This window comes from Micropterus salmoides, unplaced genomic scaffold (assembly GCF_014851395.1).
Source record: "Micropterus salmoides isolate LMB-PRFRI ecotype aquatic unplaced genomic scaffold, ASM1485139v1 Ms_hic_scaffold_9, whole genome shotgun sequence".
NCBI classification, from domain to species: domain Eukaryota; kingdom Metazoa; phylum Chordata; class Actinopteri; order Centrarchiformes; family Centrarchidae; genus Micropterus; species Micropterus salmoides.
Window position 1 is genome coordinate 31723729 of NW_024044681.1, and position 144179 is coordinate 31867907.

At 42.0% G+C, this 144179-nt stretch overlaps 2 protein-coding genes across 2 annotated transcripts; both read left to right on the top strand.

Annotated features, from left to right (window-relative positions):
• The first annotated feature begins 17925 nt into the window (after positions 1 to 17925).
• Positions 17926 to 92632, top strand: med13a (mediator complex subunit 13a). Its single transcript, XM_038707727.1, is given in 32 exon segments — positions 17926 to 18334; positions 18448 to 18550; positions 25661 to 25895; positions 38489 to 38657; positions 55283 to 55428; positions 60528 to 60728; positions 60842 to 61036; positions 61178 to 61340; positions 63496 to 63606; positions 65433 to 66179; positions 67598 to 67814; positions 71805 to 71835; positions 72274 to 72395; positions 72683 to 72773; positions 75150 to 75361; positions 75892 to 76088; positions 79356 to 80278; positions 81413 to 81463; positions 81466 to 81579; positions 82061 to 82284; positions 82516 to 82705; positions 82989 to 83418; positions 83893 to 84124; positions 84737 to 84928; positions 85709 to 85932; positions 86644 to 86786; positions 86921 to 87079; positions 88934 to 89122; positions 89673 to 89815; positions 90003 to 90167; positions 91052 to 91152; positions 91476 to 92632. Coding segments are annotated over 31 exon segments (6516 nt in total). The 5' UTR covers positions 17926 to 18334; positions 18448 to 18484; the 3' UTR covers positions 91609 to 92632.
• A 2633-nt stretch (positions 92633 to 95265) lies between these two features.
• Positions 95266 to 118312, top strand: ints2 (integrator complex subunit 2). Its single transcript, XM_038708524.1, is given in 25 exon segments — positions 95266 to 95326; positions 95329 to 95566; positions 95766 to 95904; positions 96552 to 96654; positions 97060 to 97173; positions 98216 to 98346; positions 99690 to 99860; positions 101694 to 101914; positions 102149 to 102274; positions 102500 to 102571; positions 105160 to 105274; positions 105743 to 105811; positions 106322 to 106456; positions 106558 to 106734; positions 107417 to 107531; positions 108274 to 108378; positions 108700 to 108864; positions 109847 to 110048; positions 112814 to 112939; positions 113645 to 113846; positions 114022 to 114303; positions 114963 to 115070; positions 115262 to 115367; positions 115725 to 115901; positions 117169 to 118312. Coding segments are annotated over 25 exon segments (3633 nt in total). The 5' UTR covers positions 95266 to 95274; the 3' UTR covers positions 117351 to 118312.
• Positions 118313 to 144179: the final 25867 nt, after the last annotated feature.

The window sequence follows — 144179 nt, forward strand, 5'->3', positions numbered from 1 at the left end:
CCAATAAACCAGTTAATATATCTTTAATCAAACGTGTTGAACATTTAGAAAGTAAACAATGACTGAAAACCTGAAATGTGACTGGGAGCATTGTTGACCAAATGCAGATTTTCCAGATAGTTCTTTCCAATGAATTAATGCAAAATTGAAGCTACTGTTCCAGGAGTGAAATAACTGGAGCATGTGTGACAGCTAAGATTGCGCATAGCTACACAGCTAGAACTCATTAATATCTGAGCCTAATTATAGCATTCAGAGTTGAAGTTGTAACATACAATTTCCAGCGAGGCTGTTCATTTACCTGTTCACACCGCACAGCACAGAGGTGCTTTGATAACTTGTAACAGAGGCATTTCTAAGGGCACGACTTCATGTGGCTTTTAAATACATACACGTGCATTTGTTCAAACCATTACACATGATCACTTAACAGATTTGCGGTTAATCCCTCAGACTCACACAGCTTGGGCTTTTATATAGATCCGTCATTTTGCATCAGTTTTCAACAATCACGGACAGAGGAATAGTTTGTCGAAGAAATTAATTTCTCCACCAGCAGTAGCATCAGTAGCAGAAAAGATACAAGACATGTTTTCTTTTGAGTGACTCAGGATCTATCACTCTTGAAGTGATAGATCCTGTTCTCCCTGTGCTTCTCTACTGCTCTCTTCACCTACATGTAAAACAACAGCTGAAAGCAACAGGTTGAAGTTCATTCTTCGGTAGATGATAAAATCCAACTGAAATCAAAATGCATTTTTTTGTCATAAACCAAAAGGGAGAAATTTTAAAGTTTTAAAATTTTTGGTTTCATGATGGCCCCCCTGGTTTTGTATTAATTAGAAATGATACAGTTCCATATTCATAGATACAGCCAATCAGATCTTGCATAAAGCAGTAACACCAGCATTCTATCATAGGCAGAGCAGACGGTCACACTGAGCTGGACAGGAGCCTGCTACACAAGAGCCACAGACTCTGGAAAGCAACCCACATTAGCCTCCTAAGTCTCCTTCTTATCTAACTTACAAACATGAACGCACGTCCTCCACCATATCTCACTGAACTAGCAACCACACATTCACCGGAGAAAAGTGCACTGCTAACTTCAGTTAGAAGGCTATAGCTAATTAGATGCTCCGCTGCTGCACATTAAACAGCATGGAAATGTACCTGCAAATGTCTCCTGGGTCCACTTAGATGCTGGTGCAGAATCCGGAGAGGAAGCACCATGACGAAGCGTCAGGGCCGGGTTTGGAAACTTTCTCGTGTTAGAGATAAACAGTACACTAAAATATGTTTCTGAAAACATTTGAGATGAGAAATAGGCGATCTAGTTTTACAGTTTGAGGTGAGATTTGTGAGCCTGGTGTGTTGCGGTGGACAGCTAATTTGCAAAAAGTTGAGACCGAGTTGTTTGACTGGTTAGTCAACACACTCCAGTGTATCTGGATCTCCGGCTATCCATAGAATTTGAAATCTGTCAACGGATCCAGTGTGTCGCCCGTATTACTACAAACAATATGCTGTCTGTCCATGACATGTAGGCTACAGCACAAGTTTGTTTACTTTGTGTCTTGTTCCTAAAAGTGTTACACCGGCACTCTGGCCGCATGCCAGCTGCTGTCAATCATACACAGTCAAACCACTCCATCCGGTCAAAGAAAAAAAATGAGCATTTCTGATATTTCCCCAAATACTGTTCTTTCTTCATTTTAAAATGAAAAACCACACTACATACGACAAAAACACAGTGTCATTATTTTTAACCACAAAAGGAATGACTATATGTGATTTGACTTTAATCAATCACCAAAGTTGTTACAGTTAATCTTTTGTGTAAGATGAATGTCTGTGCCACATTTCAAGAAAATCTATCCAATGGCTGTTGAGACATTTCACCTGAAAATCACATGTCAACTTCATGGTGGTGCTAGAGCAAAGGTCAGGACCATACCAAAATATAGATGTGGAGATATTTCGGTGGATAAGTTAAATATTTGACCTGCTGGTGGCACTTTGGGTATCACCAAAGTCATTAGGGTTTTTTCTCTGTGGTCCACGAATGTCTGTAGAAAATGTCATGGCCTAAAGTAGTTCATAAACTGACCAACATTGCCATTCCACAGCAAAAGTAAGTCTTGTAATGTACTGAAAATCATCTTACCCAAGTTACCCAAGTTAGTCCCGAAAGCAACTGACTGTGTACTTGGTGCAAACTGGCAAAGTACATTCACTTTTGTGCAGACATTTGGTCACACCCTGAAAAGGCCTGAGGAGTAAATCCCAGTGACTCTGCCAGGCCACCTCTGATCTCTATCACTCTAATCAAGCATTAGTAGAAATGAACAGTACCTGTTACTTATGGCTAAAGCTACAAGACACAAGATGAGGATCTATGTCTGAGGAAAGCAAACCAGCAGCAGTGGGGGAAATGGGGTGGAACGGACTGGAGCACTGTTCCGGGAATAGTGTTTGATGGTGGAGATGGTGCAATGGATAAGATGCCTGCCTTTGGTGTGAGAGACCTGGGTTCAAACCCCTATTGTGTCCCTGAGTAAGACACTTCCTCTTCCAACCCCTAGTTGCAATTGTAAGTTGCTTTGGATAAAAGCATCAGCTAAATGTAAATATTATGAAGACAGCAACATTAACCTCAGCGAACTGTAAGTGTGTAAGAACACAACATAGGCCTACATAAGTTAAATGTAACCTTGTGTCATATTTGCTTTCATTAGGGACAGAGCAGGTATGCTCCCCCTCGTCCACCACAGATAATTTCAACAATAACTGGTTGTTGAGATTAAGTAAAGATTTTCATTATGTGACACAGTACTCGAGGAGTAGAGGAGGAGTTTTTGCCACCCAGGTATTTTTGGCATACTGTAGATTTTGCTTTTGTTCATCTGCATTTAGGCCAAATCAGTACATACTGCTAGTGTTGTTGGCAGTTTCAAATACAATCTTTCTGTGTCAGCATTGTCATCGCTAGTGGCTACAGGCGGGCTGGAATCTGCAGTGATGTTAATAGGTATGCGTCCTGCATCTCTGACGCATTAATATCCTCAAGGATGCAGTAAATTCACTATCGACACACCCTATTTTTCCTGTGATTATGCTATCGTTACATTAAGTTACATACTTAATCAATACACTTGTTCAACAAGCATAAACATGTAAACCTGTACAAAGCATAGGGTATAACGTACTGTATATAGTGACTTTGCTGTTGTAAACATTACTATTGCTGGATCAATTGTAATCTTCTGAATTTATTCTTTTTTAAATAATTTTTTTTTTTTAAGTAATGACAAAGAACCAATCAGAGTTGTGATAAAGCACCAAACCTGTAAGAGTAGTAACATCAAGAAACTCCTAATGATACCCATCCCTACACATGAGTTTAACTCATATGACCACCTGCGGGTCCCGGGGACACTACATTGATCAACATATCAACATCACTGAAGCTGCTGAGAAACTTGAGGGTGGTGGTTCGCTCTCTAATTCCTCAAACATTGGTGGCATCATCATTTATTGTCGTTGGACAGTAGAGGAGAGCAGCGCAGACAGGAGCAGGAGAATATGCTTTTGGAAGCTGAAGGAGCAGCGTCATCAAGAACATATTCAGTAGATCTCAGCAATTTTTTTCACTTAAAGTAAATTAAATAAGATTTGTTGATCTTGCTCTCATGATAAAGAGTAAAATCAATAAAAAATATATCTAATATATATATAAATGTAATTTTCCAGTGACTAGATGTGTGCATATATTTAGCTTTGGAAAGCCATAGTTAAAGTATTTATATACTGGATTTGTGTCATGGTTTAAGTGTGGTTTATTCCTGTTTAATTTTGTGCTTCTCAGACATCCACATAACTTAATTTTGTCTTTGTGTGTTTTCCCACCTGTGTGATTGTCTGCCCTGCCTTGATTAGATTCACCTGTCAGTTGTAATCCCTTCCCCCGTGTTTTTGTCTCCCCTCTTTTAGTTGTCAGCTCTTCTGAATATGTTCTCCAGTCCTCCGTGCTGCTTCCTCCTTCAGTATTCCTGCCTGTGTTCCTCGTGTTGTCTCTCTTTTGTGTTCTGGATTCTGACTCAGGGTGCCCCCTTTGTTTTTGTTGCCTGTGTCACATTCTGCCTGTCGGCCATGTTTAAGTGTAGCCCTCTGTAAGTTTTTGATATATTTGATCAGTTCAGTATCTGTTATTTAGTATGTTGTGTTTTAGGGTTCAGTCCGGTCTGTTGTCCTGTGTCCAGACTGTTAATGTCATTGTGAGCTCTGCCTTATTTGTTATCCATTTGGTTATTATCTCTCTGTGTTTATCTGTTCAGCTATCTTAGTCTGTGGTTGAGTTTGTCAGTGTTGTCCTGTTACCTTGTCGTCCTTAGCCACTCTGTGTTATTAGTTCGGTCCCTGTTTGTGTTGTTGCTAATGCCCTATGTTAAACTCCCTGTTGCGGTCCTGCTTACTTTAGCAGTTGGTCCATATTTTTTTGTTTGTGGTTGGTTCCTGGTCTTGTCTTTTAGGTTTAGCTCTGCATCTCAGCCCTGTATCCTAGTTCTGTGTCTCAGTTCATGTCTCAGTGTTTACTTCTAGTCTGTGTACTTGTGTGTTCTGGGTTAACTGTCTGTCTGTCTTTCCGTTTTCCTGCTGTCTCTCTGCCTGCCTCGTTAACCTGATCCCGGTCACCCGTGTTGCTCCCTCCCAGCTCGTTAACCCATGTGTGCATATACACTTGTTTGTTTCCTCAGTCTGTGTCTGGTCATTGTAGCGTGTTCACTCAGTCATGTTTGTCTGGTAGAGTGTTCTGTCTGCCTGTGGGGATCTTCCAGTCAACTGCCTGTAAGCCTGTTTATCTGTTGCCATTGTGGATTAAAATCCCTGAACCTTATCTCTGCCTTGGTGTCTTGCGTTTGGGCTCACCTCCTCTGCGCTCCTCCACGAACCCTGACAGCCTGCCTGTTTTGTTTTACTGGAATCAGCATTTTCTTATTAAAGCTTACTTTTTTTTTCTTAAACTCGCCTGCCTGGAGTTCGGCATTTGGGTCCTTTTTGCACAACCTCAACAATTTGTCCAGGTACTACTCATGAGATGTCACTACCACCACACAACTTAATTTGTTTTCAAGAAATTGCTTTCCCTACTGTATAGAAATTGCTAAAATAATAACTAACATGAAAATGATTCCATGCCGTGATGATTAACTGCCAACTGCATGGCTTTGTTGTCATCATTTGGAGCAAGATTTCTGGACTTAATTTTTATCAAAGTTAGTTTCTGCTCAGGCTTTGTTCACTCCAAAAGGTATGTTTACAGTAATCACACTGAGATTAATATTATTCTTGCACTATGCAATGATTTGTGAAAATATAAGTCTTTAGAGAACTCTACATTATTTAGAGCTCACTGTTCTTGGTGGTGTCTGAATCTATTTCTAAAATGAAGTAAAATCTACATTCAGAGACTGTAAAAAGCAATATTTAAAATGCACTGCCCAACCATCCACACAGATTTAATTAGAAATATCTTTGACAAAATATCTACAATATTGCAGAGCTGGATTTGTCATTTAAGAAAAATTTATCATATTGGCTTATTTGAAGATGTTGACCTTCCAAGATGGGTGCTACAATCCTGGGATTGCATCACATCACAAATCTACTAATAAGAATGATAACTGGGCAAGTTGGCCTGCCCTAACAGGTGCAACAAAACTAACAAGAGACTGAGTGAGGCGTCAGTCAAGCCCAGTTTGTACGTATCTCACAATCCTCCTAATATCTCAAAGTATTAGGGGGTAGCAAAGTCACTACTACAGCTGTTTCCTTTATTGCTGGTCTGATTTTAATACCAATACTGGGCTTCTCACTGCTCATTTTGTCAAAAGAAACGTGAGGCCACTGAGCAAGGGTTTTTGAAATTGTCGCAAGGTCAGTTTGTGCTCTGTGAAAGGTTAATCATGAGCTCAGCGCAGCAAGACCTCCCTGACTCTCAGCTGGAGCTCACCCTGATGAACACAGGGTCCAGTTTTCATGGCTCCCTGCTGCGACTGATAGTTGGAGAAACATGGAAATTGCATTCACAGGCTCAGTGGGAGCTGCTTTCCTCCTTCCTGCTGGTCTGATCCCGCATGGTCTGCAGTAAAACCCCCACTGTTAAGTTCAAAAGTTACGTATATTTACATGGGGTCTAAAATAGCTATTCTTGTTGCTTCATCCAGTCCGCACCAATGTGGCACACGACATATTTTGATGAGCCCAAAAAGCTTTTCATTCCTCGTTTGACTCCAAATAATTGGTGACTAAATACTTGTAGGCTTGGCCTATTTTACATATCTGCCTGATCTGCTCTCATGACTTTTATATATGCTGGCAATTACAACTTCATTTGGATAGCACATGCAAATTGTGTATGACCTAAGTGGTCTTGCTGAAGTTCATGGGAATGCATCTATATATCTAACTTGAAGTTCATACAGTTCAAACTTGCACAATGCCCTAATGTTCACAGACAGGATGTAAAAACGATGTGGCCATTTGCAAATCAACATGATCTAAGTGTATGTTGATGCAGACTAGACATTCCTAAACTTTTTGAAATATGTAAATATATATAATTTCTTTGCGCTGCTATGGGGCATGTATGTATATATATGTATGTGTGTGTGTGTGTGTGTGTGTGTATGTGTGTGTGTATATATATATATATATATATATATATATATATATATATATATAAAAATTTCAATACCAGGCCAGAAATTTATCGCTAGAATGTAATGCTTTACGGCTCCATTTTACACCAACAAAACTTTTCAGCAAGCAAGATATAAGAAGCAGCAAAGAGTATAGAACGTACAATGTAAGTACTTTGGAAGAAGGTAGCTCGGTATCAGTATCAGTATCAGTATGGATATCATGGCAGAGGCTGCGAAGAAACAGAAGATGTTGTCAGAGGAAACGAGGAAGATACCAGACAAAGGTAAATATTGGATTACTCACGTCTGGTGTGCGATAAAAAAGCTGAAAGGATACAGAAAGTTTAGCCGCTTGCTATAAATCTTGAGTTGATGTTAGCAAACTTAAGCCTACTTCACACTACACGATTTTTAGCCCGATTTGCCGCTCGGCGACCGTCAGGCTGTGATTGGGAGTAAATCAGCGGTTGATCGGCGGTCGCCAGTCGTTATGTGTGAACTACTCAACAACGCATCAAAATGGCTCCCCGACACATTTCTGACACATCGCTGGTGTCTGCCAGATATCTAGCATGCCAAATATCTGAAGAAGTCGGCCGACTCGACATCCACATCCAGCCAATGAGAGCAGGCAGCTACTTTTTCACCGCAAAACACTTTTTGCTCACACTAGTTCTCTCTGTAGCTCAGACAATACCTGATATGAGTGAAAGAATGGATTAGCACACGCAGGTAGCAGGAAACAGCTTTTTCAATGCGCTGATGTAAATGTGCATGATGGGACTTTCTGTTATGTTGGTGCTGGAAATACTTTTTATGGAAAATATTTACCAATATTTATTTATTTTTCACATACAGTGTTGATGCCTGTGCACCGGTGATAGCCATGGCTGAGGGCTTTATGTTCTTGTGAAAGTGATGGCACAGAAACGCCTTGAGGAAATTTCTTCAAATTTGGCATGAACATCCATTTCTACTCGAGGCTGAACTGATTAGAAATTGGTGGTCAAAAGTCAAGGTCACTGTGAACTCACAAAACACATTTCTGGCCATGACTCAAAAACTGATGCGGTAATTATGACAAAAGTTCACACAGATTTTTTATGGGATATGACATTTTTTACCCAAAATATCAAAGGTCAACTTCACTGTGACATCAAAATGGAATAAACACTTTTTTTGGCCATTATTCAACACCGTAACTCAGGAACAGAAAGGGAGATTGTGAAATGGGTGACACCCAAACTCCACTCTAAAGTGTGTGACGTGGAGGAAGACAGGGGTGCTCTGATGTTTTCTTAGTCAGGGCTAAAAGGCCACCGAGTGGCAGAGAAGTTAACCAACTCCCACCCCTCACTCGTTCTCCACTGAGGCCAACTCTGACTCATCAAGTCAAACACGGCCACGAATCAGAGAGAAAAGGCCAAATGTGTGTGTGGTTTGCATTTGTGTGTGTTTGTGTGCGTGGGCAGTGGGTGGCAGGAGAAGAATAAAAGGTAAAAGGTTTAATATGTCCTCAAAACCACATCTCTAATCACTATGAACATAAAGAGATTATAGCAGTTATATCATCTGCCATCTATTACAGCGTGGCTCCAGTATATATACTGTTGCTGTCTGCACTACCTGGTGGGCGGGGGGGGAGGGGGGGGGTTTAACCTGCAGTAGTCAACTGACTGAGCAGCTTTCAGTGGCAGTGGTCCAGTCAAAGCTGTGGTGATGATGATGAAGCGAACTCAGCTGACAGCCCTTCCCAGGCTTTGTAAGTGTTATCATGAAAGCACTCGAACATGTAAGGGCATATCTGATTTGCAAACCAAATACCCTCAGCCAAAACAGTCTCTTTCAGTTGTTCACAAGTGGAGTATATTAAAGAACCATTTGACACTAAATTATATCACTTATAGCATATATGCAGACTTTTTTGCAGCTGCCACAAGCTGCAGATAAACTGCCGGAATAATAAGCTAAACATTTCTCCTTCGAACTGCAGCCGTCTTGAGATCAGGGTGATGGAAGCCTTAAAAAGGAGAGTACTTGCCGCTGTCAACGTGCTGTAACACCCATGACTGCTTTTTCGTACATAAATTGAACGTTCACATGATCAAGGGGGACAATTTGAAATCATGCATTCTTAAAATGAACTTGCCTTTTTTTCCAGGTACACCTTCAGATGAACACTATTATTGTTCAAATAGTGATATGGGACATTACATCCAAGTTTATGGCTAGTAAGTCCCATTCAGTGCAGGGAATGATGCAAGTTGATCACACACATAACAGTATGCCAACCATATTGCCCCCTCAGAACAAGACGCTCTGCACTGTAAATGTAAGACACAGATGCAGACATGCATAATGCATGAGTGTTGAGCAAGCGTTCACATTGCGGTGTAAATGTGCTATGTTGAGAGTATTTATGGCATATTGCACCGTGAATAATGACTCCAAACACACATGTAAACGCACTCTCTCACACACTCATTCACACATTTGCATATACATGCAGACACTCCTGCAGAGACACACACACACACACACACTGAACAATTCTAGTTTCCGCTGGCGGATGTCTTCTTGGCAGCTTATAACCTGTTTCAAACTACCTGCTTGGCTTGCACTGAGCAAGTAATGACATGTACACAGGATTATTGCATGCATTAATAGAACTGTACACTACAGTCCTCACTAAAGTGTCAGTTCCAGTAAGTGTTAATAATGAGAAGTCATTACTATGCTGTTCTTTACATCTAGAACAGATTTAGTGTACTGCATCTATTGATCACTGAGCAGAGGAGGATACTGTATCTGGCAGTATTCTCTGTTGGGAAGAGACTGTTTACGGAGGCCTTGGATGCTGCACTTGGTAAACTTATTGACCATTAACTAGCGTGTTCAAATAAACCCTGCTCATGAATATTGATTGACGTCCCATAAAATGTTAATGAGTGTGCTGTGCTGGGTCCTGGGTTGTGTGTTTGTGTTTGTTTCCCAGTGGATGCATTGATGGATGGAAGTCTTTTAAAAATGTATTTACATGAAAGTCACAGACTAAAAGTCATTCTTTACCTAAATGATATTTAAAGAAATTTAGCTAGTCATAGTTTTGTTTGATCAGAATCTTGTGAAGTTGTTTACCAGGCAACACTATGTGGAAACATTCTTTTCGCATTTCATTCATCATTTAATTAAACTTAATTTACAGATCTAATGAATCCTGAAGTATCCCCTGAAGTTCATGCAGGATAGCTTTCACTGAGATCATTGAAACTTCAAACATACTGCTGAAATAGCTATCACAAAACACAAAACAACTTTAATAAGTTATTATGCATCTCATTACTAAAATTCTACTAAACATCAGATATCCAACAGCGAATGGGAGAAAATTGAGAAATTCCTCCTGTTTGTACTGTGGTGTCACAGTTCATAGATATAGATATAGGAAGATTGTTTTGTTTCAAGGAAATATAATTGTATCACTGAATGATATTAGGAGTACGAATTGATGAAATTGTTTGTAGTAGTTATATGTGTTTAAGCACTAAATATGGGACATAAGCACAAGTCACATGATGAATCAGGGCTTTAAAATGTTTTATTACATATGTAATAATAGACTGCAATATATTGTCTTGATTTGGCCCACAACCTACTTTTAAGTTGACTTGACTTGAGAGCTCAGACTTGACATGTTTTAGCAGGAAACTGAATTAAGACTCGTCCCTCACAAGTTAAGTGACTCAAACAAGGGTTTGTTGTTTGTTTGAAGTAGATGTTGGCGATGTCCATCAATCACTTTAATTTATACATTTCTGCAAGTGATGCATTTTCCCGGCATGATCAATTCATGTAATGAGCTTAGTGCAGAAAGCTAAGGGGCAAGGCTGGATGGGGGTGGCTGTGCTGATGGGGCAATGAAATCCTATCATGAGGACCGGAGGCCTACTGGGTGGTAAGCAGGCCTCTATATCAATCAGCTGAGGAGGACAGGAGAACACATGGGCTCTGGAGCCTCCTCCATCCCACACACAGCCTCCAATTAAACAATTAGGTGCAGAGGCTGCTCTAATTGGAAAAATGGTTGTGTCCTTCTACACAAGGGCCTCCACTACATCAACAGCCCTTCGGCCACCTCATGCTACTCAGCATGCCCTTGAGCTGAACTCTTACATCCCCATTGCTCCCTGTCTCATTGCCCCCTCCTGCTACTCCCTCTCTCTGTCTGCATGTCTCTCTGTTTCTCTCTCTGCTTCTGTTTCTGATCTAATTGCAGCAGTCCATATGGATGCTGGGAAAAAACTGCAGTGTCTGCAAACCTGTATGTGTTCTCTATGGCTGCTGTGTCCTTTGTTAAGGCTCAAGCTGCCGTAACTCAAGAGTAAGGATTCCATTTAGGATTGCATGCAATATCATAGTCACACGGGGCGTAGCCTCTTGCACGTGTCCTTTTAAATTGAATTTCCCTGTTTTCCAGCATAGAAACTATCATGACAAACATTCTTGCATGTTCTGGAAAAATAACTCCACATGGAAGCAGAGATTTAAGCCTAAATAATTGCACCACCCTGAAACACAGTGTGAATGCTGCTACCTCGGATGTGGCCTGTCCTCCGGTGTCACTGTGAAGAAAATGACTAAGCACCATGTCACAGAGGAATGCCCGGCATGTTGTAGCCGGTCACCCAGGTCAGCCTCCTGACAGCGGGCCAGTTTTTATGGTTTTGCTGACTGCTGCTTTTGATGGTGTAATTGTGACAATGATCTCATTCTCTCTCTCTCTCTCTCTCTCTCTCTGCCTGGTCTCAAGGAGCTCTTTGCTCAGCTTTCTTCCCAGCGACTGGCAGTCAGGAGGGAGAGGTGGGGGTGCACATTTTATTAGCTTTCAATTCATATTGAATTTATTAATCCCATGCTGGTTCTGCAGGGTGGAAGTCTGCTTAAGAAGGGGGAAAATATCTTCGATATAGACACCTTTTCCTCCATCTGCTTGCAATATGTGTGCAAAAGTGTATGAAAGGGGCGGGGGGGGGAGTAAGGAACTGGGAAGGCGGTAAGGGAGAGGGAGAATAACAACGACAGCCTAACAACAAGGGCTTGTGAAAAGACTGCAGCGGGGAAAAGTGTGTCAGATCGTTTAGCAGCGGGGATGCACGACTTCGTCTTTTTAAAGGCAGCAGCCCTGCAGAAAGGCTCTTGTCTAGTCAGCACTGCAACAAAGGCACAGCCATGGCTTTATTTGTGCGCCTGGAATGTTCCTGCGTGCACAGGGGCAGCACCCGAACAACTAACCCTCAGCTCCATCAAGGGAGGGAACATGGCGCTAACCTCAGGCAGACCTCACCCCAGATAAAGAAGCAAAGCACTGTTGCAACAACTGAGCTGACAAGCACTTCACACTATTTAACTACAGAAGTGACTCAACAAAGAGTGGCTCTCTGCCTAACTGCCTCTGAATAACACTGTTTGACGTAGTTCTGAAGAGACTCAGCACAGTGGTGCCGTTACAAAGCAGGTTGTAGAGTTGAAATGAAGTTCATTCATCGCTTGTGAAGATAGTTTACAAGCAGACAGCCAGCATTTTGGTCATTCTATAATGACTTGTTGAACTGCAAAACTACCAGGACCCTATGCTTTTTTTGGTTCCAGCGCTTCTGGTTCACGGTCTGCTTTGCCTGACCTCTCATTCAGCGAGCCTGCTCAGATGGAGGCTGAGGGCACGGAGCCAGCCTCTCTGCATCTTCAGCACTCTGCAGCCCTCTCAAGCTAATGACGAGTGGGCTGCTCCCACTTTGTCATACCAAGAACTCTTAATTTGGCATTTCTCTGCTTGTGCCTGTATGTGGGAGGGGCTGGGGTGTTCCCATTCAGGTTGTTGCAGTGTCATCTCTTTTTGCAGTGGCAGGAGAATGGGCTGTAATGTCGGAGTAAAACAGAACTCGAACTCGAACTGCATTTTCTGCCTATTAAAAACTTTCGTTCTTTCTCACTCCAAAGTTCAGAACCTGATGGTTTTGGGGTGCCTTACAAACCGTATAACATCATTATCTCTACCTTTACTTCTGCACACCTGCACCTGCCATCAGCCCCCCCACCCCCCACCTCCACATACTTGATCTGACAGAGATCAGATCATCCTAGCAACACCTACTGGACCTTCAGACGTCCAGCTCACACCACCAGCCATCAATGCCAGATATTCCATTTCATTCATTAAATTATAATCAGGTTTCTAGACAGGGTTCCTTAATGGGATTTTCTACTTCAAGGTGCACAAGCCATTCAAAAGTTTTTTTCTGTAGGGATCGGCAAGAAGAGAAGACTGCATCTTTATAAATGTCTCTTGTATCCTACAGGAAGAAAATTGAGATTTCTTTATTTTGGTTTGTATGAGTTTGCATTATTTCTGCACTTCCTATGAATATTTCTCACATTTATGTAAGCTAAAAAATGAATAACTAAACAGTAGCTGTATTAATAGTGAGCGCACAATGCAATGCCAAATGACAATATAGCAATAATGCCACAATGACAATGACAATGATAATTTCACAAATATTCTATGCTTTATTCCTGGTGACAGCAAACTTGTTCTCTTAAACCGATAAAAATAATTCAATTTTAGACATTTCTGCATTCGAGCCAAACATGAGCCAATTAAATGCTGCTCATAATGTTCTCTGTTTCCGTTTCCATCAAGTCACTGGTTACATTTATTTTCACTGCCTGGCTTACTAGCCAACTGAGTCATTATGCTTTATGTTGCAGTACAAGTAAGATTTACTTTCCCAGATGCAACTTCATCAGCTCCAGAACTTTTATTTTCACGTTTTACTTTTCAGGTTCTTCCTTTTTAAAGTGAAATATTTTACAGAGAAAAAAAGCTAACCAGTGTATGTATTTATTTACTTTTATTTTCAATTACAAAAGGGCTAATTACCATCTTGAGAATGTGGACCAAATTCAGTAAGTACTTGAATCTTAAGCACGTTTATATTTCAGATCAGTCTTTTGGCTCTTAAAACATTATATCAAGCATAACCTTGGCCCTGAAGATGTTTTTTATTCCACATTTTATTAACTTTGCTGTCAGGGCCAAGTGCCATTATGTGAGTAAATGAATGGAATAAGTGCTTGTTCTCATTATTTTCGAAAGCTCTCCTCAGTTCATCTTTGCAGACTAGGTTTGTGGGTACTTGGTTAAAAAAAAGGTCAATAGGCAGTGTGTGTGTGTGTGTGTGTGTGTAGAGAGAGAGAAAGTGGGGGGAAAGCAAAGAGCACACATCTCTGTGTGCTTTAACATGGGGGCTGGGAGGAGGGCTATACCTTATTTGAACATGGCACGCTTGTTGACCCTTTTCATAACTATTCTTCCTCTACAGAGGCCAACAATGGGATATTACCACTTAGCCTCTGTAAACACAAGTTACGCTGTTGAACTATGGACCTCGGAGTCGAGCTCTTAACTGCTGGATGCCTCAGCTGTGTCTGCCAGTAAATGCAAAAGCCTTTTCCTGTCTGGGTGGTCAATTTCTATTGATTTACAGAAAGCTTTTCAAATATGTCACGTGATTCTTGTGATCTTTCTGTTGCTCCGCTGTAGTTGGTCCTTTCTCTTGCCCTGTGTCTAAGGTCATAGGGCATGTGCGCACATACACACACAAACAAACAAACATGTGAGAGGCTGATGCCTCGCATTTCTCCCCACAGTTTTGTCACAATGAGTGTTTTATGCTCTACTGTTTGTGCATGTTAAATTAATTTAATAAGTCTTATCTGACCACAGGCAACCCTTAAATTCAGCCCATGTTCTCTTCCTGGCTAAATCTCCAATGTATTATTCACTTTCTCATGCAGGATTTAGTCACACAACAGTGAGACTGGGCCCGCTGGCAAATGCTCCTATAGCAGAATGGCAGGGACCGCAGAGCATGTCAAATCAAATGTCAAAAGAGCAGTTGGCCAACACCAAACTATCTTACACTTTCATTTCCCCAATATTCTTGAGTGCTGCTGGGATAGAATATATATGGCAGCATGTCTCTGTGGGACTTAGATAAGAGGATGCTGGAGATGAGTGAGAGAAAACCATCACCAGATCTGATATTCATATTTGTTACTCTGCTATGACAACTGTGCTCATCGGCTCTGCTATTAGATGTTTATTTTCCTTTTAAACAATCTCATACAGATGGTATTATGCCACTGTTGTTTTTTTTGTGTCAAGGAGAGTGATGATAAAGCGTGGGAAGCACCGAATGTGAGATCATCATTCATTCCTATGGGGAGATTTAATGTTGAGAAAAGCTGCTCAGTCCTTTGGGATCAGATCAAAGTCACAAAGCTAATGTTGTAGCCTTGAAGACTGCACGATACAAGCACAAAACTCCTGTTATACATTGTACTGTTATTGAAGTGTTTGCATGATTAACATATTGATGCCGGATCATACCGTTTAGATCTGGAATATCGTCTATGTTTTCCTATGTGAGGGACAGACGCTTCTTGGACTTGTGAGCAGTGTGAACAAACACTGTACAGTATGTTGACAATGGAAAAAATTAGTCAAAGAGAATGTTGCCTTTAAGTGTCCACGTCAGTTTTATCTTCTGCAAGTCATGCTGGTGGTGATGTATCCTCCCAATAAATACTTGGAACAAATGTTTCTGTTTGGTGTAGTACAGCTGTTTTCTGCCCCCAGGACCTGCAGTCATCACCACCTTTATGGCCCGCTTTTCCCAGCTCTCACGTTCAGTATTGCAAACAGGAAATGTTAACTATGTTTCTATATTATTGTATATAAGAACTGTCACAGATTATAGTACCGCTCTGATGTATAGACACAATCAGATACAAAAACAGTTTAGAATAACACAGACGTTTTGTAAATGTTGGGAGTACGTGACAAAAGCAGAGGTATTACTAGAAGAAACTACTAAATAAAAGCTGCATTTAAGGGAGAGTAATTATTCATTTTGTGAACCGCAGGATAACAGGACAAATAATTGGCTAGCTGTTGCCATTCATGTCTAAAAAGAAACTACCATGACTAAAGACTGCTTAAACTGTATTATAATTAGGAGTTAACAAGGACTTGCTAGAAACTCATTATTAATTTTCTAGAAACCTACAGCACTCACACTTACACACAAAGGAAGTAATAATGGCTGGGAGTGCCTTAGGGTAAAAATGCAATGAATTTAGTTTAAATTCCTCAGTTGTGTGAAGGAACTAATTGTATGAAACTGAACTTTTTACCCAAAAAAATAAAACCAAAAACAAAACCAGAAAACCAAAAACAAATAGTGATGGACTAATTTGTTAAACTATGTTGTGTGACAGTGGCTGACAATGTTGCATCACAAAATGGTGTGTACAGTATAATTCATAGTAATCTCTTATCCATAACATAAGGATCTGTTTCATTGTTGAAATGATCTGTAAATGTCAGCTCCAATAGCACTGACTGTAACAATTATTTGCATGCACAGCTCAGAGAGGAAAACTCCTATACCCGGTGGTAACGCAAATTCAACTGGACACAGAGGCCCTCTACAATCAGTTAGCCTTAAGCTTAATGCAGCATACAGTACTTACACGCCGAAAGAACAGGAGGAAAATATTTTTTTTGGTTTATTTCTCTTACAATTTGTAGCTGTAATTGAATCCTTTTTGGTTTGGCCCATCACTATCTTGGATGCTGATTGGATAAGATCAGAGGTGCAGCACTCAATTGTGCAATGTTTTGCAATATTTTGGCAAAAAAAAACCCATATGTTTAACTGAGCTCATTCCAGAACAAAAAAACATGAAGTTCAATGATACACAACTGTCTGGTTTGAGTAAGAAATTATTTAGCAGGAAATGTTGGCTGCAGCCAAAACCTGCAAAAACATAAAAAATGCAGATAATATCCTGAAGACAACCATCCATCCTGCTAAAGTGTCCTTGAGCAACATGCTGGTGTGATGGTTGCTGCTCTAAGGTGGTGGCGAGAAAAAAAAATCACGTAAAGAAAAACAAACAAATAATATATAGTGTAAAACTGTCAAACTTAGCTGATGAAATGTGACTAATTCAGTTGATTAGACTGATTTCTGTTGTGCATGACAGTTACAGTAAAACTTTGGATGAGTTGTTAACTTGAAAAAAATAATTCTATGATGTTACTCTGAAATGTATTGGTTTTATTTTTCCTTATCTAATAAAATATGTAAATAAAGAGGTGGATCAGTGTGTGCGTTTCAGCCATGCTCAAGTTTTTTTTTATCAGAAAGTGAAAACTGATACTGTGTCAGAGTCAGGAAAAAGCTGCCTGAGCTTTGTTTAGTCAAGAATAAAATTGGTTTGGCTTTTAGGTTTATTTCCATTAAACTGTTGCTTGTAGAGACATTTTAACACTGTTCTTTCTTTGACTTTGAATTTGTGTAACTCATTACCTTGCCCTTTTCTTTTATGTACTTTTGACTGGAGCGTTGTTATTGCCACATACTTTTCTATAAAATACATATTTTTTCGTTTATCTGTTGATATGTTCTCAGTATGTCCTCTTGATGCGACTTTCTTCAATAATATGCATTTGTTTTATTGTAGCAGTTCAGCACCTAATAAATGTTTGATTTTTCTGCTTTCATTATCTCCTTTTTGCCGCACTCTCTGAAATTGAGGTCAAGTGAATGTATTTGATTGAAAAACAAAACAATAACAAAGGGTGCATCAATTCATCTTGGTTGCACATTTCATTTGCTAGTGCAACATCACATGCGCTAGGTGGTGCACTGTGTAAGTGAGCAAGTTTATAGGGTTTGATCATTGGTAACAAAATCTGTTGCTCAGTAGCGCCACTTGCGCTGGCCTAGCGGCAATACCTATCAGTCTTGTGTTATTACAGCCCTCATGACCACGACAGTGTCAAGTTAGCAGTACTACGGCACGAAACGTCTTTTTAGGACTGTCAAAATAAAACGCATACAGAAAATAACCTGTTGCAGCATCTTTTTGTGACACAATCTACCTAAAGAAAATCAAATGCATTATTCTTTAATTAAATATTTATAACAACTTTAGGTTTCCCTAAAGCTATGTTTCCAGCATTAGTCATAATAGTAAATAACATCATTATTTACTTTTACTTTGCCGGAAATGTTGCATACATTCTGATTTGTGTTTGTCTTTCTTTGGTTAACTTGACGAAGCTTTGACCACGAATGAGCCAATAGGCTGTGGAAGGCAGAGTTGTCCCTGTGGCCGCCATTAAAGAAAGGAATCCATGAATTCAAATGGAAACCAACAGGAACCGAGGCTGAAAAAATGATCGAAATAACCGTTAAAATATAGGCCGATGCCAGATTTCGAGGTTTTTTTTACGGGATGTATTTCGCTTTTAGACTAATTTTTGCGATGGAGGAGTGAGAGAGAGGACGTTTTTATTTTTTTTAAGCAGAGACCGTTTTAGGGCTAAGGGGGAGGGGGAGAGTTGCTTCTTTGCTCTCCTGTTCTTTTTGTTTTATGAACATTTTTTCGCTTCCTTAAATTTGTTTTTAGTGTGTGCTTTTAAGATGTCTACGTAAAGACCACACAGTGTCTTTTATCCGCTTTTAGCTCCGGCGGGGGGAAACTGCAATCGGAAGGTTGTTGAATTAACTATCCTCCAGCCAAATGTTACAAAAAATATTTGTTGCTGATTAAGCCTGCACATCTTAGAAAACGCAAATCCGCAAATTGTTCTTTATTTCCCGGGAAGTGAAATGATGGAGAGTTGGATCTCGCAGTGAAGAAGGATGAGTTCTTGTTATGTACCAAACGGGGCCAGCTTGGAGGATTGCCATTCCAATCTATTCTGTCTGGTAAGAGATTTAAAACTAAAGGAAAGCAGCCATTTTTAACTAGCTGAACAGGGGCTAAGCTAACGTTAGCCACACAGGCATCAGTTGATAGGAGCTCAGCTAGGCTTACGGCCCTGTCGAGCTGACATCATTTCAGGACAACAGGGTATCCTGGTTCGCTAATGTCACTGTTGTCCGTTGTTTTAACGTCTTGTCACTTAGTTATTTTGGCCTGTCTGTGAATAGTCTCCTTTCTGCAACATTTACATTTTTCCATTCGCGAACCCAAACACTCAAGGTGAACGCCACTCGCTTGTTAAGCTTCATTTTACTACATTTCTCAGGACAGGCACAGCAACATTATCGCGTGTTAGCAAATTAACTGTTGTGCATTTTAAAAGCAAGACTGTGGCTTGCAGAGAGTTGTTGTTGTGGCAGCACTTTCTCCCCTTCACCTCAGCACCTTGTTTATTATTAACTTGCTACCTCGTTCTCATTACATTTCCACTATGCTTTATCAAGTGGTGACCCGTAAACCAAACACCTCATGCACTTTGCAGTTTGCAGCGTTAAGTTATCTCGCCGGGAAACCACTGTGCATTTGCTGTGAAATACTGTGTTTTTGTAAAACTGACAACTCCTGGAGGAACGAGTGTCTGTGCCCAACTTGCACAGCTTTTCGATAAAAGCACGCACCTCATGCTTTGCCTGCAAAGCTCCTTTTATTTATTTATTTATTTTGTTGCAACAAGCATGTAAAGATTGTTTGTGCTAACGGTATTTGTTTGTAAACGTTAGTTATCTTTTTAGTAATATGTGTATAGTATTCACACCAATTAGGGCACAGGCCCCAGGCTGATTATATAATCTCTGGCATGCATTTTTTGGCATTACAAACATCTAGGTTGCTACACTTTCTACCACTACACTATAGGTAGGGATGAACTGTATAATGTGTATGTCTGGTCTCTGATCATCTTTTTCATCACATCATGTTGTCAGTTGTGGCCAGTTGACATTAAGCTTAATAGTTTGGGTGTTGCTCCTACACACTTGAAGTTCACAGGTATTCTTCAAATCCTGTTTGGGATAAATAGTGCAGCGAGCGTCGCCCGCAATCTCAGCCACAAGGTGTTTGTTGAGTGTACAGTTCCTCCTCTGGCCGGATAATCAAGAACATGGTCTGAATGTGTTTGTTGTTGTAGTTAATTGGCTTATCAGCAGGCTTAACTACAACTTCACTTGTTACTAGCTGTAGAGTGTAATGCCACCCCATGAGCTCCCGTGAACACCCTGCTTCCCCAGCTGGAAGTTGTGGATGTGATTTGTCAAATGACCAAATGCAACCCTTCATAAAAAGTAGATTTATAGTATAGATCAGATCACCCAGAACCACTTTGTGGTGCAGTGGCAGAAGTTAAAGACCACAAAGTGAGTCGGCCCTAGATTAATTTGTCAATATATGAATGCAAAACATCATAATAAAAGTTAAGCAGGAGTAAGTATATGCATCAGTAGTAATGTTTGCATAGACTGTAGTATAATAACAATTTGTTGAAATACTACACTGCTTCTACCACAAAGTGACCCAGCTTCCAAGCTGTCTGCCCCCTAAAGGTAACATTTCATTGCACAAAATCCCCACTCTCTCAATATTAAGTTGGGTCGATTGTGTGTGAAGTCGTAATTACAATGTTTACGACAGCACTTGAAGGCAATATTGGCTACAGTGGACAGGCGAGGTAGAGGCTGGTAGTTGTGGTGCTGTGCCTGTCTGGCTGACATTTTCCTGAACACTGAGACTAAGCATAACACCACTGCTGTCATGACTCACTTGCTGAACAGACTCCACTTTGTGGTTCGATGGTGAAAGAATGTGAACATATTGTGGTACTTTTCCCCCCTTCATTTTTCACAGGATAGTCTTCTCCATAGTATGATACTACTTGTTGCATACTTTTTTTTCATTTTACAGGGGGCCTACTGGAATTAACTCAAGAGTGTATATTCAGTTCATTCTTCCTCTACAATTACACACCTATATGTTGTTGGCTTTTCATGAAATTTGTACCTTAAGCTGTCATGCAGTTCAGTATGTGGCACACACTTAATTAACAAGAGATGTGTATAAGGGAGCTCAAATGAAACTGAAGAATTTGCATTCTCCTCCTCAACCAAAAAATGCAAACACACACTTGTTAGTTTCATGTTTGCTCCATGATATGGTTAACTGGTAGAGAGAGGTGACAGACAGGAAAAGAGACTTTGGTAGAAGAGGAGCATCTGCAGCATGATTTGAGCAGCTTCACCTGTTGCTTGTCTCGTGTCTTGAAACGCAGGAAGGCAGCTGTTTGAACACAGTGTTCCCTACTGAGACCCAGAGCCCTAAGTGGCCAGAGGGAAGGTGAGCAGCTGGCAAAATCAGGGGTCGTAACCCCCCCCCCCCCCCCCCCCCCCCTCCAAGTACGCGTCACCGCAGGAAAACTTCCTGCCCGTATCCAGTGGCTTTGGTCTTAGATTCCCTCCTAATGCAGCAGTGTGATTTTTGGCTTTAGCATATGAAAGATAAAACTTAACATTGCCCGCAAGCAGTTGCTCACATACCTGAGCATTTACCAAGACACAGGCACATTTATAACAGCATCAAGTGTTTGATATATATCTGTGGCACCCTTTTGTTTTGCACACAGACTGCCACTTATTTCTTGTGAAAGGGCACAACAACTGCAGAAGGCACATGTATCCTTGATGGAGCAGTCTGCCTCTTGCATACTGTCGATGAGGAGCGGGTCTAGTCTCTGACAGAGGGGGTGTTCAGTTCTCCCTCTACAAGCTCAGAGATATGGAAGGGCAGAAGTTAAAGTTTTGTCTCTAGTCATAACATTTCTGACAGTGGCCAGTTAAATTCCTAAATAATACATCCTACTGGACATCTGTGCAACTAGAGAGTGTGTATGTAGGTAGTAGGCCATTTGAAGACATCTACAATATGTAAAGGTTTTACAGCATTCAACTAAAAATTAGGGAATTCGTTATTATTGGGATGATGTTGTAGAAGATGCTTTTTGTTACTAGAGTTAATTGCAACATCTCAAAATGCTGTTTTGAAACACATAAGGCTGCCTCCTAGCAGTACTACATAAACCTTAACAAATAATCTCTGTGTCAAATAGAAAGATGAACTTTAAGTGTTTCAACGGGGATACTTGGTTTAATTCTATTGTTTGTAGAATGATAGATTACATCGTTTGCTACCTCCACTGTGAACCAGCAGCACAAATACTTGGTTTATTTCCTGTGTAAACACAACACATTCTGCTTGAAGTCTTGCGGCGAGAGACCTGGACCATTTGAAATTGACTACAGATGTTTTTGTCTGATTCTGCCACATACGTTCAGCACATTTTGACGTGTGTCATTAAAATGAAGTCACCCAGCTCTGGAGAGCTTCTTCAGCACCTCAACGTTTCTGACATTTCTCAAACGTGTAGTCATACTGTACAAGTGTCCAGTTTAAGTCCACCTTCTCACCACAGCCACACCGTATTAAACTAAGCGTTTCACTAGAGGTGTGAGGACTGGGGGTGAAGCTTGTTGGCCTTGTGCTCTTCAGCATCCAAGCAATGCAGAAGAGAAAAGACCGCCCTGATTGTCAGTGAACACTTTTTCAACTCGTCTCTGGTGCTGGTCAACATTATGTATCTCAAATTGTCATTGCTCTGTAACAAACATTTGCAGCGGCTTCTTTTCTCCAGTGAAACTAAACTACATTAGGATTGTAGTAGCAATTGCCAAGTACTGATCAAACTCTGTTTACAGGTGGTAGTTATTGTCACTACTAGCACTTAGTGGTTTTAAAATATTAAATGGATTTTTATATCATTTTCATATTTTTAGATAAGGATATCTATATTAAACTATCAGGTTGTAAATTTAACACTGTTACTGCAGTGATCATTTATTGTAAAGAGTAGTGATTATAAAGGTGGCTGTAACAGCTTGGTAATGTAGCGTCTGTAAGTGATCATGTTTGATACGGAGGGTGGAGATATAGCCCTAAAATAATAAACGCAATACATTCAGTAAGTGCTTGTTGACGGTAACACGCAGCATTTGGTTACACTTTTTCCTGTATACCACCGTTGCCGTAGTGAAAGGTTTTGTTTTGTGGCATATATTCTAAAAGGAGAGATTCGTAATGTATTTGATTGCCTACTTGGCAGAGAAACTGCAGCCTAGATGCAAACATCCTGATAGTTACAGAAGCAGTCACACAGAAGGTGATGAATAGAACTGTAATGTAAGATGAAGAGCCTAGCCTTGTGCTCTTGTGGGCTGTTGTATTTCATTCACACATGAGCAGCACAGCGGCAGCGTGAATCAGTATTTTAGAAGTGGCTGCCACTACAGTAGAGAAATCTCAGAAATGAACCAGGTCAAAGTTTCAGTGCCCACAGGATGTGGTCAGTTAGTTCAAGTTTCCCCGCGTGTGCAGTTGTATGTGGTTATTAGTGAGAAGCATGCCAGTGTTGTCTCCGTATGCCAGGCTGACTGTTAATTCCACAATTTAACCTTCACATGTGCATGTGACGACTCTGTGTTACTTTTGCTAATTTATTGGTGCGATAGTGAACACTAAGAAAACGTGTTTATTAGTTGAGAGTCTGTTACCAGCATATGTTTTTTTTTTTTTTATTGTTACTTCTTAAATACTTTACAGTTTTTTGATAATCCAAGCTGTCATTAGTTTATTTGATTGACTAATCAATGAATGGTCTTAATTGTTTGACAACTGATTGTAACTGCTTAATTGCTGTACTCAGATTTTATTTGGTTGGATAGAGAGCAGTTTGCCTTGCCTTATGTTATTTTGTTCTTGCAAATGTAACGCTACGTAGAAGAAGATGCAGTGCGACATGTTTAGTTTGAGAGGCATTTTAAACCTCTGTGATGCGAACACAAGACAATGCACTCTGCCTCCACAAAAACAAAGTGTCAAGGAATTATGTTGTAACTGTATCCACAGTGTTCACTACATATTAGAACTGGCCTGTGAGAGCAATTTAATGGACATCCCTCTTGAATTAAGTGGTCGCTGGTTACAGTTAGGTCCTCTCATAAGGCTTGTGAGATAACTTTTTTTAAAACATGAAGTGGATTTCTAAGGGTTATATCAGACAAAGCAAGCATATTTGGATAGTGTTAGGGGGGGAAAAAACATTACAAAAAGTAAACACAACTAAGTGTGGAGTAGAGCAAGAGTTACCAAAACATTTATGTGAATAAGAGTCATGTAATTCAAACCAAGGTATCAGTGCTCTGTCACCAGCTTGTTGCCTGGCTGTCTGTGTGCTGCACATAATCACGTCTACAAGTGTGAAACCAATATCTACGGGGAGGAGAGGCCCATAATAAAATCTGTAGGGCACTTTTGAACAAAACCTTTTATACAGTGAAACACACAATGCCATTGGGGACTGGCCATGGTCAGTAAGATGTGGGGGGGGGGGGTTCACTTGCTAATTGCTGTACTGCTTATGATCTGGTTTCACAGTTAACCGTTGTCCCCAAGCACCCTTTGCATTGTGTGCACAGATGTTTCCTAGCAAGATGCAGGTGTACTGTAGCGCTTCTCTCAGGAAGGAGCAGCCTAACTGCTGCCGCTCTGTCATTACACACAGACCAAGCTCTGCTGTTTGCACCTCGGTTGGAGCTTGTCCTCAGCATGCATAGCAACTTTTTGAATTCCTTAGGAGCCAGATTGTTCATCAGAGATTATGATGTTTTCATCATGCACCTCGACAACTGCTGTTAAGTTAGGAAGACGCTACAATGCATCCAGCCCCTTTTTTCCTTGAGTTTGTGTGGTGGTGAGCAAACTAAACACGCGCTCTGTTTGTTGCTCATGCATACGGTGTATACTTCATAATTGTGGGGGGAAAAAATCTAGCCTGTATGCTGCAGTGGTGTATTACCTGGATGTGAATGTAGATGAGTCCAAACTATTTTAAGCCTAAGCTTTATTAGTGATTTGTCCACTTGTGTGTGTGCTCACTACACCTTGTGGTTTACTAACGTGTTGTTGTGATCCAGCTCTGCTCCAGCTGACGCCACACAATGCTCTGTTTTGACAGTCCCCAACCTACCCCCACCACCACCATCACAACTAACGCCACAAATCTCCCAGCTTATCCCAAGCCAGGCGAAAGACCACCGCTTCGCAATAACCACGGGTAATCACTTGTTCAGGCTCAGCGCCTCCGCACTTGAGTTAAGATATCCCCTGAATTGTAATGGATTAATTGGTTGAATATACCGAGGGACGGCTTGCCAACTCAGCCTGAACGGAATAGAACTTAACGGCATGAAAATGAACCGTCCATGTTCGCACAGATTACTTGAAATGTCTACAAGGATAGATAGATTGCCAGTTGGAGATGGGCATGTACGCATAAGGCATGACGCGTTTGTTTTGAGGTAGTTAGTATGCGTGCACGTGTTTAGGAAGACACAGGTAGTCTGTCAGCGCTTGGGTGATAAGCAGCAGCGCTAGCTAGCAGTGGAGCGTAATGTTCCTGCTTTAACACTTAATAACCCAGCCAGTGATTTCCTGCCTATGAGGCTTTTTTCCTGTGTGTTTTGTTCTCTCTCTAAAAGCCAGACAGCGTTTACTGAAAGGCAGAGTACCCCCCCCCCCCGACTCCCCAGCACTCTCCAATAATGAGGATTAAGGTGGTGAGACCACATTACCAACATTGGTTTTTTCCTATTTGTGATGCGAACATGTTGTTCATGGTGATATTGAAAGCACCTGAAGCACAAGTACACAGTTGTTTGCAGAAACAAATGTCCCAATTTGTCTCTTTTGTATCAACTCAAAGTTGTGCTATTTTCTTGTCATCTGCCGTGTGTCCCCTTTCTGTCTGTTTTTTGTTATTTTTTTTGTCTTCAAATTTAACATCCTGGGTGTCTTGTCAGAAGTAGTTGGTGGGTGAACTGCCCCATAAAAGAGGATTAATACCTACTCTTTACACTTTGCTCAGTGCATGTTTACTCCGAGGTGCTGAGTGGAGCACGAAGCAGTGACTCTGCACCCTAACGGTCTCTTTCTCTCCCTCCCTCGTCTCGCAGGCCGACTTGACAGGGATCAAATGGAAGAGGTTTGTGTCGCAGGGTCCCACCTCTGCACCCATCCTCTTCCCAGTGACAGAAGAGGATCCCATCCTATGCAGCTTCAGCCGCTGCCTGAAGGCCGACGTGCTAAGCGTATGGCGGCGCAGCCAGCGGCAGGGCCGGAGGGAACTTTGGCTCTTCTGGTGGGGGGATGACCCGAACTTCGCTGATCTCATCCATCACGAGCTTGCAGGTGGGGGCCCCTAGGCATACACATAAGAGCATGTCAACTGGAAAAATAATTGTGTTTTATTAAGCTATGCAGGTACATCCTATTTATGCTGCTTCCTTGCTACATGGAGGTCAGAGGTCAGGGTCAGCTACTGAACAACACCCAGGGTGCCTGTGGGGATTCAGTGATTGACTTCTAGGGAACAGGGAGAGGGCTCTCTGAGTCAGAGGAGTTTGTTAAAGTTCAAAAGCAGTTAATATACCTTGCTGCTGCGTGAGAGTTTGGCAGGTAGTCAGCCAAGTTAGTCTTTCTAGTTGTTTTTTAATAAATTAGAAAATGAGAGCGAGGAGACTGCTATTTGATGACTCAGAATCACTTCACTGGCACGAAAAACAATTTATGAATATGGATGTCACCTCCCTTTACCAATGGGCTTTTTGTTGGATTCATTCAAGGTTATGTAGCTAAAAGAGTGATGGCTGTAAAAGATAGCTGGAAATGTAGAGGGCTCTCTGCTTTTGTAAAAGAAGCACTTGAACATCGATCACCTTGTCAAGATACGTTATCGGGTGTACAATGAAAAATGATATTCACTGCTTGATTGTCAGGTAGGCACCAGGAAGATACCCTGTAATTGAGAGCCTCGGGGAAGTGTTAAAATCTGTGTGATTTGACACCTCCCTAATACCCTCATCTGAGTGATCAGCTAGCCGGCCAGGGTGGTAGCGCCAACGCCTGTAGGGCTACTCCCGCTCCCTTGAGACACTGGGCATTACGTCCCATTATTGTGCGTGTGCGTTTGAGAGAGGGAGAGAGAGGTCATCATATCTAACTGGCCGCGCTGCCCTACAGAAGATGAAGCACATTGCATTTTAGAACAAGTAATGTAAAGTTATCTTGAGTGAGAAACACAGCACGCGGGAGCAGCCATGCAGAAAAGAGGCAAATGCCCCCCGCGCTCTTTCTTCTTTCCCTCTTCGGTAACAGCAACATTAGAGGTAGAAGATGGAAAAGGCCATCTTTATTCATGCTCTCTGCCATGTAGATTGAACTTTGGAGTCTGAGCCAAGCACAGCCCGTCTGTGACCCTCCTTCATTATAGGACATTGTGACTGAAGTGGACTCAAAATGGGAGCTGAAGGCTACGATGGGCAGCTCATTCAGGCCTAACGGGTCCTGGTAATTACCTGAAGCGTCTGGCTCAGGCCCTCTAATGGAGTGTGCTACATTTCAAGTAGGAGGGGGTGGTATGGAGAATCTATATTTGGAAATTGTTGGAGTCAGTGCCATGTTCTTACACTGGCTTTGGGGAGATTAAACATTATATATGTTGTGTTTCATGAGATAGAAATTAGATAATGAATATCGACCAAAAATCTGCGCCACATCTCCCTTCCAGGTATTTTCAAACATAATGATGAATCATATTTTGGCAGTACTCTTGGCTGGTCTTGTTTCAGATGTGTGGTGTCCCTTGAATTCTTTATAAATCATATCTACATGGCATCTTTTCCTATTGAGAATGATCTTGATGAAACATGCATCCCAAGCACCTAATGAGACTTTTAACGTTCCCCGCTCTCGATGTTCCTCAAGTGTTTTAGCACCCTGACTCAACTGTGTCTCTGTCTGAATGGTTCCCAGATGGGCGGTGTAGTCTGTGTTTCCTGTTTGGAAGCTGCTGCCACCTTCTCTCTAGTAGAAGGCGTCGTCTTCTTCCTCCTCCTCCTCCTTGAGCCTTTCCCCGTCCTGTAGCTGCTGTGGGGCTCTGCCAGTGAAATGAAGCAGAGCAGCCTCACTACATGGATCCGAAGTCAGCCAGAGGGCTTGTTTCTCTCATCCTCCGATCTGCAGCTGCTGATCAGTGTGTTCAGGATGGTGTGTCCTGAGACCTGATAACACAGCCGAGACGGGACTGGAGGGATGTTGGGACCTCTGTCTAGATAGCTTTACCTGTATATGTGAACTGTTAACTAGCTTTCGGGGGGAAAAAAAAACCCACCCACACCTTTCCACCCCACTTTGCACCTTCTCTAGCGCTGTCACTTTTCCTGTGAACAACAGAGTGCAACACTATGAATGTCTTCCGAGAGAAACTGGAAACACCTTTACCTTCCTACACAGCCGGACAACACGTCGTACGAACCAATACTTTTCAAGCATAATTTGGCCCTTAGTGCAGTAGACTTGTCAGTACTCCTGCTGGGTTTGGCTCTGACCATCTAATTGGAAATAAGGGGATGTTACGTGAATGCTGACAGAAGGTTGTCTTGATCCTGAGCACCAGGGTTGAAGATCACTGCTCTGGCAGAGTGTGTGCGTGTAGCCCAAGAAGTGGGATGATGATGATGATGATTGACAGTCTGTTCCGTTTGTGGACTCTTCTGGGTGCTCTGCCTGTGGAGGTGCGAAACTACAAATACCAGCTAGCATTGGCAAGGCAGACCACGGCAGTTCCAGCCCGACCCGTGCACTAAGTTTGATGGATTTTATTTTGCCTTTGGTCCTAGCCTCTCTTGAGAATTTTAAAACTCTCTTTTCTTTTTGTGTTTTCAGCCTCTTTATAGTCTTTAATGCAGTGCTGGCGGTAAACATGAAAATCCGCTCTTTTCCTTTCATATCGCCAAGCTGAAATGGCGCTTGCTCATTCCCCCCACCACCGCCTTCCACCCTCATTAGATTAGCGGCCTGTGAAAGTCTTTTAATTTTGAGCAAGTGCCATTTCTGTATAACCAGTGTGCCAGTAATCCCTTCTCTCCAGGGAGATGAGGGGAGAAGGAGTGAGCTACAGAGATGAGAGTAGTGAAGGGTGGAAAACTTGAGGGATCTTTCAACGTCTGACACTTAATCACCATTGAACTAACGTAAGGGTAACCACCAAGCCCCCTTCTCTACACTGTTGGACAGCCCGTCTTGCTAGTACTAACACAACAGGAAAACCAGTTCTAATCTTCCCCTGGCCATGTACAGAAATTATTCCCAACAAGTGAATGCCATTGCTTGCCCCCCCCCCCCCCCCCCCCCCAAACTTCCCAGCGTTTGACTATAGGCATGTATTCTTATGCAAATGCATGGCTCGCATCAGAGTCCTCTCCCCTCAAAAGCGGGTGGAATATCCTGACTGTCCAAAGATAAATGGCCCCCTTTTCCTCCCCTCAAAGATCCATTGATCTTTTTTTTTTGGCATAGAAATGATTGCATGTCTTGCTTTGTTGTACATTGGCTTGCCGCGGTAGTCTGTGTTACGGATGCTACACGGTGTTCAGGCATACACCGATTACACACCCATTAACTTTACTTGCACACCGCCCCCACCATCTTTTTTTAATTTTATTTATAGAAATAAAACCCATCTAGTTACTTTTTGCTCAACAGTGTCCACGTTCATCAGTTTGTCCATCTCTAATTTGTAAAATACTTAGCACGTTGTCAGTACTGACTAATGAAGTTGGCAACATCTTGAGGCAAGGCTTCAAAATGGGCCTTGCAGTGAAAGCTTGACCAAAGAGGCCAGACACACAGCCGTCCATAAGGTTAATTTGCATGACGGGGTGGGAAGATTTCCTCACCGTGGAATCCCTAGTGGTACATTTCTCCATAGAGTTCTTACTAGTCTGTCCCCGTTCCTTTCTCCCACCTCCATAGCATCCTTCCCCGGTATGACAAATTCCCATTGGGGCTCCCTCCACTTCTGGCAGTCTGGCACCACGTTTCCCTGCTGGGTCTTCCTTTTTCACTGTTCCCTTAGCTGCATGTGTCTCTAGAGCGGCGGGCTTCACATTGCAGTCATTCCTTACCTTCTGATTAAGTTGAAGGTGAAGTAGCAAGCGTCTGATTTGATGAAAACAAACAAGGTTAAATGGGGAGAGACAGTCATGTGCTGTTCAGAACAGGTTATCAGCGAGCCACCTCCAGCTCTGCAGCTCACACATTTACGCCTTACTGGGTGATGGGTCAGATCTCCAGAGAATGAGAGAGAAAAGGTGGGGGAGGGAAGAAGAGGATTGCATTTAAAATGTCCATCTCCTCCACCAGTTGATGAACACATTGTTTGTGATCCATCCAGAGATTGATGGAAGAAACGCTCAATTTAGCAGCACCTGTGAGCTTGTTTTCCACAGTGATCTTTTGACTATTGTTATGCTTTTTGCGGGTAAGCAGTAATTCTTGGAATTTTTCTAGCTTTGCCAAGTTCAGAGGAGTTTTTGAATTTTGTTGAAGTAAAACAACCCTCCTTTGCACCTCAGGGCAGAATATCCAGTTCCAAAGGGCATATTTCAGTAGTCTGTAAGAGCCGTGCTGGCTAGTTTTACAGGTCAGACTATTTTTTCCCCCCTCATCTTCTGTGAAGATCTCACAATTTCAGGATTATTGAACTGCCCTCATATCTGTGAGAGGTGCTCTGTTTGAAGCTCTACCTACAGAATACAGATGTTTTCTTTTTGACAACAAATCTCCACAGCATTCAAATACCAAAATATCTGTTGAAATTCTGTCTGCTTTTTATTTGCAGTGCTTTGGAGTTTTCCTGTCTGTACAATGACAAATGTACGATGAGCCACCTGACCCAGGTGAAAGATTTGATCTGCTGTTGATTTTGTGTAAAACGGGCTTAAACCCTAAAACGGAGAAAGATGTTGTACATGGTCAGTTCTTTTTTTTTTTTTTTTTTTTTTTTTTTTTTTTACTGGTAAATGGAGTATACTGGCTTTACGCTTTTTGTGGCACGAGTTTACATTGATCATCAGTGAGCCTGTAGGGAAAAGAAACAAAACTGTTTCCTGCTCTCCATATAATTCTAAGACTATTCCTGCCTACTCATATCCAATACAGGAACCACTTTCCAAATTTAAAATAACTCTTACAGATGAAAGTGCTGCCAAGTATGTGGGACACAGGACATCAAAATGCATTTAGAAATGCAAACAGATTTTCCCCCATGTGCGTCTGATTTAAGGCACTGCGCAGTCGTTGACAAGTACCCTTTTAAAATTACACAGCAGGTTGATTTATTGGTCGTGTGGCATGCTGATATGTTGCACATTGTAGTCTTCAAATTCATTTTTTTTGTAATCTGAATTGGACAGCTGTCATTTTAAAACGGCAATTGTATTGACTTCAATAAATCATGTTTATTTGATTGGTGCTGCTGCTGCCATGCAGCCACTCTCGTTTCCTGGTGCTTGTTTCCATCAGCCTGCAGCCCATCAGTACTCGTATCTGCCTTTTCCCACTTTGTGAAACTTGCCTGTGGATTGTTAATGTTTTTGATTTGACAAATTTTGACAATATGAAAATGTAGGATCATATTTGTCTTTCACAGAACCACATTCTTGCAGCAAAATGTCAAGTCATCAGTTATGTGGTTTTGTGACTCTGCTCTTGAAATGTATTTTAAATTTTAATGGCACACTTGTTCTCTTGGAGAGCAGGAGCGATGACACACAAAAATGAATGTGATACAGATTCAGTCCCCCAACGATGTAAGGCCCCACTGTATGCACTGCAGCCCAGCGGATGCCCCAGGCAAGGATTCAGAAAGGAGAAATGCCACTCACTCTTTGGAATTTCCAAATGTTATTGACTTGGACAGCCTGTGAAAGTCAAACAGAATTTCAAAATCTCCACACTTCAGCTGTAAACATGGTCCAGAAGCTTTAAAGTGGACACTGAGGAGTCTGGGCTGTGAAGTACTGGTGTTGGCTAAGACTAATTAAGGAAGTGACTAAGATAAATAATTGGTAACAGAAACATTGCTTTCTGGAATGACCTTTAACCTCCCCATGTAGCATATTCTCACTGGCAAAACTCTCTTTTTGGTGAATGTTTGTTGCCCCCCCCCCCCCCCCCCAAAAAAAAAAAAACATGGTTCTAAACTTCAGTGTGCAACGCAGAGGATGATGAATAGATACACCCAGACCAGCTCTTAGGAGGAAAAACTAGAGGGGGCCGATGGCTTTTGTGCTTGGGGATCAATTTTCCAGGGCTAATCTCCTGCCTGTGAACCACCCTCCGCTTTCCTCTTTTCCTCCTGCTCCATCTCCCTCTCTCGCTCTCTCTGATGGATCTCCATCGACTGGCACAGCGCAGGGACTCGGCCATGCACGCAGCCCCGGCCCATGGGTGCAGTCTCCTTCTCTTCTTTCTCTCTCTCTCTTCCTCCCTGCTTAAGAAATATGCATTAATTAGTAATGGAGACTTTAGAGAGCACCATTGGTTCTCTCTCTTTTTTCCTTGCAGATAAGGACGAAGAGGAGGAAGAAGTGGAGGAGAGCAGAAAACCTTCTGGCCAGGCTTGGTAGAATCCCCATGAGCACAGTCGATCGCAAGGCATTAATCTTGCTGTTTAATGACTGACTGCTGCTCTAATTGCTTATACACAGATGAGCAACTGGGGAGTGGACCTCCAAAAAATCTTCCTCAGCCTTTACTACATTCCTTAACTTTCACAGCTGTTTTCATGAACCCTCGAAACACTTGTGTCATGTTGTCATATTAAGCAGCGTACTGATGCTGCGTTGTATCTCAATGTATAATAGTCCTTTCTAGTGGCAGATTATTCTTGATAGAGCCGCTGTGCACCCACTTAGGAGCTTTTATAAAGGTCAGCTCATCTGGGCCTGCTACACAGGAGGCAGAGACATGAAAGTGTCTCAGCCATCAGCTGGGTTCATAAATCTTTGCCTAAATGAGGCCACTCGTCTTTCAGCCTGTGCACTGACCACAGCACACCAACCCCTGCCCTCCCATCACTTGTGCACAAGATCTGCCACCAAGCTGGAATTTTGGGCCACTGCATCTGCTATAAATGTTCATGGGAAACTTTTAACGCATCCGATGGAAAACCAGAATCATGAATTATGTAAATGTAACTACCGGAGGACTTGAACAAAACAGTCTGGTGAATGCATGTAATGTTACTGTTACAGTGCTATTAATTTAACATAAGGGCAGAATGGGCTAAAATGCTCACATATTAGCTTTCACTCAACTGTCAAGGTATGAAAGCTTGCCAATGTAGTAAACAAGTATGATGAGTGATGTGACGGTTGTCAGGGACAGGTTTGTATTAGAGTTAAATTGATGAAGGGGAAAATGATGGGGTCATTGTTTATTACTGACACAACTTGACTCCACCATCGTCTGCTCAGCTATGATGCGCACTCTGCTCCATGTGCTGCAGTGCTGAGAGTATTGTAGCAACTCATTTCCCATTATGCCTTGTGCTGGACTAAGTAGTTTAAAGAGGTCATATTATGCTTTTTTTTAGCTTTTTTTCCCCCTTTTCTTTATTGTGTTATATTGTTTATGTGCATGTAATAGTTTTGCAAATAAAAACACCTGCCTGAAAACAGCTCGTTTGTAGTCCAGCCTTTACTTCCGTAACCTATCTGCGTCACTATGTAACATGCGTCATAATGTGTGGCACGCCCTCAAATACACTGGTGGAGAAACACACTGAGCCGCCTCTCCTCACCCCCACCCTCTCTACCGAACGTTAGATACAGTGCACAGTTAAAACGTTACACATGAAAAATGCAATATGAAATATGGTGGGTTTTTTTTTTTTTTGTAAATGAAACTATGTAACAACTCCTAAATAAAATGATGAACCTGAAAATGAGCAGAATATGACCTCTTTAAATTTGCTATTTAATGTTCGTTTTGTTAGTGTTTGTTATAGCTCTGTTCAGAACATTGTGGCTTTTGTTGGTGAAATTTAGGTTTATGGTTTTAACCATTGAGATCTCATTCCGCGCTGTTTGCTACAGTATTGTACATAACGGAGTTGTGTGATAACACTGTTTCTAAATGACCCAAAGAATATTTTGCTGCATCGTGTTCTGTAAAAACAAACAAACAAAACAACAACAACAAAAAAACAAAAAAACTTTTGATATTGACTAATTTCAGATAACAGTTTTCTTTGTGTATTGAATTTGTTTATTCATTTATTTTAAAATGTGAATGAACACAAGGGCAAAGACAATCACTTCCAGTAACAGCCAAAGGTATAAGCTCTCAAGTGGTTTTTATTTCATGTTTCTATCTGCTACAGAGGCTGAGAAAAATAGGTTTAAGTTTTTCAGAAAACCCACAGGTTTTAGGAGGTTGTTTTCAAACAGTGCCTCAGGTATTAGAATGCTTTTTTTAGAGGGCTTCTTAGGCCTTCATGGGTTAAAACTACGTGTGGGCACAAACACAGTTAAGTACATGTGGTCAAAATTTAAACAGGAAGGAGATAGCCCTGCAAAATGCACATTTACAGCAGACAGGTTGGATAATGTTTACGTCAGCGTACTTCATTAGATCTTAAACGTTTTGTAGATTGACTGAAAATGAATTGGCAATGTCGCTGATTTAATTGTTTCAGTCAAAAATGCCAAACATTTGCTGTTTCCAATTGTGAGGATCATATCTGGCGAGTACCCTGTCTGGGCGACTGTGGCTCAGGAGGTTCAATCCCCGGCTCCTCCAGGCTGCATGTCAAAGGGTCCTTGGGCAAGATACTGAACCCCGAATTGCCCCTGGCTGCTGTTCCGCCAGTGTATGAATGTGTGTATGGATGTTAGTTTCTGTTTGAGCACTTAGGCTCAGTGTAAGAATGTGTGTGACTGGTGAATGCAGAGGTAGTGTAAAAGCGCTTTGAGTGGTCGTAAAGACTAGAAAGACGCTATACATATACGGAGAATTTACATATCTGACGGTAAATTAAAAAGCATATTTTGGACTGTTGGTGAGATATAATGAGCAATTCGAATGCGTCGCCTTGGCCTCTGAGAAATCGTGATGGGCGGTAGTGAAATATTCTCACTTTTGTCTCAAACGGATTTTGCTCAAGGACCTGGGGAGACAACTGCACCAAGGATTTTGTTGCCCTGTCATTGTGGCAGGTTGATGTGTCATGGGGATTCTTCCATTAGAAATGGCAAAGCCAAGTCCTGTCTGTCCCTGGAGCAGAGAGTCACCCCTGCCCTTGATGTTTGTTTGGTTTTGTTTTTAATTTATGTATTTATTTTATTAAGTTTGCATTGATTGTCACCTCGTTTACATCGGAATGTGTGCTGGATTTTGACAGCAGCATTTGTTGTCTGTCTGGAGTGTTGCAGCAGGCATTGCAATGATGAACATGAGGTCGTTAGGAACTCTTGATGTAAACCAGACGCCTGTTTTAGAGCTCGAGGGAGAAACTGAGGAGGAACAGGCGACGGGGAGGAGGAGGTACGGGGCAGATGTGGTCTTGGCAGACGAAAGCAGATGGGATTGCCATGGCGCTTGATGTGAAAGTAGGTGTAGGGAGGTTTCTGCCAGTTTTACAGAAGAGCCATCTTCCACAGAGAACTGAAGCAGGGCTGCAGGTTTAACTGCAAAATGCACCTGGGTAGTTGTCTCTCTTGCCATTGATTTGAGCCCTGCTACTCTTCTGAAAGACAGGGGAAAATGAGATGTTATCGGTCACCCTGATCTGTTTCTTAAGCATTGGAGTTTGGCCTAAATTGTATTTTTTGTTTTCTTTTTTTTCTCCCTGTCCTTTCTCTTACTCCGCTGTCATGCCTCGGTGGGTCGGCTTTCCTTCTCTTATTGACTTTTTGCCCACTTGCCCGCCATGTCTCAGGATGGACCATCTGGAAAATTACTCAAAGCAGACTTGATGAAAAGTTTTCTTGATCGCATGCATACTCCATCACATCCACATTTTCTAGAAAGTTAAATGGCTTCATACTGTTTTATTTTTATTATACAGTTGCTGTTCATTTCTAATGGGAAATAGCTGTTTTCCTTCCTTTTTCCTGCTTTTGCCCCGCTTTTCTGTGTTCCTGATCTTATCCATCTAGATGTGTGTGTGCACCTGATGAATAAGTCTATTGCTCTCAAAATCACCGGGCACGTAGGCCCCTTTACTTGGCAGGTAGCCTGAGGTTGTTTTCCTTTGGTTGGATGTAAGGTTTTAAAGGCTAGCCAGACTTATTGTTTGTAGTGGTGCTGTGGCATTTGACAGTGGATTTGATAGGTTTGGGATACCTTGTTTTCCTTTTGAAATTAAAATTGACGTTTACATTTTTCTAGCAGATGTTTATAATTGCGTCCATGCAACAAAGCTGGCTGTTTGCTTAAACTCAGGAAAAGCATAAGAGCTCTCAGCATTTCCTTAAACAATCTTCTCAGACCTGCCAGGCTGGCTGGGGGACCATGGTGTCTCTCTTGTGGAAGGAAGGAAATCAATGTAATTTCCTATTTTGATAGCCTTGGAATCATCAAAATGTAAAATATCTTCACCTACCCTCGCATTACAACAGCAAGCTGAGGGTTCACTTAATAATTCAATAAACTTTGATTAACTTGCTTCTGGGCTGGCTTCTGCCTCCCTAGTGCAAGGCAAGCTGACACGAAGGGTGGGTCACACCCGGTATTTATTTCGTCTGTGCTCAGGCAGAGACGGCACACTTGGGGAGATGTTTGCTGCAGTCTTGACTGAAAGGAGCTTAAGTGCTGTAAGATGTGAGCAGTGGCTGTTAATGAGATTAGACCAGCATTCAGGCCAGCGTAAAATGTGATTCAGAAAGCAACTCTGATTTGGTTGTAGTGGTGCATTTATCCATCCTGAACAACTTGTTACAGCACACAGTTTGGATTGTGACTCGGTTCAGTGCTCCATATGAACCAAATAATTACAGTCCCGAGAGCTTGACGCGGTCTAGTTACAGTCCAACTCGTTGCAGGTGTTGGAACAGAAACTCGAAAGTGCGAGTTCTGCTTGAGTGTAAGCAGTGTGTCAGTTGCTTTCTGTTAGCTTAACCGCGCTAGTTTGCTTATCCCAGATTGTGTAACAACCCAAAAGAGATGTTGAGCTGATATGTTAACATAATCAGTTTCATAGAAGACATGGAATTTATGCATTGTATGCTGAATGTGTTTGAGCCAAGTGCACATACATTTAAAGCACATAGCTATTGCCTTGTGTTTAATTTCACATTCCTTTTTGACCGTTCGTAAATTTTTGTGTGCGTTCACTTTTACAGCAAAAGGAAAAGAAGTAGCATCTTGTTTTTGTTCTCTTTCTCTCGCTGTACCGAAAACAAAACCAGGGTACTATTGAACCGTGAATTTGTGTACTGTTACTGGTAATAAAGTTGAACGTGTGAAGGAGCAGAAAGCACCTGAAACCTCCACAGCCTAAAAGCAGACAGCAGCAGGTTTCTACTTAACCTCTCTCTCTGTCTCGGTGAAAACACTCCTGTTTGCATTCTCATTGCCTGTTTGACACCGTTTTGTGATACGATTCTCAGATGTCTCTCCAGATATGAATTACCGTTTTGCATTCCAGGAAGTGTGCGAGTTCTACTTCAAGGTGTGCAGTCTTAAATGGCTGGTCATGAGTCTCCTTCTGTGATTATTTTTTTTACAATTGAATGCACAAGATCTCTGGCTTTCCTCGTGTGTTTTGATTAAAAAATAAGCAAAATTGCACAAAGCTACGTCTATGTTTATTAGAAATACTGGAATTGCAAGGTGTCTCATAATATCTCAAAATCCCGCCATAGGGCTGAATTCTCATTGAGATTGTCATTGTGAAACTGTGCTCAGAGTTGATGTCATTCACACAAAGTGTATACATATTTAAACCTCAATTCCTCTTGATCTACCTACTATCTACTGACTGTGATATTATACTGGAGTTCTAGTAATTTTGTTAAATGAAAGTAGGGCTGGGCGATATGGCCAAAAATGTTATCACGATAAAAACATTTCATATCATTCGATATCGATAATTATCACAATATATGTCAAATCATTATTTCTTTCAAGTTTAGAGGCTGATTTTTGCTCCTGAGTGAGAATTGAAGAAACCAGATGGTTAATTATGTGGTTAAACTTGTCTTTATGGGCAGATCGTGACAATCACTTGATGCCAAACAGTGGATCTTTTCACAAGTCTGAGGTAGAACATTCAAAACTATTATCTTTTTCAACAAATGATTAGTTTATCTTTTTTTTCTTAACAAAATAAATAAAGTGCTCATTTGTTCGTGATTCAAATTGATTAAGGCAAATATTTATTGACGATATATTGAGCATTTATTATATTGTTATTGAGGAAAATCATATTGCGATAATTATCATTATTGCTTTATTGCCCAGCCCTAAATGAAAGGGCCTTCTTCAAAACAAAAAAATCTTGTTGCTGTTTTTACCAGTAAGACCTTTTTATGAGTCACTTTGTTAACTTAAACAAGGTAAAGCCGGGTGGTGAAAGTGAATATTATTTACTTCAAAGCTTGATATTGCTGATACAGTGTGACAGTATGTTTGGTATGACAGTTGGTGCTACTATACTTAATCTTAAGTATTGATGAATATCCCTATTATTGACTGTGCCATCTGAAGTGTAAGGCTGCTTTATACCAGGTTTCTACTAACCACAGCAGCAACATGCACCCTTCTCACTGTAATTGTAAGTGGAGTTTTTGTGCTGTCAAGTTTGACATTGTAGATGCCCGAGAAAGTTCTTGCAGATTTGTAAAAATGACAAAAAAACACCTCTTAAATCTTTCCACTCCCCTCACCTTTTTTTTTTTTTTGTCCCTCTCCTCTTTTTTTTTTTTTTTTTCCAGCCGAGGATGATGGGCTGTGGGAAAACGGCCTTTCCTACGAATGTCGCACGCTGCTGTTTAAAGCCATTCACAACTTGCTGGAGCGTTGCCTCATGAATCGCAGCTTCGTTCGTATCGGCAAGTGGTTTGTCAAACCCTACGAGAAGGATGAGAAGCCCATCAACAAAAGGTACGTACGCACCACTTGTTATGCTGAGTTCCTATCCATGTTGTCTCTACTTTATGGCAGCGCTCTGCGTGTGGATCTGCAGTGTGGAAATGAGTATTTTCTTGGCTTTTGTTTCTTACCGTTATCCTTTTTATGTTTGTTGTTGTTAGGCTGTGATGTGGTCTGGTGCATCTCACTGCTCCAACAGACACAGAGTTCACAGTTTTTGTGCTTAAGTTCAGTTTGTATGCTATTGAACCCACACGTCCAAGGTTGGAGCTTCTCTTCCCGCTGTGCAGCACTTGATACAAATTGATGCTGCTTTGGATAGAGGCAGATATGAAAGAGCATATATTGTTCAAGGGAGTTCCTGCTGGTGCTTAATTTATCCAATACTTTCTTTAACATGAAGTTATTGGCAATCATCATTAAAACTGTGTTCGATTACCGTGCTTTGAAAAACTCTAAATCCTGTCCAGAATCAACCAAAGTTAAAGTTGCAGCATGCAACATGTGGTGACAATGACAACATGGCGGAAGGCTTTGACAGATTTTTCAGCCCAGTCCTCAGCAGAATAGGTCTGTTTGGAAGTATTTTGTCTTTTATAGAAGTGATGAGCTGCGAAATTGCTGTGAGAGGGGGCAACACCCATCAGTCATCGTCATACTACAACCCACAAGTTAACTTGTGGCTCAGTGCATGATGTGTAGACTTCAGAATTGGGGAACATGTGATGGTTTGTCTGTTTGACTTGCTAACAGCTTGTAAACTGAAGCTCTCAGCATTACATACTCTGGTAAAAACACTACAGTCTAGTCTTCTTAAGACTAAGACTAGATATTAATTTGTATTCATGTAAATTGCGCATTGGGTCATTGCATGTACTTTTTAACTTTATGCACATTTGATATAGTTTTCTTATGTTTGCACAAGATATTGGCTGTTAATATTTTAACGTTTTGCAAACAAGGAAGTGCTGCAAATCTTACTTGTGGTTTTCAATATAAAAATAGTTGAAATGGTACTTTTTGAACATTTCAGCACATTTTAACCATACCGTGATAGTACTGAAAACTGTGATAATTGTGGTCTCTATAATCGCGATGTGAATTTTTCACACCATTTCATCTCCACTCTGTAGTGATTCTTTATCTCCAGCATCACCATAGTACGAGTTCAGTTGAAACTGCTGGCTGCTGTTGGTTTATTTTGCGTGCCCCACAGTTAACTTGCGGGTCACTTGCTTTGCAGGTTGCTTTGCATGGAGAGCAACTGTGCACTTTTGACTGCTGTTGAACCTAAGGCACACAAACACAGGATCTTAAATGGATCAGGCTTTATATAACATTATTGATGGTTGAAAAGAATGTCTGGATTGGCTCCTGTCCCAATCCTGTGGATCAACTCGGGACATCCCTGCATTGTACAATACATTACCGTTGTCATATGAGAGTTTTAAAAAATACTGAAAGAGGTGCTGTTGTGCCGGAGTGCCTGCACTGTCCATCTCTCCCTTCATTCTAAGTGTGTTTGTGTACAACTGAAACATCCTCCACCTTTCCTATCTGCTGAGCTAGATTTCTTGCCCTTGGTGTCTGGGTTTATTGATAAGAGATGGAGACGTGGGTAGTAGGAGAAAGTGACTATAGCGGTGTTTGCCCGGCACCCCCACCAACTCCCGGATTCTACTTACCTCACGCTGTCTCCACACTTAACATGCAGCTGTTGTTTGCTAGCTTAAATTGTGAGTTTTGTTTTTTTATTTTTATTTTTTGGGTTTTGAAAATTAGAATTGTAGTGTGAGGTGTGTCAGATTTATGCTTGCATGTGTTACACCTGCAGGGCTGTGTTAGATGAGAAAGAAAAGAGCAACCTCTAAATTGAAAAGAGTTCTCGAATCAGAGTTGTTTTTTATTGTTTTTTTTAATGCATTTGATAGCTAACAAACTCCCCGCTGTATTTTGTGTGCGCATGTGTCAGTGTGTTATTGTTTGGAGTTGTTTTGGAGGTGTTGCCAACATTTCCCAGTCAAGTGACCGGTTATGTTGCTGCGTTGGGGCCATACAGCAACATAATCTTGTGTGTGCACAGATTTGTGTGTGTGTGTGTGTGTGTGTGTGTTTGTTTGCAGGCCAGCTGCTCTGTCCAGGGTAGAAAAGGCCAGAACTCTGCTCTCTGCCGTCAGCTTGTCTTTATCAGAAACCACAATGTGAGGTGGCAGATTGTAGTTGCCAGCTTTTATGCAGACTCTTTCAGAGCCTTGCATCTGTAGATAATGACTCCCATCTCTCAGGATAAGTATGATAGAGTTGCACTAAACTGGCAGAATAATAGACAAAAGAATAGGCAAAATAACACTGAAGAACAAGCCACTTCTCTTTTTAAGCTATATGCATGGCTTGTTTTTAGCTCTATTGCCTCTTTAACCAGTTCGCTGATGACAGAGGGCCCCAGTCAAGGAAAAAAACCCAAACAATGGTCTTTTCCTCTGCTCTGGAATTCACAGGCCACTCTCTGTCTGTGTGTCTGGTTCTCACTCTCCTCGCTCTCCTCACACCCTCTCTCCCCTTCCCTCCATCCCCCTCTGCTGTCACAGAGCAGACTGGGCAGGTTATAAATAGTGGTGCAACCACCCTGAATCTTAGTTGTTGTCAAGGATGTTTTTCCTCTCCCTTCGGTGTGTTCAGCTGTGCTCAAGCCATGCTGGGATTTCAACAAACAAAGCGCCACAAAACTGAAGGAAATTTAATAGACCCTTTTTGTGTGATTTTTTTGTTTGTTTGTTTTTTAATTTTTTTATTAATAATTTTTGTTTTTTATGTCTCTGCTGCGCCCAGACCAGCTGGTCTGACTGTGAAACATGTGCTGCTGCTGATGTTTTGTATTTATTGAATTGCTCAAGTAATATTGTTTCTGGGGGACAAAGCAGTGCTAAGAACAGAGTGATCGGTCATGTTCATGCATTTTATCCAGAGCTCCTCTAGCTTCGATACGTCTTATCACTATGGGGATGCCCATGTTTGTCCCACCAGTACTGCCATAGAGAACTTAGTGTTCACCCCTAGGGAGACTTGATCCTCATGGTTGGCACGACAATGTCTTTAAAGTCAGAAGATCTTACTTCATTCTCAGTGACTTGTTGAGTCCACAGGGAACGGTATTGAAAAGTTCCAGGGAGTCTGCACGCTTATTGTCCAGTTGCATTGGGCGATTAGCTGATTGCCAGCTGGGTTTCTTTGGGTGGTGTTTGTCATTTTATCTTGATAATTTAATGGTCTGCCTCTGAAGAACAAGTGAGAGCTGCTTCACAGCGACAGATTCTCACTCAGCGAGCTAACCCAGTAACGTCAGCACAACAAGGCCAGCAACGGCAGAGAGAGACAACAGGGAAAACAATATTTTCACATCTAACTCTGTAAATTAAGGATTTATTTCAACCAAACGAGAGTTGGTGATTGTTGGAACAACAATTAAGACGGTTTTCTTGAGTTTTATGTTGTTAGATGAGTTTAAATGAAGTGTGTTGTACGATGAGTTAACAAGGCAATTAACCACATCATTCCTAATTGGTTTAGGAAAGAGAAGGCTGCAAAATAGCATTGTATACACAAGCTAACATCCAGATTGGGACATATTCATTGAGAAAATGGTTTGCAGGGTAAGAGATTATAAAAATGATCTGTAGTTGCAGCCCTAATCAATTATCAAATTATTTGCTGATAAATTTCTGCGGGCTTCGGACCATCGAAAGGTAGAAATAGAGAAATAATAAATAAATACTAAAAAATTAAATCCGTGTACGGGAAATACTAGCCACCAGTTGCCAACTGACAGTGTCGTGTCCTCCTCCTGCCCCAATCTAATTTTAGCCTGAGGTGTGTGGTGAGCAGAAAACAGAATTTTCAGAACCTTTGATAATGATGACCTCTGTTACTACCTCCGGTCTTCTTTTTGTTATTATGAGGAATTAGCCGTGTTTTTTTAAAATATTTTTAAAACATTTTTTACAGTGGTTCCCGTTTTGTCTCCAAGAAAAATAAATATGTCAAGATTAAAGTTAAAATAAAATATTGACAACGACTTAATTGTGCATAAGATTGACAAAAAAAAGAAAAAAAGCACACTGATTGGTTGAAGCCTTTGTTTTTCATGTGAACTACAAATGCAGCAGTATGTGTCGATGCAGCTGACAGTAATTCTCTTTGTCTGGAGTATAGGCGGTTCCAAGTTGTGCAGCCTGGCTGTTTCTGTGAACCGTATGCTGCTAGGTAGACTGGCTTCAGGAAACAGAGAGAGCGGGAGAGAACACAAGGGAGGGGGGGGGTGGATGAGGGGAGAGCTCCTCTTGGTTGTCATGGCAGCAGGGAAATGCACCATGGGATTGTGTGTTTCCAAGGTGAAGCGGGATGCTCGTGCTCTATTGGTCAACTTAAGGCAGACTAACTCGTTTACTTGCTCCTAATTGGCTGCATCACAGAAATTCAGAGCGACGTTAAATCTTGCCTGCTTTGATGTTTCAGTTTGATCGGGACAACAGGGATATCATTTCTTTTCATCAGCTTTTTATGCGCTCAGTATTAAAAGCAGTATTGACAAGATCTACAGTGTACTCCAACTGCGCTGCAATCAGGGGAGTGTTAGATTACTGCTCCACTGTATTTAAATGTGTATATTCTGCTGTGCATTTAGTTGACTGACTGAAAGCATCATTAACAAATCAAGCTGTTATGAAATGAGGCCAGCGTGCATCAGCTCATATTACAAGAGCGAATGATAATGAGTTAATGCAAAACTTAGTTATACAATCACAAACATGCCTACATAAACACACGCGACTGTCTGCACTTTTCTGCATGACTGTATGTTATGTGGCTGAGGACATTCTTCCTCTGTTGTTTTGGCCCGATGTCGGGAGGTGAGTGTGCGAGTCCTGGTGCGCTGTGGCAGGCAGAAGCAGAGAGCAGCACTCAGTTAAGTAGGACAGTGCAGGATAAAGGGCCACTGCCTCCAGTCTGGGGCTAAAGCGCTAAATTTATCCCCTCCCTGCTCCCAGCACAACACACACTCACACACAGGGAGACAGGCACACAAACATGTTCGTCAGCAATCGGCATGCAAGCCAGTCCGCCCCGATGGCAGTGCAAGACTTGGCACATAAGCTTTTCATTAGAATTATTGGTGTGAGAGACAAGAAATGCAGGCAGGAAAAAAAAAACACCCTGCATATATAACATGTAGTGTACATAGCTGCTAGTACTGCTGATGCAGGTTTAAAGGACAACTCAGCAGCGCTACTAAGTATCCAGCCGGCAAACACTCGACCCCCTACCCCCGGGCTTCCCTATACTTCATCAGTCTCTCTAGCAACAGAACTCCAGGGAGACTGGGCTGTGGGACCATGTGACCCGGCACTCTGGATAGATCATGTTGCTGGAGAGATCCTGTCCAGAAGATAAATATGGCTCTTAAAGGAAAATACCAGTGTTTTTCATTGGTATGGGTCATTTCCTTAATTGCAGCACAATTATACATTATTAATAGTCCATTTCCCGTAGCATCGCTTTAGTGGTACAATTTAAAGCAAAGCCTTTTGCATCACTGACCTTACAAAGGCCCTTAGCTATCTCCTAATATCCCCTATTTAACTATCTGTCAGCCTCATGGCAAACTATATTCTATATGTTGGCTGCACTGGTAGAAACTATATTTATTCATGAAGGCATTGCCTGATTGAAATAAGTAACCCATTTCTGTTTTTAAACAGCGGTATCACTCAGTTGACAAGAATAGATTGTCTTTCGATCATGTTGAATGAGGTATAGCATTTCCAAATGAAAGAGACCTATAATTTACAGAAGACAGTATGACTCTGATCTCGTGACACAGTGTGCACAGTGAACGGTGAGAGTTGTGTGAAGAAATCATCAGAAAACTCTTGTTTATAATACTAATAATATTGTAATAATTTTGACCAATTTCCACTCCTGCCTTCCTAATTCCTTCTAATGGCAGGTCCTGAGTGAACAAAGAATGTATCTCTCATTACTAAAGTTAACAGGCGTCATCGTCTTTTTATGTATTGTAGCACTGAGGAAAACCATATTTGACAGCAGTGGAAATGAAGGGGAAGCAGCAGGGACACATTTCACTATTCATGGAGGGAATCCTGTGTCCTTACATTTCCTCTGCTCCCTCTCAGCTCCCCTCCTCTTCACACCCTCCTGCCTCCTCAGCCGCTGTACCCTGCATTCCTCCCATTCCTCCCATTTTCCCATGTGACCCAGAGGCTATGGCAGAGCGCAGGGCCAAGTGAAGGTCTGAAGAAGTCGTCATAGTTAATCCGTCAGGCATCACTCCCTCCCCGTCTCCCCCTCCTTTCCTCTCTGTCCTTTTCTGAGTAACCGTGATTCCTATGGTACTGTCTGTAATCCAGAGGTTCAGACAGATGGCCACGTTCAAAGCTAATCCCTTATGCCGTGTTAGTCCTTTCACCTCATCGCTGTAGCCTACAAGGTGGCTGTATTGTAGCCTAAACTAGCCAGAAAAGTTAAAAGAATTACAGTAGCCTCGCCACCGGCTATGGCAAACTCCATTCATTTGTTGAGTAAAACAAAGAGATGATGTCGCCCTGCTAACCTTTCCTTGTCAGCCCACACGTTTAGCCATGGCATTTAGTTACATTTTTGTGTTGAATGTGTCACAGCTGGTAGTCAAAATTTGAAACCACACTAACTACAGTTTAACATGATTTTCAAAAAGCGTATCAGCTAATTTGCCAGAAAAAGGCCAAACTAGGCCTTGCCTTTTGTGGGTTAACTGCAGAAGCCCAGCTTTAATCCAGGATGAGGCAGACTAATTGGCTATGGCTCTGGGCGATGAACCTTTTATTATTACAACTGTGCAACTCATATTAATAAGGGCATGATGACCTAATGACTCAATGTGAGCATGGCTTAAAACAGGCTTAAAATTTCATCCTTTTTACATACTACAGTAACTGTAGTTTCTCACCGACAGGTTCTGCTTGACAGATAAAAGGTTTGTTTGCAAGTATATTATGTTCTTTGAATAGAGTGCGTATTTTGACAATTAAATGCCTATCACACTGCAGTGACGCAAGTCCCTTTTTCACAAGAAGGAACAGATGTCGTGTAACAATCGTGATGCATTTGCAAAGCGATTATGTGAACATGGTAATGAGCATAATTACGGAAATGTTTTTTTTCCAGAAGCTCTAAGGTATCTGGCTCAGATTGAGACGGTCGCTTTTTGGCTGACAGGAGGTGTATTAGAGGAACCCTGGGGGGTGTGTGTGTGTGTGTGTGCGCGCGCTAGCTGGAACCTGAGTTGTCAGGGTTATGTCAGTATTATGTTTAGTCGTCTCTGGCTTTATCTGTGTGTGTGTGTGTGTGGCTATGATGGACTTGCAGAGGATCGGATTTCTCCTCTTTTTGACGACCTGTCGTTCCATCTCTTTCCGTTTCTCTCTGCCTTCCAAGTTTAATCTGACATATATAAAGAGGTTCGCCCCCTCTCCACTTGTGGCAAAGGGAAATCAATTCAAAGTAATAGAGCTCTGAGTGTGTGTAAGTGAATGTGCTGGCCTTGAGACTTTTAGTTTAGTGTTTTCTCTAGCACCTAGTCTCCTGTGTGAGCTGTGTGCTAAAGCCGGTGCGTCTCTGAGGGCTCTGTGTGTTTTGTGTGTTACTTTGGCAGCAGACAGTGCTGTTGTTTCCCAGTGGTCAGGTGGCTAGACACTAGGGGAGATTATGTTACCCTGGAAATGTGTCCTCTACTTCAGTGCTGTTTACCGCCTTTATTCTTTTTTCCCCTCATCATTTCCCCCCTTTTTGTGTTGTCTCTTGTACAAAATGCCACCTCATTCTTTAATGAAAATATGTAGCATTCTCATGAATTGGCATGTTTCAGCTTATGATACAAAAGTGAGATTTGCACTGCCAATATTCTGCCGATGTGTAATTATAGCTATCATGTAAACAGTAATGCAAACTCTCCGGTACCAGTGTTGTTCAGAAAAATGGCTGTTTTTGCTCCTTTTGAAGAAAAAGCTTTCATAACTAAGCATGTTTTCTTGCCGAGGCTTTTACGTCACTGGCCATCGTCAAAACAACTCGTCCTTCTTCACGTGGTGGCTGATGTTAATGTACGCTTTACTTCCTGAAACATTGTTTAATAATGTGCCAGAAACTGTGCCCACGCCAGCACGCTGTGTCACTTCAGCAGCACCTGACCAGTCAAAACATGTTTACATGCCCCAGATTGGAACAGCAAGCTGCTGCAAATGGCAGATATCCATCTACAAGACAGACCACAGGTGGCTGGTTTATCCAGTAATGCAAAACGGCCAGAGATGGGCTGGGGACTCTTCCCAGCAATAGGGGCACTTGCCGCTGCTGCTGTTGTTGCTCTTGTGCTGAGGAAGTTGTACATCAGCTTAAACGGAAGCTCAGTTCTTAGAGCGCGGCCAGCCAAGCCCGACAAACATCTGTGTAATGTTACAGCTCTACAGCGTCCTTCCTCATTCTCCCATCTCTCGTCTTCATATCTTCTCGGAACCGTCCTTTTATACTTCAGGCTATACTACTTCTTTTGATTCACCTTAAACCTTTGCCTTTGTAACTGTGTGTGCATTTATCTGATGCCTACAAAAAGGAAAGCATGCAACTCTTTAGCTGGAATGTGTCCAACCTGCTGCCCGTGCAGCTCGTTGAACTGCTTGATTTATTTTCCCACCTGCATTCGGCAAAGACCCGCCCTGTTCTGCCTCTGATTAGAAAGTTAAAACAGTCTAGTTACTGTGTGTCTACTACTCCCACGCACAAAACAGAAATTATAGAGGGAAAGTTTTGGTGGCGCACCAGTTGATCAGCTGTAGAATGCTAGTCAGTTAGTGAGCGGCAATTAGTGTCACACTGTATGCAGACATTGTTCAAGTGAAGTTGGATATGTCCGTGGAAACACTTCAGACACGTCCTATATGACAGCATCATTCTCATGTGTCAATTAGCGGAACGAAACAAAACCAGAAAACGGCCCGAGAGGATTATAGGTAACAGGTTCACCTTGAATCAAACAAAAGAGAGCAAGCAAAAAAAACATGTCATGATGGGTTGCGTAACAATAGCTAAAGAACAGAACGAACATATTTTAAAATGGTACGAGTAAATTGACTAGGGCAAATAAATCTCAATGAAAATTCCACTAATGCCTGAACATTTGGCAGGAACATCATAATCCTGTGATACAAAAATTAGTGTTCAGTCATTTCTAGCAGCTCCGATGGTAAATGAATTGCGTTGCTCTGTTCCTGTATGTCTACATGGACAACTGCTTTTTTTCCTGCCATTTGCTGTAACAACAAGCCATAAATTGATCTGCTGGCAAGCCTCGGTGCCGATAACTCACAGAAGATAATGAGGCGTCTTTGTTCAGAGTCATAGTTATTGTCAGAAAGAACAGTTTATTTTCTTTGCGTCATTGCAGTTCTCCACCATTCTCGAACATTTTTGTCAGATGGTTAAAAAAAACTTACTGTTTTCAGTAGATAAGAAATCAGTCTTTTAAGAATGAAAGTTTGCGTTAATTAAGTTGCTTTATTTAAGTTAATCCATTGATTAATGAATCTACAGAAGATTTATAAACAACTATTTTGATAATCAATACATAGCTTCAGTCATTTTACAAACAAAAATTGCATTCACTAGTTCCTGCTCTTCCATTGTGAGGATTTCACTGTAAAATCAATATCTTAGGGTTTTGATCTGCAATTATTTGAAGGTGTCATCTTGTGCTCTGAGAGATTCAGTGGGTACTTTCTTTTGACATATTCTACATTGAAAGATTATTCAAGTTCATCGAATATAATCGGTAGATTCATTGTGAATGAAAATAATTCTTAGTTGCAGCTCTAGATTAGAGATTTGTGGCTAGCCGTGGGAAAAGAATGCGGAATAAGACTGTGTCTAGTGCAGTTTAGAAATGAGGAAAGTGGGAAGCAGTCTGAGTTTTGACATGGGAGTATGCTGTTCTGCTTTGGTGCAGGTGCAGTGAATAAGCATTTGGGTAAATTAAAATGTCAGAAGTCCTATTCTGTAAACTGCCAAGAAACGACCTGTAATGCTACAGAGCTTTTTGTAATTCTAATCGCAACATCAAAACTTTAGGATGGTGAAATGGCTGATCATCTGTTTGTGTGCAGATCATCCATGTGACAGCGACAGAAGCTGTCAGTCCCACAGTCCCCCCCCCCCCCCCCCCCCCCCCCCCCCCGCTCCCTTTCGCCACATAGGTCGCCGCTGGCCTTTGGCACCTCATTTCCATGGCATGCCGGCTGCAGGCAAATGTGCCCACCTGCCCTCCTTTTGTACGTGGCCCCGCTTCAAATCCTCACTGGATTATCTTATTGTCTCCTTGCCGAGCCAAAGGCCACAGACCATTTGCATCTGAGAGGTGGAGCAGGGAGTGCCTCTGGACAATCGCAGTAGCGCACGTGCGAGCGTACGCTGTGTGTGGCAGAGAGGAGAAGGAGAGCAGATCAGAGAGCAACACAGTCTATTTGCCAGTTAATAGATGAAGTGGAGAGGGGAGTGGGAGGAAAGGTGGAGACGGAGAGAGAGAGAAAAGATGATTAAAAGATCTTGTGGCTTTTTGTCAGGCTACAACGGCAGCCCTCCCTCCTCCTTATTCTCTTTCAACATGACTAAGAGAGAGGGATAAAAACACGTGAAGTGAGATCCCACACATCTAGTTAATGAACATGATATTCTGACAAGTGAGTATTTGTTTTGAAGGCTGTTTAACTCAGTATTTTGGGGATACTGCTGTCTTTATTTTCTCTCCATTGTTGAAATGATTCATTTAATTTCTGTAATTTTAAAGCAAATAAACGATATGAGCAATTTTTATGAGAATAGGTCACTGTGGTTCTGTGCAGTTATGATGTGAAACCAGCGGAGCAAATCTGGCCGCATGGCATGGGCCTTAGAATATTGTCCAAGCTTTTCAAAACACTGAAACAGCGTTTAAAATATGGACACAGCTGTTTTCAAACACTGATCTCTCATCAGAAAACTCTACTGTGATTGGTGCATTGCAGCATGCGGACTTGTAGTTTTTGTTCCAGGGACGGACACGCAATACACCAGCTCCACCCACACAACCCACACCACACTTCATGTAAACAGGATTATTGTACAAAATTTCTAACAATCATTTTACTAAAAGAGATGTAAAACAGAACAAAGGGAACGTGTTGATCTCAGGAGGAGGCGGCTAGAAGCAGCTCATATTGGCCCAATGGCATCCTGGCTCTGACTAAATCTACATCTGTTCACCGCAAAGGCTCTATCACCAACCTGGAAGAGGAACTAGTACAAATAAGTGTATACTAACACTGTTAGTATAATATTAATATGTCACTATATTAATTAGATACTGCATAACTTGCCACTAGTATATTAGTTCCAGTAGAGCTATTTTTATGGTGTGTTTTAATTCATATAAATCTTTTAAGCATGAAAAATGGTCTACATGGTGGCTAGTCTCTAATTTGTTAATGCGAAGTGCTAACCCTGCTAACTCATCAATCGGAACCCTTCATGCAGAACAAATAGTTTTCAAAAACATTTTGAAAGTTTGCTGTAGCGCGTCAAGCTTTTGTAATGTCGCTCCCCATCCAGCGCGTCGACTTTATGAAAAGTTAAACATCTGTCAAGAAAAGGCATTGATATAGCTGAAAGATTAGGGTAGTTTGTAGTCTGTTCTTATAATTAAATTTTTCAGTTCGCACGTGCCCATTTTTTAGGGGCATATGTGAGGGAAAAACTCAACATTGTAGAGCCCTGCATGGGTCTTGGCCTTTTTTATTTGAAGTGCAAGCAGTACCTCGCTTCAGGGGAAATGACATTCTGAAATCCCTGAGAACCTGAGTCTTGAGGCAGGTTTGACATAATTGAACAGACACAATGTGTCATGGAGTAGGGCCCTCGAGGGGCCCCTCACAGGGTTCTTGGGGACCCTTTGGCAAAGTGATAAATAGTTTTCAGATGCAATCTTAATATCATTATGATTTTAATTTGTAGTTAAGGCAGTTACAAAGATGGCTATGTTTACCTAAAGAACATATTAAGCAGATATAACATATAAATTAGTAAGCTTCAGAGGTGCTACCAGGTGGATGCAGCATAGATAAGCCGACTCGCTGCTCACTGTAGCGTCATATTTACTATACAAACACGAGTGGTAACGATTTTCTCATCTAGCCCTCAACAAGACAGCGAAGATGCCTGTTTCCAAAATTATTCCTTTCATTTCACCTTATCTACTAGCGGTGTAATGGATCGTAGTTGATCCGTACAGATCCCCCCCCGACGGTTCAGCAGACAAGTGAACCGCAGATTCATTGCAAGTTTAACCATCTTAGTGTGAAAAACAGTTTTACTGCCACTGTTACTTTTAAAATAATAAAAATCCCTAAGTCAATAGAAAAGACAGACGCAGTGACTGGGTTAGGGGAGGGCGACTGATTTAAAATCCGTTTCTTTCATCTACCTTGAGGGAAAATCCGTACGCTGCGATGTCGGGCTTTTTTCAGTGGTGGAACTGGGAGAATGGGCACGGTTGTCATAGAAATAGATCATAAGATTTTAATGTTTATTGCAGCTTCAGTAAAATCGACACACAGCTTCGCTTGCTCACCAGAGCAGCTCTGTCTCTTTGCTCATCTGTGGCACAGCCGCCTTCAGTGTGGATAGGCTATTACTCGTGACGTATGACCAATCGCATAGTGCGGGACATTAAGCAAGACTACAGCGTGGTGGCTACAGACGGAGAGGGGCGGCTACAGATCAGTTATCAGAGCCAAAGTAGCGCATTTTAAAAAGAATTAACAGTGAGTTGTGTGACCCATATTATTTACATAAAAGCAGAGATTAATACTAATTTATATCTAAAAACTAATGTTTTAGTTTGAAAGTTAATGTGTTTTTAGGGCCTCAGTGTAAATCCTTAGAAATCACTGAAATACTCTCCTGTAAATGTCATGAAAACAGCAGTCTGTAAAAATATATAGGAAAATACTTGTTGAGTCAGTGTTTTGGCTTCCCCATGCCTACACTGGACCATCTCACCTAATCTCAGATACCACATACACACTTTCCCACCATGCTTAGCAGCTGCGTGTGTGTGTGTGTTGTGTTTGCCTCACCAGCAGGCCGTGGATGTTTGCAGGAGAATCAAATTTGGCACGGTGCTGCGTGTTTGTGTGTGTGTCCCATGTGTGGACAGGACAGTAAACGCTCCTGCACACAGATGGACAGACAGATAGACAGATCCAATGGGCTTGTGCTGCAGTTTGTCACAGCACAAGCTTTACTTAATCCTGTTCCTTTTGTGTGTGTCGGGGAGAGAGAGAGAGACGCAGTGGTGAGGAAACGTGTCATGTGCATGCTGCTGTGTTTTGTTGACGTTTCGGTGTTGGCCAAGTGCTAACCCAAGCCCCTGTTTATATTTGAACAGCAGTCACTCAGCAACTTTTTCAATTGTGTGTAAAAATTACAACATTTTATTTACTGAGGATACAGGAATATTTCCTCATCACTATGCCACTCCACCAGTAAGTTTATTTTGTGCGCCCCCACTGCGTGTTTGATGTTTCTACAATAACATTTTAATATGTAAAGTGATACCTATAGAGCAGGTCATCTGGATCACAATGTGATCACTTTGCATTCGACAGTTTTAATGCTAACAGCTGGCATGTCTGATAATCAGCTGACAACGGCAAGAGCAATTCGTGCAATCACATTTGTAGAAGAATTGTTTTGAATGTGCTGTGACGCTGTGCACGAGAACGTTGGGTTGTACTTCTGTCTGTTGAGCCACAGATGGCAGCCCTCTACCTCCAAGCTTACAAGTGCCCTGCAAATGCGCGTGTGTGTGTGTGTGTGTGTGTGTGTGTGAGGACGTGTAGTGTCATGTTTTCTTGGAGTGTGAAAGGAGAATGCAGTAACATTGATGTCTGCAGAATACAGCAACACATTTTTGTCTCCTTTCCTTTCCTGCCCTATTCGTTCTCTGGGCCCGTTGGTCACCTTTATACGTTCTCGTAATGACAACATGGAAAACAACCATCTTATTGCTTGACAGGCTAACCAGCTCTGCTTAGTTCTGATCCATGTTGTGCTAATGAGGAGGACTCGCACCTGGCTGCTATTCTAACCCTCGTCTTCATTTTTCTACTCGCTCCCAGGTGGTTGGATTACATGCCTGGCCCCAGGACTGGAGGGCGTTTTACGCACACGCGCACACGCACGCACGCACGCACGCACGCACGCACGCACACACACACACACACACACACACACACGTACACTGCAGTCAAAGGAGTCTATTGTAATTTACTACTTCCAGCATTGGAGCTGTCATGACACACCTCCCAAACAGACAGACCTTTGCTCTCAGTGTTAGCTGTTTGTATGTAAAACAGATAACACGCACTACAATCACAAATGCACACCCTCATTTCTTAAAGGGTGACTCTTTAAATAAGTTTAAAAATACTTGACCTCTGTGTTAACTTTTCCCCCCCCATCAAATGTTTTTGTTTTTCACAGTATTTTTGTATTAGGGTGCAAAATGACTGCGAATGTAATGGTCCCACAGTTAGACTTGCATGTTCAACTAATGTATGGGATTTGCATTAAAATTCCTTTCTTGCATAAACTGAAATTTAATATTTTATAGGGAAACTTGATGCTGATATTGATAAGGTTGTAGACTAAAGCCTTAGTCCTTGTACCATATTGGTCCATTGAAACTAAATGCTTGTGTACGGGTGTGCTGTATCGTTCATGATAATATTGTCAAAATTTTTAAAATGATAAAGAATAATATATCAAGATAGTTGCAAAGTTCCGACTTGTTGATGTAATGGTGTCACAACATTACGTACAGTATCAACGGGCATGGTTGAAAGCGAAAGTAACATTTCTACTGGCTCCACAGAGAAGGGATTAGTTCTGCCTGCCTTTTAATGCAGAAATAAATTACTAAATTGTGCAATGAATAACTTGAATATGACGATATGGTAATCTGCCATATCTTTTTGATCGCCATGTCCTGTATTTTATTATTCCTAAATTTCAGCAGTCTAAATACCTGAATACGTGCATGTTTTGGTAGCACTGCTGAAGAGATCTAAGGCCCTCTCTTGCTCTGACTCCTCGTTGTTAGCCTACTTGCTTCCAGCTGTAGAATTTGAATATCATACATTCATAGCCATTCACTAGCTTGCATCTCCTCATTTTTACAGACAAAAAAAGTGTAAGATTAATGTCAAGCTCTGGGGAGGCTTAGGGCATCTCTTCACTACGTAGGTGGCATTATCTTATTGAAGTGTTCTCTCTCTCGCGCTCCATCTCTCTGCCTTTCTGTCCCTCTCTGCTCCTTTTCTTTAATCCTCTGCAGAGTAGGTGTGCCAGAGAGAGGGAGGGAGGGAGAGAGAGAAAGAGACAGGGAGTGAAGACTGATATTTGCTTAACCAAATGCTCGGAGGAGGCAACTCTTTGATCCACTTCCAAATTCACAGCGTCCCCTTTCATTTGGTCATCCGTCACTTGCGCTGTCTCTCGCAACCTCTGCATTTGTGTGTGTGTGTGTGTGTGTGTTTAGCGGGTTGCGTATGCCGGACGAGACCGGGCTGAAAGAGAGAGGAAAGCCCCCGCAGACAATGGCCTGCATTTTGCTCTGCCGCTTTCTCCTTCCTTTCCGTCTGCCTCATCCTTGCTTTCCATTTCTTCTTCAACTTGTCACTATTGTTGCGAGCTGTTGAGGTCACACTGGCACAGGCAGGCATTGTTGTAAGTTGAAGAGCTGTGTGTGTGTGTGTGTGTGTGTGTGTGTGTGTGTGTCTGTGTGTGAGAGAGAGAATACTGTTATAGCTGAGCGTATTGGCTAGAAAGCCAGGGTTAGTCAGGGCTTGCCCCTTTGTTTTAAACACAGTGCTATCCACACTCGCGCTTGCGCACACATACCACCTGTGATCTTCGCTGTGTTGACTTACTCGCATCCTGATTACTGTGCAGGCTGTGTCATTTCCTTAAGGGATTCCTATTTAACTTTATGCTGGAAGGCTGCCGACACTTCATTATATTATCTGTAGCAGTATCAGAATATCGACTTGTCCAGCCATCAGAACAATTTGTAACAGGCTTATAAGGCGTCTTTGTATCGCCAGGGGGTGTGCAGATCAGTAGCTTCTTCTGCCCCCTTGTATCTGTCTGTGGCTTCATCTTTCTCATCAAGAGCCTCTGTCATGTTGAAGCAGAATATGAGTGAGGGGAGAGATTCCATTGTAGCCTTTGACAAAGAAGACAGGCTTTTATATTATTTTCACTCTGTACCTTTCCGCTCCCTGCTAGCCTTTTTGCTTTCTTTCTCTGTGAACAGGAACATGAACCAGACTATCTGATCCGCTGCCCCCCCACCCCCCACCGCAGTCACATCTCCACCTCACACTCTATCAGAGTTATTCAATACTTCTTTTCAAAGGTGCATATTAAAGTGGCGTGATCCCAGACGACTCATCTCCCTCTTTCCTTTTCTGTCTCTCTCTCCTACCTCCCAGTGAGCACCTATCCTGCGCCTTCACCTTCTTCTTGCACGGTGAGAACAACGTATGCACCAGTGTGGAGATCAACCAGCACCAGCCTGTCTACCATCTGACGGAGGAGCACCTCACTCTGGCTCAGCAGGCCTCCAGCCCCTTCCAAGGTGGGTCTCCAGTCCACTACTCGTGGCAGTTTCGTGAGCAGTCCAGGATGCACTGGGAAAAGTTCAAAGGCACTGTTTGAGCTAAAACAATTAAAGCAAGCATGCTACACGACCACAGCAAACGCTGCGTCCTTTGTGAATTTTGCAGCCCACTTTGGGCCAGTTTGAAACAAATACAGAGTGTAACCTCCTCCTGAAATGTAATTATGTGGCAAGTTTGCCTTGGGAAGTGTAGTGTAGTGTAATGTAATGTGTCACTTTGATTTGACCCTCCAGTGGAGTGCCACTCAGACAAGTTTTGTCAAAATCTGATCAGAGGCTACCTGATCTTTATGGGAGGAAATAAATACTACCACTACAGCGAGTAGCCTCTACACGACCATTCAGAAATGCACTGCAAGGCAAGCCCCACCCCCCAAAATTCTGGTACTTTGGGAAAGTACTACCCTCCGAGCAGGGACTTTTTTGGGGGTAAAATAAAGACCCTGGAACTTAATTTAGACCTTGGTCCTTGCGGTGGAAACACAGCTTATGTCTTGCTTTTTGCTTTCTCATTGATTCTTTGCTTCAAGACTATCGTGGAATTTCTCATTTCATAACAAAAGGCTGTGCATAGCTGACAGAATCCAGTGGAAACCCTCTGACATTTGCATGTTTGTACACATGCCTGTGCAGCCAGACGGCCAGGGCAGAAAGGTCGGTAGCCTGTTGTTGTCGCTGTTTATTTGCTGCTCTGCGACATTATCGAAAATGTTGTCAGCTGAGGAGAATCTTTCATACCCTGGAGCCAAGTAAATATACATGTTGTGATAAATGACCAAATAATATTTCTAATTAAAGAAAATGCAGCAAACTGTGCAGAATGTATGGGTCTGATTCAAAATTGTGAATTGGGAACTGTTTTCCAGGTGGCACTGTAGCAGCTGTCTGAGTTTAAAACCTTCAATAAAAACCAGCTGTGCATTCTTTGGCTTTTCCTCGAAACATTTGAGTTTGTAAATATGTTGCTGTATTGTTTGCTGAGAGATGCATTTTTTTTTCACACTCACTCATTATATCTCTGCTGTGAAGGGTAAACAAAAAAACTACTCCGATATTGAAAGGTAATTTTCTTACATCTAGTGGACGTGCTGCAACTTCTTTTACTTCCAGGAAGCCACTTTAAACGAGGTGCTGTTTTTGTCCACGCATTACTGCTTGCATGCGATTCATTTAAGAAATGGCATCTACTAAAACACAAGTTAATCTTCAGCAGTCAAGGACCCCATTTAGCTCAAAAATAACTTCAGGCTCTTGAGCAAAGCACCGAGCCTGTTGCCCCACGGAGATAAGGTAAAGTTTACTAGAGTAAATATGCTTTCAAAAGCATTTTTCAAAAACAATATTTTCCTGTAAACATTAAATGCTGAAGTGTAATTGAAAATATATTAGTGAGCTGTGCGCATGCAAGATAATGCAGTCTTCTGTCAGGCTGTGTTTCATTACAGATTGGCTTACTTCCAGTTAAAGAAGAAACGCTGCTGTCACTTTAAATGGTAGTGTTAGTGTAGTTATAAAAATGTTTGGCTCTAAATTCATTACCCCACCCTAAGCCAAACACCATGTCATCCCAAAATCATTGTTTGCTTGCATTTCCACTCACACATCATGGGAGTGTAGACTATGAAATACATTTTGATTTTTTTTTTTTTTTTTTTTGTGAAAGACGCAGTAAAATTTATTTCTCACACTTATTATGTTGGAATGTATATCTGCATCATGGATTATTTCACTGTACAACTTTTGACAAATTCCTCTGATCCTTCCCCGGCTTCACAGCAACAAGCCACCCCGAAACAGACTCGAGATAATACACACATTTTAAACCCACACGTTTCCGAAAAGAAATAAGTGCAGCCCAAACAACCATTGTACTATTAAAAGCTTAAACCTCCTTAATTGTGCTTTCTTCATAAAATTTAAGTTTGTGACACATGAGCCCTGAGGAGTTTTCCTCTTTTATCTTCTCATGTACAGTTGGATATAGTTAGAGACATGCGATTCAGCCCTCCCCTCTTCTTTCCCCTCCAGAGTAATAACAGTGATCACTTCCTCTATTCACCAAAGTAATTCCAAAGTATAGCAAACCACTTTACTGCCTCTGGATCTCTTCTGAAGGGAGGTGATAATGTCCCGTGTAGTTACAGACTAGAGCGTTGGGTAAAAATAAAATGATTATTAGAACTTGGCGTATGGATTCCTATAGGGATGTTGATGGGTTTTGCTAGTCATTTAGGACGATCGTATTGCTCCCCAGCCACCTAGTAGGTAGTTACTTATGACTCATTTAATGGTTCAGTGAATGCCTGCCTTTTCCCAATTATCATTCTTTCCCAGTCATGTGCAGTAGTTCAGGAATACTTTAAAATTGTCATGTCAGGTTCCTCCACACACCCCTTCTTTGTTTATTGGGAGATAACATGGCTTCAGTTAATTGCTTGTGTACTCTACAACCCGTGTTAAGGACCACTGATTGATATGTACCTCCATAGTGCGTGTGAATTTTATGATCGGCACTGGCTTTGTGTTAAGTCTGGGAGCGCAGTGTGTGTCTATGCGCAGGTGTGCGTTTTCACCGCTGCAGTGCATCTCCTCCTGGCTAACCAAGCCTAGCGTAGAGGAAGGGCTGACTTCCATCCCCCTTCATCCATCCATCCCCCCCGCCTCACCTCTGCCAAGCTTGGTTTACAGTGCGGCAGAGCGCTCCAGCAGGCAGACCTCTCCAGGATGTGACCTCATAAAAGGGCGCAGAGTGAATGTAATGAACTCTCAGCCCATTACACTGATCTGAGCACATTTGACATGTCTTCAGGGAGCCAGAGATAGACTCGCAGTCAGAGAGAAAGAGGGAGAGGCAGAAGGGATTGAGGGGTAGGGGTGGGGTGGTGATGGGGAAAACGAAAAACCATTTCCATAATTGTGCTGAATTTGATCTCTCTTCCACAACTGGCCTCAGGTCTTAGGAGTGTGTGCGCATCGCGACATGCAGAAATGAAAGGGAAAAAGGAGTGGGGTTGAACATAATTAAGGTTAATATGATCGACCGTAGCAGGGTGATGTTGTGTACCGCAACATAAATAAGCTTTTCTTCTTCCCTCTGTGGGGTAGATTTTGCTGAGGTAGTGTGTTCTGTGGGCTGAGTTAAAGTTATTCTGGGGGGGCATCCAGGATACATTGTGTCTAGACAACATGTTTCATGCATTAAAAATGTTTCAGTATTAAACTGTTGCCACCTAGGTTCATTTGACTGGGTAAAGAAGAATATTATCTCTCCAAGTACACTACTTAGTGCTTTGTTACTTATCTTCCACCGCCACCTGCTAGTTGCTACCTTTTAAATATCCAGAAGTGTTTGGTTCTGTATATTAGGTTTTTCTATCAAACCAGTCATTTCCAAACCATGCCGTTTTAAAGTTGTAATCTTCAGATTTTAGTCTTGGTTGATTTGGTGACACCCGTAGTAACCGCAGGAGCGATAGCAAGACGCTCCTTGAGCATCTACTTCCTCAGAAATACACCAGAAGAGCAACCAAACAAACTCACCTTGTTTAAGTAGTTTTCCACGGAACAGCAGGAGGACACAGTGAGGTTGGTTAGCTTGCTGAGTTGGAGGTGTGTAGCCTGTCGTTTGCAGCAAAACTGATCAGCCAACGACAAAAATTCCAAACATTTTTGTAGATGCATTTTTTAACGACGCCGGCACCATTTGCGGTGATACACACATTGAGTTTCCTGTGCCTATCTCACAATAAAAGCCACCCTGTGTTTTGCATGTTGAACGCTTTTCATGTGAAGCAGCGGCAGTAGGAAGTGTTGGGTTTGCATTAATAACAGATGCTGAGACGGTGTAAAGACAGTGAACTGTAATCACTGAAGTTGATATCAATCAGAAAAGGCTGCACTGGATTGTTCTCCTGTGAATCCTTCGTGGGTTGGTAGGTTTTGTCATTACCAATATAAGCTACTATATAGAGAGGTAGTTACTAAATTTAAATACATTTGCTGGCTTTTGCAGAAATAATGTAATCTATAAATAGTTTAAAAAAATGGGCTTTGACTTTATGACCATCTTAAAGATTATAACTTTTATGTTTGGAAGATTTGGGAGGTGAAACACTGCTAATGCACCTCCTTTTCCTTTCCTACTCTTTTCTCTCTGTTGTCTCCCGCCATTTTAACCATGCTGGAGGCTGTTTCTTTGGTCCGGCTGCAGGATCAATACCTGGGGACAGAGGCCATCCAGTCTAGTAATGACACACTAGAAAATCAGAGCAGAGAGGGACATTAACTAATGTTCACTCACACACCCAGCCAGTCTGTTCGTAAATCCCAACGTATGATATGCCAAGAGAAAGAGAATGGATGCAAACAAGCTGACAGGGTGTGTGTGTTTCAAGTTCACATGCATATGGTTTTCTTATATGTACTGTATGCATTATGCATGTTCGTTTATCGTTCTATCTGCATTCTCTGATGGATACTGGTCTGTCTAAGCAGACTTCGGGGCTCACTGTGTGACTCTGATATGTCTGTGCAGTCAAGGAGTGGCCCTTTTTTTTAAGCCGCTGTTTATGGGCTCTGAGAGGCCACCGCTTGCCAATAATTGGCGTTGGGATTGCGCTTTAAGTATTTGGCGAGTCAGCCGGGGCCGGCTGGGTCCAGCAATGCTCCGGAAAGGTCAGAGCACTGCTGATTCGGCTGGAGATGGGAGATTGACGGGGGAAAGCATAGGGGAGAATAAAGAAAGGAATGATGAACAAGATGAGAAGAATTTGATTGTTGCAAGAGTGGAAAAAAAGAAATATATATATATATATATATATATATATATAATAAATAAAGAAGGCAATTAGGTAAATATGAATTGATGGCCAGCCCAGAAACTAGGAAAACAGCCGGAGGAATGATCGACAGGAAATGGGACAAGATAGAAGGATGTGGAATAGGGTAAGGATACAGAGGTGAAGAAATGAGGGTGGGGGGAGGACTTGTGCAAATGATGCATACTCCTTATGCTGACTAACAGTGTCCCCACCCACCCACCCTTTTCTTTTGGCTAGTGATTCTGAGTCCTTTTGGCCTGAACGGCACACTTACTGGCCAGTCGTTTAAGATGTCAGACCCACCCACCCAGAAGCTAATTGAGGAGTGGAACCAGTTCTACCCCATCAGCCCCAGAGCCAAGGAGGGTGTGTCGGAGGACAAGGTGGAGGACATGGACTGGGAGGATGACTCTCTGGCCTCCGTGGAGGTCCTCGTAGGTCAGTTTTTCATCATTAAACTTAATCTTTGTGAAAATATATGTCATATGCAGAGTTGACGGCTTTGTTGTTGGCTGGTTTTGCTTCTGAACATCCCGCCTCTGTGTTTACAGGTGGTGTGCGAATGGTGTACCCAGCTTGCCTGGTGCTGGTACCCCAGTCAGACATCCCCGTTGTGGCCCCTGTGGGGTCCTCCCACTGCACTGCCGTCTACTCGGGTGGCCACCAAGTGCCTGCTTCCCAGCGAGAGCCCGCCATGTCTTTGGTGACCCTCACCCCTCCCACATCGCCTGAGGAGGCACAGACAGGTAGCGGTATAAACACATTTATAAGACGGGTTAATTCTTCAGTTAAGTCTGAAGGGCGATGCTTGCTTTTAAATAGATCTGTATCATTAAACTGAGAGTGTCTAGTCAAATGTCTGTTGACCTTGCTCTCTCCCTCTCCAGTGGACTCTCACTCGGCCCAGAAGTGGGTTAAGATGCCTTCATCCTCGGATGCGTTCAGCGTGGACAGAACAAGTCACCATGGAGGCAAGATTCCACGCCGGCTTGCCAGTCAGGCGGTGGAGCGCGTCTGGCAAGAGTGCAATATCAACCGAGCCCAGAACAAGTAAGTTTGATTAGCCATGCTATAAATGAAAATTTTCAGAACCCAAAAGATTTTCTTTGTGTATTGATTGGCCCGGCGGGAAGACTAAAGAAGAGGGAGTTCCCTGTATTTAGTCAGCAGGATGGCTTTTAAGTAAAAGCAAAACGCTGCAACGACTTTTAAACGCTTTAAGCACTTTTGTTTTGTGATTATTCTTGCTTTGTTGCAAAGACGTTACCAATCAGACGAGTCTTTTCTTCCCCTCTGGAAGTTTTGGCAGCGTCTTTCTGAGTGCACTGTGCTGCTTACGACACAGTCACCACATCAATGTAATGCTGCAATTGACCCTTCGCTAAGCAACGCCCCGAATACACAGCTGGCCAATCACAGCACAGTATAGGACTCGCTCTAACTGAGGTCCGACACTTTTGTGGATGTGCTTCATTGACTCTAATACAAAAAGAGTCATTTTCTAGCTTTTTTTTTTTTTTTGCTGTATTTTTCTTAGATATGGTCAAACGCTGTTCCTGGGGCACTTGTAATAGTTGCTACCCAGAGAGGTTGATAGCAGAAGTACAATTTATTCTCTTTCCCAAACTGGAAATATAATAAATCCAGAAAAATGTCAGCTGTGGGTTGTTCCTAATGTAATGTTAGTTGGCTAACGCTAGCTAACTTCCTACTGAATGTTACATAATAAAGCCCTACTGTTCTGCTTTTTAATAATTGTAATAATGAGTAGATGCCTACCCAGCTTTACAGGAACATTGTTGATCCTTAATATCGTTGTCTTTTGTCTCAATCGTCGGGGGGATGCGGTGGTTCACTTGTACTGTGTGATCGGTAGGCTTTAGCTTCTATCTTTCATTTTTTTTCACGTCCGTTTGAGTCAGTCTAACAGCCTGAATACAACCTTCAAATGTATAATGCAACTGCAAAAGTGTCTGCTTCTTTCTGAGATCGCTTTTTTCAACAAATTGGACAATATTTCTCCAGAGAGTGCAGAAATAGACAGTGGCAGCGCCAACAGTTGTAACTAAGGGGGGCGGGGCTTGGCGAAGGGGCAGTTACAAATGACACAAAGTTCAATGCTTGCTAGAAAATAGTGTTAACCATGAAGACACCGTCAGAGTTTTGTCGAGAGCTGGTGGCAGGATGAAATTTGACTCATAATTCTCTGTGTAAGAAAAACTGTGTCTATTTGCCCGTTTTCTTCCTCCATATCTTGTGCTCTGTAAAATCATCAACATTATGCTCAAACCGTTTGTTTACTCTTTCATCTCAGTGGAGAGAACCAGTCAGCATCTCCTGACGGGAGTCCTTGTTTTTTTATGAACACTTAGAAGTTGTTGCTGTAACAAGAAGCTTGTTATGCTGCAGTTTTCAAGTACTCCTAAAAAGATGGAAATCTCATTTTCAGTAAATGATACAATTAACCCAGCTACTTCAGCTGGTTCAAAGTTCTACGCAAGCCCAGATACCATGCCCGGTTAATCATTTAAATTTAACTGGATAATGTGGGATGACAGGTTTTGCATTGGAGTCAAGTTTGTCAATTGTAATACATTCCCTAATGGTGTTAATTTTTAAAATAAAATCTGCACGACCCCTTTCTCTGACTCGTTGGCCTTTTGGTGCTATCTTCCTGCACCTTCTGACTGAGCTGTCCTATAACTACTTTGATGTCTTCAGTGTCAAACCGTTTTCCATAATGCTTTGATATACATCCATAAACAGTACAAAAACCTAAATGGAAACAATGATCACTAGTAATTAAAGTAAGAGTTAGATGCAGTTTTGTCCCATGGTCTTATATTATTCACCATCAGTGAATCTGACACATTGGGAGCAACCCGGGATCTGTTGCCCCTTGACCAAGCACAGAATGTCGGCTGGAGTTAGCGGTTGGCTTGTCAGCCAAAATATTACTGCTCCTAGCAGAGCGATGAAATCAGCCTCAGTGCAAAGCTTTTACCACTGGCCACTGTAAACCAAAGGAATATGAGAAAGGGCTTTTTAGGATTTTAATTTCAGAAATTATACCAAAATAGAGGATGTGTTGTTTCACATGAATAACGCTGCATAAAAAAAAAGCTGAGGAAGTGGCAACACACTCAGTGGAAATTAGCCCTCAGTAGAATTGTAACTGAAAGTTGTTTCTTTTTTTCCTCCCCAGGCGGAAGTTCTCAGCCGCAACCAACGGTACCTGTGAGGGTGAGCTGACCGAGAAAGTAGGAGCCTGGGATTTTGTGGAGCCCTCACAGAGGTCGTACTGCAACTGTTCCAGGTCTGTCACTTTCCATGTGGCTGTACAGTATGTGCAGCAGCTATTGCTCATGTATGTGCCCTCAAAGACATTTCAAAGAGGTTATACAGAGTACGGAGCTTTGAACAGCGGCACAGAGGGCCGTAGTCAGCAAAAATATCTGTAAGTTATATCTACGTCTAGACTTTGACAAGCATATTATTCTTCATATATTTCAATTTATCACTATTTTGTCTAAGTGACAGCTGTGCCGGGGCTGAAACCTCTGCTGTGTGTTTCTGTTAGTCAGACATTTTTATTCCCACACTGATGGGAATAATTTTGGGGGAGAAAGAACAGTTTGACCTCTGATGGAGCACTTACTGTATTATTTCCTGCGGATGACTGTTTTCTGATTTTAGCCCCATGAAAAGCTTGATTTCAGTAGTGTGTTTATTTTCTTGTTTATCTCATTTTAATTGGATGACCATCTTTGGGGCCTCCATTCTTTTTGAATTAAACCGCAAATCAGCTGTCCTCTGCATCCTTCAGCCTTCAGCATATCATCTGTCCCGGCTAAGCAGCTGTTTTACTCACAAGGTTACATGTAAACACAAGCTTGTGCCATCCACTGCAGATTGCAAGTCCAATCAGTGAGCTGGATGCTTGACTACCTTCCACACAGGGAGCTTGAACCTAATCTAATAGCTCTATCTAAGAGATAGGAGGAAAATTCAGATTTCTGGTTAATGAGCAATTAGATATATGGATAGGTTCTATCTAAACCAAATTGTGTGTCTGTGTGTTTCAGTAGTTTGCTACCTTGATTGCTTGTTTGGGCATACTTCCATTGGGGAATCCTTTGCACTAGGCTTTTTTTTCCTGGCTTGGACGGCAGACGAGAGCAGGGTGGATTGGGCCAGTCAGCTGGAGCATGTTAATTTGTTGGAAGCCGCCCAACACTTTGGTGACACAGAAGTGGGGAGCTCTGTGCATTGCCAGGTTTAATGGCCATTAGCTTTGTTTTGTAGATGGAAGTCTTCCGTGTGTCTGCTTATCTTGACATCTAATTGTCAGGATGCGCAAATACCCCAGCCATTAAAGAGACACAGCTTCCTCGTCAACACCCTAATCTATAACCACAGCGTTAGCCTGATTGGTGACCCAGCAAAGGAAAGGCTAAAGAAACACTGACCCAAGAGACGTACAGTAAGTGTTAAGAGATGGCGTGTGAAATGGCTTGGTTATCTGCCGGCAGGTCAGGTGATCTCAGAGCAGGTAGTGCACAGGACAAGGACCATGGGGAAGCCTTGATATGTTGTGTTCCAGTGTAATGCATCACCTGGTCAGCCCCGTTGAACTAGCAGAATAGGCAGTAGAGCTAAAGGATAGATATTGTTTCTTTTCTCCTTGACAGCATTTGGTTTATTGGCTTTATTGATTAAAAAGGAAGTAATAAGTAGGCTTTTAGAAGATGCATTTTGTTAATGCCATGGGTTTTAGTGTGAATAATAAAGAAAATGCTGAATGTGCAATAACATTTGGTTTAGGTGTTGCAGTCTTACACTCACGCAACTTAATTGTTGTCTAAGGTTTTTTGCTAATTGATTTGAGATGAATTAGTGGGGCAGCCATGGTGCAGATTAGAGTAATTCAGTTAATTGACGTTTTCCAGAAGAAGCAGATGCGAGGGTGTAGAGGGAGATTTTACATGAGCTGCGCAAGATCTCTGTGCGTCATGAAAATGAAAAATGAACTGCACATATTAATGGTCTGATAGATCACCTCTGTCTCTGCTGCCGTTTTGCTTAGTGTCACCAGTGCCTCGTAGTCTCACCGCATTTCCCTGTTTGTCTTCTCCTCTGCAGATATAAATCAGTGAAGCAGCGAACAGGCAGCACCCCAGGCCAAGCTCAGTCAGCGGGCCAGCCCTCCCTGCCTCCTACCAAGCACAAAGCTGGGGGGGAGAAGCCAGAGAAAGGCGACAAGCAGCAGAAAAGACCCCAGACGCCCTTCCATCATCGTAGCCTGACCAGCGACGATGCTTCAATAGAGACAGAGGCCACGGCGGGCCAAAGGCTGGCCATGAGGGGCCAGGATGGCGGAAGATTCACTAGTATACGTTCTGCGGATGTGTCCTCCATCCAAAAAGCCCCCCAGCTGCACAGTGGGGTGGTCAGTGCTGGGCCATCAGAACAGACCAACTCTCCCCAACCGCCACCACTTAGCCCCCACCCCTGCGAGCGTAGCGAGGAGTCAGGGGAGGGCATGAAGAACCCTTCAACCCCCAACAGCCAACACTTTTACCATCCACCCCCGGAGCCCTGCCTTGTCGGGGTGAAGGGTGGCGGCGAGGAGCCAGAGGGACTTAATCCGCACTTCCACTCCCATCACCCCCACTCCCACCACAGCGCTTCGACCTACTCCGACCCTCCTGAGCCCACTGTGTACGTGGGTGCAGCGGTCAACTTGGAGGAGGACAGCTCCCACGCACCATGGAGGTTATTCAACCTACCCCGCAGGAAAGACGCCGAACTGCCCACGCCACTGCTGCCAGGGGACAAGCTAAGGGACGAGGCCTCAGCATCACAGGACAACATGCTGTCAGTCACAGAGTGAGTGACACCTGCTGATTATCACTGTTCAACGCCCTCTCTCTCAAAAAGACACACACACAGCGATAAAGGCTTCAGCCATTCACAGACTAAGCAGTTAGGCAGCCAGGCCCTCCCTCCTTTCCCCTGTTACAGTGTGGCCCCAGGCCGCTTTGGAGCACTTTCAATAGTCCAGTAAAAAACAAAACCAATCCACTCTCTCTCTCTTGCTCTCACCCCCTCTCTCTCAGATCCTCCCACCTCACTCGCCACTCCCTCAGCATCAGAATGTTCGCTATAGCGCTTAGCTGCACACAGCATGTTAATCTCTTGCTGTGTGCCCTTTTGACATCATACATCACCAATGTGCAGGGCCAGCACTACTCATCGATTCCTATACGCACATACCGGAGCTAGGCGAGAGGAAGAGTAATGATGGGGTTAGATAAAGATAAACCTCTGTTATTGTAATACAGTTGAAGCTGAAAGAAATGCTGTCTGCTGGTTATCAGTCGGGTAGGCATTGGAGGGAAACTTGCACAGGGAAGAAGCTGCTAGGAAGGAAGACGATCACAGATGGGCAGAGCAAGGGGGCTTGTCCAGTGTGAAGGCAGGCAGAGTGACCAGCAGGCAGTAGGGAGGCTGTAGTGGGAATTATCAGCAGGGTTATGCAATCCCAGCTTGGATGGGCTATTCTAGTGAGCTGTAATCCTCCCAGCCACAGCTCTGAATGGCGACTAATCTCGGGCCCAGGCCACTGCACACCATCACCTCACATCCATGATGTTGATCAGATGAGCAAATCGGTAATCTTGTACATATCATTATGTACACCTCGGAAAAAATCCATACCTTGGTGACCTCAATGATGAGTGGCCATGTTCACATCAGAGCTGCACAGGCGTGGCGAGAGGACAGTATAGAATATAGGAGATGGTGAAGGGGGGAAGGATAACATAAGTTGGGTCAGTCCCTCCTCTCCTGCCCAATCAGCCAGTAGTTTTCTTTTTTCCCCTCCCTCTCTGTTCTGTTGCATGTAAGGAACAAGTAGGCCACAATCAAAGCCGCATCAAAGATTTTGATGAGCCATGTCACAGTAACAAGTGATAAATGTGTCTGTCTGCAAGTGTATGAGCAGTCACCATGTTCCCATAAATCTGCTAGAATGTAATTGTCTGACAACAAACATGATGCATCCAGTTCTGCTGCATGACAGCTGTCAGAATGGTTTGCACTCGCTGCCATTTCTGTTTCTGCAGATAAACATGGTGGCAGCTATGACATGATATCAGGCAGCATCAGGCCAACAACTGTTATTTTTGTAACTGACCAGACTTCTCTTTTTAATGGTCTGTAATTGAAATATCGCTCTGTTGCCTGTGAAAGCTCTGTGTTGGTGACTCCAGAGTCCTCACACCTCAGGTTTTCCATCCTCCCAGGGTGATGTCCACATCTAAATGGCCACTGAAGGTGTCTGAAGAACGCGTTCAAATGTATCGAGCCAGGAGGAACCAGTACCTGTCTGCTGCTATAACCGATGGAGATCACGAACCAGAGGTGGACCCCTACGCCTTTGAGGAAGGAGACGTCAAGTTCACATTCTCCAACAAGAAGGATAAGGCAGGCGGGGAGCGTGAGCCAGGCAAGAAACATAAGGTAAGGCGAGCCGAGGAGTTAGGAGTGTTTCTAAACCTGAGCATCAGCCGGCTACACCATTCAGTATTGTACCTTCCTTGCTTGTTGTTGTTCTGGACAAGAGCATCCTATAGAGCCCAGGTAAAATGTAAGGCCATAGTACAACTATTATATTTTGCCCTCCATGTCCATTATTGATAACTATCGCAAATGCGCCCGTAACAACAAACTGAAGTACCTTTCTGTTTTAGCAAACATTACCTTTGTACACCCCTCTTCTCACACAACATACACCTGCTCCACTCCAACTCTTTATTCTGCTATGTGACGCTGTTTTTTGAACATACCCAGATATTTTAGTGGTTTTAATGCACCCATACACTTTAGGTCTTTCTTCTTTTTTTTTTTTGTTTTGACCAAAATGCAACATGGTATTCAGAACATCCACTCATAATGGCTGGTCTGAATTTTAGGGACTGAAACTCAATAATAATTTATGATAAAAGCTTTAGACCTGAAATCACAAGTACCCCAATTAAGTGTAGATTATTAAGCGTCTTGGTGGGATATTTAAACAGCTCTGCTACCACTTGTAATGCTGGGAGCTCTTGTCAGAAACCTGAACTTTTGTATTTAACTTGACACCCTACCATTTCTTTGATTGATCTGAAAAACACTCCACATTGAGCTCCACTGTGCCTAGAAACAAGCCACGCAGTGTGCCTTTTCCAAGTTGGCTGCTTTCTATCCAGTTTGCAGCCACAACCCATTGGATTTAATGCAAAAAAAAAAACCTTTAGCAGTGTGAAGCCTTCCTAAAAGGCAGCATGGAGAGTAACCACTTCATCCACGCCTTCCTTAAAAAGGGGACAAGAGGGCTGATTTTTAAGATCAGGGAGCAGGCGAGGTAGAAAATAGGCCATCAGCATCCTCAGCAATACAGCACTGAAAATAACGGCGCACCCGCTTTCACTGCCCAAGTCTAACTAAGCAGGAAGCTATCCCTGAATCCCAATTATTAGTTGAGCCTGGAGGAATTCCAAAATGTTAGCCTGTCCAGTTTCCTTCAAGTTGTTATGTTTTTCCTATTTGATCAGCCCTCTCCCTCCGTCCCACCATATTTCTCTGCCTCTGGGGTAGTTAGTTGCGGCTCTAGACAAGGGGCACCTGTTAGCTGGGGATTGCCCCCAGCATTGAAAGGGAGATTCGATGTGTCTCTGTGTGTGTGTGTGTGTGTGTGTGTGTGTGTGTGTGTGTGTGTGCGTGTTCATTCCTTGGCTGCGTGTTTGCATCAGGCTTCACAGAGCCTGGACTCTAACCGCAGCAACAAACCTGGCTCACTGAACCATTAAGCTTAAAAGGCGCACTCAGATATTTTCCTTCTCCTCTGTCCCTCCGGTCTGTGCTGGGATGTAAGGGTGAAGGCAGCTCTCAGTAGAGTGGAGCGTCCCAGAAGAGCTGTCAGTGCAATGGAGCCCTTCCACTGTGTGCTTTATGTGTGTGTGTGTGTGTCCACCCCTTGTGTGTCTGCTCCTCCCTGTTTTTTATGGATAATATAAAAAAGTGTTGGGGCCATTTTTTTCTTCGTCATTCTTAGTGTCTACAACATACTTGACCTCCTACCTCGATGATGTGGAATATAAACATGCAGCACCAAAAGAATTTCCTTTTGATGGATGAATTTAGTGTAACAAGATAAAAGTTTATGATTCCAGTAATTTTCCTAACCTTTTTTTTTTTGAAGAGCTCAACAAGCTGTTACATCTTCTTATTCATTCAGTGCTCATCAGACTGTTAAACCACTAATTGGTGGCTCACTATCAGTGTTGGTTATGCCACTTTCTTGTTTTAACCTGCTGTGTGTAACTGCATGTGAAAAAGAATAAAACAAGATCAACAATATCCATGCAATAGGCGCTTTTATTTCCTAAGCAAAATATTCAGACTGACATTTTCTTTTTTACACACACAGAGTAGATGTAGTGCTATTTGTTTAAGTACAGGAGCACACTTATGACGCATGCATGCACGGTTAAGTTGTGGCTTGTTTCGAATGTTATGTAACCACTATGGTGGCAAGTTTACATACGTCGTCAAGTATAACTGACCACATGATCAAATGTTGGACTGACTTAGTTTCATTATGTTCAGAATATTACAGACACAGTCATCCAAACATGGCATTAAGTAGTATTAGGCGATACCAGGGTAGTAGTAGGTTGTAATTAGCATAGCATTAAGCATCAGATAGGCGATTGAACACAAGTAGTTTGTGTTTTAAATGATTTCATTTTCTTAAGTGGCTCTCAAAGTGGCTCCTTAAGGGGGTTCCAGGGGATCCCCAGCAAGAAGGGGAATCATTTATTTACTTTATAATTAAGTCCATAAGTAACACAGTGACAGAATGTATGACTACTTGGGTCATGGCTTTCATGCGCTTTCTGTTATAAAACAACTGAAAGAAAAAATTCGATCAGTGACATGTGACAAAGTTTGAGAACCACTGCTTTACTTAATGTGTGCCAAGCTAATGAAGCCGCATTCGATACATCCATCCTGAGGAAAGGTTGCAGTGCGTGCAGGGGGGTCATGCTCAACTAATATGCAATGTTTTTTCCATGTTACTCGATGCTTGATGCTCTCTTGCATGATATACGCTTTAGTCATGATTGGATCTTTAAAAAAAAAGGATTTGAATTTCAACCGGATTATGCGAACTGCTACTATTCTATTTCCTCACTTGGAGGAAAAAAAGTGTCCTTCAGGTGCACTCTAGCGGCACCGCACCCCCTGCAGTGAAACGCCACAACCAGCAGATGCTGGATTTGGTCATGTTACTTTTATTTACGCGCCACCGTGGCTGTTACCTTGAGCAAGTTCCACAACTACATACATCACCCACAAGTGGCGGGTGCCGATTTCCAGCCCTGCTCACTACAGAGTGCGAGAGACCTAGAACCGTAGATGAGCATCTCCATGATCAGAGAGAGTTATCGACTCCGCTGGAGGCCATGTGGCACGTGCTATGACTGTCATCTGATGACCGTACCATTCCACAGACGTGCTTCACCTTTGTGAGATGAAGTAGAAGATACATGTGTAGAAAAGCCTCAGAGAAATGAGGAATGCTTTCAAGCAGGCAGCCCTGGAGTCGAAGACCCCTTTTGTAATATGTAAAGATTCCACACAGACCAAATTTCCCACCCAAGGTCAGTTATTGATAACAGGTTAAGGTATCATTCATTACCACCTTTAGATTGTGTCCCTGGAACGGATGTTGTGCACTGCTGTGGATTGGTCCTTTAAGGGAGACAGATTAAAGCTTGCCTTACTCAGAGAAAAGCCCTGGAGCGTAATGAAATCAATGGCTAGGACATAACATTCCTGTTCCCCAGCTAGAACTGCTCAGCACACAGTGTACACACAACTCATCATAAGAGCGCACACACAAACACACATAGGCCAGCCCTCCCACATATTGATGTCTGGGTGGGAGCCTAAGAGGCCATTCCTTGGATCATGATTTTGCTCTGATCCACACTGCAAATCTCATTTGCTACAGCAGAGCAAAGCAATCCCTTTCCTCCGTTCTGTTTCTGTCCAATTTTCGCTTTTATTATTACAAGTATTGTTTTTTTTAAATTATTATTACCCCCCCCCCCCCGATTAGAGAATGGGAACCCCTTTGTGTAAGTTGAATCTGGCTGCTTGATGGCACGTGTTATTTGTTTGTTGTTATGGACTCAAAGGGATTTCACCCATCCACATGACAACACAGTAATGAAACAGACTCCGCTCAGCCACTGGCCCTCATTAAGTACAAGAAAAAGCTTCATCAACATGGGATTGGTGTCATATATTATTGTAAACAATTTCGCTGTCTGGACTGCACAGTCTGAGCATTGTTTAATCAAATGTTTACTGATTGGAGGATCTCTCTGGTTGCATAGTTATGTGTGGGTTTTTTTCATCCCTCCTTCTAAACTTCTCATCTTTTGTTTTCCCTCACAGGGTGAAGATGGAGGAGCAGGACCATCAGATGGTAAGAGGCTCATTATTTGATTAAATCATTTATTTTCTGTGACTCGGCTGCTGTCACACAAACACATGTAGTCACACTGCCACCCACAGAAGACCTAGACAGTGAGGCTAAAGGGTGCACATTGTATCTTGGCATTCAGATCTGGTGATTTAGTGCATTGAATGAAAACTTTCAGTTCAGTCTTACATCCTACAATCCCATATGTCAATAGAAACTACATTAATTTGCTAAATAAGGAACATTCATTCTCAATTATTTAAATCTCATGTAATAGATTTGTCATTTCAACAACTGAATGTACAAGAAAATCCTGAATTGATTGAATAGAGAGTTAAATTGAAGCCAATCTGGGTAGTCAGTTAGGATAAACAATCAAACAAAAATAATTCAAAATCCAAATACTTTAGGATTAACAGTAAGCAATGTTTGTTTGTGCAGATGCTCAGCGGGCGGCTGCTCACAATCGAATGGCTTCCACCAGCCTGATCCACGAGACAGACCTGGTGGTGTCCATCAACGACCTGGACAACCTCTTCAACTCAGACGAGGATGATCTGGCGGTTAGTAGAGACCGTGGCTCACACTGCAGTGAACATCTCATTACTCAGAGCGTGGTCTGGCACTGTGTGTGTGTATAATGTGTCAGAGCATTCACTCTGTCCGTCATCAGCTGACAAGTCTCACAGCCCGCTGCAGTTAGTCTACGAAGATGTCATGTGTGATACTGACTTGCAGGCCCCACAGGAGTGAGAAATACAACGGAATGAATTTCGAGTGGTGTTATTAACAGACACTTTGAGTTACCAAAATGGTCAGGAGCTAAAATACTTATTTTTTTTCTCTACAGCCTGGTTCCAGACGACCGGTGAATGGAACGGACGAGAAATTTGGCAGCAAGGAACCGAAGCCATCCACTTTGGACGCTGTATCCTGCATTAGTATGTATCTCTACATCCGTCTCCACTGATGTCTCTTTCTCTATCCCTGAGCATTGATGTGCCGTGTCTCCTACCTAAAAGGATGGATTTACCTCAAGTGTTAATCGAGAATCAGATTCGTCATCCCCGTCAGCCCCTTGAAAACTGAGAATGGTCTGCTGAGATTTTGCCAGAAGCCCCAGTTTTAAATGTAGTATTTCCCCTTGCTCACAATTTCAGCTAAGTCAAATGGCATCATATCCTTTTAAACCACTAAATAAAATGAAGATGTTTACCATCAAGCATCATTGATGCTCACCCTTGGCTTTGCCACCTAGTGGTGGAGAATATGGCTGTAATTAACTTCAGTGCAAAGATCTTAGAGTAGATGCTGTCTTGTTGTCTCCTTTGTTACTATACTGTGAATACCAGATTCTTGCCTTAAAATTATATGATTTGTTGACTTGAACTCAACTATACCAGACTATTTTCTTTTAGTTTTATAATTTAGTTATTTATTCTTAGGTTTGAGCTCAGGGACACTAATGTAGAGCTAAAGAGAATTTAAGGACACTATATTTTACTGTGAAGCAAATTGGTCTCAGATCAACCATTTTGCTTTAGTTTTATGAACATAAACGGTACAGTGCTACACTCTGCCCATTACCATGAGTTTGCCTCCTGGAAGCATTTTGCAATTACTAAAATGGTTTGAGAGTTTGAGGCCTTGGATAATCCCCACACAGTCTCTGGCTCTTTAGATAGACATGTACATATATTTAGCTGGAAACGTGTCATTCTAGGGCTCCTGCGTTTACCCACCTTTCAACTTTGCATAAACAGCTCTGCCGGATCCTGTAAATATTCTCACTAATGTATAAAGAAACATTTTAACGAACATGCCAAGGTAACAAACTATGTAGATGTTCCATCAGTTGTGGGTGAGATACCTGTTAGACTTAAAGCATGTCTACTAAGTATTCATCTGTTTTGTGTTTACATGCTAGCTGTGTAGAAAGACAGCTGCTTGTCATATTTGGTTGTAGAACAAGAAAACATACGGCAACCATCTTGACAGAAGCTGTACTAACAAACAGCAGATTCCTAACAGTTAACATGCATTTCACATAGTCATCCACGTGATTCACATAATTGTTGTCTTAAGATATGGTTTGTGTCTGTAAGTGCTGTTTGTAGGGCATTTAAAGGGACAGCAAGCGATTCTGCGGATTGCTGATATTTGAACCCAACTGCCAAACATATACGCTCCTCCCTTCAGTGCTCCCTTAGAAGCTCCACCCCCAAATTCATGGATGCACATTGCCCATGTCTCTGCTGAAATATGGCGGAATCCAGTCTGCTGGCTGAGGGCAAGTTAGCCTCAATAGGGTGGCGTATTTTTTTGCAGTACTATAGAAAGTGTGACAACAAGCCTGTCAAAATTAAATTATGTATTGAAGAAAAAAACTTTTCGAAGCAAAGTCTAGGGTAGGATTACCCCTAGTAACATCAATAAACATCATCAAACAAATGATAAGCAAGCCCACAAACACAGCATCCAAAGGTATAAAAAAAACAAGCAAATGTAACATCTTTGTAGTATAAGGCTACCTAATGTAGCATTTCGTATTATGAATCAATCAAAATTATCCCACTGTCCCAGCAAAACTTGTATTTTTAGGTCTTCGTGGCCATAAAACCCTTTACAAATGTTTTACAGACAAATACTCTTAGCTTGGTTGTGGGTTTGCAAACTGTCAAACTACTGCTGCGGTACAACTAACAAAGCTAACCAGTTGGAATGAGCTATCACAAACGGACAAGACTGTACTGACCTAAATTTGTGTGAAACAACAAAGCTAACTTTAGTCACCAGTCGAGCAGAAACGCAGCAATCTCCGTCGTGTTGGTTTTTAATTCCTTTGAAATCTCGGAGGTTTTTCCTGCAGTGAAACGCCTCACCGATGGGTCTTCGCCATTGCCTGGTCAAATAACTTATTTCACAATTTGTACCCTTCATACGTTTTCCTCTTCGCTGTTTCTCAGACATCTCTCTTTCTGGACAGTGCCTAGAGTCCAGCAATGAATCCAGTATTTTTGAATGTACCGGTGTTTACAACACAACAGCAGAGCACACACAAAACATGGAGCTAGCGAACCGTGAGGAAATAAAAAGTGGCTGGATTACAATCGCTTACTTATTCCTTTAAGATATTGGAAACAAAACATAATTATGTCTATCTCATTATCAGCATGTTTAGCAATGTAAGCTGTGTGATAAGGGCAGCTGTGTTGAACCAGACTTTTTGACATATCTTGTGCACTTTCTCCGCTTCAAACACATTATAACCTAAGCCTGTCATAATGTGATGGCCCCTTGTTCTTCTGTCCTGCCAGGTTCAGCAGACCTGCACCAGATGTTTCCCACGCCTCCCTCCCTAGAGCAGCACATCATGGGCTACTCACCCATGAACATGTGCAGCAAGGAGTACGGCAGCATGGATCCCAACTCGGGCATGACCACGCTGGATGGCCTCTCATCTCTAGGAGGTCACTTCAAGATTGAGGTGGAGGAGAGCTTCTGCAGCCCCAAGCCATCTGAGATCAAGGTGGGTCTAGACTCAGTAAATCTGCATTTTTATATGCAGTGTGACTTACTCTACTGAGGATATCATTATCTTTGATGTCCATAAATCTGAGAATTCATAGGGGAAAAAAAGATCCTTATAACTCCAGAACTTGCATAATCATAACCTTTTTCAAACTTTTCCTCACTATCAAAGTAATCCAGTGACATGCAAACATGAACTGCTAATACAGGCTTTATATATATATATATATGTCATGTAAAACTAGTATACTTTGGGTTTTATACTTTGAGATTAAGCTGCAACAGATGTTGTGTTTATGGGAATATGACGTAGCAAAGTCTCAGCCAGGAATCTATATTTATCTTTAGTATATATGGTTTGTTTATCCTGTTTTAGACATGATACTCACATGTCTAAGATTGCTGTTCTGCAGGTTCCTCTGTGCGCTTACCTGCCTAGATGATGGGAAACAAAAGTAGATTTTCTCTGCAAGCATCTGTAAAGATTTCCCCCACCTTACTATACCTTATTTTCCGTCCATCTTGTAGGACTATTCATTCGTGTACAAGCCAGAGCTGTGCCAGGCGTTCGTTGGCTGCTCCATGTTTGCTCCTCTGAAGACGTTACCCAGCCAGTGTCTCCCGCCCGTCAAAATACCAGAAGAATGCATCTACCGACCAAGCTGGACAATGGGCAGGGAGATGCTCAACCCCGTGCCTGTCATGACCTTCCTCAACAAGGACAGGTACGCTGCTGTAGTGCTTTTGAGGTTTGTGTCACCTTAAGAGATGTCCTCGGGGGTGGCTTTTACCACACAGTTGAGGTCTTTAACAAGAGAGTAACACCACAACTGTAGGTAGGCACTACCATACCATTAGTGAAATGATTCATAATGATTAATCAGGGAATATCTGATCTTTTTCACTTAAATTAACGCTTAACAGAAGCACATCAGGGGATTACAGTGGTGTTAATACTGGGCATTGCAGACACTCTTCTACATGCCTTATTTCTTTATAATTCCAATCTAGCTTGTTTCAAAGATTCCTTATAATTTATCATGATGATCTGGGCAGAAGGTTTCTGAGGCATTCTAATTTAGACTTGCTGAAGAAATGTCAAGGCTGTGTTTGCTGCTTTTGTACGCGAGGAAGCATATACTCACACTGTGCTCCCTTTCTTTCCACACACCCTCTGGTCTCTCCCCGGACACCCCCTTAGCAGGCCTGCTCAATTTCCCATGCATGGCTGCCTCAGGCGGAGCAGGGAAATGAGTGTAAAATGCCTTCTTGGTTGAAGATGAGGATTATCACTGGAGTGGTGAGATGGACCCCACAGCGGCTCCATGCCACCTCACTGCTCCTAGCAGCTTGGACTCTCTGAGATATCAGTTGCTATTGCTCTTAAATACACATAGTTGCACCTCTGCTGCTTTCCACCCACGCACACACAGGGATTTCTTGTCAGAGAAATCCAAAACAAACTGTGTTTTGTGCTTTTCTGTAATCAGGGCTGTTGACCCTTTATTACATTTGTATGGGTGTGAATTTTATTTATAACTGGGTTGTATTGATCCGGGAACATGAAATCTGGCAGGCTCACCAAATTTGAGGGATTCACTGATCTATATCTGAGCTTGCTATTCTGAACAGAAACTTTCACCATGATGCACTTCTTGTGTCAGCTTTGGTCAACCATACTTTGTGTGTTTGGCTGAAATGTATTGCATAAAATGCACTACAAACTTTTCCTCAGGTATGGTTGCGATTGGTTTTGGGTCATAAGGAAGGGGAGACATGTTGTTTATCACTGCAAAGTGAACTATCAGCATATAGTTTCTCCAGCAGATTCAGGCTGAGCTGGAAATGTTGTCTTTTACATAAGATGGAATTCATTCCTTTTGCAGCAGAGCTAATTGCAGCTGTGGGGCTATACATTTCCCTGATTATCAAGATTATTTTTAGAAACATTTCTTTTCTATTAGAGTAATACTGGTGCATGACAGGAAATGTAGAGCAGAACAAGCAGCAAAGGCTGTCAAATTTTAAATACTTTTAATATGAGTAGGGCTTATTTTCTTTCTCTCTTTTAAAAGTGTGTAATTAGAGTGCTAAGCCTGGTTAAGGTGGGTTGTGCAGGGGTGGGGAGAGAGCTGTCAGCACTCCACTATGCCTTGCCAAAGTCCAAAGAGTCATTGGTAAGATCTTATAATGTTGTTTGCGCTGCCTTCGCGTCTGCGTCATATGTTGAATGTGCCCTGGCTGCAGGAGAGAAAGTAGTGCTGGGACTTCCTTCTAATGGGTTTGTGCCAGGAGTTGTTCCCCACATACAGCTAGGGACATGATCCGCCCCCCCCCCCTGCTTCCTCACTGTTGCTTGCCAGCCCAAAAATAAACCTTACCTCAGAGGGACACTCATTGAAATGTTTATTGAATGTCTTTCTCTCTCCCTCTGTCTCTTTTTGCTACCTTTTTTTCCTCATTCTCTCTCTCCCGCATTCTTGCTCTCTCATGTGTACAGTCTAAGCCCACTCTGCATTCCTTTTGTAGTGAATGTTGTCGTGCCCTACTGGCTTATTACTCAAACTATCTTCACAAAAGCACTGAGCCAGTTGGCTAAAAGTATATTCGTTATTTGGAACAATGTGCTTGGTTTCAGCAAAGACCTGCGAAAACAAATATGTGCTGTGTATTAGTGCAGGGCGTCTTCCTTATTTCCATGACACAAGATGTACAATAAATCAGGTCAACTGTTGGGAACACATGGCACACATGGGAAATGAGTAACGCTGACATTGGATGCTGTGATTACAGTAGTTTTCCTTTGGACGGGTTCATTCCAGTTCCTGAATCAAACCAATGCTAGTATGGTAAAAACTCATCCTACTTGCATTAAAGGCAAAAATCAAACGGTCCAGAAATGGTAAACAAAAGCCATGTGGTGGAAATGTCGTTATATTGGGACTAGAAAAATGTTATCACGATAATCATTCGATATCGATAATTATCACGATAAATATGAAATCTGACTTTTGCTCCAAAGTGAAAGTTAAAGAAACCAGAAGTGAATTGTGGCTTTTTTCAACAAGTTAAATTAAGTAAAATCTTATTTCACTACCTTTTCCTAAAAATAAATATCTTAATAGAAAAATTAAGTGTTAATTTATTTGATTTATTTGAATCACAAACATTTATTGAACATTTGTTTTATTTTGATTGAGAATAAAATTATATTGCGATAATTATCATTATTGTTTATTTGCCCAGCCCTACGTTCAATCATTGGTCATAGAGTCAGCGGGTAAAAAGGCAACAAACCCTCCAAATACTTACATACTGCAGTATATTGATGTAATGTTGACACAGTTTTTTTAACTTAGACACAAGGCTGCTCAGGAGCTGTCTGCAATCCATTCTCCCTCATTTTATCGCAAAATATTTTGAATACCTCAGTGTTCTTGTGCACCTTCTCTAGTTTCTGAGAAAATGTTTCGTTCAGCCAAAATATTCAGGAGGCCGCTCACTTCATCTTGAGTCCAAGTTTTGCCCCTGCTAGACAACATTTTGGTAGGAAAGTCACCAAAACATGTAGAGAAAACGTATTTAACCAATTAAATGATTCATACAATAGTACACTTCCTGTTACTGGTTGAAATGGTGTTCCCACCAGTAATGATCCGCTCCAGACTTCACTTGACTGTGGTCCAACACCACCCCAGGGAGCACTTGTTTGGTCCACCCAAATGAACTGCACACCACAGGGGGACAAATGCTCCAGGGTTCGGTTCAACTGGACTAAACAAGGCTGGTCTGATCTCACCCTTTTTCATTGTTTAATAGGGATCATTTCTAAGTGCCTACATGGCTTTGTTGGGGATCACAGGAATCCTCTTAAGGGTCTCCTGGACTCCCCTGGCACCATTTTAAAACCCTAAAACGTGCAGCTGTGTTTTCACTGCCAGACATACCGTAGTCTTTATCAAATTGATGTTGTTTTGTGTTTCTGTCCTCAGTAACATCCCGAGTGTGGGCAGCACCATGGACCAGGATTATAGCCAGACCTACACCCCTCAAACCCACACGCCCTTCATGTCGAACAGTGCTCCACCAAGTAACAGTGGCGCTGGCATCTTGCCTTCACCTGCCACCCCACGTTTCTCTGCCCCCACCCCTCGTACGCCACGCACCCCGCGCACACCCCGAGGCCCCTCCAGTGTCCAGGGTTCACTTAAGTACGAGAACTCCGACCTCTACTCGCCGGCGTCCACCCCCTCCACCTGCCGACCGTTGAACTCCGTAGAGCCGGCCACCGTACCCTCGATCCCCGAGGCCCACAGCCTCTACGTCACCCTCATCCTCTCCGAGTCGGTCATGAACCTCTTCAAGGACTGCAACTTTGACAGCTGCTGCATCTGCGTATGTAACATGAACATAAAAGGAGCTGATGTGGGCGTGTACCTGAGCGACCCTGTCAGCGAGGCCCAGGAAACCTGCAGCTGCGGCTTCAGTGCCGTGGTCAACCGGCGTTACGGCAACGGCTCAGGCCTCTTCTTGGAGGACGAGCTTGATATCATCGGCCGTGGCTCAGACGTCAGCCGAGAGGCAGAAAAGCGCTTTGAGGAGCTGCGGCTCTCGTCGCTGGAGAGAACTGGAGTTGGGAGGCCGGACCGTGTCCCAGATGAGTTGATTCTCCTCCTGCAGGACCAGTGTACTAACCCTTTTTCACCCATTTCAACCCTGGAGCATGACATAGTGACACAGGGGCCAAGCGGGATCCCTGTACCGCCCTGTGTGCGGGTAGAGGAGAGGGACTACCACAGCGACTGCTACATGGCCCTGGAGCATGGCAGGCAGTTCATGGACAACATGTCGGGTGGCAAGGTGGACGAGGCGCTGGTCAAGAGCACCTGCCTGCACCACTGGGCCAAACAAAACGGTGAGAAACATGGTCTTCTAGATTTTCAAATGGCCCACTTGGACGCCGGATTATGCAAAAAAAAATTTAAAAAGACTGCAAGTAATCATTAATCCAAATAATTAATTCACTGCAAAAGCAAAGTAGAATCCAGATTTATTAATCGGGGTTCTTATGGCAAAATGTTTCCAAAAAATGTATCTGAGACATCTTTTTTTGAGTTGCCAGTAGTGAAATGTTTTAGAACACCCCCATTTTGCTCGTTTGCACTGAAATTTAAGTAGTCTAGTATGTCCAGTGAAAGACCATTTCAGATAAAAAACCAATTACATTAAGATAGGTTCATTATAGGATCAACTGATGACCAACTGGTCTGTCTTCCTTCATTATATATAATATAACAATGGAAGTAAATGAAGCCTTGAAAGTTGATGCAAAAACAAATTTCCACAGCTGTCCCAGATTGTAAAAACATTTGAACAGCCCTGTGTTAATACACCCTCAGAAGCTTTATTTGTACAATCTAGCAACTAAAAAAGGCAATTAATGAATGAAGACAAACCATTACAGTGAAATAATGTACAAAACTTCTTAATTTAACTGTTAATTTTATATCTGAGAATGTCCCAGTTTTGGTGATGTAATGTTTTTTAATTTGGCAGTTTACTGCTTACTACTTGAACGACATATATTTCAGTACAATCTAGAAAAATAGGGGTGTTCTAAAACTTTGACCGGCAGTGTTCCTTAGATTGTTTTGTTTTGAGTGACTATCACTTTTTGGCTTCAAACTAATTAAACAGCATTTTTAACATTAGAAATCTTAATAATTGCACATCTCTAAACTAACTAAACTGGGATTTTTATGCTGTAAATTTACTAAAAACATTGTAGTAATATATAGTAGTAGTATTCTCACTTCATCAATTTATTAACATAAGTGCTTATTATTCATATAAGTCAAACTCATATTCCTGTAAGATAAATAGTCATAAAGTTACAGTTTGGAACAATTACCAGTAACTACATTTAGAACTAAAAGATGTGTGGAGAAGCTCACCGACAGTCGTGGCTGTTTTTTGATTCTTGCAGACAGTGTGAGTTTCTTATGTCGTGATTAATCTTTAGCTTCCCTTTTCCTCATCCGTTCTCCAGCAGTGGACGTGAGTGCACTGTGCTCTCAGGACGTGCTGCGGGTGCTGATGTCGCTCAGCCTGTACTCCAGGACGCAATACAGAAGAAGAGGACGGTAAGGTCGTGGGGCGTTCAGGGTCCCCTCACCTGGCAGCAGTTCCACAAGATGGCTGGACGGGGCTCTTACGGTAAAGCTTGGGAAAACTGGGGAAGTTTTTTCACTTGTTACATAGTTCTGACTAATGCTTTTCTGCAATTCAGTTTAGTTGTATTAAAATCAATATAAACCACATATTCAATGAAGGTTTCAGACTCTTCAGCCAAGAATAAGATTTGGGAAAACACCCTGCTAGTAAAGGCTTTCAAAATGATAATTGGTCAAATCCATGATTGTGAGGGAGATAACGTTTGGCGTTCGTGTGCATGACATTTAGGATGTGTGTGTCTTAGAAAGTACAAAAACTCTGGATGTTGTCAGATCAGTAGGCAGTGTGGTCCCTCTGCTGTTGTCCAGATGTCAGCTCTGTTGGGAGGAGCTGTCAGCTCTGTTTGGTGACCTCACATTCTGATGCACAGTGGAGGGTGGACGGGGGAGGGAGGGCAGCTGACACCTTACCTGTTCACACTCGCTCACTGGTCTTTCTTTCTCCTTTCACCTCACTCCTACAGGCACAGACGAGTCCCCAGAGCCTCTACCCATCCCCACCTTCCTGGTGGGTTATGAGTATGACTTTGTGGTGCTGTCTCCGTTTGGTCTGCCCTACTGGGAGAAGCTGTTGCTGGATCCCTTTGGCTCCCAGCGGGACATTGGGTACCTGGTGGTTTGTCCTGACAATGAGTCCCTGCTTAGTGGCGCCAAGAGCTTCTTCAGAGACCTCACCGCTGTCTATGAGGTAGAGACTCTGAAAGATAGTGAACACACTTCAGATTATCTAAGACTTTCTGTTGTTTCCTTGAAAACCGATTTTGATGTTACCTGATCAATGAAGAAAGCACTGCAAATAAAACTGCAAGTACTCTCAAGCCTGTATTCGTTAATGATCGTCCCATGAAATTAACTTTATGTAGCAGTACCGCACTCATGGTCTTTGCCACTTCTCTTGTGTCTTTGTTTTTTTTTACAGTCATGTCGACTTGGCCAGCACCGGCCCATTTCCAAAGGCTACCCCGACGGCATAGTCCTCGTCGGCGGCAATGGAGCCAAGAACCTCGTAGATCAGCCGGTCAGCGACTGGTTTCTCAAGGCTGCCAGCGGCAACAGCGACGCCTTCACTAAGCTCAAACTCTATGCACAAGTGTGCCGCCACAACCTCGGTACGTGTCATTTACAGCCTGCCAGGTACTGCTGCATTTTTGACTCTACATGGTCTCTGGTTCTTCAGTTCAGTCGGGATTTTATTGTGTAATTCTCACCTGTAACATCATTTGGTTTGGTTATAAAAAGGCTCGCTAGAGAGCCTTGACTGCTTGAAATGAGCCTGAAATCAGTGTAGGAGGAGGTCAGCTTGAAATGGAATAAATGGAGTGTCTTTTCATTTTCTCAAAGTGCGTTGGATGGTATTAATAAAAGTCCAATGCTGTGCTTTCTCCCTTTTAGCTCCATACCTGGCATCACAGCCACTGAACAGTTCCCTCCTCACACAGCCCACTCCCCTGCCCTCGTCCAGCCAGTCATCATCCACGCAACTGCCTAACTCCGCCTCCAGCTCAGTGGGCCAGCAGGGCTCTGTGAACGCTGCAGGCTCCTCGGTCCCCAACAACAACAACAACAGCAGTGGCAGCAACAGCGGGGCCGCAAATGGCTCTGCGTCATCCAACAGCCTGGTGACATCCTCAGGCCACCCTGGCAGCGGAATGCCGTCTGCCAAGCCCAGCTCTTTTCCCCCCTTTGGGAGCATGGGCAGCCAAGGCCAGGGAGGTGGCCCTCAGAGTGGACAGCTGGGACAGCAGGCTGGTACCCAGAATACTGGCACCTCAGGGGACAACTCCAGCAGCCAGGCCCAGGGTCCCACTGAGCCTCCTGAAAGGTACTGCAGGACACACAATCCTACACACCGTCAATTAAAAAAAGCAGAATGTATTTGATCAGTTTAATAAGCAGCAGTAAATCACAACAGGATTATTTTAGATATTTAAATGTTGTGAAATCACTGTTAAGCACTTAACTTAAAAGTTCATTCCTTTTGTGAGATAATGGTAGACACAATAATGATCTAATGATTCTATAACAAAGTGCCTTTTATCTTCTGCAAAGCAAAATATGTATCCTAGTCCTTGAATTTTAGCAGAGGTTGCCAGGCGACACTTCAGTTCCATTCCCAGAGCATATTTTAGATCATTGATATTTAAATACATATTTGTATAAAGATAAATGTGTTTTTTTTAAGATATTTTTCCTTAGTCTTAAGTGAGCCATTCAGAAGTTGAGAACAAAAGTGAAGAACTGAGCCATGGACGAAACTGTTTTAATAACGTGTGTGATCTTCTTGTGCTTTTCCCAGCACTTTGGAACGAGATAAGGTGGGAGTGCCCACGGATGGGGAGTCCCACGCTATCACATATCCACCCGCCATTGTTGTTTACATTGTGGACCCCTTTAGCTACGAGGAGGCCGATGGTGGCCCGGGGCCGGTGCCGGCCCACTCCAGTGTATGGACGTTGGGTTTGCTACGCTGCTACCTTGAGATGCTTCAGTTCCTGCCCCCACACATCCGCAATTCTATTTCTGTACAGGTAAGTAAAGTTCCCAGGAGAGCCACATTTGTATTGCTGGCCATATTTTAGTATTTCATATCATGAAGGTAACTAATTAAGTTAAATGCTTTAATGGTGTATTTAAAGTCAGTGTGTCAATTACTCCTTACTGGTTAACAGATTATACTCAGTGGCATCATTACTGACACATCCATCATCATCAGAAGCTGTAAATTGTTCATGATTTCTAACCGTGAATCAACGCCTCTTTCCCAGCGTCAACAATGATTATAAATTTCATTATGGTAGTACTTATACAAGGGCTGCACCTGAATCGGAATTGTCATGTGCTTGAGGTTTCTGCTTTTTGGTATGAATAGATACCTTTTCATTTTTAAAAATGCAATATAATTATTAATAATGCTTTTCATCAATACATCTTACCTATAATTATGAGAAATGATCCGCCTAGTTACAGTGCAGTTCAGCGTACCTGAAGAGCAGCCGCCCCAAACTAAACCACTACTCATGTTTTGCCACTAAGACTTTTTGTTTTGTTTTAATGCCTTTGTTCAACTTGCTCTCTTGCCACCTCTCTCTAAGTATTAGATAGGGTATACATGTCTAACGACTTCTGTCTTTCTACCTCAGATTGTCCCCTGCCAGTACTTGCTTCAGCCAGTGCGAGGCGAAGACCGTCATATCTACGCCCAGCACCTCAAGTCTCTAGCCTTCTCTGTCTTCGCACAGTGCAGACGGCCACTGCCCACTTCCACCAATGTCAAGTCACTGACTGGCTTTGGCCCGGGCTTGGCCATTGACACAGCACTGAAGAGCCCAGAGGTAAATGCAGCATGTAGCCAAGTTGTAGCAGTTGCACTCTAATTGCTTTGACACAATTTGTAAAGCGGAAAAAGGTGTTGTCCCATTGTGCTGTTGCAGTTCAGATCAGTAGCAGCGGCCTGTCAGCTGTGTGTGTTAGCATTAACATGCTAGCGTTGTCCTCCGATCGATAGGCAAGCAAACAGAGGCTGACACCGTGGCCCTAGCAGCAGCATTTCAGTTGCTGCCAGCTCTCCCGCCGGACATGAACCTGACCTGATATGACCCAGCCTTTTGCCCCGACTGTGTTCATTCTCTCACTGAAAAGAAAGAAAGCAATGAGATATAAAGTTCCTCGTGCTAATCACCATCCTAGTTTTTTCTACTGGAACAGGACCAAGAGAACTTGTAACCCTCTGCTGCTCCAGAGTTGTCTTTCCATTATCTGCTTGGCTAGCTCCCTGAGACCTCCATTATGGGATCTCCACTCCAGGTTTAGACAAAAGGGCACTTAAGATCAGAGCCTAATTCAGTTGACTTCCTTCATTGCAGCCAGAGATACCTTTTCCCTTTAACACAAACCTTGAGTTGCCTTGCTGGGCAAACTGTGATATTGATGCTTAGATACCTAGAATGTGAACTCTGCAGAAAAAAGGATTTAAAGAAAAGATTTCCTGCAGCTGTGAAGGTCCAGCAGACAATCTTTCCAGCACAAAATGTACATATTTGGAGCATGTGCAATCATTGCTAAACATTTATTCTAAATGCTTTACCCTGTCATCTTCACCTCCCAATCTGCAGAGGCCGGAGTGTCTACGTCTGTATACACCTCCATTCATTCTAGCTCCGGTAAAAGACAAGCAAACTGAGCTCGGGGAGACATTTGGGGAGGCATCGCAGAAATACAACGTGCTATTTGTAGGATACTGTCTGTCCCACGACCAACGCTGGCTCCTGGCTACATGCACTGACCTGTATGGGGAACTCCTGGAGACCTGCATCATCAACATAGATGTACCGAACAGGTAGAACTACCACCATCTGCACACAATATTGAGAACATCAATAGGAATCGCTTAAGACAACTGCCCCCCCCCCCCCCACTGGTACTGAGGTTATTAAACTGTGCCATAGAAGTGCAGAATCAAAGAGTTAGTTGTCTTGCCTCAACAGGTGTGACACAACTAAGAAGAGACGTGTAGCTGCCATGTAATGTGTTTTCTTTTTAGTTAATTTGAACACTGGTCTGTATCACTCTGTTGCACTCACATCAGGGTTGTACATGTTTGAGAGCGACTCGCCACCATCCTCCACATTTCTCTGTGAATATCCCACATTCAGTCACAGCTGCACAACAAATTCTTGTGACTTTACAAAAGGTGCGTGACAGCTGTCACCCACACTTAAAATGCGTCTGCTTGATATACAAACTGTGATTTGTTTTTTTGTTTTTTTTTGCATCAATTATGTCACGCTAGCTGTCATTTGCTTAAGTATAAATTAGTGTTGAGAGGAAAAGCACACAGCTTGTCAGTCAAGCACGGTCTACACACGGCCACACATCCCTGAGAAGAGGTTCCCCTTCACCTGCCTGAAGCGCTTGGGCTTGCAAAATTGTAAACCAGCTCTCTTGATTAGCAGCTAAGCGCACTGTATGCACACTTGTCTTATTTTAAAGTTTGTTGTTAATACTTTCAAAAGTGGCTCTGACATGTGCGTCCATGCATGTTCCACAGGGCACGGAGGAAAAAGGGTTCTGTGCGGCGCCTCGGCTTGCAGAAGCTGTGGGATTGGTGCTTAGGACTGGTGCAGATGACATCAGTCCCCTGGAGGGTGGTGATTGGCCGACTGGGAAGGATAGGACACGGAGAGTTAAAAGGTAAGGAGGACGGTCATGCTAAAATGCTTCTTGGCGACCAAGGAAATAGAGCATTCAAGCCTTTTGAGTGTTTTTCATTCCAGTGTTGTCACTTGTTCGTTCATCACTGTTGCTTTCCTCTCTTGATGTCCCAGACTGGAGTATTCTGCTGAGCAGGAGAAACCTCCAGTCACTGAGTCGCCGTCTGAAGGAAATGTGCCGAATGTGCGGCATCTCCGCCTCAGACACTCCCAGCATCCTCAGCGTGTGCCTGGTTGCCATGGAGCCCCAGGGATCCTTTATCATCATGCCAGGTACAGTTTGTGCACATGACAAAGATTATAAATACACTTTCTATCTGTTTTAACATACTCTTATGAGTTACGTTACCCTACCAAGAAAGGCAGTGCAGAGGTGCGTTCGTTCGTGTGTGTGTGTGTGTGTGTGTGGTGGGGGTGATGGATGGCAGCAGCATATCACAATGCCTGTCCCCTCCTTGTCCAGAGCAGATTGATGACGGGGAAGATCATGTACCTTTCGCTCATAAAGCACTACCTCTCTGATGCCCATTGATCTCAAAGCAGTGTGATGGAGAGTCAGATCAATGGGTTTATTTTGGGAAACGAGTGGGGGATTGTCAGTGCATCATAGCAGGATTGTGTTGAGCGATTCTGGGCTGAGGACAGCTCCTTCCTAAAAAGCTCTTCAAGCTGAAAGAGATTACCAAAGCTGTGTTAGCCTCAGATGACTATAACAAGGAAGGACATACAGGAGGACTCGCACTTAAGACAATAAACCTAACAGCTTAAATCTAGTTTATTTTTTTTATTATAAAGTGTGTGCGCGGAAACCTGCCACTGTGAGTTTAGCTTGGGTAATCAATATTTTAAAGAGGTGGTATTATGCTAATTTTCAGGTTCAAAATGTTATTTAGGGGTTGTACCAGAACAGGTTTACATGGTTTAATTTTCAAAAAACACCATATTTTTGTCACACTGCACATTGCTACAGCTCTTCTTTTCGCCCTGTGTTGAAGGCTTCGTTTTAGCTACGGAGTGATAAATCTTGTCTCTAAATGATCTTTGTTGGGAGTTGCACATGCGCAGTTCCTAGTTCAGGACTACTAGCCAATCAGAAGCAGAGAAGGGCGGGTCAGCGAAAAGACTGTAAACAGCTTCGGTTCAGCTGTACATGTTGCTGACCAGGTTGGTAACGTGGACTGGAGCAAGAGTTTCAGAGTGGTGAGTTATTAATCTGCAACAAAAGTCTCTTTCATCCATAAAGATTTAACTGAGCTCTGTCTCTACATCACAGAAACAACGTTATGTCCACTGACTGTCTGGAGGGTAGCTGGTGTTTGGGAAGGGAGAGGAGAGCTGTGTGCTGCAGCTCAGTGCTTTTCCACCGGCGTTTTTGAGGGCGTGTCGGAGTAGCCGCTTGGCAAGCGTTATGACACATATTTTCATTGTGACGTCACAAGAAAGGGAAGTAAAAGCTGGACTACAAACGAGCTGTTTTCAGGCAGTTCAGAGCAGAGTTTTCTGTGGGAGATGGGAACTCCCTTTGGGCTGGACTTTGAGCTATTTCACTTTGCAAACATATTACATGCACAAAAAAGATATAACTCAATTAAGGAGAGGGGAAAAAGCCAAAATACATAATACCACCTCTTTAAAATGAAGACATTAATGTTTCTCCAAGACACAATTGTAAAGCTGTTTGTTGGCGCTCAGTTGAAGATGTTACTTGTATATTATTAACATTCTTGTAAGTATGTTGCAATCTGTGCCTCTGTTTTCTCAAAGTTTCCCTCCTAATAGACATTACGGTAAAGGTCAGGTTATCACTAGTTATGTAGAGGGAAACTAAACAACTCACAAGTCTATAGACCCTAGCAGCAATGGTTTCAATCGATTTTATATAAAAATTTCAGTGATCATCAGTTTCAGTTTGATGCTTGAATGCTACAGAATTCGAATGTGTTACATTTCTTTTGTGAGTTAAATGATGTCCTTGGCTCAAACATGGAGAATGTGCTCTGTCAGAGACCAGTTACCAGATTTCCCCCCACACTAGATGAAAGCATTGTGACAATGATTCCCATTTTGTTTCTTAGCCGCACTGTTTATTGACTCGTTTGATTTTCCTTCCTCTGTGCATCCCATCAGACTCTGTGTCGACAGGCTCAGTGTTTGGCCGCAGCACCACCTTGAACATGCAGACGTCCCAGCTGAGCACCCCACAGGACACCTCCTGCACCCACATCCTGGTCTTCCCCACCTCCGCCTTCGTCCAGGTGGCCAGCTCCAATTACACCAACATCGAACCCAACATCGACCTTCTCAACACCACCAATGGTCAGTAGTACTCATTCATTTATCTTGCAGTCATTTCCTGGGATTCGCTTGCATTTATTTATTTGGTTTTATTCTATTTGATGAATCTTTAAACAAAGTCACAGATGTTAAAGGGAAATGAAGCAATTACTTTTTTCTCCCTTTAATCTATATTTTTTATTTCCAAATCCTCCCTGTTTGCATTTCCAAGCTATTAGGAGCCTGTTTTGTGGTAGTGTGTGCTTACACACTTAGTGCATCTACAGCACCATCAAGCGTCTTTAGCTTATTTTCTATGCGCAAATATAGTTTTTGCCAACATTATGAAGCACATTCCGCACTCACAATAGAATCCAATGTTCAAATTATATAATTCTGAAATGTACGCCACGCAGGTTATTGCCACAGACAATATTTATTTTTGTGGCTAATAATATTTGGCTAATTAGAGTGAGAAGATACTTTCTCAAGAGCATTTTGAATGATTTTCAGGAGCTAATCAGTTAAAAGAAATCTTACCACTTCATCATCCACCTGCAGGCCTGTTGAGTTATTCTCCTTTTCTCCTCAGATGGGACCGACGCTATCGGGATTTTTGACCTGCTGGACCAGGAGAACGAGTTGGTGGACCCAGATATCATCAACATCTCGCCCACCACTTCACCAGTACACTCCCCTGGCTCTCATTACCATCACGGATGCGATGGCAGTAAGGTGAGACATGTACATGCACACAGGTGCCATGTCAAACATCACACGTCCCATTACTCTGTATGATGTTAATCAAGTCAGAATCTAGTAATGTCAGTTCTGATTGTGTTGCCTGTCAAAAGACATACAGGACAACATGAGATTTAACACATGGAAACAAAGCTAACCTTTAGTTTCTACCTTGTTGCAGGGCCAGAGTACGGACCGTATGGAGTCTCATGAAGAGGTTCCTAACCTCCTGCAACAGCCTTTGGCCCTTGGCTACTTTGTCTCCACAGCTAAAGCCGGCCCACTACCCGACTGGTTCTGGTCAGCCTGTCCGCAGGCTCAGAACCAGTGTCCACTCTTCCTCAAGGTACCTCTCACATGTTTATATAATAGGCTTTTTTTTAGTGCTGCCTCTTCTCATAAGTGCACAGTGAAAAATAAGTGCTGTTTTTGTGGTTAAATATGACAAATTAGTTAACTTAAAGATTTAAATTTAAAGTTAACTTAAAACAGTAAAGGTAGGTCGTAACGCACTCCAAGCACAACAAAACCAGACTTTAAGTTTATAAGTTACTTTTCCTTAAAGAAGAACACTTTGAGAAATGGACTTTCTCGCAGAGAGTTGGATGAAATGATACCACCCTCATGTCTGTCTATTAAATATGAAGCTGCAGCCAGCATCTGATTAGCTTTGCTTAGCATGAGGACTGTAAAAAGGTAACAGAATCTACCTATTAACACCCCTGAAAGCTCACAAATTAACATGTAGTGTCTCGTTTGTTACATTTGCGTAAACACAGAAGTGTAAAAATGATGTGGTGTTTTACGGGGAGTTGCATGCTGGACTATTTCTTCTATCTACTTCCTGGAGTCTCTCACTGTGACCGCAAGACTTCAGGAAGCCACTGGTCCCAGTCAAGAAATAGTCCAGCACGTGACTCCCCATAAATCTACAACTGTCCTTTAAAAATTCCTTTTCTATGTCAGCCATAAATTCTGTTGTGTGTCTCTAGTGACTCTACCCTTCAATTGTTTTTGCTGTAACTGAACCCTTGTGTGTTATCTAAAAATGGTATTTCGGAATTTGGATGATTTTGAACTGATATCCCTTGCTTCTGGAATTAGACTCAGTGCTGCTGTCACTGCTCCGTGAAATGAACTATAATTATTTAGATGAGATGCAACAAAAAGGTTAATAACTTTATTATAATGCCCTTGACACCACCTCTTTCCCTGTGCTCCCCCTCTCAGGCCTCTTTGCACCTCCATGTGTCTTCAGTGCAATCAGATGAATTACTGCACAGCAAACACTCCCACCCCCTCGACTCCAATCAGACCTCAGATGTACTCAGGTAAACAACACCAGAACACACTCTGCCGCAAGTCAAGTGCACAAAACACTAACACTTTAACACTCTTCAGGGGTGACTGAAATTGTTTTGATACAAATGATAACGACATACATCAGACAACAGCTACACATGTATTTGAAATAGTTTTCCAGCTTAAAATGCTGTGTGTGCACTTTTGTTCCTTATGCATTGTAGTTAATTATAGCCCAGTACTAAATTATTTTGAAAAATAAAGGCTTCCAATATTTATTTATTTATTTGAAACCCGGTATGTCAACTTTGAAATTGAACAGGAACTGCATTTCTTTTGTATGCCTGAACAGATTTGTGCTGGAGCAGTACAACGCCCTCTCCTGGCTGACATGTGACCCGGCCACACAGGACCGACGATCATGTCTACCCATTCACTTTGTGGTGCTCAACCAGATGTACAACTTCATCATGAACATGTTGTAACCAACACTTACAGGGGTGGGGGTCGGGGGGGTGTAGGGGACACATTTCAGAGAAAAGAAAAGTGATTCCGTCAAGACTACATCAAGACTGAAGAAAACTGCAAGAACCAAAACCGGATTACGGAGCTGGATCCTGTACCAAGATGGGTTTAGGCGGCTGTTCTAAGCTGAAGCAGGCCTGTCCCCCGTGGCTGTCAGTGGTTGAGACAGTCCTGTCCCTGTTATTCAGAGACATGCACATAGAGACAAGGGAGTAAAGAAGAGGGGGAAACCAGAAGTTGAATCGCAATTAATGAACGTGAGAGAATGACAGATTGGTTGTCATGGTATGTAGCATGGCAGCACAGTTACTGGCCAGTCTGTATTGGAGAGACAAGTCTGTCTGTAAAATTATTGGAAGAAAAGGGACATATTTGATCAAGGAAAAAAACTCAAGAATGGATCTTTTGGTTTTAAAACCTGAAATTCCTTTTTATTCCTTTGGATGAAATCGTATCCAAATGAAATGCCTGCATCTATCTTATTTATTGTAAGTTTTTAAATGTATAATTTGTCTCATTTCTTAACCTCTTTTATATATAAAAAATGGAGAAGGTTTATATCACCTTCATGCTTTAAAGCAATTGGTCTAAGATATATGTAATCGTCTTAATTAAAAAAACAACCATGGAAAAAATCCCATAAAAATTAAATAAAGTCCCAGTAGGTTGCTTTTAGAGTATTATTTTTTGTAATGGAGACAGAATATTTGTATAGTCACAATGTACAGAAGAATTAGAGTGGAGAATTATGTTCCATGCATTTGAGCATGAAGGACTTACAGCAAAGCTGTAGCTTCAGAGGACTTGTACAGCAATGAACTTCACTGTGTTCAAATAAAGAGGTACATTGTTGTATATAGTATTTTATACCACACATTTAGACACAAAAACCAAATGGCAATATATATAAATAATTATATATGAATGCCATGCCAGCAGTTGGTGGTGTGGCTTCTGTTTTAGGAATAAAGTGCGTCAACTTATTTTCCTGTGCTTGTGTTTATTGCTTTGGGGAGGGGGACTGTGATGTGCAATTGTACAAGGACACCAATAGTGGAGTGGAAGTTTAACTATTGGCATCTCTTGGAGTTGGTTTTATTTACGGGAGAAAGAAAACGAGCTAGAGAACAGTTGTTTCAATGGCAGACATGCAGTGTCCTTTTCAGCACATCCTTTAGTTTACTAAACCTCTCCTTACTCTGATTGGCTGAGATCTGGCTCTTGTGGCACCACTTCTGATTGGTTACGGATACATTTAGACCAATCCCATTTTACTTCACTCTGAAAGTAAATGTGTGGTGTAAATGAACTTTAACCAGCTAAGGATGGCTGCCCATTGGATATGCAGTGTTTGTGCACAAAGGAAGATATACTGTCTGGATTTCTCCTGTTCAGAGGGAAAATGTTCTTTGACCATTGAAAATCCACTGGTATTGTTCTTTACCTTGCATATTTGCCAATATTTTTTGGCTAGAAAAATTTCACCATCAAAATGTATTTGGGCTTCTTTTGAGTGTAGATACATACATTCAATATTTAATAAAACCCTGAACATTTATTTTCAGTCCAGTGCCATGTTTTCTTTTTGGGAAATCATGGTTGTTTGCAGTAACAATCTGCTTCTACTGTACAGTATGTCCGCAGGCAGGGAAAGGCATGAAGTAACCCTGCATAATAATTTGAGTCTGATATCTTGTAAATGGCTGAATTGCCCTGGGTTGTGTAGTTGCAGCTGGCATTGTTATGAGAATCTTCTGCATTTTTTCCTTGCTGTCAGCAGCATTTGAAAACGCAGAGGTCCTGCTCTGTTAGCTTTCATCCCTCAGCAACTGCTGTCAATGTGTCCTTGAACATGTAGTGGAATATACAACGACTGGGTAGGTAAAAAGTCTACCGCATTAATGAGAAAGAACTATGTGTTGTTAGAAATCGATCGACACTTTGGTTATGGCTTTTTAAAAAACTGTAAAACCAAGTAGCTATACTATGCCACATCAAAACTTAATATGTTATAATTTCGATATGCTTTGAGATTGGCGCACTTCCATAATGCCTTTTGTTTATTGTTATCCAAATATATGAATTTCTACCGCTTAACCAATTATAAATAATCTGCCTGTCTGCCACAAGGGCTTGGAGAAAATACTGGATGCTAGTGGGTATCAACATTGTCTATTTTCCATTAATTATTAATAGTGCAGAAAGTGTACTCGAGTACACCCTTAGATCAGGTGAATTTGCTCTTTTTCAGCATTTACCCACATAGAGGCACGGTGTCCCTATTATCACTATGCAGTCCGTTACTTTTATCCAAAGAGCAGAACAACTTATAAGTTGTAAGTTACAACTTGTAACTTACAAAATATATAGTGGAGTCAGTGCTATGTTCTGCAAATGAAATACGATTTTTATCATACTTCTATAATGTGTCAACATCAGTCCAGCCCATCGTCAGTGCCTTATCGCACTGCCTCCAGTCACTGTCACAGTCAGTCAGCGCTGCTCCACGCTGCTGACTAGACCACTTCCCTCACAGTCACACTGACATGGTGATCACTGTGGCTAAAGATACGATCCAAGTGGATATGCGAAAACTATAAGAGACAGGGCGTTAAGCAATACAAAGACATTTCCATAAACCTACCGGCAACATCTAGGACAAGACAGACCGCTTCTTTCTGTGTCATTGGCTTAGGACTCCCCAATAACCTTAGAGGGTGGCGGTAACTTAGACAACCAAGTCCGAGGTCTAAAGGCCTCGATGGTGAATATTTTTTTAAAAGACTAAGTATCATCATAATAAGTGAGGTAAGATTATTCTTGTCGAATTATTGTATTTATTTTGAATGCGTACACGACATAGACGGACCAGACAGCTCAAGCGAGTATTATCGTCTGACAAGTTAGCCTAGCCTAGCTGTTAGCTGGCTAGTAGCATGCTAAGAGTCGCTCTAAAAGCAATGGGGATAGTGAATGAGTGTTGGCTACTTCCAGTAAGCTATTAGCGTTCATACGCTGCCTAGTTAGCTGTATCTTACAATATTGCTTGTGCTTTATAATGCATATTAACTATGTCTTAAATGTATAAATCGAGATAATATGACTTGTGACATCGCGTAAGAGAATTCCATGTCAGTTGAAGTTATTTGTGTAAGTTAAGTTAACTATATTCCAAGTATGAGCTAGCATTAGCACAACTACCGTTAACATTAGCGTCAGTTATCCGCGAAAGCTAGTTTATACCTTGTTTTGCAACGTTATCATAATAAAAACCATAACGTTATTTTGTAGCGACTGACTATCCAAACCTCTAACGTTATTTGCTGGTTAATTTATCTAATGAGCCAAATATGTACTAACGTTAGTAAAACAAGAAATGAATGCATTGTCGCTTTGTGACCACTGTTGTTAACTCAAGCTTCCTTTCGTCAGGTGAACTTGTGTGGCGTTGTATAGCTTTTGTAGAGTTTCTGTAGTGTTTGCTAAACCCTAAAATCGGTGCATCTGCTCATGCCACACAAGATTAGGGACTAGAAGACTGTCCACTATGTTTGCTCTAGATGGCATCAGATTCTGCCCTTTTTAAATGGTGTGTTTTGCCTGTTCCCTCTAGGTTTAGCTGAGAGATGGCAGACAGTGCAGGACTGCAGTTTGTCAGTTCCTTTGCTTTTGAAGCCATGCAAAGGTGGATGTGGTGCGCCTGGCTGCTCTAAGTGACCCAGAGTTGAGGCTGCTGCTGCCATGCCTGGTGAGGATGGCTTTATGTGCTCCAGCTGATCAGAGCCAGTCCTGGGCACAGGACAAGAAGCTTATCCTCCGCCTGCTCTCTGGGGTGGAAGCTGTCAACTCCATTGTAGCGCTTTTGTCTGTCGACTTTCATGCCTTGGAGCAGGATGCACGAAAGGAGCAGCAGCTTAGGTATAGCAGACTTACACATGGTAAAATATTTATTGCAACAGTCTGGTAATGACTAGAATGAACTACCTCTGTTCTTCATGTCATACATAAATACGTAGCTTTTTTTCATAAACACTCAATACAACTGATCACTGTTGTCCAAAAGAATCATGGGGAGTTCATTTCAACAGTAAACACAGTGTGCCTTCTCTTCTGCCAGGCATAAGGCAGGTGGCTCTAATGGAGAAAGCATCCTGGTGTCACAGCTACAGCATGGCCTGACCCTGGAGTTTGAACAAAGTGATCCCCTCAGGAGACTTCGTCTGACCCTGAGTGAACTGTTGGCTATCATGAATAAGGTACAGTCACAGGTTCCCAAAATAATTAAGTAAATCAAAGGACACTGACAGCATAAACGTGAACTTAGTTTACATGGTAGTTCCAAGTTCTTTTCTGCTGAGCCAGGTACAGACTTTCTTATTATGATTATCATTATGATAAAAGACTAAGAATATGGGATAATTGATGTAACATTAGATTAGATCAATAAAAAAAGGTTGTTAATAATTGATTTTAAACAATGTACCTTTTATGCCTTCCTAAACTACCCAGATAACTAGCATTGTTGACTGGTTGCGGCTGAAGTCTGAGCTGTTGCCTTTTGTATAATATAGAGATTTGGAAAATGCATTTTTCATGTTTAAATATAGAGAGACACAGTTGTCTAAATATAAATAATTAAAGCATGAATAACATAGTACAAAATACTGAATGATTAAAAATATCTGACTTGTGGAAATGGGTCTTTGATGAAAGACACTGCTACCTTTACTTGTTCATCAAACTTAAGTTTGCGTTAGACATTCTCTAAGCTGCTCTGATGTTGTTGGTAAGACCCAGCTTTGAGAATGTGTACTGCAATTGTCATTCATTACTTTCATCTTCACCTTATAGGATGACTTGGATGATTGATCCACAAAGTGTCTTTTCCCTTGTTGTTTCTCAGGTGGTGGACTCAAACGGAGAGTTTTTCTTGAAGTCCTCTGAACTCTTTGAAAGCCCTGTGTACTTGGAAGAGGTTGCTGATGTACTCTGCATTTTACAAGCAGGTAGCCTTTCATCTTCTTAATAGTTTTACCTAGATATGCTGTGGAAATGGGATGGTGTTGCATCCAATGGCCTTTGTACACAATTGTGTATAATTGTACGACCCAGAATGCCTTCAATAACACAGCTGGCATGTGCAAGATTAGCTCATATGTGAAAGTTTGTGACACTGAAAGATTTCAGTCTGGGTATGTGCATTATGGAGATGTTTTTTGATAAAGCATATGTATCATAAATTGCAACAAATCTTGATTATAGTGAGGAGAAAATATATATCTGCTAACATTAGCTGTATATTAGGGCAAATGACCTAATATTTATGTAAAGCCGCCCTGAAAATGATCCACTTCAGTGATATTGTCCTTTGCACTTGACAAAATGTTGTTTGAATTTTTCTTTTTCCTTAGAGCTGCCGTCGTTGCTGCCCATTGTGGATGTGGCAGAGGCTTTGCTTCATGTCCGCAATGGAGACTGGTTTCTGTGTCTGTTGGTTGCGAATGTCCCTGACAGCTTCAATGAAGGTATTTCAGCTGTCCCACACACTGTGCATGCTGTCAGCTGATAATGTGAGATAGAGTGGCTGGTTAGTTGCACTAGCTTGATATGGTTAGCGAGTGTACCTGCTGTGGCAGAAAATACCGCTATACTTAACATTACCACAGAAGATTTCTTTGATGACTTCATTAGAATTATAGGCAGGTTGCTATGGAGTTGGCATCACATGATTTTCTTTCAGAGTTTATCTGTTTTCCCTCTAATTCTAGCCATGCCACTGGCCCAGGGGTGTATGTGTTTGTATTTGATTGATGATGAACATTATTGTCTTGTTCTGGCTCGCAGAGTGTGCTGTGTGTGCTTAGTGAGATGCATTATAAGAAAATGCCCGCTGTCTCCAGTGCCTCCTTATCACACAGAGGGTCAAGGCTAAGTCAATAGCTTTTGTGTGTGTGTTACATAGCAGTAAAACATCAAGGAGTCCTTTTGGCTTTTTTACGGGAAAAGAGATTGTTTCATTGAATTAAAAGTGAAATGAACTCATGCAAGGGTGAAGTGTGGGAAATGGGTCTGTCTAGAAGCATCAAGGTCTGTCACAAGCTGGTAACCAGACCTAATGCCACTGCCTCTTTTGTGACGCAGAAAATAAGACAGAAGTGGCAGAAATGGAAACTAAAGCTAACCATAAACAGTTTTCCTTTTTAAACTGTCAGCTGTGGAAAAGAACAAGCAAAATGAGATAAGGCTGTCTTCTGATGGCTGCAAAATCGTATTTACAGGCAAATAACTGAGTCATGATTATACCGTTTATTTATGGAAGAACATGACTTGAGAAGTGAAACAGTGCTACGGTCTGTCAGCGATGTACAGAAAACTAGGAGACCTTTAGGTGAGGATTGCATTTTTAAACAAATGACCTACAACATGAAAATGTCTTGATTGTGTAGTATTTCCCTTGGTTTGTGGGGAAAGTGAGCGTGATATTTTAATAGCCAACACATCTCCTGATTCAAAGCATGAAAATGTAATGCTGCTTGTTTGCTTAAATGCGCACGTCTGTCTTTGAAGTTTGTAGAGGTTTGATCAAGAATGGAGAGCGTCAGGATGAGGAGAGTGTGGGTGGTCGACGCAGGACTGAAGCCCTCAGGCAGCTATGCCAGATGAACCCCTCACAGGCCCTCAACATCAGAGCTATGGTGGTCAGTTACACTATTAAAATAATCACACACTCCAGACTCACACTTAATCCATAACCTCCCATAGATGATCTATTTCAGGTGAGAGAATACATCACAGCTGCTGTGTGATCTCGACATATGTATTTACTATAACCACATGTCTTAAATGATTTTGCTGTTTCTCTTAAAGAAATGTAAGGCCTTACCCATGTATGCCTCCTCCTTAGGGCCAAGGCCGAGAATTTTTAAATGCTAAACATGATGCCTTTAAAGCAAGTATAATTGATATTTTTATAGTAACAACAGGTGGCCAAAACAAATCAATTTTTGCGAGAAACAGCCATAGAGGAAAAGGCCTGAAGCGTATAAACAGAAAAAATAATTGACCAGGCAAGGGCAAAGGCCTTTCAATGCTGGAGAAACCTCCGAGATTTGAAATTTGGGAGGCGGAGCTTCTGAGGGAGGGTAGGGGTGTATTTGTTTGGCAATGGATTTCAAATATCAACAATCCTTTTGCAGAATCACTTACTCTCCCTTTAATGCAAAAGTCTGCTTTTAAAAAAAAAACAAAATAGTGGTGAAACGATTAGTAGATTAATCGTTTAGGCAATTGAAGGAAAATAAATCAACATCAATGTTCATAATAAGTGTTTAGGCCTTTTTTCATGCATAAATTCCAAATATTATCTTGTTCCAGCTTCTTAATTGTGACTATTGGTCTTGTCTTTAGTGATAGTTATGTGAATATATTTGGGTTTTGAGCTATTAGTGGGGCAGCAGAAGACATTATAAGATTTCACGTTGGGCTTCAGGAAATTAGGAGGGGTATTTGTCACAATTTTCTGTCATTTATAGACAAAACAACTAATCAATTAATTAAGAAAAGAATCATAGGCATTTTTGTTAATTCCCAATAGTAGCGATTTTATATTGACTCTGTTTTGCCGCGAACATTTTATTTTCTAGCAATGACTTCACAGAGGCTAGAAACACAGAAGCTTTTTGTCTTTACTGATTCATGTTGTGATACTATCCCCGAAGGGAGAAATTTGTCTTCTTGCTTCCCCCTGCTCTCAAGAAGGTTACAGCACAAGGTCAGTTATCGAACGAGGCCCCAGGAGGTAGTAGAAATGCATTGCCTTGCCTGAAGGATGCATCTGTCAACAAGTGACAAAGGATGCTAAAGAGTGACATATAGTAGAGCCGAAACAATTAGATGATCAACAGAAAGTTATTTTTCAAGCAAAAATGCCAAAATATTTGCTTCTGCAGTGCAAGGATTTGTTCTTCTCTCTGACTTGTTTTTTTCATCAAAAACATTTGGCATCAGAATAATTTACTGTGTATTTGTTTATCGTGTGTAGGTGGAGGAGTGTCACCTGCCTGGTCTGGGTGTGGCTCTGACTCTGGACTATAAACCAGATACAGCAGATGAGGCGGTCAGTCCCCTAGTCTCTTACGTCAGCGGCCTACTACTGGGTACCAATAGCAAAGTCCGAACCTGGTTCAGCATGTTTATTCGCAATGGACAACAGGTGAGGGCCAAGGGTTTATTCTTTATTGCATTTAATGTTGTTTTAATTACACAATTCAGTTCAAGTAGACAAAGCTGGTCGCAGAAGTAGTTTGGTCGACACAGAGAAGACTGTAATGCAATAAGATCCACGTCGGCATTTTGTCTCATCATGTTGGGTAAAGGACATTGAAGCAAAAGTACTCTGTGTGAGTCTCACCATCAGGGCTCCAGACTAACTTTTTTCACCTTCGTCCCGGAACCATCCTGAAGTTAATGTAAAGTGTCCCAAAATCAAAATGTTGTTTCTTTACTTTATTATCCTCCTATAGTTTTTAGTCACACAAATGATTATAAATTAAAAATATTTATTTTGCTTGATTCAAACAAAAAGATTTATAAAACTGAAAAGTTATCTGTTGAGGCACCCTTTTACCTCGATGATAAATTCTTTAATTTCAATTCCGTTTTAAACTCCTGGACTTTGTTTCAGCAGGTTTTCTGCTCATGTTCAAAACTTTCTGCACATTCAGAATCTCACATCTGTGTGCTCTGACATGTCCAGAAGAAAATCTAATATATTTAAGTAATATTATGAGACTAACATCATTATTTAATGAGAATTCATAATCTTTTTTAAAAGTCTACCTGACCTATACTCTGCTGTGCTCCCCTTCAGACTGTACTGAATGAAACAAGTGCACTGCACTTTGTCAGAGGTAGAAACCGAAATCAAGACTGCCAATCAGGCAGACACCTCAGCAAATCCTCATGTTAACTTCTGCAGCTCTGACAAAGTGCAGCTAACAGTCCCAGACAGAGCCAGATTGTGCTTCAGGTTTTAGATGCATTAGCTGGGTGGAGATGATTCTCCCCGCCAGTCGACGTTCTCACAATATAGATTTGTTTTTCACTGCGTGAGAAGATTGATGTGTGGTGCTTAACGCTTGCCTACACAGCGCAATTGAGAGGTCAGCAAGACGTTTGTGACTGAGAGAATCAATGGACCTGTACCGCGGGAACAGGTGAGCAGCCAGCCTCCTGTGTGAGTCCGTTGTTACTGTAGTAACAGCGTGAGAAGACGGCCTCCGTTGTAGTAAGCCCTCGGTCGGTCAGGTTTGTCATTTGCTAAGTGATGGTAATAAATAAACCCATAGGCCTACACAATCCCTTTTGTCCTAGAGGCATCCCACAGAATATTTCTCTTCGTCCCAAACACATTTTCTATCGTCCCCAGGACGACAGGACGCCGTTAGTCTCGAGCCCTGCTCACCATCAAAGCATACACTTCATATGAGCCTACTGGATGAAAAGTAACTAAATGAAGTTAAAGGAAGTCATGCTTACATGAATTGTGGACTTAACTTTGAGAATAAGGTCTTAACATGTTCTTTGTCTGTAGGAGTAGCATCCCCTAGGTCAGGGTTAAGCCTGGATTTCTTATGTGCATGTAATGTAATCATCCTGAGTGTAGAAACTATGGACACATTCTCACACACATACACACACCTTTGCCTCTTATACATGGTGTCTGTGCTTTGTGTCACTCACATTCTTTTCCGTCTTCCTCAATTGTCATTTCTTGAATTGAATTGTCCCAACATTTAAAAATATCCATGATTCAGTTGGAATCTTGTATCTTTCCATCTGCTGTTTTGTACATTACAATTTGCATGTAACTTAGCACTCAGATGAGTTGTCAATTAATTGATCAACAGAAGATTGTTGACAGGTTTGTTAATCAATACCTTGTTTATCATTTATCCTACAAAACCAAATATTCACTGGTCGGAGCTGAAATGTAAGCACGGCAGCTGACTCATGGCTTTCCCTCGCTTTCTCTTCATACTGCCAGCGAAAGAGAGAAAGCAGCTCGGTGCTGTGGCAGATGCGCAGACAGCTGCTGCTGGAGCTGGTCGCCATCCTCCCGCGCTCACGCAGCACCCACGTGCCCAATGACGGGGATATGGAAGAGGGCGGCGGCTCAGGGTACTCTGGCCTCAGAGAGGAGCATGTGGTGAAGGCCAGCGCTCTCCTGCGACTCTACTGTGCCCTCATGGGCATTGCTGGCCTCAGGTAGGTCAAAGAGAGTCGCAGTAGCCCTCCTGATATTCGATACTTGTTTGATCACCATTATTCATCTATTGTTTTTAGAATTTGATTCAGATATTTGAAAGTTTCACCTGTTGTTTTTAACTCAGTAATGCTTTATTTAGTCCAGTACGAATATTAAAATTGTGTGTAAAGTAAAGATTTATTTAAAAAAGTTCATGTCTTAAAGATAACATACTGCATGTAATCTCTCCACAGACCTACAGATGAAGAGGCAGAGCAGCTCTTGCAGTTGATGACCAGCCGGCCCCCGGCCACTCCTGCCGGTGTTCGCTTTGTCTCGCTGTCCTTCTGCAAACTGCTGGCCTTCCCTACTCTGGTCAGGTACAGAAAGCTAATCTCCCTGACTCCTACTTTTAGAAGTCTTTGTTTTATTAAACAAACACAAATAGGTTGGAATCACAGACCCTATTCAACTAACATTGGTCCTGAGTTTAGATTCTCTGCCAATGCATGCTGCCTGCCAAAAGTCCTCTCTGCATCTTTTGGTGTTTAATATGGTCTTTTGTTATATGGAGTGTGAGCTTTATCCTCTGTGTGTCTGTCCAGCACTCCAGAGCAAGAACAGCTGATGGTAATGTGGCTCAGCTGGATGATCAAAGAGGAGGAATACTTTGAGAGGTAAGGAGAATCTCTCTATTTATGATGCCACATTATTGTATGGAGAAACTGTGGTTCTTAGTTTGCTGGCACAGTGGAGATCTTTACAACTTGAGAAAAAAAAAAAATTGCAATTCAGGTTCATCCCATTATACTTTTGAATGAAGAAAGCTTAACTTTTTACTGTGTGATAGTGAAAAAATAATGTACAATGTTAATATTTAAATAATGCATGATAAAATATTAATTTTGTGCAGGTCTCCCACTTCTAATTGTAACATTAGTCTTGACTACACTATGCAAGGTATTATCACTGAGATTATGTAGTGGTCATCTAGGGTCCAATGTGTTTCTCAAAAGCAGTGCCTTTCTTGATGTTACTTTTTTTTTGGGTTTAGCATGCGGTCTAGCCTTAAAGCAAAACGTGTTTGTGCTTCTTTTAATTACAGTGCCAGTTAAAATAGTCTACTAACTTGAGACGCTGTTTTAAAATCATAAAACACCCCTGATTAATGCTATAAACCTCTAAAACGGTAATGTAAAAACATTTACACTCATATCTCATGACAGAATTAGTGGTGATTTTATGATGCTGCATTAGCCAATATGAGAAGGCATTAACACTTTATACCTAAAAGGCCTCCATCAAGGCCAATAGTCCAGTTTTCTGTGATATGCAAATCTGCAAAAGCAACCACTATATATGTCAGGATATGTACAAAACGATTTGAATTACGGTATGTCATAATATCGTTGCTGAAGCCTCATCCTCTCAGCTGTGCATTCACTATTGGACTAATCTGGAAATATTTCATATACTTAACGTACAGTTGTGAAAACCAGAAGACACATTAACAACATACATATGTACAAATATCAAATGATTAAATTGAAATAACATCATGAACATGGCAGATGTTCTCACACAGTAGTTGCTGAGAAAAAAGTCCTTTATTACTAGTGCTGGGCAACGATTAAAATTTTTAATCACATGATTTTCTTTCGATTAATCACGTAGTTACGCACAAAATTGAGTAATGAATTCTAAAGTAGTGTATTGCACACTTTTAATTTAAATGTACTGCTACATACACAAAAGTGCAGTAACGTGGTTTGTAAACACTTTAAACAAATAAGGTGCTTTTTACCAGCAGTATTCCCTTTATACAGCAGCAATAAAATATTTCTAATAAATCTCAACTTAAACAGTAATGTAATCAAATACAAAGCTATTTGCCACTGCCAGGGCATTACCGTTTATTTAGTACATTCTAAAATATTGTACGTGCAATTTTAGTACCTATTGTGGGTGATTTACTAAGAATTATTGCGTATGTGACAACAGGTGCAAACACAATGGAGGTGGCAGTATTTAAATGAGGGTTTTGCATGTTTTAATGGTTTCCGCCATGGAAAGTGGGGAGGGAACGCAGCCACTGCATAAAAACCTTGGTTTGTTGTGTTTAGTGCGTCTCGAGTATGTGGAAATCATATGTACCTGCCTGAGATTGCACTAAGTACTTGGGACAGCACATCTGAAAAACTTTGGGAAACCCCAGCAGAAACAGATACAGTATGCGGGAATGACCCAGGCGCGAGGAAATGCCGGCAGATCGTGCTTCATCCGGCCAGAGGGAACAATCCCCAACCGTCCGCACCGTGCCCGGTCGGTCCGCGATCTACTGGCCCTGGACGCCCCAACGCCCCATTCCCTCTCCGATACCTACAATGGGTTGTGTCGCTATATTACGACCGGTGCGCTGTGAACGGTTGGTGATCGTTCACTCTGGCTGGATGAATTTTACGCGGGATCCATGCACTGCAGCTGGGGGCTTACGTGTTAATTAACTGGTGATATCAAGTATGTACACGTTTTTACTCACGCAAACCTTGGGTAAATCAGGCCCTATGTTCAGTAGCAAGTGTCCCTGAATGAGGTGAAGTGGTCGAGTACAAGACGTAGCGACAAGCGGGCACGTTCCCGTGAAACTGTTGCGCTTGTTCTCACCTCACACACACGCCCGCTGCCGAAGTTGAATTGTCTTTAACTTTTTGCACGCGAGGCGCTGCACAAATCATTGGAAGAGAGACTGATCCTCGCTGTTTGTGAGTTTCCAGAATCCTTTACTGTTCAAGACAATTTAAATGTGGTAAATTTATATCTGAATTCATACCTGAATGTGTGTTTACTTTGTTCATCCTCTATTTGAGAGGCATTTGATGTTCCCTCCTGTAATAGTTTGCTCTATGTTGGAATAGGCAGTGATAAACTCTGCACAGCTTTTGTTTGTATGCTACAAATTAAATTAATATCGGCCTGTCTTAACAACAAATTATAATTGCAGCAGCATATGAATCTGTGTGTGTTTGTTTCATGCTCTAGTCCATAAAGCATACATCACCACAGAGTCTTAAATGACTTTAGGGGTGAATAAAGGGACACAGGCTGACAGAACTGTGTATGTGTGTGCTCTCGCAAGTATGTCGGTTGATGCGACTAGCATAATCAGTTTATTAAAATTCTGTCCTGTAAGATGTAGGATTAACGACAAGTCTAAGTGTCTTTTCTCACTTGCCTCACATGCATATGTATGTCCTCCTCCTTGCAGTGCTGCGGGCGTATCGGCTTCTTTTGGAGAGATGCTATTACTGGTTGCCATGTATTTCCATAGCAACCAGCTCAGCTCCATTATTGAGTTGGTGTGCTCTACTTTGGGGATGAAGGTAAGGTGGTAGGTGGGAGGGAGGGAGGCAGTGATCAATACATCAGTCTGGCTGACCAGCTACTGGCCCCACTCCTCCACTGCAGCTATGACACACATAAAGACTATATCACTGATGAAACACTTGCAGCATACACATATCTACAAAGACACTATACCCTGTGGCCAATTTGCTCTTTTATTACTCATTAAGTGCACTATTGTTTCCTGTCTGTGTGCTAAGTAGTTTTCCTGTCTCAGTGTATTTTCCACTAAGATGTGTAATGTAATTGGATTTAGAGCCTGTTTGTTTCCACCCCAAGGGCAATCCTCTCAATTCAGTGTTGGGCCTGCCATGTAGAATTTTTCTTATGAAATATGAAAGGAGAGAATTACAAAATACCAGCCCTGTTGCCTGCAGGTCGTTTTCACTCACAGTAAAGCTACCATTGTTGATGTTCTTCATCTTTTTTTTGCCAACTTCCTATAGATTGCCATCAAACCCAGCTCCCTAAGCAAGATGAAGACTATCTTCACACAGGAGATCTTCACAGAACAGGTACATAGTTTACACATGCACATTTTCTACCTGCTAATTTGTATTTGTATGTATGTGCAGGCTTTTCATTCTCATCAACACATTTATTTTCCCCATCGAGAGCTGCTGTAAATTCAGGAATATAGAAGCTTTTAATTTAACAACTTGTCGAATGAAATAAAAAATCCCTCTAAAAGTTCAGTTGTCCATAAATCACTTTATTCATCACTATGCAGCAGTGATAAAGGTTAGTGCTATATTTTGTAAACATTATCTGTGGTCATGCTTACATGGAAACAAAAATGTCCCAGCACTGTCAACATATCTTGTTACATATGGGATATGTTGCCATACTCTCAGTAGAAGGAGGAGCTTGTTAGTGAAGAAGCCAGAAAAAAAATAAATTCCATCTAAACAAAGTTGTGCACATTCTCACTATAATGTTAAACTCTACAGAATTTGAAGGTGTTCTTTGTCTATTTTTTATGTTGTTGTTGTTAAGATAACTTGTTTACTTTTTCTGGTATCTAGGTGGTTACAGCCCATGCGGTGAGGGTTGCAGTGACCAACAACCTGAGTGCCAACATCACAGGTTTCCTCCCAATTCACTGTATCTACCAGCTGCTACGGAGCCGAGCCTTCACCAAGCACAAAGTGTCCATCAAGGTAGGAGATGGGCACCAGCTGGCTCAGAGTGATGACTAGCTGCTAAGTGTTAAGTCTGTTTCAAAAAACCCTCCGGTGCTGTCCTTGTGTGCATTTTCCAGGATTGGATCTATCGTCAGCTCTGTGAAACGACAACCCCTATCCACACCCAACTGATTCCCCTAATTGACGCCTATATCAACTCCATCCTCACTCCAGCATCCAAGGCCAACCCTGAGGCCACCAACCAGCCCATCACTGAGCAGGAGATCCTCAATGTCTTCCAGAGCTCTGCTGGGGTGAGTCAGCACTAGGGCTTATGGGGAACTGCAAAAACTTAAACTTCACCTTAAACATTTAATTGCATTTGTGGTGTGTTCTTAATTTTCCATATCATTTTTGGATGATATTTGACAGTATGAATGAGTATTTGAAGGCTGCATTTCTGAAGTTAACAGAATTAATGGAGTATGTTGCCTCTTTTTAATAGCACCTTACAGAATGTTGCTTTTAAAAACACAGCTTCACTTTCAGTCTTTCTGCCACCCCTGATTTACTTCACGTAGTTATTGTTATAATAGTACTGTTGGAATTCAGTTACTATCTATCTATTTTTCATCTATATCCCTCCAAATGCTTGTGATGTTTAGATTAAAAATGTTTTTGTTGCCATCAGGGTTCAGGGGTTATGGAATATGCAGCACTATTAAAATCAAAATTTAATTATAGATATAGAATTGTGGATCTATTTTGTCTTTGAAACCCATTTGCATTTAACACAAGTCTTAAGCAAAATATATATACTTCAATTTGTTAATAATTAATTTAGTTACTTTTAATTGTGTTCCAACTCCAAGCATTCCAGGTTTTATACTACTGATCAGTATCCATCTCCACATTAACTGTTGCTGCAGAGCCCTATTTTGCTGCCCGTCCCTGACTGAAGCTGTTGTTTTGCTTCTCTCTTTTGCCATTTGTTAGCAAGGCGAGGGTAATCGGGGGGGACGACAGCGCTACTCCATCACCACCCAACTTCTTATCCTCTACTACATACTGTCTTATGAGGAGAACCTGTTGGCCAGCACCAAACAGTTGGGTATGTTACAAGACAATAACTCTGTCCCATATAACGCCGGTCTGTGCCTGGCTTCCCACTGTGCTGTTGGCTCCCTTCCTTTCTATTTCTTATTTTCCCTTCTTCTGCCTTTCTAAAGTGCCTCCATTGTCATCTCCTTCGCTGAAGGAGGCCTTGTGAGATGGAGGGAATTTGTCAGGCAGTGAGAGGAGAAAGGCAGCTTTTGTCCTCTGTGAAGTTGTAGGAGATGCTCTCACTCTGGATGTGCAATCATTTATCCCTTTCTCTCTCGGCACTGAATGTTGGCCGCTTCATAGAGAATAAATGGAGGGCTGACAAAGAGCCAAGTACAATGGCTGCGGGAGCTGAGCTAACTAGGACAGCTGTAGGTTAGATTGAGCATTAGCAGTTAGCCTAGTCAGTGTTTATTCTCTCCCATGACGAGCTCTCCTCTTGCCCTTCATTAGGCCAGATTTATGTGAGAGTTTATGCCCATTTCTTTAATTGCTGTGTTTACCCAAGTGCTCCCGCAGCCTTCAAGGAAGGAGTAATGAAGCCCATCAGCAGTGGTAATGAACCCACGTCAATGAAAAATCACCTCTGCTCCTCTAACGCATCGGCACAGTGGCTCTGGTGTCCTTACACTGCCAAATAAAACACTTATGCTCTGTCTTGTCCTTTTCTTGCTTTATGTTCTCACCCTCTCTATTTTCTGTCTTATCATTTCTTTGCTTCACTCACCTTTTTTCCCTTTTTTTTCAAGCCCTGATGCAGAGGAAGCCAAAGTCCTACTCAGCAGCCTTGATGGACCAGATCCCTATAAAGTATTTGGTTACCCAGGCCCAGGGACTGCAGCAAGAGCTAGGAGGTGAGACGTGGACTTGTTGGTTACATCTGTATTGTCATATTTTATTTTACTAATATGGTATTACATTATTGGTAGCACAAATGTTGTATACCGAGATGGTAAACTTGTCCCTGCTTTACATATCACTTCAAGGAAGGAGTAATGTAAATATCACTACTTAACCCAAAAAGTTATTTTGTGAGAAGAGAGTTGGGCTATTTTTATTTTTATTTTATTTTTTTGAAAAAAAAGGGAAAACACAATTTAAAAAAACAAACAAACCTCAAAACCACGAAATTCTTGCAGGTAATAAACAAATAACATTCCTTTCCCTGTTCCCAGGTCTGCACTCTGCCCTGCTGAGGCTGCTGGCCACCAACTACCCTCATCTGTGTCTAGTGGAGGACTGGGTGTGCAAGGAGGAGGTGACTGGTACCCTGCCCCTGCTTAGGAGGATGATGCTCCCCAGCAATACCTGCAGATACACCCAGAGCCAGCTACATCAGGGTAAGCAGGCTCGGAATAAGGGATGAAAGAAAAAAGATCGGGGCAGAAGGTTCAGACTGTCTGAACCTTCTGAATTTAGAGCACTCTTGCCTTTCTGCTAAAATTGCCAGATTTTTAGAAATGTGAGACATATTACTAAAGTCTTTTTAACAAACCGGCCCATTGTTCAGATTGAATTTTGATTAAAGCGAGCCAAAGTAAAGATGTCATTTGGAAATAAACCAGCACTAGTGATACTAACCTCGGAGCCAGGGTTGTCTAGGGGGGTGAGAAGTGTTACCAATCTTGAGTGGAACTGGGAAGAGATGCTAATATTGTATAATACATTTAAAGGTGAAAGTCGTTATCCAAGTGAAATCTTATATCAATGGTTAATCCGTCAGGGTTTAGAGGATTAGGCTGTAATTGGCTTTTCTTTGATATAGATCCTTGACAAAATGCGAAAGTCGAACAGATAATCCATCTCTCCCGTTTCACACGCCATTATGCAGGTTAATGTACAGATGGGTGACAGATGAAAGGGACAACCAACATGAACTGTCTTTGTATGGAGTCAAGCCACCACAACCCTCCAGAACAAATTCAGTGCTCCTTGCCAAGTCTATGGAGCTCTGTTGGAGGGATGAATGCCATTCCTCCACAAGATATTCCCTCATTTATATATACAAGCTTTATTTAATCTTATTGTGACCAAGGAGTCTTTTGCAAGAGAGACCCGAGTACATCAGAAATCACAAAATACATTTGAAGACAACTTTAGTATTGTATCATTTGGTTTTATGGAAATGGCGGTAGAGAGCATTGTCTTGCACATTGGTCCACAATATTCCAAAGATGTGAAACTGGATTGAAATCTGGTTGACTGTAAAGGCCGCAGCACTTCATTCACATCTTTTTCATACTCACCAAACCATTCAGTGAGGCCTGGCGCCCCACACATTAATTAGCTGTTTGCCCCCCCCCCCCCCCCCCCCCCCCACAGCCTTCCAGAAGTTACCATCAAGCAGTCCCAGGCTGATGCGGATCCTGGAGCATTTGACGCTGCTTTCACCCGGAGACCTGATCCCTTATGCAGAGGCCCTCACAACCAGCATGGCTCTGCTGCTGGAGCCCGCTGTGCCTCGTCGAATACTGCAGACCCTCAACAAGCTCTGGATGGGCCTCAACACTGTGATGCCCCGCAGGTACAAGCTCTGGACACAATTAGATGGTGTGGACAAAGGATAGAAAATGCTAGCCTCAAGAGAGAACTAAATGTCACATGGGAATAATACATTGTGGTGATTGGAATATTCAGTTTGTTGACTTTATTTATACAAGTTAAAATTTTATGAGAACCAGATAGTGGAAATACCTAGTGGATATGGTATATTTTCTGCTTTAGGCAATAATGGTATGCCTCAACTAATGGCAGCCCTTGAGTATTGGGGCTCAAAATCAGTCAGGAGTCCAAATAATTATCTTGTCTTTTCTAATTAATATAAGTTTTGCTCAACTTAAAAATATGAATCCACAGATGAAGTGCTATTTTGGCTGCTGGTTACATTTATAATTGTATGCTATTTCAGTAAAAGGTTAACTGTAGTACTTGAACCGCTTTTCCATTACCAGTACCAACTCGCCACTTCTTGACTCGGTTTGGCCGTGCTCCGTTTTCCATTGCAGATAGTACCTAGAGATAGCATCTCTCAATGTAACTGGTCAGCATAGCGATGCCACACACAACTGCCATGACGTAATGTTCAATGCGACACACACACACCAGTGATCCACACAGCTGTCTCTTGATTTAAGTTAAAATGTTTTAACATTCCTCAGAATGTAAAGACAGATAAGCGGTATGAAAACCTTCCAGCTGTGTTTTCCTCTGCTGTTGTTGCTGCAGCGGTCTCTGTGACAGTGGGACCAGAGGACTGAGTGGGCGGCCGGCCTCGCAAGCTCCTCCCGTGGTTTGGCACAGGCTTCCCCCACCGCCACTTGCGGAGCTCCTCAACACCGAAAACTTTCAAGCACATTTTTGTTCCGCCATCACTTTTCGTAAAACTGTCAATATTCAAAATGTACACAGTTGGTTTCTCACCTCAAAACTTCTCAGAAGTGGATTTAGTGATGAAATAACGTAAAAAAACTTTCTGTTGCTGGCCTCTGTCAGGCGAGCACAATGATGATGCAGTGAATAGTGAAGATTCTCTCTGACCCATCAGCAGTCTGCTGATCGCCTCAGCTTGCTTGGAACCTCGACAGAGGTGATACGAAAAGAAGTACCTGGAAGCAGGTACAGGTACAACTTTTCCACATTAGAAAAGCAAAAAAAGGCGAGTCAAGCTGGTACTATGCAGGGAAAAAGGGGCTTTGGTGTCGTCTCTCCCAAGGCTGTGTAAAGTTGCTGTGAGACTTAGTAAATGGATTAAAGGAAGACCTGTGGAACAAGAGTTGTTTCCCTTAACCCCAGGCTGCATGTGCAATGATTATTGTGTGAATAGATCTGAGGTATTGAGTCAGCCAGCGCAAACTCTCTGGGCAGAAGAGGGTGACCCTCACTCTGCCCCGGGGCCCATAGGAGCACAGTTACCAAAGCTCTGAGCAGACATCCTATCGATCCAAAAGGGGTCTGTAACAAGAAGAGCTCAGGGCAGGAAAACTGAGGGAGACTCTCCATGAGGGAGATGGGAGGGATTGTTGCCCCCTCCCTCTTCGCTTCCTCACTCCCTCTCAAAGTATTGAATGTTGCAGAGGGTTAGATGAGAGGTGAACCTAGGAGGAGGGCAGCAGTGTCAGATTTCACACAGATCCACTGATTGATGCCAGTGCGCAAGCTGCAGGAAGGCTTGGAGCTCCAAGCGTGTCCTGCTGTTTGGAGTTTGGCATTGGTCTGATAAGAGATTGAGGGTGAAATTCTGGCTAATTTGTTAGTAATTGAATTCATTAAACCCCTGCTGAAGTATGCCTGATCATATTTTTGTAGCATTTGAGTATTTTGCAATTTTGGAAAAAAAGTGGACGATTCGTTATTAGTTCATCTGGATACATATACTTTTGTTAACCGGCAAATTGTACTATTGTCCTTTTAAAAAGTACCATAATGTATTTCCATGTGCTATCAGTCTTTTCAAGACTCAGCAAATGTTCGACATCTCAGTTTGAAATGAAGCTCCAAAAGCTGGGTAAACATTTTTTACCTGCCGAGTCAGTCAGTGTATTTCCTCCACTTCATAATACTATATATGAGTTAAAGTTAAAGAGGTGGTATTATGCTCATTTAGCAGAACAGGTTTACATGGTTTAATTTTCAAAAAACACCATATTTTTTGTCATACTGCTGCAGCGCCTCTTTTCACCCTGTGTTGAAGGCTTCATTTTTGCTACGAAGTGATACATCTGGTCTCTAAATGATCTTTTTGGAAGTTTCACATGCGAGGTTCCTAGTTAGGACTACTAACCAATCAGAAGCAGAGAAGGGCGGGTCAGTGAGAAGCCATGGCTTCGGTTCAGCTGTACATGTTGTTGACCAGCTTGGCAACATGGACTGGAGCAAGAGTTTCAGAGTGGTGAGTTATTAATCTGTAACAAAAGTATTTTTCATCCATAAAGTTTTAATTGAGCTCTGTCTCTACATCACAGTAACAACTTTATGTCAATTGACTGCCCGGAGGGTAGCTAGTGTTTGGAAGGGAGAGGAGGGGTGTGTGCTGCAGCTCACTGTTTTTCCATCTCTGTTTTTGAGGGCGTATCGGAGTAGCCGCTTGGCGAGTGTTATATGAGGCGCATTTAACTTAGAAAGGGAAGCAACTGGACTACAAACGAGCTGAGGATGGGAACTTCCTTTGGACTGGACTTTGGGCTTTATCACTTTGCAAACCTATTACATGCAAAAAAAGGAAAGAAACTCAATAAAGGAGAGGGGAAAGCACAATACCACCTCTTTAAATCTGATGTGTTTGTGTTGCAGGTTGTGGGTAATGACAGTAAACTCCCTCCAACCTTCCGCCAAGCTGCTCAGGCAGCAGAGGTACACTCAAAACGACCTGATGGTGGACCCTCTCATTGTGCTGCGCTGTGATCAAAGGGTGTATAGGTAACTACGTGACACATACAGCACACAGATGCAGTTCTGCCAATTTAAGTTAATGCTACATTGGGTGTCTGCATTCACAGACCTGTTGTCACATTTGATGTATATGCTTGTGGTCATACGTTTTTTTGCTTCATGTGTACGGCCTGTGAAGACACGGCCAGATGATATTTACACCACATGGACACAATTGGCTGCATTTATTTTCACAATGTCCAAGAATGGTTAAGATGTGTGTCAGATAGCTTGAAGGAAATAGTGAGTAGTTTTCATTTTGAGGATCACCAAGTAATCATCGCTGCATGAGAGGATCTGTTGAGATTTTTGAATCCCCTTCTTAGACAAATGCATAATAGGAAGTGTCTTGTTTTTTTATTTAAACATATATTCAGTAATATTTTAGTAGTTAAAGGTGTGTTCACATCAAGTATATTTATTGGTTGTCTGGAGCATTTACCCCTAATCTAATGCAATGTGGTTTGTTCCTCCTCAATCTGGTTTCTAGTCAAAATCTGAACCCTGATTCTATTGTGCCAGCATCTTTCCATTGTATTCCTGTTGAATTTTGTATCTGAAACCTAGTTTTTGTGGAGCCGACCAAGCGCTGCCAAATTGCACCAGGTTACCCCAGACGTGCAATTCGTACCAAGGCAAATAAAATTATAGTTTAACTTTTTGTTTGTTTGTAAATATTTTTTTTTTTGCCAGGTGTCCTCCTTTGATGGACATCGTCCTTCACATGCTGAATGGCTACCTGCTGGCCTCAAAAGCCTACCTACACTGCCACCTGAAGGAGACAGCTGACTTTGATCGGCAGAGCCAAACAGTGTCAAACTTGGGCGTGTCCGGACAGCCAGATACACCCGAGGTCACCAGGGAGGAGCTGAAGAATGCCCTTCTAGCTGCACAGGTATTTTAACCACTAACTCACACACACTTTGTTTCTCTTACACACTCAAACCTCACTTTTTTCCAGATGACATGAATGTAGAAATGAAATGGCATGAAATTACATAAAAACAAATATGTAGGAGATGACCTTTCACACCTAGCCGTGGTAACCATCTGTTTCTATTTAACACCAGGACAGCGCAGCAGTCCAGATTCTCCTGGAGGTGTGTCTGCCAACCTCCAAAGAGCAACAGCTGGGGGCCAACACAGAGAGCCTGCTGAGGAGCATTAGGGGCCCCTTGCCAGGGAAATCGAAACAGGGAAGCTTGGGGCAGAGAGCCAGGGGGTGCGGGGAGGACGCCGAGCCAGAGGGAGGCCTGCTCAGTGACTTGAGGGAGGTGCAGTGTCTCATCTGTTGTCTGCTGCATCAGATGTTCATTGCTGACCCCAACATTGCCAAGTTGGTCCACTTTCAGGTAACACAGTGAGGAGAAAAGAAGAAGTGGGTTGTGCACTTTGTATTTGTTGTTTTACCGTGACAGTGGGATGGCTGGAACATAAAAGACAGCGTTGTAACAGGTCTGAATCCAAAACCAACTGGGGCATGTGTGCCTCCTGACCCTGTGGTGGTCTTGGCCTCTTTATGACATTCCTTTTTCTTAATGACATTCCTGCATGACTCGATTATCTTGCTTCCTTCCATAGTGTGCCATTAGAAAGTAATGTTATTATGCTAATAGCCTTTGTGTGAGTCGTTGAGTGGATAGTGCCATATTGCTGAGAATACCTTTGAGTCGGTTTTTTCAAGAAGAGCCAAGTCATGTTGACCCCATTAGTCATCACTTTGTGCCATGGCATTAGTGGTAAGTGACTGCAGCACTCCCAGAAGTAACAGACGGCCATATGGTGGACTTCATCAAACCAATGCTTCCTCTGTCATACTAATCCACCCTCGTCCAAACTGTTAAGCAGAAGCTGCTGCCTGCATTTGCGTAAACACACAGGTTTAACATACAAGTAATTGCGTGCTTAAATTACTATTTAATTGAATTTACTGTGTCTCTTGTTATCATTCTTTCTGTCATAAGATTTATATTTCCTGTTCTCTCCCACTTTGTGCATCTCTCTCTGTCAGGGTTACCCTCAAGCTCTGCTGCCTCTAACTGTGGCAGGCATCCCCTCCATCCATATCTGTCTGGACTTCATCCCAGAGCTGCTGGCCCAGCCCCAGCTGGAAAAGCAGGTAAGGCTTCCCAACCTCCCCTCCACTTTATTTTTCCTGGCTTTAAATCCTAGACTTGTGCCAGAGCCTCTCTTACACGGCTGTGTTTCTTTAAAGGGGGTCTACTGGGTGCTCTCTGCTGAGTGTTTGCATATTTGCTATATTAATAAGTGAAGAAAATGTGTAGCCATTGTGAATGTGTGTCCCCACAGATCTTTGCAATCCAGTTGCTGTCGTACCTGTGTACCCAGTACGCCCTACCCAAGTCCCTCAGTGTAGCCAGGTTGGCCATCAGTGTCATGGGCACCCTCCTTACAGGTCAGTGATCTGTTTTACTTGTCTTTACGTCTCATACATTCATAGTTTTGCTTGTAGCTTCCTTTAGTCATCCCATTTCTCCGTCTCCATCATTGATTTTGATCCCAGCAGAGACTCACTGTATAATGTAAATCACATTGCAGCATGTAAACAATGCATCAGCTATGTCATACCGTATGTCTTGATATTTTTATCCCTATATGTGACTGCCACCACCTGGTCTTTGGATGTTAGTGCAGCATTTTCTCTCCATTACATAAACTATGTGTGAACCACCCTTTTAGCCATTGTATTTATTGTTAACACAGTTATTGTGTAAACTATTAGTGTGTGTGTGTGTGTGTGTTCTATTTTTAGTGCTGACTCGTGCCAAGCGTTTCTCTTTCTTTATGCCCATCCTGCCATGCCTGGTGGCCTTCTGCCAGGCCTTCCCTCCTCTTTATGATGATGTGGCAGCTCTGCTAGTACAAGTGGGCCAGGTCTGTGCCTCCGACGTTGCCACAAAGGTCAGGGACATTGACCCTCTCATTGCCCGTAAGTATAGTTAATAGTTTTGGTTGCAGGTTAACGATTTGTGAAATGCCATTTTTTATTCATTAGGTTACGCTTTTCATAAGTACGCAATGTGTAGCATTTCCTTTCCTTGTTTGTGTGACCACCAGTGTAGAAACACAGATATTTAGGTAAATTCCTCTTACCAAAATATTAACAGAAACTCTGGTGTCCCAGAACCGCCTCTATTTATACCTGATGTCAGCTCTGACCAGGAAACTCTTTGCACTGAAATTGCAAGTGGCTGTTCTAAAGGCATTAATAGATCAACCAACATGACACATAAAAAGCTTTATTTCAGTCAGATTGGAGATCGTCACTATAGGCTTGTGCAGACTACACGACTTTCAGCGCCGGGCGATCGCCGTGCTGTTCACACTACACAACTTGCCGTTTAGTGACGGGAGTCTTGAAGTCGTTGCAGCGTTCACACTACGTGACTGATCGGTGACAGGGGTCACACACTACATGAGCTGACAGCAGCTGTGTTACCCATGTTAGATATCTGGCTGATGTCTACGATGTGTCAGCTATGCGTCATGGAGCCGTTTTGATGTGTCGTTAAGTAGTTCACACATAACGACTGGTGACCACCGATCGATTGCTGATTTACCCCTGATCACAGCCTGACGATCGCCGAGCAGCAAATCAGGCTTAAAATCATGTTGTGTGAACTAGGCATTAGTAAAATTGGTTGGCCTTTTTTCAAATAAGGTGTCCCTGTTTCACAGAATGATTATACACAAAACGGACAGGCGTGTCTGCAGATAGAATGTCCCTAATTAAATAAGCCTCCCTAGCCTGCATTTTAATATATTGTAATATTGAGTCTTGATCCAATATTTAAATTTTACTGCACAATGTAGCTGCCCACTTTATCTGAAGTTGGCCTGCGTTAGATTAGATCAATATTTTTGACCGATGAATAGTTTTGAATTAAGAAAATGCACTTAAAAGATTTTCTTTGCTTGTTTAGGAAAAGGACACAATCTTTTTCATGTTTCCTGTTCTACCAATACCGCTGGTAGTTTTCTGCCTGCCTGGCTGGAAGCAGCACAGGCAATGAGTTAATCAGCCTTAAATACTGAGCTTGCAGATTGACTCTGGTCAACGCTAACTACAGATAATATGGTGTCGTCACATGAACAGAAAAAGCTACAAAAGGTTACATTGTGCCTTTTCATTTCTCACCATAACGAGAGCATTGTTTATGCATGGACATGGCATATTTGTTGTTTTCCTGCCTCAGGGCTGCAGTATCTGAAGGAGAAGCCTCAGGAGGCTGCGGCTCCAGGAGAAGGTCCCTCCAAGCTCACTTTACCCCAGAGGACAGCAGAGGAATTGGTTGGAGCTGACCCTGATGTTCAGCTCTGCTACTGTGTAGAGGCCACCTTCATGGACATTATCAGCTCCACCCTTCACGGACTATAGACCAGACACACACATTCTAGAGGAAGAGGAGGGACTGGACTCAAACCAACAACTCTAAACACTGCCTCTGAAAAACATTCCCAATCCCAGAGGGCTTCTGTCAACACACACCCATTCATCTTTAAAAATTGGACTCAGACCTTTGTCAAGGACTTTCAGACAATGTAAGGTTGTGGGTTACTCTCGTGCACATGATGGGACATGTTGTACTGTGTATCCATTCTAGTCTGTTTAGTCTGGACTAAAGTCAAATAGTAATAATACTTTCTCTACCATCAGGCTCTATTTTTCACACCCTGTAAATGAATCATGACTCGCAAAAATTGAATTTCTAAAATTAGAAAATGTTTGTGTTTGTTTATGTGCTCTTTCAGAGTTTGTAGAAACTGTTATTGGGTCAATTTTCTTGATCTTTGTAGGCATATTTTTCTAAGCTGTAAGCATTGTGGACTTTTTCTCAGCAACTGAAAAAAGGAAAATGTTGCCTTAAAATAATATGTAGAGATTTTGTACCTTATTTGTTTGTAATAAAACAAAGAAACGCTTTTAGGTGTATTTGGGACAAGCTGTGAGCATTTTGGTTAAGAAGTGTCTTGGACACTTGTTTGGAGCAATACAGTCTCCGGTCGGGGGACTTCATTGACATCTTTAAGGTCCCTGTTTTTAAGTTTTGCTAATTTGAGAAAAGTTTTCACTGCAGTCGGTACGTTTTATGCAACCAGACACAAATACCCAGAGAAAGAGAAGAAGGGACTTGTTACATCGGCCTAAATCTGAGAGACTAGACATAAATGAAAAGCTATTGAAGATGTGACCAGACCAGACCTGAGCTTAAGCTAATATACCAGCTGTACGGACAAGATGGTGAGAGCGTCAAGGCTTGTATTCATCAGACTGCTAAAAGTGTAAAACCTCCACATTTAACTCCTACTTTGCAGACTTAATAAAAGCTATTTATCACATTTGTTCTGACCCAGTGTTCTTAAATTTATAGAGCTCAATCACGTTTTGGAATAAGTACGACATAGCATTGGCCAAGATTTTATTTAACTATTAGCTATGACACCTTTTTCCAGGAAAAACGCCTAAAAGTAACATGCCTAAAATGAATCAGGAATAACTCCTCAACCATTTGGCCTAGATGCATAATTCTGGTCTCCTTTTGAAAGGTAAGAAGCTAAGGAATATAAATCCATTGTAAAATAACATTTATTATACCATTACAGAGTAAACGGAGATGTTATAAAGAAAAATGATATTTTCGTCCTTGCCTTGTAAAACTATTTTAAATGCAATAAAACATCAAAACCATCATCAAATAGATTAAAAGCAACTGAATATCTTTTAATACACCTGGAAAGCAATTGTAACTAAATTTGATGAAAATAAACTAAACCATTATCAAAACATATCATACCATTTTTAAAAAATATATACCAGGTGAAGGTCCATATTTTGGTAATAATTACTTTTATTGGGAGTTATTTTTAAAACACAATTTCTGTCCATACAACCATGTTCTAATTAACATAAAGCTTCCAAAACATGAAATATTGATCAATATTCCTGTGACCAAAAGTGATTACAGAGCGATTTATGTTGTGATATAGGCTTATTTAGATGCTTGGTGTTTGATGTGTGTTTGGTGTGGATAGAAATGGTTGGTTTGAGCTTCTAGCTGACCCTCCTAGCTTCACAGAGGTGTGTAGCATGGATAGGGTGATGTGCTAGTTTCAGACATGAATTTCCCATTTGCACATTGCGTGCAAAAATCGTGAGCTCCCCCCGCCGGGCAGGGAGCATCAGGGCTCTTAATAGAGTGGAGCCATGTTATTAGCAAAACCAGTGCTTTTCCTGCTGTGAGAAAGTCTAAGCCTACTGTGCTACTTAATTCCCCGTTTTATATATTTTCTTTAATGCACCTTTTTCTACTAGTACAGAATTTCATTCCTGCTGTAATTTGAATATCATTTATTTCATCCCTATTTATACATGCTAGTACAAATACATACATTGCAAGGCCAATGCTTTTGAAGAATTACTTATCACTGAGAAAACATGACTTCCTACAGCGGTGTATCCCTGTGTCTGATACAACAATTTGATGGTTTATGTTGTCAACTGTCAGTCATATTTTCTGTAAATTTTATTTCCCAAAATGAAGTTGTGAATGCAGTTTCAAATACATCTCCACCTCAAGCAGGAATAAAATCCAACGGGAGTTTTGTTTTCCAAAAGAGAGAGACTGAGAGAGAGAGATGTGGTGTGATTGTCTTAATATTCTGAAATGTGATGCAGTCTTATCTTGTACTTGTACGTCCTTGAGTGGATAATCTGTGACAGTTCTGCTAATTTGCTGTTCTTCTTATGGCAGCAGTTAATTTCAGTGGAGGTGGACCATGTGGCAAAGGCAAACTGCGCCACTGGGGTTCTAGTTTATAAAAAGCAATATAAGGTGCAACCAGTAAGGCCAAGTAAGTCATCTACGCCTTCCTGTAGAGACTCTGTCTGTCTTGCTGCATGCTCACTTGAATTTGGAAGATCAGTAGTGTTTGGAATTAGAGCTACATTATCAAAGATCAATTTACTGTCTGCTCCCTATTTCAGAAACTACGCCACCACGCAACAGAATTGTGTGGACATGGTTAAAATCCTTGTCCGGAGTTGGTCTTTGAAAACCCGGCCTCGGCTTGGCTATGATGGGTCTTGGACTTCACAAAGGCCTGCAGAGCTGCTAGTAGCAGCCATTCACTGGTTTGGCTCATGGTCATATTCAAGACATAAAGACATCTGTAAACACAGAGAGCATCTGTCGGTTTTATCTTTGTGGCTTACAAGTTAAAGGCATCTTATTGCACACGTCAGTCTGTTGCAAGTGCTTGCTCACATTTAACATTGCCCGTGACTGTAACTATAACAAGATTGTTGAAGGGCCTGTGTAGTAGTGAATCCTCTTATGCAGCTCCTCATTGGCATATTTTTCTGCAAGAAAGAATTGTAGTCTGCTTAAAGACAGGACACATCACAATGTAATCTGTTTGTTTTATCTTTTCAATGCCAATGTCTTTGAATACCCATAACTACCCAACACTTATAGACTGCCTTCTTCTTTTAGCACCACTCACTTACTGCACTTATTACTTCACATGAATCCATATCATTGCAGCTGTATGGCCATATCCTAATAGACATATCCTGGTAATTCACCAGAGGGCAGTCTTGCCACACTAAAAAATAACAGATCCACCCTGTCAGTCAAAACCTATTAATTAAATAAACCTTCAAGAGTCGTTAGCAAAGAACCAGAGAATAGTTTTCAAGGCTGACACACTTTATGTGGAAATATAAATCTGTCACTGTGTTGCAATGTAAAATGGGCTGTGATTTACAGTGTCTATGAACAATGAAATGTTGTAACCTGAGTGAAAATAATTTCTTACATTGACATTTTCACTGTTTCCCTGCCTCTATACACAGTAGTATGTATGAGCAGCCAGAACGACCATGCACATAAGACAGAAGTGCCAATGGTAATACTATATAAAATGTTATGTAAGGTTTTATGCGAGTTCCTCATCTCTCTCTTTCTCTCTCTCTGTCTCTCTCTCTCTCTATTGTGGAGGCATTTGCAAAGCACTCTGCAGCAGTTTGTTGTGCTGCCGCAGTTTCCCAATGCTGTGAAAGATGCCTGAGGCAAGTGAGGGTGAAATCACAGAGCAGTTTTGTTTTCTCTGGCATTGCCACTGTGCTTCTAACACCTAGCACCCAAAAATACAACCCCTTGCAAACTGCAGAAAAAGGGTGCTGAGGTGGAGACAGAAGGAAGTGAAAGAGAGATATTTATGTGCAGCACGGAGACAGGGTGAGGGAAAAACCCTCTGCAGGTTTTAGGAAATAAGGTAATAAGGAAATGGCTGTGAGTTCATGTTGACAAAGGACTGAATATTTTTTTTCAACAAGAAGTTAAGAGGATCACATCTTACGAGGAGGCTTTTCAGCTCCTGATTGTCATATTAAAATAAGATATCATGTCAGCAAGCTCACAACAGCTCTTCTAGGCATCACACAGTGCGATTAGAGTCGCTACATTAGATGAATCTCTTTGGAGGAATGTAAAAGACATTGTACTGATGGTCTGATAATATCTAACACGGATATAAAGTATATCTGGGATCAAAAAGTGAATTGATATTTGTTTAAAATTAAATTTTATTGGTGTTGCTCATTATAGAAATCGGGTTTGTATAATAACCAGACCACCATTTCTTGTTAAGAATCCTGTTTACACACGCGATGGTAATGGGGATTCAGTGCAATGTGGTGCACAGGGTCTGTGGACTTGGAGTTGAATCTCTTATTTGCAGTGTCCTCCTTTTCTTTCCCAGGCCTTTGCACGTTAGCCAAGGATGTGAAAAGGGTTCCCCAACAATGCCTCTACCTCTTTTTTTAGAAAATCTCCCCAAGAACACCAGAGGGAAGCACTTAAATGGTGTTGTTAATACACTTGGCTAGGTATAGGCCTACACTCCCTCCAGCCTTTTCAATTCGCATCACGGGTCTATCTGTTTACTTGCTAGTAATAAAAGACGAGCCCTTAAGAGGCAGAAGAAAATCCCACTTCAGCTTGTGACAAGAGTTGTTGAGGTTAGCAGACCATTCTTCCCCTGTTGGCCTCACTGGCTTTTTGAGAGAGAGGCTCTTCAGGTATAATGCAGTAAAACACCCACGTACTGCTGTGACTACCGCTTAGCCATCCACAAGGACAATGTTTATCTCTCTAGTGCTCTTTGGGTATTTAACTTTTTCAACCTGCTGTTTGAATTTGGAAGGAAGGTCGCTCATACAGTACAGTATATTTACAACGCAGATAAAAGCGCCAGAAGTCTCACCTTTATCTTGAATTTCTAATGTGAGCTTGTTGTCTTATTTTTTTTGTTTTACTTTTATTTCTTCAGGGAAGTTTTGCTCTCTTTTTCAGGAACGACCTGATTACATTCAAAGTTATACACCGTCACAACTGGAAACTGCCCAGCACAACCACGGTCTGATGCGCTGGCCACTGAGCAGTTGGAGTTAAGGGCCTTGCTCAAGGGCACTTCAATAGTGGTAATGACGGAGGGCGCAAAAACAGTGGCTTTAGTCCTGTTCCTGCTATCACTTCTCTGCTTCCTTCACTGACTTTCGTGTCCGTTTTGGTCGATGTAAAATCGTGGAGATATTTTGGCCAGGATTCTCTTGAAAAACATTTACATCTCAAGAGACAATCCAGGTCAAACGAACCACAAATATTGGTGACCATATAAACACATGCTGTGGCAGTTGGAGTGGTGTGTGAAGACACAGTTAAAGGTAAATCCATCTTATCCTCATTATGCATCAATGTTTTAGGACATTAAAACATTATTATATGGTGGCTGTTTTTGTTTGGAATGGTTGCTCGTCTTACAGTAATCACAGACTGGAGGTCAGTGATTACTGACCTTGTAATCACTAATTACGCAACTTAATGAATGAATATTTGTCCCTCCAGATAAGGTGGTTTCCTCTTTATCTACATTTCCTCGTTGTGAAAAGAAGCTTGTTTTGCCTGATCAAAGAACAAGGAGAGACAAGCGAGATGGTGGTTTCTCTCAGATGTTCCCTCCACCCCGTCTTCTTTCGGCTCGTAGAAGCTGAGGGAATTGATTACACGGAGCAGGAGCACTTTGTCAGGCCTGAATGCATTTTTCACAATGTGTGTGCTAGGAACAAAGGGACACAGTTAAAGCTTTCGTAACACCCTCTAAAACTTTTGATTTCCCCCTCGGTTGAGCAGAAAGCGGCAAGAAGACGGCGATTTAAAATTAATTGGCAGCGTGTCAGCGGCGTATTTACATTTTGTTCTTTTAAAGATGCAATTAATTACAAGAGATGAAGAAATCTGCAGAGAGATGAGATGTGTTGCATGGGTTGCCCTCCCTGCAGACTGCCTTGTGCTCTGAGGGAGTGTAGGCAGGCTTGCCAATTAACCACAGACTAAAAAAGACCCAAAACCCCCATGTATCAGCAGGTAAAAAGAAAGGCTTAAATTTAAAGTGCCTGGCAGGAGATGTAACAGACAGACAGTAGCATGTGGTTTGCATACTCTTGTGCTTCAAGCGACACTAGGAAGATGTAACAAAAATGTTCTCTTTCAAGAGTTTTGTAACTCCTGGAAACTATTGCAAATTGGGTGCAGGGAAGGCATAAAGTGCTGTATGCAATAAGTTAAGGCCCCTATTGCTTCTGCTTTTATCGCCAAATGAGCTTTTCTTCAATGTATATGACTGAACCAGGAAAACGTGTCTGTAGTCACCCTCACATAAAGTCTGTCTGGCATTCATCATCATCAAGGGAGCAGTTTCATCGACATCCCACTGTTCTCCCCTGTCTAGACTCTTGGACTATTTATATCACAGGAATTAACTAAGCACAGTACACATTCAGTAAAGGAATGACAGAATCTCCTTGTTGATATGCTGATTTGAAAGCATGTTTTCTTTGATCTCATGATTAAACTGTAGAGCCCCCCCCCCCTTCCAGCAACTCCACTTATGAAGCAGACGTGGCTCCAGTTTTTCCTCTTCCCTTGGGATGCAACTAATAACCCCTATAGCCCGTTCCTCCAGCCGCGGGCCTCCCCAGACTTTCACAGAGAGACCCATGTCTCAACAAAGCAAGGGTTAGGCTCTCTCATTCCTTTTAATGCTAAAACAAGTGAACCTGTCAGAAATACCCCGAGGCAAAAATAAGAAGTATTTTTGTTCACCCCCCCCCCCCCTCAGCGACCACAAACATTGGGTACTGTTGCTGTGAGGGAGTCGCTGCGGAGCTTCTTTAAGAGCAACATAAGTTTCTGTACTGGAAATGCATTAATCATAAGGGGAAGGAAAGGGATGGAGGGGGGCAATTGAAGTTTGGCAATAACATCTCAAATGCCCCACATTTCCACTCTAGCAGTAAGTACGGAAAAGTTTGAGAAGAAAGAGAAAGTTTGATGTGAGAACATAAAAAGGAATAATGCTAGATACCTCGGGAGCTTGCACGCTTTGCGCATTCCTGTGAAGACCAAAGAGGGCCTTTTAAAACGCTTGTATAATTGATTCTACCCAGAGGTAACCCAAGGCAATCACCTACCTCACCAAAAGCGAACACTAAAGCCCTATGTAAAGAGAGCCTGTTTCTGCCGTGCTTTTGCTCCCCAGTCCCTGCCATCTTTTTTTATTGCCGCTTTCATCTGCGAGTGTGAATAACTGCGAAGTGAGGCAAAGCTGAATAAACACTGTCTGAATAGGTGATTGATGGATCAATTTGGGTCCCTCGTTTCCCAGTGCTGGTGGTGGCATTCACATTGATTATGTTTCCTGTGGTCGCTGGCCAAAATACAGTCCTTGAAATGAGTATGTCTGTTGGAAAACGTCCAGCGCTGCCTCAGCCAAACAGATGGCTCCCCAATGCTGCAGTCATATCCATATTAATGGCGTGATTACAATGCATTACAATCAAGAGATCTTGTCATTAACGTTGTGATTTAAAAAGCAATTATGGGTTTTGATTATCCTCCGCCGGTGTGTGCGTCTTGCTGCGCCGGTGGGCCCCGTAGAGATGGCAGATTGATTCCTCAGCTGAGGACTGTTCAGCCTCCTGACTGACTGACACCTAATGAGCTGAAATGGCTTCTGCATAACGATGGAAGGTAGCAGGGGCGAAGGGTGAGTGTGGAAAATATGAAGATGGTCATAAGTGTGTTATTGTTGGTGAGAATGGATGTTCAGGTGTGCATGTGTGCGTGCGTGTGCGCGCTGGGCAGACAGCAGGTTATGCCCCGTCCTTTTCTTTGCTGAATGCTATTGATTGTGGCAATAAAGTAAAGAACTGGTAACTGTTCACCACATATTTGAGATTAGAAACCTCCTGATTGGTTACAGCACTGCATTCATTTAAAAGGATGAAGAATCCAAAAGCACTGTAATACTGTCACCGCTGTACCTGTTGGTTGGTCAACCGGGGCGTTGCTTTGCATTTGTGGGGGGATTGTGTTTTTTGCTTTCATATTCTCAGATTGAGAATGAAGGCCCTTTTCACAGAGAGACATGTTTAAAAGTCCTCATCAGCAAGGGCCTCCCTACTAGATCATAGCCACACTATAGGCTTGGTCTGTGGGTCGGTTGGTCCAAAACTTTGGTCTGGACTGAAATATCTTAACAATTATTGTATGGACACATATCCATGGTCAAAATGTTGTACAGTTTTCACTTATTCTGCAAACTATCTTAACATCTACTATGTTACGGGTTAGCGCAAACATTCATGGTTCTCAGAGGGTGAATACTAACAGCTTTGTTGATCCCCTGACTTCTAATCTAGTGCCATCATGAGGTTGACATGAGTAGTTTTGAGTGAAATATCTCAACTATTGGATGGATTGCCATGAATGTTGGACATTTGCGTTCCCCTCAGGATGAAATACTTCAATTCATCTAGCACAATCATCATGTCAATTTGTTCTTGTCCAGTACTTTGATTTCTGACCAAATACCTACAAAACCAATGACATTCCCATCCACTTTGGCTGTACTTTGCTTTTATACTTCTAATGAGCAAATGTTAGCACACTACACTAAGATTGTCAACATGGAAAACAGTTGGCTCTAAACTCTGGTTCTCTGCCATTCAACAATCCTGCAGGGAGACGTCCATTGTGGAAGAGATAGTAGTAGACCTCAGTAGACCATGCAAAATGATGTGTTTTAAGTACCACCCCAATTTTTTCTTGACTGGAAAACCGACGGTCATTTTGAGAACAATATCTCTACTGAGCAGTTCATCCTTGTAACAGATGAAGCCAACCAGGCCAGGCTGGTTCATGAGTTACTAATAGAGATGCACCGATCAATTGGCCATGACCATGTGCCACAGAGCGCACAGCGGCACAGACACTGACTATTGTCACAGCTACACACACACTAAAATATGTTGTCGGATGTTCTTCACCGTGAGTGAAGAAGACACAACGCTCACAATCTGTAATACCTGCAAAGCCAAATTAAGCTGTTTTTTCCCACACAGACTATTTGGGAGGACTGCCTAGGTACATAGCAATTACAGAGAAACACAGAGCGACATTTTCTGGTATTACGTTAGAAGATGCGGACATGCGGATATTTTACAAGCATGGACCAGGTAAAGCAACAGTGAACACACCTGTCGTTGCTGATACCATTCGGTACCACGTTGGTCTCAATCACTTTGATCAGCTGTGTCATTAACAACAAGCCGGCTCATCTGCTGCGAAACACTGAACTGCAACCTGGAGCACTTTATTTCAATTTTGAGATGTGTTCCGGTGAGAGAAGGTTCTGGTGCAGTTTTGGAGAAAATGTATCGGTCATTTAATAGTCACTGTTTTATTATGAACATCCAATTGAATGGACCCCTGGAAGCATAGCCAGTGCTTATGCTGGTGTAAGTTGGGATCCAAAGAAAGAAAGACATTTCCATTTTTCCGTGTTTGCTGTCAATTATAGTTCTTAGAAAGAAAGAAAATCAAAGTCAGCCAAGAGAATTGCAATAGTGCATCTGTAGTTGTTAAGTAAAGTCCAGGTAGACGAGGCAGGTTGAACCAAAGCAAATTGAAGAAAATCGCCTCACTTCATCAAATTATCATATTTTTAATATAAGAGTTTGAAGAACAATTTCTATGATTTCAAAAAGCCCTGAAATCCAAACACAAATCTTTAATTCAGTCGTTAGAGTCTCACCAGATGAAATAAGGGCTAAATAGAGAAAGATTAGAACAGGTGGAGTTAAGTGAACGTAAGAAACTGTGTTGCTCTTTTAAAGCATGTGCTATTTCAAGATCTTGTAAAGGGCAACACCGTCTTCCCTGATGAACAGAAACAGACGGATAGTGTAAAAATTTGATCCCATCTTCTACCTCCGCTCCGTTATTACCTCAGGTGTGAAATCCTTCCCCGCTCACACCAGAGAACCAAGCGGGTGTGCTCAGCTGTGAAATTGTATCTTTTCTGCTTCTTCCGCCAGCACCTTTCCCTGTCATCCGACAGCCTTCCTTGGCTTCAAAAAAAGTCTGCGCTTCCTGTGAGTCGCTGTGAGGTGAAGCCGTTCTGCTCCACCGCTGAATAATCAGGTGCCTTCTTCTGCATGGCTTTCTTGCAGCTAATAATGAAGGGATCAGAAACCCCAGAAACACCTTGACACGGCAGCAGTTCAACGGCTGTACGCTGCTGTCACAAATCGAGTCGGCCGACTCCCCACATTACTGGCCGACTGTGCTAATGTAGTCTTATAAGTGCACTCAGAGGAAATGAATCACACGCAAGCTGAAAAGCTCCATCTGGGGGCATTTGAATTCAGATGTAATGAAAGCACGGCAAAAAGGTGCCATCTGTTAACATTACAAGGTAGTCTGAACACATTTTTAAGTGCACTCTGTGATGTTGAGCTGGTGCGGCCTGGGGGCCTGCTTGCCTAATTCACTACTCCCTGCAATACTTAAAACTGATCCGCTGTCAAGAAATGCAGAAAATGACCTCTGTCTTTTATTTTGTTAATGCATTTTTGAATGATCACTGTCAGTGCTTGGCAACAAATACTTGCATTTCCTGTGACAGCCTCACAATAAAAGCCAACCTGTATTTTGCCTGTTAAATGTAATGTTTGTAATGTGAACTAGCTGTTATGATTTGCTTCAGCGCTGACACGGGCAACAGACGATTTGGACCCAGGCACAGATACCAGGCAGAGCAGATGCAGTTTTACGGGGAGTTTGTTAACAAAAGATAACAAAACCTAAAGCTGACAGTGAGGCAGGCTGTCCAGAACCAAGCACTAACAAGTCCATACAAAGAGGCAAATGCCAAAACCAGAATAAGTGACAAGCCTACAAGCAGATACATCCAAGAACACTAGAAACAGGGCTGAATTTTTGACATCTATGGAGTGGCGACGGATAACAGGAAGACAAAGACTTACATACACAAGACACAGGTGCAAACACTGTCAAAAACAATCAAATCTGAAAGGAAGCAAAGCAAGACATGGACACTAGAGGCAGAACAACTTCAAAATAAATCAGGAAAAACAAACGCCAACCCCAAAACCGTGACACTAGCAGGAGTAGAATATGTTTGTTTTGAGCAGTAACTTAATACAGCTCTGATACAGCTGTAGGAGAGTAAACAGTAACCCTGTATTACATTCATCTTATCCTTGTGCATGTAAAGGACATTTGTATTCTGTGTGGGATTGGCGGTCCTTTCCATTAACAGTGAAATTATGGTGAAATAATTATAGCGTGCAAATACATTCAACGGCTACTGCTGAGAAACGTGTTGGTTTCATGAAAATCTTAAGGATTGTAACTTTAAAGGTTATTATTTTGGGTATTTTTGTCTTACATTATTACATAGTGACAGCTGAGATGCACAGAAAAGGCTGGGGAGAAATGCAGCAAGGGCTGAGCTACCAGGGCACCCCACTATTATAGTTCAAAAGGTTGACATCAGAGGTTAACAAAAGTTTTTCTGTGGTGATGGTTCACCAGCACTAAAACTAAGGTTCAGCCTCATTATCGCTTGTCTGATTTACTACCTTGAAACATTTTCAAAGTGAGAGCTTATCCCAGTGGCATCTTTCTCATGTGTGATTTACTTCCTCTGCAGCACAAAATGTTGGTGAGACATACTGCGTGCAATAAATCCCTTCCCCATGAAAACGTTTCGGAGGATCTTTCTAGCAAATTAAACTTAATATTCTAACTCTTAAAAAATATGGTAATAACACCAGCAGGGGCATTTTTATGTGATTACAGGAGCAATAGTAACTCATTATGTACAGGTTGAGTACTGCAGCCTGCACCAAAATGCCTATAATCCCAGTAAAAAGAAGAGGGTTCCATCAATTAGAGAAGATAAAATGTAGCAGATTATTACTTAACTGGGAAAGATGAGCCAATTTTGAATGCATCTCTTCCCAAACACCTTGCCAATATCTTTGGAGCCTTTCAACAGGCAACGTGATCGCCAAACTCTTTACAACAGAATAATGTTTCCTCTCCTGCAACCCTGTGGAGTGAGGCTGACAGCGGGAACGCCTGCAGAATAATTTAGCAGGACTGTGGGGAGAGCCAGAGAAAAGACAAAGCCCTCCTATATGATCTCTGAGGACCCCGCAGCAATCCACTGTTCTCCTCCCGCCATTGCCATTACTGACACTATTGATTATGGCCCTGGGAGTGATGATAGCATTCGGCTCTCCCCCCTCCAGCGGAAGCCACAATCATGCCGCTGTGTTTTCCAAATGATAGACTGCCTCGGAAATGAAAGAGGAGGTGAGGGCTGGATTGAGAGAGATAGGAGAGGGAGGGGGTGGGAATGGAAGCTGGCGAGGGGGGGTATTTATATGGCTCGGTTAGTTTTTCAGAGCAGCTGAGGAATGTAATGTTCCTGTCGGCCGTATTAAAACACGGGGGCACGGTGTCATAGTTGTGTCGGAGGCAGCAGGGCCTTGGTGGAAACATGAAAATGGCATAATTGCCTCTTTGCCTGTTTCAATTGCTAACAAGGGAGCCTGACATTCAAATGGTCCTGATTGCGGCGAGCTCAGGACACCCAGGCAGCCGGGGGCTCTTATGTTATGGGTTGTGTTTAAATGAGACAAGGGACAGCCTGCTTGTGCATATGGAGAGAATAAAAAAATCAACTGGAATATCATCTGGAATGTGGAACATAAAGAGGAGTGGGAAGTTTTCATCTCTGTTAAGACACACACACACTGCACATCACACGCCAGGTGGCTCCTTGATTTAATTAGCACAGTGGAGCTCCAATTAGCTGCAATAGTAAATCAGATAGTGCTTTTCATCATAGCCCCAAGCTGATAGGCCCAGTAGGACTATGTTCTCAAGACGGTGGATCACAGTCAGCCATGAGTGGAGGATTATAGAGGGATTATAAGTAGACTTTATTGCTTCAAACCACTTCTATATCTGGGTCTTTGTTTTTGACCTGCAGCACAGAGACTTAGTCCCAACACAGAATGGGAGTGTTAAAATAAATCACCTTTGGCTGATTGCTCTATTGTAAGTTAGGTTTGCAGCTGTAACCAGGATGTTACATTCTGTATATTCTCCGCCCTGATAGTTGAGATAGCAAGAATAAAGTACAAAGGATTTTTGAGCATGCACCCTCGTGTTCATTGCTACCTTGTTTCTTATTCACACAATAGCATATTCATACTTTGGAGTCACCAAGTACTACCACTACTTTCCATTCCCCCTAGTATGATACTATACCCGTGTATCTGTAATCTGTGCAAACTGTCTGGGTGCTCTCCTGCTGCTGTCTCATCTGACATTCTCAGAGGTATCTCATAATGAAATCTGAAATGAAATGACCTTATCTTGTCTTATCTTAAGATATCTCAACCTGTTTGGAGGTTCCAGTCAAATAAAAATGACATGTTGTAATGAAATAAAGTTCCTCTTTTCACATGGCATAATGGTGTTATCCTAATCATAATAATATGACATTTGGTGGTAGTTGTTGTACCTGGGTGGTTAGTCTCTAATGTCTTAATGTTAGGTACTAACTTCTCAATGATAACCATTGGTGCAGAACAATGACTCCAACATTTCAAAAGTTTATTGTAGCACGTCAACCTTTTTTTTTTTTTTAATGTACCGTCCCGGCTTTGATTGGTTGGTTCACAAAAAGAGACAATGATGAGACACCCTCTTATCTTATCCCTATTGTCTTCTGTCTTACAGCTTCTGCTACAAAACAGCTGAACTGTACTGACGATCTTGAGGAGGATGTGGGCTGGAGCATAATGGAAGAGGGCCGACAACACATCTAACTCACTCTTGCTTTTCTATAATGTGGCCCGTGTTGCCGATGGCCAGTCCGACTATGCTCTGCCCTGTTTGTCACTCTCCCTGAGGAGTACTAAATAATTGCGCTGTTGTGTATTTGGTTTTCATGACTCTGCGAGTGACTGACGTCCCATCACTGTTCCACTTGCTCATACTCAAAGTGGAGTGCGAGCAGACGGCCGTTCAGTTCAGTGGAGCAGACAGCCAAGTCATGTAATTGTGACTTCACGACATTTCATAAAATTCTGAAGCAGCAGGGCAATAGTATGTAACGGTAGCACCGCTGTTGCGTGATTGCTGACATCGCACTGATTGTTCTCCTGCTCAGCACTATGGCGTCAGATTTGGAGGTGCTGACCTTCATCACAACCACTTACCACTCAGCTGCACACCTCCCCAGTGCGTGCTGGAGGTCACCGTCCGAAAGAAGCCAGCATGTAAACAGTATCTGCAAAGATGAGAGACATAATCCTGTGTCCACGCTCTTTATTCCTTATGTGCATCTTAAGATACTGCCGCAGAAAATCACTAGCAGACATTTCAAGGCTTCCTGTGTCATTAGAGGAATGAAAGATTATGGAAAGCTTTTATTAAAGGCTCAGAATGTCTGTGAGAGAGCCCTCATGCGCACTGCTAAACTCTTGTGGACTGGGTTTGTGTCTGAAGGAAGGCTGGGATTAGACCTGTGTGCCTTGCTCAAGGGCACTCTGCAGATGTTTGTTGCAGCTTTTCCCTGTCAGTCTGGATTTAAACCACAACCCAGTTGACTGGAATGCAGCTGCAGGAAAGACAAAGTAGTGTGAGACAGGTCTGAAACTAGAGTCTCCACAGATTGAGACTTGACTGTCAGTCCAGATGAGGTTTGAGTGACACCTCAGTGTGTTGTCGAGTGGCTTTGGAGACAGACACACACACACACACACGCGCACACACACACACAAAGGGTAACTGTTTCTTCCAGTTAAATCAGCAATAGCAAGGTTTCCACACCTGATTGAGCTGCCAGCACCCTGAAAGCTTGTGTGTGTGTGTGTGTGTGTGTGTGTGTGTGTGTGTGTATAATTGAATTCAGAGACCTTGGCGCAATGAGACAGTGTTCACGGTCTCCGTAACCCTGATCCGCGCTTATCGTTATGAATCAGGCCGGCGTGTAATTGCTATTTTGACACGGATGTCGTGGCACTGACTTTCTCTGATTCCCTTCATCCAGTTATTTTGTTCATATTTTCATACCTCAAGGCCTGTGCGTCTGATGAGGAATAGCAAAATGGGTGGGGGAAGACACTGCAACGTGACGAATGTGACCTTTTTGAACAGATTATATTATTATGGAGCTGTGTAGAAATTATGTGTTACTCAGGCAAGGGGTTCTTGTGACATGTAAAGGTGCTTGAGAAGCATTACGTGTTTATTTATACACTACATAAATACACCCAGGGTTTAAATAAAATCCGTAGGATAGAGACCTTGAATGTCCACAGCACATTTCATGGAGATTTGGCCTTTAGTTTTCAATATACCTTTCAAAAATGTGTTATTAAGGATCAAAGTGTTAGTAGCTGAGACATTTTGAACTGAAATTTAAGGCTGAAGGGTCACCAGAAACCTTTGGCATCATCTTTTGTTTTCATGGCAATATGGCCAGTAATCATTGGGATATTCTAAATGTAGCTTCACTACATGATGATTAAATCATTTCCCAAGAATATTCTTGCATTTTATTTTCTCAGTAACACTAGTGGAACAAACTGCTTTATCTTGCTAGAGAATTCCTGAGCCAAGTACAATGGAAAGAGGTTGAATCATGTATTGATATGCTTTTCACAAAATACCAAATGTGAGGCTTAATGACATGTTAAGTATTGCATGTAAAGTGCAAAGTACAATTAATAAAATACTTATATTATACTTGTTTTCAGCACTTACATAGATGTGCTGGCCCAGTCATTATCACCTAACCCAATATAAAAAGATAAACAGTGTACCATGCGTCTCAATTCTACACTGACTTGTCTGTGTGCCAATGAATGTGTCGTTGTCAAAGCTGTTGATAGCATGTGAGTTATAGGCAAGTGTCATAGGCTTTATGGTCAAAATATAGTCACCCTACGTAAAGTCAGCATGTTCAGCCAAAGCAGATACAATATAGGTTAAAGGGTCAAACCATCAGGTGCTTTGCTTGGATCAGGGTGGGATTTAAAGGCAGCTACAAGGTACGTTAGGTCAGGGTTAGAGAAGGGTGACATCTGTCAGACGGCTCAGTACATTTATGATACCCACTACAGGCCAAAACATCTTTTGACATTAATACTGGGCTTCCATAGGAATGCTCATCCCAACCTTTGGCATATTTCACCATGTGTATTGTATCGTACAGTGTCCTCCAAAGCTATCATAACTGACTGCATGAAAAAAGATCCATATGAAAACTTTCTGATCTGTAAGGTTGACTTTAATTAAATTTACTTGGTTAGGGTTAGTAAATGATTGTGGTCATGCTTAAAAGAAACCAACGTTGACTCATGGACTCCCACCTAGTACTCTTTTTATTGTAAGTTAAAAGAAGAGGGCAAACTTTTTATGAAACATATCCAAAACTTGTGTGAATCTAAATTTTTAATGACCAAATGAGTCATAATCAGGTTGTAAAATATGATGTGATTTGTCGGATAATACACATTAATATGAATGATGGTTGGTCAGTGCCATTAAATGCCCATCTGACAGGAGAGGGTGGGAGGAAATGGAAGATGTAAGGAGATTAGATGGAGTAAAAAATGGGCTGTTATAAGCAATACTGTTTCCATGTAAAGTAGTAGATTGACAAAGATGGATTTCCCATAGTTCCATGCTGTCCAATATATCACCAGGGGCTGACTTTGTCCTTCACTGTAAACCCTGATAAGTACAGTCTACCTCAACCAGTTACTAGAAAACAGTTTAGGAATGTCAGTCAACTTGTATTGTATGCCATGAAAAAATATCGGTCAGTTAATTCAAACAGTTGAACTACTTGTCTTGATTAATCGATGCTGTCTATGCTTTTTATATGTTGAGCAAGTCCGGATTCTGTTTTAAAAAAAAAAAAATCTGTTTTCCTTGATTCTCAAGATTCATTTCAGCTGATTCATAACACTCTGCTGCAGAAAGGTCTGTTTTGCATATGCTTCCCCAAACTCATATTTACACAGGTTTGTTTTCTTATTTTTCTGTGGAGAAAATATATTTTCATTGGACATCATTTTCTACTCTGCAGGCTCAAGTGAGCTGGCACAGGAATTACATTTCTGTGGAATCTAACTTTTTCTTGTGGAGATTCACAAGAAAAAGTTCTGTTAATTACCTACCCGTTGGCTTTCTCAATTTCTTGGAATCCACTTTTGCAGAGTTAAACATCATTTCCTATGTTTTGTTTATTATCGTCTGTTCAATTCTGTGGTTTTGTTGTAAGGTATTAAACCTTCCGGGACAAGTTTTTTTTTTCTCCTCAAATTTCAGTTTTTACCAAAAAAGGCATTATTACCAATGTATCTTTATAAATAAGGGACTGGAACTGTTTTCTCTAAGAGTGACACACCCAGGGGCGTAATGAGCTGGCGCGATGCAAGAAGGTCATAGCGGGCCCTCCCACCACAATCAAAGCAGCAGATCAGTAGCAAATTAAAGAAGTGAAAGCTTGCAGCTTTTAAACCACCAGCCACAGCGAAATGCACAGCACAGTTGACACTTAAACTAAATGAAACCTAACAGCATTATGTAAAGAAGATAAATCATAATAGCAAGACAGTGATGGACTAGCTTACTTGTCCAAATCGGTGTTGGAGCACCATAAGAGATTAAAACATAGAGTAACCGGTGAAAGCACATCTTCAAACATATGAAAAAAGATGACTATTGTCGTGGAAATTCAACGATCAGTGACTGCGCACCACACTGACATGACAAAATGTTTAATATCTACTCATAGGGATTATAAACACAAAACACAAGTGTGTGGATTTCTCGTCAAATAAGTAATAAATCAGGCCACACTCAATGGAATTGTTAAGAAAATCAGTACCTCCTGTAGAGTTATGTGGCAATGGAGTGTTTGTATGTTAGTCTTTAATGTTATTGTATTTTTATTGAATATGAATGACATCAAGTGTGAGACAGAGACACCATGGAGTAAGAGGCTTAACTCACTGACTGCTATAAATACCTACTGCGACTCGAGAACAATCAGTTGTTTGTGTACCGTAGCAGTTTACATGGTCAGATTACTTTCCTTAAATTAAAATTATACTAACATAAGCGGTAAGTTACAGGCCCTGCAGGGACTGCGGGCCCCTATGCAACTGCATTTCCTGCATTTACAGTAGTTACGCCGCTGGACACACCCTTGTATCTTAACCTCCCCCAGAATCATCTCAACTAGTGTGATCTCATTAAACCCAGAAGCAGCGGTTGCTGTCTCCCACCCAGCTGAGTCTGACTGTGCTCCAGGCATATAAAGATGAAGGATGCTAGATTACAACAGCTGAACACATGGAGGCAAAAAACTTTCAGATGAACAGACCAGGCTGGGATAATTACATCTGTGGCTACTTCTATTTGCATAGCTATCCATCTTTGATCGCAGTACCGCAGCTTTGTTTTGACCAGAAGGAGTGGAAAAGCTTCTCTATCAAACACAACAGTTGCTCTCTAAACACAACCAATTAGGATGACGGATGACTTGCGCCTCTGCAGGCATCCCACGAGAGACATGAACATACACCTCGAATAACAACACAAACAAAGAAAAACAAAGAACGACATCAGAGAGCAAAGTGGAATATTTTTCATCCTGGGAATTTTGGTGCTTTGATTCCCTCCCCTTGGTCGATTGTTCTTTATCACGCCTGACACGCTGTTCTATTTGAGGAGATTTGTAGTGCGGGTTTTGATGCATAATGGATGGGGGCTGACTCGGAGCACTGCCTTGTGGGAAGATGGAGGAGAGCTGGTGAGGGCGTGCCGTTGTTGCTGATTGCTTCTTATTGAGCCCTGGCGCCCTTGGGATCATCGTTATGAAGCGCTCAGCATGCAGAAGCACTGTACTTCTCCTGCCTCATGCTATGACCTACATGAGTTCCATGCAGTATATCAACACTTATTATGTCCTCAAAAGAACGCTGTCACTGGAATTAAAATTCAGTAGTGCACCATTATTGTCTTTAACTTCCCTATCTTCCTGGGACAGTGAAAGTCTCCTTGAAGAAATAAACAAAGTTGTAAACAATGTCAAGATGAGCTCCAGGAAACCTCTCGCTAAGAGCGTCCTGCAAATTTGTTAAGAAAACTCATTACTGAGAACTACTGAGAATTACTGGAGAGAAATCTGCTTAATGAGCGCTACTTACCCTGGGGACAGAACAGCAGAGCGACAGAGGATTCTTTATTGTTTTTGTGATTCTATCCTTAGATTCATATTGCAGGGGTCAAATGTTGCTTAGAGGTTGTTCGGGATGTATAACCTTACAGGCATATCATCAACATTCATTTTATTGGTTCTATCAAACTAATAATGTACGACATGTACATTCACCCAGGATGGATGTTCAAATTTGACATAAGAATTTGGTTTAATGGTTTATTTTGGTCTGTCCCTCCAGCCGTTTCCTTTCTCATTTCTATATCTTGCGCCTGTCCGCTTCCATTTTCCTACACAGTGGTATCTTTCTCTGAGCTGTTATAGCCTACACAAATATGCTTGAGCCCTGCTTCTGCAAAAAAAAAAAAAAAAAAAAGGAGTTATGTTCAGTGATGGCAAGAATTGATTTCCAATTTCCTCCACAATGACTGCATCATTTCCCGCGACTCGGGCAATTTGACCTACATTACTGAGGCTGCCCGGGGGCTGTAGATCAGGGTGACAGCTGTCTTCAACTGAGCCCCCGCTCACTGAGATCAGAGAGAGAGTGAGAAAGTAATATACTCTTCTTTTCTTTTCACTGACGCTGCCTTGATCAGAAATTGGTCCTGTCCTTTAGAGAGTTCCAGATTTAAACCTAGAAACAAATGTGCTTTTGTGTTTGTATTAGAGTTTATAGTATGTAAGTAAAGTAAATGTGTCTGTGTGTCTGACTGATGTTTTGTTTTAGCTTTTGGCCTTAATAAATACATTGATAATTTTCAGTGCAACAAAGTGCAAATGATGTTGCGGACACCTTACTGGAAAAATAATCTGATATTAATTTCGTAGTGTTTCAAGTGCCCTCATTCACCATTCCAGAAAAGAGAATTTGAGAAGAGAAATATGCGTTGTTGAATCCCAAGGTTATGAAATGTTTTCTACACATGTGGGATATATTTTGTGGGACCCAAACAGCATCAGAAACACATGACTATGGATTTATTAGGGATCCAAGCAGCGAAGGCCCTGTTGTTCTCATTCTTCTTCTTTCTCAGCTAAAACAGTTTGGGCAGCAAAAACTGCTGCGCAAAAACTCCATTGGCAGGAGGGTTGCAAATTCCAACCAACACTCAGGCAAAAAAATGGCACTCATAGACCTCATGGTGGTGCTATAACAATCAACTTTACATTTTGGCAGTTATCTCGAACAGCTTTGTTTTGAGTCAAACGTCTTCTGCTGTAAAAATGTCATTATGCGACCTTTTATCACTTTTCTCTGAAACCTATTTTTGCAAATTCATCCCAGATGGTTTGACCAATTTACCTGAAACTTTGGCAGGAAAAAGTTATCAAAAGAATTTTGATACGTCAATTTGTTCGTTTTTCATTAATTTTTACTTTCGTGTCTGTACATACATTTTTACATAAATGCCTGTAAATCGAAATTTTGCTTGTTCTCCCCGTGTCTGTGTGGGTTCTCTCTGGGTGCTCTGGCTTCCTCCCACCATCCAAAGACATGCAGGCTAGGTTAATTGGTGTCTCCAAAATTGTCCTTAGGTGTAAGTGTGACTGGTTGTTTGTCTATGTGTGGCCCTGGGGCACTACACTTGCAAAATGTTTATACCTCGTAATTCGCTGCATGGCTTCGTACAAAATTCGGTTTGTACAATCTAGGGTCACTACTCAGCAGATCCATAAAATGTGGTAATGATTGCTCAAAGTGGGCGTGGCTTATTACAACAAATGTAAATTTCTAGACATTTCTCATTCCAGACTTCTAAAAATCTAATCTGATATGTGACAAAAGTTTGCCTCACTGCCACCTATGGTCAATTCAGAAGTCAGTCAGTCATATTTTTCAGAATATGCTAATTCAATTAACATCTATATCTCCACAAGTCTTTCTTCAAACGCTACCAGAATCGACACAGACATTCTCTAGATGGCTGATCTTCAATATCTTGCAATAACTTGTACAGTATGCAAAAGTTTCTTTTTTACTCGGTGTTGGATCGGATTCCACCAAAATAATTGACAACACACACAAAACGAGCAGAAAGATGTTTTTTTTTTCAGAATATTTCCATTTACTTTTTGATTATTCTAGAAAAAATATATAAATATTACATGTTGACAAAGAAATCAAAATCTTTATCATATCTTATCAATCAGTATGTCTTACAAACTTGGACACACAAGGTGAAACTCTGCTCATTCACTCCACCTGTACTTATTGCAGTAAACTCATAGCTTAGCTGACTCGCCTTGCTTCTCTGGGCCCCTGGGTTTTTGATGAAAGATTTAGCGCAGAGGTTCTTTTGCTCTATTGATCAGCTTTCTTTTTCAAACCTATCCATCCCCCACAGGCAGGACAATTGCTTCAGTCAAATCTACAGTAAACATCACCTCTTCACAACTTCACAGAATTAACTTCAACTAAAGACCAGTCAGGGTTTTAAACACGTTGATCCCAGATTGGCAATTGACTTGCTGTTATTGCAGAGCCAAATGTCTTCTATTTGTACACTATTTTTCACCACTCTTCTCACTGACTTATCCGCTTTAAATTATACCACAATAACTTCTTTTGTTGGGACAATATAATGTCCCAGAAATAATTACAATAAACGATATTGTTATTTTATGACACTTATAAAGTGACAATACTATAGTACTACACCCTTTCATAGAGCAACTTATTTTAAATATTCTTAAGAATATTCAGGCATTAGAATTGAAATATCTTAATAAATACAACATAAATAAAATAAAACCAACAGACCGGTTTCTGATGGTTATACGTGTTATATTGGAAGTTATACGTGTCTGTATATATGTATATAAATAACTGTATTGTTTCATTTTATTTTATGTTACCATATTTTAATATAGGCCTACACTTAATTATATGGCATGTTTGTGTGTGGCACAAAGGAACTACAATTTTGTTTTGTTATGCAGCCTTGTGCTGTATAATGACTAAACAACCTTGTACCTTGAAGTACAGTACATCTGCAGTATGGTTCTGGGATATGCATCAGCAGTATGGTCAAGCTTGTGTATGGGGTCATATTTGAGCTTGACCACATATCTGTAGCAAAGAATATATCGCATAATATATTGATTCTATAATGTTGTTAGATTCATTATAATTTCATATTCTAGTATATTATATAGCTTAACACAAGTATAATATTAATTCCAGTTGGACAGCAGTTTAATTTTTGTAGGTTGTTTTCATTCATTAAATCCTTGAAGAAAAATGTTCCACATGGTGGTTAGTCTCTAAATTGTTAATGCTAAATTATAACCTGTCAATAATCATAACCATTCATGCAGAACAACAAGTTCAACATTTAAAAGGTTTGCTGTAACACGTAATTTTTTAAATATCCCGCCCCACCCACACTGTGATTGGTCGGTTTATGAAAAGTAAGCACATTGACTTTATGAACAGTTGAACATGTTTCAACAAAAGTCACCAATATAGCTAAAGAGCCAGCTAGCCAAACTCAAACCTTATCTTATCCCTATTGTCTTCTGTCTTAGCGCTTCAGCTGTCGAGATGCATCTCTCTCGCCAAGTCCATTTGGACATAATCTCTTTCTGGCTGGAGTTATACAGTCTTCGGGAAAATGGTGCGATGTTCATTCTTTTGTAAACAAACATGCATTTAAACATGGCCATATCGAGGTCAGCATAAAATGATGCAGGTCATGTCCATATATCCTACGATAAGTTGACAATGTTATCATCGTGACGTGACTACTTTATAGATAAACGTTGTTTTAATACTGAATCAGAGTGTTGTGTTTGTCAGTCATACTGTGTGTTATGGGTTTGAGATTGGGAATATGTTGATTCAGTGTGCTTCTGAGAGTGCTTCACGGGGAGCAGTAAAAGGTCCTGCGGCTAGAGGTGTGTGTGTGTGTGTGTGTGTGTGTGTGTGTGTGTGTGTGTGTGTGTGTGTGTATTTGGAGATTGTGGTGATGGAGGGTTTGTAGCGATCACCCACTCATCAACAATCAGCCTCCAGTTGTCAGCTCTACACTAGCCTCCTCCACTTTTACTGGAAGCTCTGCAAGTGTCAAATTGTCAAGACAAGAGGTCTGTCAATACACAGAAAGCACCAAAACATGGTTTTCTTTTTTAGATTTTTGTGTCAGTGACACTGAAAAAATCCATCCTTGTCTTCAGCTACTCAAAAGGTTAGAGTTTGAGGCATCAAACCATTTCCTAAAAGCAACAAATCCTACACCAAAAAAAAAAAAAAAGCAAACCGACACAGACAACGCTACAGTGAGAATCACAGAGGCCAGGGTGAATGTGCACACATTAGAAAGCCATCATCATTCAATTTACACCACACGTTATGTGTTAAATTGGGTCTCTATAAGGTGACAGTGGCTCCTATTAGGCGTGGCGTGAGGATGGAGCTTTATCATAGTGCTGGTGCAGAGGGATAAGTGGGAGGCCATTTGTCAGCTGTAATGCATTGCTCACAGCAGTTTTAATCAAAGAGCACTTTGTCCTTTTGACAAATGGTGGAGGGTGTTCAGCACTGAAACGCTTTGCGGCCATATTAGAAGGCAGGATGGAAGTAGACTTCTGTTACAGTGTATGCCTGCGAGGGTTTTTGTTTTTTATTCTAAATTTAATGAGAACATGAGAAAGTGCTGCAGTGTATCAGAGGTGCTGTTGCTTGATGAAGAGATGATGACGTTTTAGGTTTAAATAAAAAAAAATTGCCACAAGATATGAGCATGAATTACAAGTTTTGTAGGTCTACAGTCATGAAACATGTTAGTCCTGCCACAGAGTGAAACATTAAAATATTATTTTCAAGCATTTACATCACCACCGTTTCGAAGGTTTTAGCTGCAGCATGTACATCTTTTTCATTTTGAGCATGACAGTGAAATTGCTCTCCGTGTCTCCTCAGATCTTTTGTTCTCCTGAAGGAATCACTGCAGAAGATCAGTGCTTTTAGTTTTGGAACATTTAAAGGCTTCACATGGAATTATAATGAGATGAGAGTGTTGTGATACCCTCTGATGGACCACAAAGAGAATGTGATATAATTAAAATAATCCCAAGATGGCTGTAGCTGTTTATAGGAAAATTCATTACCTCCTATTCAACTGGCAGTGGGTTTGCAAGTCATTTCAGTGAAAATTACAGAAATGCTTTAAATGCCCAAGACATTTTTCTGTCTTTGAAGAAAGCCTAAAGTGGCTTTAGCTCCAGTAATATTACATATGGATCTAAGCACTCAGTTCTAAGGTCAGAGTCTCCTGTGCACAACTGCTGTGGCAGTTATCAAACCATTTCTTTCAATCTCCTGTTTTTGCAAAGACACTGCATCCCAATTAATTCCCCACTCCTGCATGTAATATTCCAAAACAGCTGAAAATCTCTAATACTGTTGACTAATGAGTTGGCTAATTCAAAGCATGAGTTTAATCAATGTGGAAAACAGTGTCTGGATGAATGAGATGCTCTACTCACAGGGTCTGGGTGGCCCAGCCTGTGATTAAACTGAGGGAGGTAAGGGGGTGGGGGATCAATAGTTGAATTCATCTCCCAGATCACAGGAATGTATTAGCGTTGTTAAACACATTCCACTTAAGGCAGCAGACGAGCGCTTTTCAGACACATAAAATGAGTCATCGTTCAAACCATCTTTTAGTAGTGTGTCTCCACTAGCCATTAAACGCTGCCAGACCGTCATTAAGCTACGTCTCATTTCTTGTCAAATGGTCGTGTCGATGGCACTGATTCATAGCCGCAGACGTCTCAGAGGCTCTCGGATGAAGGGAAAGCACTAAAAGGTCTCATCAATTTAAAGTTAAGCCTTCATTGTCCTCAACTTCCTCTGCCCTCTTCTCTCTCTCTCACTCACACTCACACACACACACACACACACACACACACTACAAACTGTAGTCTAGAGCACATTAAAATTAGCATTATATACACAGAATACTTCAGGAGCTGCTTGCTCTACCTGAAGTGCTGCAGGAAGATTTAGGGAATGATCTTACTTAATGCGATCTGATCAGTAACATTGTTACTCACTGTTGATCCAGGGGTGCAATGCAAGGGAACCATGCTTTGTGGGATCATTTACCTACTTTTATGTTGAGTGAAACCTGTCCTTGGCCACAGGGTGGTGATATTTGCCTATGAATAATCTCTGTGATTACACACAATCACATTCTGCTCACATGCATTAATACCTTTATAGAGAGGGGCAAAATTTTGTTCTTAGGCCCCTTGTGAAACCCCTGCCCACACACACACACACACACACACACATTGCACCTGCCACCATCTGTGCATTATATATGTAATTCCCACTAAGTAACATTTTTTGCTTAGACAGCCAGAATTCAATCAGTACCCTGGTGCTGGTATAATACTGCCTGGCCCCACGTTTTTGGTGTCACAGTTGATTAATCACACCATGTGAGCAATAATGCTGCATGAATTTTTCCTACTCTTTGGATCACGACTGTCTCCCGTGCTTCTTAAGGATACCATTTTCAGCTACTAGTAAAGGACACACTGCTGTCTTCCTGTCTGTGTTTAAAAAATAATCACAACTGTAACTAACACGCTTACCTGTAGCCAGATGTAGCCTGTGCCTCAAAACATAGAGTCCTTGACCAGTTATGAAGAGCTCTGTGTGATCCTCAAGGATCTTTGGGGATTAGACCCCATTGGGACATCATATTTTGAGGGGTAGTGATGTGTGAGCTCTGCAGGAATATCCCCTCGATGGAGTCTAGACACTGGTGGTGGAGGAGGGGTAAAGAGCATTGGCTGGAGATCTGGATGGGTGAGATGTGGAGCAGGACTTCTGAAGAGCTCACTGGAGGGATCAACTGGTTGTGATGAAAAGTGGAGGTGAATGGGGTAGAGGAGGGTTGCATCGATCTGACACTGAAATCACAGCTGACAACAACAGTGAAAGGAACGGTTTTACATTTTAACAGCAACAAGATGACTGGCCCACAAGAGGTCATGGCATAATCTGATTGGGTTAACTGAGAGAGTGAATGCCCTAAGTCAGCTGATTGAGTTGGAGCAGAGCCAGCCAGACAGAGAGGGTAAATTATAAATAGAAAAGCACGAAGATCGTCAGTCTTCCTGATTGAACTTAAGCTAAGCTTCATTACTAAATAAGAGCAGATTCTCATGTATGATTTCATGGTTCAGCTTTATCATGAATCTGCAGCCTCATAATGATGTATATTTTGCAAATTTCTGCCTTAACTGCTGCTTGACACTTAATGTTATTGTATAACATTAGAGCAGGTAGCACAACATACAGAACAATTGCAGGAAGACAATGAGTAGCAAAGCATTCATGTGTTGTTTTGGAGTGCCATACCTTTAGCAGAGGTGATTCACCTTTTTTGACATTACAGGTGGTTGAACAAATTTGCAGGGTTACTTTTGCTTGCAAATTAATGTAGGTGCTTTTGACTGTCATCATTGTCTTTGCACAAGAAATTACATATGTTTTTATGGCGCA